Raw genomic sequence first — 141895 nt, 5'->3', positions numbered from 1 at the left:
TGGAAGAAACTAACACACCATTGTAAAACAACTATACCCCAATTTAAAAAAAAAAAAAAGACTGACTCTTGTTATAGCAAATTCAAAGAAATAATTTTTTAAAAAGTATATAAAAAAAAGAAGGAACAGAGACAGAACAATCAAGTGCTGTGGACAGAAGACAGGCCATAAAGGTTAGGAGTCTCCAGCCTGGAAAAGAACACGATGGAAAGCAGCAAACTCGTCAATAACCAGGAGAAGGCGAACAAGGACTCATTCAACCCAAACACTTGCTGGAGGGAGAGATGAGCGAGGAACACTTAGAGCAAACAAAAGAATGGGCAATAAACTCATAAAACACATTACACCAAGCTGTGGTACAGGAGGGAAATATAAATGAATCCACAGAGGGTCTGGACAAATTAATGTCAGAGATGTAAATGGATGCCGGGGGAGCTGACACATGCCCACCTTGAAGGTCGGCCTCAGAGGAGGCAGTGGGCATGTCCTTTCCAACAACGGACAGGAGAGACAGTGGTCTGACCAGCATGTGCATTTCAATTTTCTCAGTGCCCCTAGGGAGGGACTTGGCAGAGGGTGAGGCGTGAATATGCGAGCACTGTGTTCAGGGACAGTGAAAAGGCAAACTGGCTGGAGCAAACGGGCTGTGTAGGAAGCGAGGGGGCTTCGTCTGGATATTCAAGGCTCGGTGAGATTGTCAAGGGTACCCAGAACCAGTGCTGAGCGGCTGAAACTAGTCCAAAAATCACAGAATGTTGTAGCTTTTCTAGTTCAAGCCCTTCTTTTAAAAGATGGAAAACTCCAGCTCAGGGAGGTAAGTTAACACACCCAATATCCTATAACGAACACAGGAACAGCAGAGCAGAGATGGGAATCCTGAGGTTTTCCACTCACCATGTGGTGGACTGGGTCTGGGAAGGACTTTGGAGAAAGGTCATTTCTAAGTCAATAACCTTGAGCAAGTGTCCTAACACCTTGGAGTTGCTGTGGAAGGACTTGGAATAAGCCTCTCCAGGCCACATTACCCCGGGGGTAGAAGTAGACACTTGGCAGAAGTCATAAGCTGTGTTTCTCGAGCTCCACGTCCATTAGTTCTGTGGAAATTTAGCTTTCCCCAAATTCTTCCCAGTTAACCCTTACAAGCCCCAGCATGGATATCTCAGCCAAGTCCTGGATCCAAGATCATGGGCCTCAGTTTTCCTCTCACTGTTCTTTTGCATTGTTTCTTTTTTTTTAAATTAATTAATTTATTCATTGGCTGCATTGGGGCTTCATTGCTGCACACGGGCTTTCTCTAGTTGTGGCAAGTGGGGGCTACTCTTCGTTGTGGTGCACAGGCTCCTCATTGCCGTGGCTTCTCTTGTTGCAGATCATGGGCTCTAGGTGTGCGGGCTTCAGTAGTTGCGGCACACGGGCTCAATAGTTGTGGCTCACGGGCTCTAGAGTGCAGGCTCAATCGTTGTGGTGCACAGGCTTAGTTGCTCCTCGGCATGTGGGGTCTTCCTGGAGCAGGGCTTGAACCCATGTCCCCTGCATTGGCAGGCGGATTCCTAACCACTGCACCACCTAGGAAGCCCCTCTATTGTTTCTTGAACATGGAACTGAAGTAACGTTTGGTGTTTGTTTGCTCTGTACCGCAGCCGTCATGCCTTAGGACAGGGCTCTGGGTCAGAGGACAGTCTGAGTGGTGTGCTGACTGCTGTTGCCCTCAGAATTGACCCTCTTCTCTAAAACTGGTTCCTTGGCCTTGGATTTCTCACTGCTGTATCCATGGTGACTAGCACAGTGTTGGATACATTGCAGGTGCTTGATAAATGTTTGTTGACTGAATAGTGGGCAGATTTCTCTCTTTCAGTGGATTCTTTCTTCAAACTTAGAAGATTATTTTTTTCCCCAGGAGGCTCAAACCAGACCTTGCATCCTTGTCCATCTCATTCTCCCTGCAGCTTCCAGATGGGCTTGTCTGAACCACAGGGTAAACATGACTTCGGCTCCAGCTAGGATTTTATAAATCTAGGATGCATGCAATGAGATAATGTAGATAAACATGTCCAACATGGAGCCTGGCATATCATAGATTACTCAACACCATTTTGTCTTTTCTTTCTTTTACCTAACTAGGATCCCTGACTCGGAAGGAGGGAAAACATCAAAGGCTTCACACAAAGAAATTGATTCAAAATGAAAGCAATTTGGAGTGAGGAAAATTAGGGTGTATCCACATCTGGCATAATGTGGGTGGTTCTACTCACTGAAACTTAAAAGGGCTACAAGGATTTTATTTATTACAATTTTACTTTAAATCTCATCTATTTCCAAAGAGAACTGAAGGCAGGTAAAAACGTTGGAAAACAAACACATATAAGAAAAAGAAAGAAAAAAAAATAAATCTATCAACCAGCTAGTCGGGTACATGTGATCAAAGAATGGACAGTGAAAAGTGAAGGTGGGTGGAGGCTGCGATTGTCCACATGAGCAGAGTGACAGGTCCCAGGGGCAGGAAACCAGTAGCTGGGGAGGGCAGAGATGGTTGTCAGTGGATCCGTGTGTCACAGGTTAGTGTGTTTGGGATGGAAATCAAAGAGGTACATCTGTGGGAGTTTCTGGATGAGGGGGAAGTGCTTGGTGTTTCTTTTCTTTTTTTTTTTTCAACAGACAATAAACAGTATATATTTAGAGTGTACAATTTGGTATCCCAGTCTCCCAATTCATTTCCCCCCAACCCTCCCCGCTTTCCCCACTTGGTGTCCATATGTTTGTTCTCTACATCTGTGTCTCTATTTTTGCCTTGCATTTCCTCTTTCACAGTTGTTAGCATTTGCCTTATGTATTGAGGTGCGCCTATATTGGGTGCATATATATTTATAATTGTTCTCTTCTTGGACTGATCCCTTGATCTTTAGGTAATGTCCTTTCTTGTCTCTTGTAACATTTTTTATTTTAAAGTCTATTTTATCTGATATGAGTATCGCTACTCCAGCTTTCTTTTGATTTCCGTTTACATGGAATATCTTTTTCCACCCCCTCACTTTCAGTCTCTATGTGTGCCTAGGTCTGAAGTGAGTCCCTTGTAGACAGCATATATATGGGTCTTGTTTTTGTAGCCATTCAGCCAGTCTGTGTCTTTTGGTTGGTGCATTTAGTCCACTTACATTCAAGGTAGTCATCGATATGTATGTTCCTATTACCATTTTCTTAGTTGTTTTGTTTTTGTTTCTGTAGGTCCTTTTCTTCTCTTATATTTCCCGCTTAGAGAAGTTCCTTTAGCATTTGTTGTAGGGCTGGTTTGGTGGTGCTGAATTCTCTTAGCTGTTGCTTGTCTGTAAAGCTGTTGATTTCTCCATCGAATCTGAATGAGATCCTTGCTGGGTAGAGTATTTTTGGTTGTAGGTTCTTTCCTTTCATCACTTTAAATATAACATGCCAATCCCTTCTGGCTTGCAGAGTTTCTGCTGAGAAATCAGCTGTTAACCTTATGGGAGTTCCCTTGTATGTTATTTGTCATTTTTCCCTTGTTGCTTTTAATACATTTTTTCTGTCTTTAATTTTTGTCAATTTGACTACTATATGTCCTGGCGTGTTTCTCCTTGGGTTTATCCTGCCTGGGACTCTCTGTGCTTCCTGGACTTGGGTAGCTATTTCCTTTCCCCGGTTAGGGAAGTTTTCAACTATAATCTCTTCCAATATTTTCTCAGGTCCTTTCTCTCTCTCTTCTCTTTCTGGGACCCCTAGAATGCGAATGTTGGTGCGTTTAACATTGTCCCAGAGGTCTCTTAGGCTGTCTTCAGTTCTTTTCATTCTTTTTTCTTTATTCTTTTCTGCATCAGTGATGATCACCATTCTGTCTTCCAAGTCACTTATTCGCCCTTCTGCCTCAGTTAACCTGCTATTGGTTCCTTCTAGTGTATTTTTCATTTCAGTTATTGTGTTGCATATCTCTGTTTGCTTGCGCTTTAATTTTTCTAGGTCTTTGGTAAACTTTTCAATCTTTGCATCCAGTCTTTTTTCAAAGTCCTGGGTCATCTTCATCATCATTATTCTGAATTCTTTTTCTGTAAGGGTGCCTGTCTCCTCTTCATTTACTTGTTTTCCTGGGGTTTTATCCTGTTCCTTCATTTGGTACAAAGTCCTCTGCTTTTTCATTTTCTCTGTCTTTCTGTGGCTGTGGTTTTCGGTTCCACAAGATGAAATACTGCTGATACTGCTTGATACTGCTGTCTGCCCTCTTGTGGAGGAAGCTATCTAGGAGGCTCGTGGGTGCTTCCTAATGGAAGGGACTGATGGTAGGTAGGGCTGGGTGGGCGGAGCTCAATAAGACTTTAATCCGATTTGGTGGGCAGAGCTCAGTAAAGCTTTAATCTGCTTGTCTGCCAATGGATGGAGCTGTGTTCCCACCCTGTTGGTCCTTTGGCCTGAGGCCACCTAGCACTGGAGCCCACAGGCTCTTTGATGGGGCTAATGGTGGACTCTGGGAGGGCTCACACCAATGCCGCCAGTGCCCCCTTCTTCTCTGTGAGCCACAGCCACACCCCAACTCCGCAGGCAACCCCCCAACACCAGCAGGTAGGTCTGGTTCAGTCTCCTATGGGGTCACTGCTCCTTCCCCCTGGGTCCTGGGGAGCACACTTTTTTGTGTGCCCTCCAAGAGTGGAGTCTCTGTTTCCCCCAGTCCTGTGGAGGTCCTGCAATCAAATCCCACTGGCTTTCAAAGTCTGATTCTCTGGGGATTCCTCCTCCTGTTGCTGGACTCCCAGGTTGGGAAGCCTGACGTGGGGCTCAGAACCCTCACTTTAGTAAGTGGACTTCTGCAGTATAACTGTTCTCCAGTTTGTGAGTCACCCACCCAGCATTTATGGGATTTGATTTTAACGCGATTGCGACCCCCCGCACCGTCTCATTGCAGCTTCTCCTTTGTCTCTGGATGTGGGGTGTCTTTTTTGGTGAGTTCCAGTGTCTTTCTGTTGATGATTGTTCAGCAGTTAGTTGTAATTCCAGTGCTCTTGCAAGAGGCAGTGAGCGCACATCCTCCTACCCTGCCATCTTGATCTTACATCTTGGTGTTTCTTTAATCATTCTAAGAAGTAGAAAACTGGTTTAAAGAGATGTATTGGTAGATTTGAACTTGGAAATGAAAAATAGTAGTGCTTTGAAGGAGGCAACTTGTACAGATGTGACAGAACGATAGTTGAGATGTTAACCACTGTGTTTTCTTCTCTTTTTCCTCTTCTCCATCTCATTCTGGCCTCAAGACAAAGGAAGAGAAAGACTCCTGTATTTTCTAGACCTTGGGAATGGCACAAGAGGGCACATCTAGGTCCTATGAATGGGGCAAGTTAGCAGAGAGAGAGCACCAGACTGAGCCTCTGCACTGGAAGGGGTGCCTCCATAGGCTGAGGGGACATGCCTCAGAAGGATGTGGTCTGGACTGTCCCCAAAATGAGTGTGATGGGGATGCGACCACGACTCAGGGAGCCCCAATACCTGCCCCGTGCAGTCTCCATTCAAAGAAGTAAACATTACCCCAGCCAGCCCAACTATGAGGCCAGAGAAGCTGCAGACACCAACTTCCACCTCACAACCCCACTGCTGGGGCAGCATCTGCAGGGTACCATCTTCCTCCAGGAACTCAATGCCATCCCCGTGGAGAAAGGAAAAATCATGTTGAATTAGCTAAGTATTAAATTAAAAATGGTTAAGAAGTACTGAGTCTTAACGAATTTGCTTGAAAGTAACTAGAATATATTTCTTGCATCAAGCAGAATAGGGGCTTGAGGTCAGAAATGAACTTGAGTTATAAAAACATGTAATTACATGCTCGCACACCCTAGTCTGTGGATGTGAAATTTGTACCTGCTATTCTGGTTTTTATTGGCACTGTTGCTCTCGTAACACCTCAGTTAACCAGAGAGCATCCTTCCAGGAGATGCGAGCTTCAGGAATAACCCCCATGTGGAGATGAAAGCGATTTCCAATGACAGACAGTCACGGACAATGACAACTGTCAAAGTAGAAAAGATCTAAAGAGCACACGCTGAGACGGATTGATTTGTATGCTAGAAGCCCTTACATGTTCCTCTTTCTTCCACCACTTCTGAGTTGTACAAACTTGGGCAAGTCATGTAACCTCTTTAAGACCAAGGAGAGTCGTGAATGTGCTTGGAAACCATGATAAGTTGCATATATACAACACGCGATTCCCTCATTAGGTGACTACTTCTGGTCACACAATGCTGGGTTGTATTTGCCTCTGAGTCCCTAAGACAGTGTTTGGCATGTGCTAAGTGTTCATCCTATGTGTGTTGAACTGAACTGAACAGGTTGACAACAGCTGGAAAGGTCAAAATGCTCCCTGGAAAAATGAAGACTGAAAGAAGAGGGACAAGGAGAGAAAGCAGAATTAAAAGGTCAGGATGCAGAGCAGAATGAACAGAGCAGGAAGTAGGGGGAAGGCCAGGCAGAAGCACTCCAGAGCCAGACCCACTGGCTGTGTGACCTTGGGCAAGTTAAGCCATCATTCTGGACCTCATCTGCCAAGTGGGGATAATAATAGCACCTGCTGCATAGGGTCCATGTGAGGATTAAATGTGTTAGCATAAGTGATGTAGCTGGCGCATGGGAAGAGCTCCGTGTTAATTATTTCTATTATTAGATATGTCATAGGGAATATAGGAAAAATAGGTGCTCTCACTAATAATTAAAGAAATGCAAATGAAAACAAGATACCATTAACACCTGTGGGCAAAGATTATTTTAAAAAATTATTTGCAGTTCTTGAACTCTTCACATTCTATGAAGATTTAAAAGAAATTGGGGGATGGCGATGGGGGAGGAAAAGATAAAGAGGGTTTCTTGGGAGAGAACTGTGCTGAGAATCTCTCTCTCACACACACACACACTCACTCATGCACGCCTACCATCAAGGGTAGGATGCCAGTGCCTGTTCCTCAGCTCAAGCCTGGTAAAGGGGCATTCCACAGGACTGGTCTCAGGTGGCCTCGGTCTGCAGCTGCTTGAAGTCAGGTCGTGGCAGTGAGAGTGCTGAATCCTAGCCACTAGACCAGCTGGCCAGTGACAAGGCCCTGGCCCATCAGCTGTGTAGAAATGAATTTTCACAGAGAGATGGAAAGTAGTGCAACAAGTAAAGTGTTTATTAGGAGGAAAGGGTACGTGTGGATAGACACATGGGTGGGCTCAGAGAGAGAGTCTTGCCCTCGTGGTAGTTTGAATCACTTATATGGGGCATTTCTTCCGGGTTTCCTTTAGCCAATTGTCTTGCTTTGCCTGGTTCTGAATTCATATTTGGTTTATCTCAGGGTCTTCCCGTGTGTGTGCGTATCTCTTAACCGAGATGGATTCTAGCGAAGAGGCCTCTGGGTAGGTTGACATCACTCCCTTTTTGACCTTAAGGAGCCTTTCTGCACAGGTGTAGTCAGGAAGGTCTCCTTGACTTTGAGAATGAGGGGTATGTGGTCTTTTATCTCTTATCTAGGCAGGGCTCAGCTCCTCCTCCTCTTTATTTTGGAGTGTCTGTCCACAGAGGACAAACACCAGCTGTTTAGCCCAGGGCCCATCTGTCTCCTGTCTCAGGACCACGCAGAAAACTAAATATTGGACCCCTACCATTGGAGGAGGGGAGCACAGGAGACTGAACCTAGAGGGCAAGGGAAGGGGGTTGGCTGCTTGTGAGGCTGAGAGCAGGAGAGTTGCAAAGAGACCCAGCAGGGAAGTCTCAAAGAGTACATGAACGTGCCTCCAAGAGAGTCAGCTTTAAATGTTTGCTGCGCTATGAGAGCACAAAGCCATCTTATGACAGTACCAGTTAAAGAAAAACTTTCTTTTCCTCCTTCCCACTCCTTCTTCCCCTGCTGCGACCACGAAGGGATGAGACGCAGCAGGTAGTGAGATGAGAAAATAGGCTGACCACTCTCATTGCCAAAGGCAGGCAGCTTGCTTGCAACCGATCCCACTTGGGGGGATGGGGGGAAGTCTTATCTTTGAGTGAAGATTAAAGTGCTAATAAAATTAACATTCCATTACTGAATTTAAGGTTGTGCTTGCATCTTAAAGTAATCAGGGGCTGTTTTATTATTTAAAAGGAAGTAGAGTTTGTACATTCAGACACGGGGAGTAGATTTCCTCCACTAAGCAGGTTTAATGAGACATGGGAAGCAAGAAAAAAAAACCCTGTTTTATGATTACATCCAATGAGCCCTGTTTACTGATTGTGCATCCTTTTCCAGCAGCGCTCAGCTGGTGCTGTGGATGGCTGCGTTTGCCTACCCAGTATCCAGCCCCCTCTGGTAGCAGCACCCTGGTTTCCCTGGGGGGAAAGACTACCCCCACCCCCATGCTGCAGTTTTGGTAGACATGTTAATCAAGGTGCCCACTCCCTCTGGCTAAGAGAAGGGCATGTATCCAAGCTAAGCCAATTGGACTTTCTCTCCAGACTCTTGGACCACATGGGCAGAACTGGCATGCTGGGGTTAATTCATCTCAGCAACTGTGATTATTTCCTCTGCCCAGATCTCTGGAACTTCCCTTGATTCTATTAGCTTCCTCCTGTCTGTCACATAAATTCCTTTCCACATAAATTAGCCATTGCCAGTTTCTGCTGCTTGCAATGGAAAAATCCTAAGTGTCAAACTAGAGGGAAACTACATGTGCCAGAACAGAGCTGGCAATGTGACAAGTGTCATCCAATGAACGATTCTCAAGGTCCTCCAGTGAAAATGTCACAGGGCACATCTCAGCTTTTGTGGAATGGGGACAGTTATAAAAGGTGGCAGGTAAATGAGTAGGAAGATAGATAGCCAGGCATATAGCTAGACAGGGATAAACTTTTATGTATCGTATAGTCATCCTGCCTCTGGCCCAGTGCTAACTGAAACAGCAAATGGATTTAAATGAGCAAGTGTGGCTGATGGAGTCATGTGTTTTTTTGAGAGGCTGCTTTAGCATTTCAAAATGAGACACAGAATTAGAAGGTTCTACCACATTAGTGAAAAGTAATCACTTTGTCTTGACGCTGTAGACCAATTTTGTGGCTTTTTCAAGGAACTCTTTTCTAAATACTGTCTCTCTTGAGCAGTTTGATAGTGTTTCTGAAAGCAGTTTATTGTGTGAGGCTTAATGATCTCTCTCCCAGAATGTGTCAGTGAATCAAATGTCCTGGGGTTTAAGAGAATAAAATAGATTAAAATCAAGAAACGTGTATTAAGCCGTTGCAGACATTGTTGGTGCCCTGCCCAATAGCCAACCCCCCACCCCCACTTCAGTTTAGATAGCAGGCAGTCATGTATTTTAGGGATAAGTCACTCCAACGCCAGTCTAACAAACAGCCTTACTCATTCAAAATGATTTTATTTGTTTTGCTAGTGATTGGCTTTGAAAAGGACATGTGCCTGAATTTCTGTCCGGTGAGATACTAGTACCCATTTGCTGAGTAGAATATTCCAAGAGAAGTTTCTTAGTCTTAAACAGAAGCACAAGAAAGAGATTTCCCCTTTTCTGCCTCTGAATGGTGGCCTGTGAGGATGTGATGCCCGGAGAGAGTGCAGCTATCTTGTGACCATAAGTAAAGCTAGCTAGTATACTTCGGATTACTAAAAGGAAAGATAGAAATTGGACCATTGATAATTTAAGCCAATTAACTGACCAACCCTAAAACTGCCTTACCTCTAGCCTTCTTGTTAACTCTCTTTATCGTTTCAGTCATTTTGATTTGTTTTCTGTTATTTGAAAACCTTTTAACTTGGGGAGTTTGCAGTCTATTTTATTTTATTTTAGTTTAGTTTTAATTTTATTTATTTATTTATTATTTTTTGGGGGTACACCAAGTTCAATCATCTGTTTTTATACACATATCCCTGTATTCCCTCCCTCCCTCAACTCCCCCCCACCCTCCCCATCCCAGTCCTCTAGGGCATCATCCATCCTCAAGTTGAACTCCCTTTGTTATACAGCAACTTCCCACTGGCTATCTATTTTACAGTTGGTAGTATATATGTGTCTGTGCTACTCTCTCCCTTTGTCTCAGCTTCCCCTTCACCACCCCCCCAAACCTCAAGTTCTCCAGTCCATTCTCTGCATCTGCATCCTTGTTCTTGTCTTGTCACTAAGTTCATCAGTACCATTTTTAGATTCCGTATATGTGAGTTAGCATACAATATTTGTCTTTCTCTTTCTGACTTACTTCACTCTGTATGACAGACTCTAGGTCTATCCACCTCATTACATATAGCTCCATCTCATCCCTTTTTATAGCTGAGTAATATTCCATTGTATATATATGCCACATCTTCTGTACCGATTCATTTGTTGATGGGCATTTAGGTTGCTTCCATGTCCTGGCTATTGTAAATAGTGCTACAATAAACATTATGGTACATGTTTCTTTTTGGATTATGGTTTTCTTTGGGTATATGCCCAGGAGTGGGATTACTGGATCATATGGTAGTTCTATTTGTAGTTTTTTAAGGAACCTCCAAATTGTTTTCCATAGTGGCTGTACCAACTTACATTCCCACCAACAGTGCAGGAGAGTTCCCTTTTCTCCACACCCTCTCCAACATTTGTTGTTTTCAGATTTTGTGATGATGGCCATTCTGATCGGTGTGAGGTGATACCTCATTGTGGCTTTGACCTGCATTTCTCTGATGATTAGTGATATTGAGCATCTTTTCATGTGTTTGTTGGCCGTCTGTATGTCTGCTTTGGAGAAATGTCTATTTTGGTTTTCCGCCCATTTGTGGATTGGGTCATTTGCTTTTTTGGTATGAAGCTGCATGAGCTGCTTGTATATTTTGGAGGTTAATCCTTTGTCCGTTGTTTCATAGGCAACTATTTTTTCCCATTCTGAGGGTTGCCTTCTAGTCTTGTTTATGGTTTCTTTCACTGTGCAAAAGCTTTTAAGTTTTGGGCTTCCTAGGTGGCGCAGTGGTTAGGAATCCACCTGACAATGCAGAGGTCACGGGTTTGATCCCAACTCCAGGAAGATCCCACATGCCACGGAGCAACTAAGCCCATGTGCCAAAAAAAAAAAAAAAAAAAAAAAAAAAAGCTTTTAAGTTTCATGAGGTCCCATTTGTTTATTCTTGATTTTATTTCCATGATTCTAGGAGGTAGGTCAAAAAGGATCTTGCTTTGATGTATGTCATAGAGTGTTTTGCCTATGTTTTCCTCTAGGAGTTTTATAGTGTCTGGCCTTACATGTAGGTCTTTAATCCATTTTGAGTTTATTTTTGTGTATGGTGTTAGGAAGTGTTCTTTTTTTTTTTTTTAAGGATCTGCCTTTTATTTCAGTGGTCTTTTTTTTTTTTTTTAATTTATTTATTTTTTTATTTTTTATTATTTTTTTGGGGGGTACACCAAGTTCAATCATCTGTTTTTATACACATATCCCCGTATTACCTCCCTTCCTTGACTCCCCCCACCTCGAGTCCCCCCCACCCTCCCCGCCCCAGTCCTCTAAGGCATCAGGAAGTGTTCTAATTTCATTCGTTTACATGTAGCTGTCCAATTTTCCCAACACCACTATTGAAGAGGCTGTCTTTTTTCCATTGTATATTCTTGCCTCCTTTGTCAAAGATAAGGTGCCCATGTGTGATTGGGTTTACTTCTGAGTTCTCTATTCTATTCCTTTCTCTTTTTGTGCCAGTATCATACTGTCTTGATCACTATAGCCTTGTAGTATAGTTTGAAGTCTGGAAGCCTGATTCCACCAACTCCATTTTTCCTTCTCAAGATTGCTTTGGCTCTTCGGGGTCTTTTGCTTTTCCATACAAATCATAAGATTTCTTGCTCTAGTTCTGTGAAAAATGCCATTGATAATTTGATCGGGATTGCATTGAATCTGTAAATTGCTTTGGGTAGTACAGACATTTTCACTATGTTGATTCTTCCAATCCAGGAACATGGTATGTCCCTCCATCTGTTTGTGTCGTCTTTGATTTCTTTCATCAGTGTCTTAAAGTTTTCTGCATACAAATCTTTTGCCTCCTTAGGCAGGTTTATTCCTAGGTATTTTATTCTTTTTGTTGCAGTGGTGAATGGGAGAGTTTCCTTAATTTCTCCTTCTGCTCTTCCATTGTTAGTGTATAGGAATGCAAGAGATTTCTGTGCATTAATTTTGTATCCTGCTACTTTACTAAAGTCATCAATTAGTGCTAGCAGTTTTCTGGTAGAGTCTTTAGGGTTTCCTATGTATAATATCATGTCATCTGCAAAGAGTGACAATTTTACTTCTTCTTTTCCAGTTTGGATTCCTTTTATTTCTTTTTCTTCTCTGATTGCTGTGGCTAAAACTTCCAAAACTATGTTGAAGAATAATGGTGAGAGTGGACACCCTTGTCTTGTTCCTGTTCTTAGAGGGAATGCTTTCAGTTTTTCCCCATTTAGAATGATGTTGACTTTTGGTTTCTCATATATGGCTTTTATTATGTTGAGGTAATTTCTTTCTATGCCCATTTTCTGGAGAGCTTTTATCATAAATGGATGTTGAACTTTGTCAAAAGCTTTTTCTGCATCTATTGAGATGATCATATGGTTTTTATCCTTCAGTTTGTTGATATGATGTATCACGTTGATTGATTTGTGTATATTGAAGAATCCTTGCATCCCAGGGATAAACCCCACTTGATCATGGTGTATGATCCTTTTAATGTGCTGTTGGATTCTGTTAGCTAGTATTTTGTTGAGGATTTTTGCATCCATATTCATCAGTGATGTTGGTCTGTAATTTTCTTTTTTTGTGACATCTTTGCCTGGTTTTGGTATCAGGGTGATGGTGGCCTCGTAGAATGAGTTTGAGAGTGTTCCGCCTTCTGCAATATTTTGGAAGAGTTTGAGAAGGATAGGTGTTAGCTCTTCTCTAAATGTTTGATAGAATTTGCCCGTGAATCCATCTGGCCCTAGGCTTTTGTTTGTTGGGAGATTTTTTATCACTGCCTCAATTTCTGTACTTGTGATTGATCTGTTCATAGTTTCTATTTCTTCCTGGTTCAGTCTTGGAAGATTGTATTTTTCTAAGAATGTATCCATTTCTTCCAGGTTATCCAATTTATTGGCATATAGTTGCTTGTAGTAGTCTCTCATGATCTTTTGTATTTCTGAGGTGTCCATTGTTACTTCTCCTTTTTCATTTCTAATTCTGTTGATTTGCATCTTCTCCCTTTTTTTCTTGATGAGTCTGGCTAATGGTTTATCAATTTTGTTAATCTTCTCAAAGAACCGGCTTTTGGTTTTATTAATTTTTGCTATTGCTTCCTTCCTTTCTTTTTCATTTATTTCTGCTCTGATCTTTATGATTCCTTTCCTTCTGCTCACTTTGGGGTTTTTTTGTTCTTCTTTCTCTAATTGTTTTAGGTGTAAGGTTAGGTTGCTTATTCGATATTTTTCTTGTTTCTTGACCTAGGACTGTATTGCTATAAACTTCCCTCTTAGAACTGCTTTTGCTGCATTCCATAGGTTTTGGGTTGCTGTGTTTCCATTGTCATTTGTTTCTAGATATCTTTTGATTTCCTCTTTGATTTCTTTAGTGATTTCTTGGTTGTTTAATAGCATATTGTTTAGCTGCCATGTGTTTGTATGTTTTACAGTTTTTTTCCTGTAATTGATATCTAGTCTGATGGCATTGTGGTCAGAGAAAATGCTTGATATAGTTTCAATTTTCTTGAATTTACCAAGGCTTGATTTGTGACCCAAGATGTGATCTATCCTGGAAAATGTTCTATGTGCACTTGAGAAGAAAGTGTATTCTGTAGTTTTTGGATGGAATGTCCTATAAATATCAGTTAAGCTGAGATGGTCTAATGTGTCATTTAAAGCTTGTGTGTCCTTATTGATTTTCTGTTTGGATGATCTGTCCATCGATGTAAGTGGGGTGTTCAAGTCTCCTACTGTTATTGTGGTACTGTCGATGTTCCCTTTTATGGCTGTTAGCATTTGCCTTATGTATTGAGGTATTCCTCTGTTGGGTGCATAGATATTTACAATTGTTATATGTTCTTCTTGGATGGATCCCTTAATCATTATGTAGTGTCCTTCCTTGTCTCTTGTAATCATCTTTAAAGTCTAATTTGTCTGATATGAGTATTGCTACTCCAGCTTTCTTTTGACTTCCATTTGCATGGAATATCTTTTTCCATCCCTTTACTTTCAGTCTATATGTGTCCCTTGGTCTGAAGTGGGCTTCTTGTAGGCAGCACATGGAAGGGTCTTGTGTTTGTATCCATTCAGCCACTCTGTGTCTTTTCGTTGGAGCATTTAATCCACTTACATATAAGGTGATTATTGACATGTGTGTTCCTATTACCATTTTCTTAATTGTTTTGGGTTTGTTTTTGTAGGTCTTTTTCTTCTCTTGTGTTTCCTGCTTAGAAAAGTTCCTTAAGCAATTGTTGTCAGGCTGGTTTGGTGGTGCTGAATTCTCTGAAGTTTTGCTTGTTTGTAAAGCTTTTGATTTCTCCATCGAATCTGAGTGAGATTCTTGCTGGGTAGAGTAGTCTTGGCTGTAGGTTTTGCTCTTTCAGGACTTTCAGTATATTCTGCCACTCCCTCCTGGCCTGCAGAGTTTCTGCAGAAAGCTCAGTTGTTATCCTTATGGGTTTTCCCTTATATGTTATTCACTGCTTTTAATATTTTTTCTTTGTGTTTAATTTTTGTTAGTTTGATTAATATGTGCCTTGGTGTATTTCTCCTTGGGTTTATTCTGTATGGGACTCTCTGAGCTTCTTGGACTTGATTAATTATTTCCTTTTGCATGCTGGGGAAGTTTTCCACTCTAACCTCTTCAAATATTTTCTCAGACCCTTTCTTTTTTTCCTCTTCTTCTGGAATGCCCATGATTTGAATGTTGGTGCGCTTAATGTTATCACCAAGGTCTCTGAGCCTGTCTTCCATTCTTTTCATTCTTTTTTCTTTTTCCTGCTCTGTGGCAGTTATTTCCCCCATTCTATCTTCCAACTCACTTACTCGTTCTTCTGCCTCCATTATTCTGCTGTTTATACCATCTAGAGTATTTTTAATTTTGGTTACTTTGTTTTTCATTACTGTTTGTTTGCTCTTTAGTTCTTCTAAGTCTTTATTAACTGTTTCTTGTATTTCTCTACTTTGTTTTTGAGATTTTGGATCATCTTTACTGTCATTACTCTGAATTCTTTTTCAGGCAATTTTCCTATTTCCTCTTCATTTATTTGGTCCTGTGTAGTTTTACCTTGTTCCTTCATCTGTGATGTTTTTTTGTCATCTCATTTTCCCCCTCCTTTGGATGGGTGGGATTGTGTTCCTGTCCCACTGGGTGTTTGGCCTGAGGTTTCAAGCCCTAGAGTTTGTAGGCTGTTGAGTATAGCTGGGTCTTGGTGCTGAGGTGAGAACCTCTGGGAGACCTCACTTTGATGAATATTTCCTGGGAACTGGGTTTCCCTGTTAGTCCAATGTTTTGGACTCAGAGCTCCCACCTTAAGAGTTCATGCCTGACCGTGGGCTTGTGAATCAAGATCCCACAAGCCATGTGGAGCAGGAAAACGAAAGAAAAAAAAAAAGTAGGAGAACAGCAGAACAATAGCAAGATAAAAAAATATGATAAGAATAGGAAACTAGCAGATGTGTTAGAAAAAAGTTTTTTAAAAATAGAGGGAGCAACAACTGGAAGGTGAAACACTGCAATAGCAAAAGTGAGGAGGTGGGAAAAAGAAAACAAGGAAAACAGAAAGAAAAAAAAAAAGCCAGAAAATGCCTTGGCTGTGGGGGAGGGGCTTAGACAAGGGCCGGGGGGAGGGGTGGGGGGGTTAGGCAGTGGGTGGGCCCTATGCTTAGAAAGGGCCCTGGGGTTGGTGGGGAATGGGGCTTAGGCCCAGTGAGGCAGAGGGGCCCAGGAATGCCTCTGGTCCTGGGGGCAAAGGACTAGGCCCAGGTACCCAGCAAGCTCCCTGGGCCTGAGTTGGTGGGAGAAATGCTAGGCACCTCCTCCAGTCCTCCAATCTTGAAGGGTCCCTCCCCCTTGGGTTCTCTTCTTCCCCACCCCCTCCCTCCTATTTCTCTAGGACCCTCACAGCTGCAGGGAGCACTGGAAGGCAGGAGACCAGACTCTGATGCCCAACAGGCTTCCTAGGGCCAACTGGGCTAGGGAAACGCCTGCAGCACTTGCTCAGATCTCCCAGTCTCATAGGGTCCCTGTCTGCCTCTCTTCCTCGCCCCTGCACACCCCCCACCCCCCAATCTCCTAGGTCCCAAGCAGCTGGAGGGGGCCCTGGGGTGTGAAAGACCAGGTCTGTGAGCCTAGCAGGCTTCCCAGGCTAGTGGGCAGGGGAAATACCTTCCCCGCCTCCCGTGATCCTCCAATCCCAGAAGGCCCCCTCCCCTGCCCGCCTCTCCTCTTCTCCCCTGCTTTCCTCCTACACCCCAGGACGAGTGAGACCTAGAGGGGCCCCTGGAGGACCGAAGACCAGGCCTGGGGGGCGCAACAGGCCTCCTGGCACCAGTGGGTAGGGAGATTTCCCATAGCGTTTCCCCTGATCATCCGGTCCTACATGGTCCCCCCACTGCTGTCTGCCTCTCTTCCTCTTCACCTCTTCTCCCTCCCTCCCATGCCTGTATGACCCACTCAGCTGGAGAGACCGAGGGACCAGACTCGGGAGCCCAGCAGGCCTGCCAGGCCCAAGTGGGCAGGGGAAAGGTCCTCGCACCTCCCCTGGTCCTCTGCTCCTGGAACGTCCCACCACCGGTCTGCCTCTCTTCCTCTTCCCCTGCCACGCGCCTACACCCCCGGGGACCAACGCATCTCCGAGGAGACCCTGGAGAGTTGGAGACCAGACCTGGGAGCCCAGCAGGCTTCTGGAGCCAGTAGGTAGCGGAAATGCCTTCTGCTCCTCCCCCGATTCTCTGGTCCCAGGGGGTCCCTCCCCCTTCTGCCTCTCTTCTTCTCCCCCCACCGCTTCCCTCCTGTACCCCTTGGACCAAAGGCCCAGAGGGACTCTTGGAAAGTGGAGGACCGGCCCAGAAGAAATACCCGGCGGTGCCTCCCCTATTCTTCCGATCTTGAGAAATCCCTTCCCACGCCCACTGTCTGCCTCTCTCCCTCCCCCCCGTCCCCCTCCCCCCCCACACTCCCCCAGGACCCACATGCCAGAGCGGGGCCCAGAGAGTGAAGGACCAGGCCCGGGAACCCAGTCGGCCTCCCTGGCCAAGAGGGTAGGTGAAACGCCCTCCCGCCTCCCTGTCCCCCAATCTCAAAACCCCCCCTCACCAGTCTGCCTCTCCACCTCCTCACCCCACCTCCCTTCTTCCCACACCCGCAGGACCCAGGCAGCCCGGAGGGGGCCTTGGAGGGTGGAGGACTCTGCTGGAGAGCCCAGCAGGCTCCCAGGCCGCAGAGCTCAGCAGGCCTCCTTGCTACATGAACGGGAGAAACCCAGATGCGGTCTCCTGATTTCCCTAGACCCCAAGGGTCTCTCCAGGCAGGAACCTCCCCCCTCACCCAGCCATCCCCCAGGGGCGCTGGTGCCATCAGGCTTCCCCTTCCCCACCCCCCTGACTTCTTCCAGGTCTTACCAGGTTGCTTAAGGGTTCCTCTGGTCTCCTTGGGCCTCGGGTCCCCCACCAGCCTCCGGCAACCGATCTAGTTGTGGGGAGACAGGAACTCCACATCTTCCCACGCTGCCATCTTGACTCTGCCCCCTTGCAGTCTCTTTTAAAAATGTCGAAGACTGGATCTTTCAAATATGTGGCAACAGTTGCTCTCAAAGATATTTTTCCTAACTGGTACTGTTAAAAAACTAAATTCAAGCAAGTAAATTTTTTCTAATTGGCTTTATTCAATGACTCATGAAGCAGGCAGAATCTCATCTAGCAAATAGAAAGATGCTCCAAAGAGCTACAGAAAAGGAAAAATTTTTAACATCAGAGAGGGGGTGTGATGAGGAAGTCATAAATGAAAAAAGGATTATTTGGGGCAAGTTCACTTTCCCTGGGGGGAAAAAGAATCTATTAGGCAGAGTACCTCACTGGTACTGACCAGGAAATTTCAGACTGACAGGTTAAGATTACATTCCCGGGGAAAGTTGAAACTGCAATTAGTTTAGGTCTCAAGTCTTGGTTTGGTGACGTGAGCTTAGCACAAGTGATTTCATTTTGGAACTTGTTGTTTATTTGTTTGTTTGTTTGTTTCTTTCTTTTTCTTTCTTTCTTTAGCATTTCCCCCCTTGTGATCAAACTCTCAGCTTAACTGAAAGATGTGAACACAATTTAAGGCATTGGCATCACTCCCAGCCACTACGCACAGCTTTTTTTATCCTTTGTGTGGTATCTATAGGTCATGACATTTTTGCTTAATCTCTGTGACCTTCATAGGTCATGGCTCCAGGTTTACAATCCTCAAGTCAGTCATTTTCTTGGCTTCTTTTCTTTCTGATGCGCTAGTCTTAGGGAGGTCATCTGCTGGGTGGTCAGTGGCTGCAAACGTGCATTTAAAGCCTTTGCGAGAGTACGCTGTGCCGGGGAGAGTCCCATGGTTATCATAAGCAGGACAATTCCCAGTGTTTGGAGTGTTCTTTGGAGACATGATCCCCAAGACCCAAACCAATCAAAATCAAATAAGTTGAAGAAAGACCCCACTGAAGGAGTCACCTTTTAAAGCCAAATGGCTTGCTCAGTTATCTTATGTAACTGAGCCTTAACTTCCCCAGAAGAGTTAACCCAAGTATAGCAGGTGGTGGTGACCACAGCACAGATACCTGCTTGCTCAGCTCAGTGATAATCAAGGGCTATCCTATTATCAAGAACAGCTTGGCCACAGAGTCTAAGGATTTTGGGGCGCAGCTCTTGCTTTAATAGTGGATTCTGCAATATCTTCATGAGTTAAGAAGATGTTTCTGATCATAGCTTCATTTGTAGTCATTCCTAACTGGGAGGTAGGGACCTGTCAAAGGAATCGAATTCCGAATCAAGAAAGCCTCCTGACGGGTCCTTTCTAATGTGATGATGTAAATTCAGGGGAGTTGAGCAATGAGATACATCTGTGTAAACACGGCAAATAGCCTAAGAGGTATTGCCTGGTTATGCACCAGCCATCTAGACATTCACAGACCCAAGGACAACGATCACCATCACAGACAGGTTTCAATCCTGTCAGGGCACAAACCACTTCCACTAAGGTGGCACTGTTAATAGATTCACTTGCAGGGATTGTTGCATTTGCCTGTTCAAATTAAAGGTCAGTTAAGTTTTTTCCTAGCCTGAAATAAAAAGTTGTTATAAATTCCATAGGTTACCCCCCTTAGCTTAGAAGATATGGATGATGGCTTTATATCTTTCCAGGCCAATACCAGAGTAAAGGAAAGAAAGGGAAGAAAAAAGGATCTCATGTTTAGTTTAGGTATGAAGTCTTGATCCAGCATCTGGGGAGGAGGCAGTCTACCTCGAGGTCAGCTACTTCTCTTCCTAGTCAATTTGATTTGGAGGTCTCTGGCCTTTGTACAGGACCAGATGTCAGGTGGAGCCTTCTTCAGCTGTGAGATGTATATCCAAGTTTCACGTCCCTGAAGTTTGGCTGCCATTCGAGTAGTGAGGAGAATCTGGCTAGTCCCTTCCAAAAAAATTCAAGGGTAGTCTTTGTTTTTACTGATTCCAAATCAGAAGGGTAGGCGAAAATTGGCGTCATTAGTTTGGAGAGTCATAGCACGTAGCACAGAATTCAGAATCCGGTCCAATTTATAGGCATATAACAAAACCTCAAACACAATTAATAGGACTGGAATCTAATATAGACAAAGGTGCAAAAATAATTTTTCTCTCTACAATTATCTCCATTTCTTTTTTCCAAGGATAATAATAATAAAACAATTTGTATGCATTAAATCTGGCTTTATTATTTACATAAATGCAGCAAGAATACTGATTGACCATATAGGTTCTTCTTAAGATACTTTTGCCAGACCTTTGGTTAAGCAATGTACCAGTTTGATTTTTCAAAAGGCTTTATTGGCTCCAAAAATCAACCTTAATTCCTTAAAGCTGAATTAATCATATCTGAGTCTATGCATGTCTCTCTCAAATATGACTATCCAGTCAAAACCTCAGTAATGTAGCCAATGTTTCCAATTGTGTTCTGTTACAAGGAGATTAGATTTTTATTGAACTTATGCAAATAACTCTGTTGCCATGAGAAAAAATACTTGAGTTTCCAAATTTTGGAGAGATCAGGTATGGAAAAATAGTAAATGTTTCGTCATTGTTCACAAATGTATATCTTATGAAATTGTTGCTAAGCTTTAGAAGAGAAAAAGGTTTTCTTAAGTCTGGAAAAATAAAACATAAAAGAATCAGTAATGTTGCAAACAAGAAGTCATTAAAAATTATGATTAACCTTCTCAGTTTATTCAGTCCCATGTTATTAATTCCTGTTCTGCTTGAATCCATTTTTCCCATTAGTTCTGGAAATTTTTACCCAGCTCTGTTTCATGATCTTAAATTTATCAGAAACCTGCACTTGTCAAAAGTCCTTTCCTTGAATTTCCATGAAGATGAAGTACTTTTGCAGGAATGCTTTTGTAAAGGCATCAGAGTAAAACAATAACTGTCTGTAAATGACAAAAGACCTTTTAAAAACGCCCATTGTTAAAGATCTGATGAGAGTTTATTATAATGGAATTGATGAGGAAATGTGGTTGTTTCTGTGACACACAACATTTTAAAATGATAACTGGAATTGTGATGATAACATCATACCAGGTCATATGAGACCTTTGGAATTTTACACAATGTCTGGAACACTCATAACATACACCTATATAAATACAACATAAAGAAGTATTACATCTTACTTGACAATACTTCCCATGTAATTTAACACATCAAATAAGCTGAATTCAAATTATCAAATAAGTTTAACATCTCCTTTCTTATTAGGAGAGAACAAATCTTTTGAGATGTTCACATGCCCTCTGGAAAATCTCAAAGTTAGTTCAAGGTCAAAAATATTTCACCTGGAATTTGATTTTGGGATGTTTGTCAAAAATATCAAAAGTCAAATAGGATCATAGGTCACTGTGAAACAATACATAGTTATTCACTCAATCATGTCACTTCAAAGGTAAACGCAGATAGTCAAATAGTTGCTAAAAAAAAAAAAGGAACAACTTAGCTCTTTTAATGGAAAAGACTCAACTTCCTAAAGTTATCAAACACCTGATGATAAAGACATAGGACATTATTTTGACAGGCACAAAACCTTGTTTTCTAGGTACCTTACTTAGAAGGCAAAGAAAAACTTTTACAATCGCTTTTCAAGAGCATACCAATAGTTCAAGAAAACTGTCCTTTTACAAGAGAGAAAAATCAAATTCTAATTTTGCACCAGCTTACACTGATTTTAAGATTATTTAACTTAATTAAACTCATTTTAATCTTACCCAGATTGACCACACGTTAAAAATTTCTTTCCAAATGTTTCTTTTTCCACAGACCTTCCTCAACTTTGAACAGTTATGGACTGTCTCTTACACTAGCATTCTGTGCATTGGCAGACTTATAAACACCCTTTATAATTTCTAGAAATGCATGCTTCCTCTTAGTAAATTTTTCAGTGTAGCACAAAATGTGTTTAGTATCTCTGTAAAAGGAAGCAAAAAATGGATAAACCTATGTTCAGTAGTTAATATTTCAGTATTTCATCTTACCTGGAAATTATCTAGATATTTAATTACCATTTATTGTTTAGTTCGATTTAACAAAATTTTGAGGTATCAGGTTACCAAAAAAAATTGGGGAAACTGTTTAAGAAAGCACACCTAAAAACTCTTTATCCAATTTACATCTATTTAATTTACTTGTTTTGAACAATTATGTTTCGACTACCCACCAAAAAGGTCATTAGATATTAGACAATGTCAGTCATCATCCTAAGTTATTTTTTTTGCTGATAAATTTTGCAACAGATAACATGAACTCACTTGATCTTTGGTAAGCCTAGGTAGAATAAAAGTATTACATTTAATGTTGGTAACTCTAAAGATATGCCCGCTTTTATTAAACTAACAAACTTAAGCTTTAATACAGAGTATTTTCCCAGATCACACAAACCTGAAATAGTTTCTATTATATTTCTGAGAATTTAATTTATATAAGTTCTTAATTTCTTTAAGCCAGTTAAATAGAGCTCTTTTACAAATTAAGTTTGGCAATACCATTGAAGGTAGAAAATGCCATACATCTACAACACATACATATAGACACATACGAACACACAGTCAGATAAAAACAGAAACGTTATAGCTTTCATTTTATTAGTTACAAAATAAGTTGGATCTAAGTTGGTTTACTGGTAGAAGGCATAAGTTAAGGCTACCAGCTTGGATGACTAAAGCTAAGTTTCAAATGACTGCCCTCTCCTTTTCTTAAAAATAAGTATTACCTCCCTGAAGTTTGTACTTTTAACGCTTGCATCTCAGAGGCCCAGGAAAGAATGCAAGTTACACCCTTTAAAGATAAATAAGGGAGGTTTGGGGACTGGCAAAAAGGGATAGGTTAACTAGGAATTGCTTCTTGAGCTGCATTTCTATTTTTGTAAATGTTTGTAAGGTTAAAACAGTTGCTTTTAATTCCTCAAGGAATTGGGTTGTAACTTAAATGATATCATAGGAAGATTCATTCACAAATCCCTTTACAGGGGCTTTAAAGGGTTTTTCTTTCCCTATAGGTACATAGTTTCATTTTACCTTATGGAGGAGGCCTTAAAAAAAATCATATCAGACTTGAATATCATCTTCCAATACCTGGCCAATTTCTGACTGCAGAGCTACTTAAAAATCCTTTTAAATATCTTGTCAGTTTTCAGCCAGGATAAAACAATAAATATTTCTGGCAGTACTGAATAACCCCTTGAACTAAAGAGGCGTCCCCAAAGAGGGTGCAAAAAAGGTTTTATTTTTCTCTTTATCAGGTGTTTTCTTTATTGGGTACCGCAGACAGTGTTTCAGGAGAGCTGACTCTGCTGTGAATTCTTGTTCTTAGCCAGCTTCTGCCAGTTCTTTCAGGATCCCATCTACACACTCTGAGTGGGGTTTAAATGAAGACGGCAGCTCTGGTGTTTACCAGAATTTGGCAAGGTTTTCTCCCAGTTTTAATTTTAATTTCCCCTTGGCTGTAAGGGAATAACACAGTAATTTTTCAGCAGAATCCCTGAGCCTTGTGAACTCTGGGAGAGGCTCACACAAAGGCCCTCCTTTAAAGGTAGACGTGAGAATGTCCGTAAGACCAGTAACTTGGCTGACTTTAGTTTACAGTTTTGCAGCCTCTTCGGAGAGGAAAGACAATTTGGACAGAGATTGCTAGAATGAATACTCAAGTAAAGGAGGATAGAGGAGAGCAGTAGGAGTTGCCACAATCTTTCAGTCTTTTATTTTAGGTACCTCTTGTATCTTTAATTTTTTATCAGCCTTTTTCAACACATCTTTCAGTGAAGCTATTTTGAAATTTTGAAGCCATTTGGAGGCTTCTGTATACAAATTAAAACACGTATCCCATTCTGTTTATTTGATTTGGAGGCTCTTGCCGTAAAATGTGCTTCTGAAATGATGTAACCTAGGTGGAACATTCCTCATAATGGCCATTGTAGTTCTAGGTCGTGATTCTCCTGAGGGCGGGCAGCGATTTGGAAAGACCCTCAGCCACAAATGAAGCTCAACCCACATTTCTGTCAGCCATGTCTAGCTGCAAATGGGGTGCAGCGCACGTTTCTGTCCAGCCATATTTTGGGGCCCCCAACTTGATGGTTACCAAGCCAAGTCCTCAGGACACAAAATTCTAGGCTGTCTTTAGTAAGGTTTTGGCCATTTTCTGTAGTTATTCATAGCTTCCAGGACTGCCGTTTTAGACGTAAAATAAGCAGGTGTGCTGAAAGGTGGCTCACTTAACTCTTTGGATCTAAAGATTCCATTTCTTAAATTTATTTATATATTTATTTATTTATTTATGCTAAGCTTTTGGGTCTCGAGCCACATGAATATGTAAGAGGGCTGTGCTGAGGGGTTGGGGATTATGTGGTGTTTTACACTGACTCCTTGCATGGACATTTTCTTGAGATTGGCAGATGACCTAGTGAAAATCAAACCTGTTCCATGATCACTTATTGTAACACAGGAGTCTTTGGGTAAGGTGACAAGTGTTTTAACAGCTCTTAAATACTCAACCTGTGCCCACGAATTTTTGCAGCTTCTTTGACTTCTGAGATTCCTGTTAGCAATTAGCCTTAACCCACACAAAACAAGAAAAACAAACATGTGTAACTTAATATATTGGCAGTAACCAAGAGATGTTACTTCATGCTGCTCAAGAAAAGGACCTGTGGGCACCACTACCAATCCCCGCCCCCCCGCCCCAGCCAATGGAAACTTGGACAGGAGAAAGGACAGAACCAGCGGATCTGAACAAATGGGAACTGCGGACTGGGGGCACCTCATAAATGAGGAGCTGCATGCTGCCTTGTGTGGATCTTGGGGCAGAATTAAGGGTTGTTTACTCAAAAAACTGGGAATTGTGATCCAAAATAAAGGGTACAGTCTATAACCTCAAGCTGACCTGCTCTACAAAGGAAAACCACTTAGATGGGAGCTCAATGCAAAGAGAGTGGAGCTCAGAACCAAGAGGAAATTCCCCCCAGATCTCAGAAACGGCAAGAAAGACAGGGACTTCAAAACCAGATTCCAGGGTATCATGCCGTGTTTCTCATTATCTCTGAATGCTGTCAGACGTTCACTTTGCTGCCACCAAATTTTTTTTAAAAAACAACCGAGTAAATTAAAAAAATCTAATTGTCTTTGTTCAATGGTTCGTGAATCGGGCATCATCCCATCTAACAATAAAAAGGAGCTCCAAAGAGCTAAAGAAAAGGAAAAAAAATTAAAGGCAGAGGGGGGTGGGACAAGGAAGTCACAAACAAAAAAAGAATTATTTCAGGCAATGTCACCTTTCTTTGGGAGACAAAAGGATCTATTAGGCACATTGCCTCACTGGTGTTGACAGGGAAATTCCAGGCTGACCAGTTAAGATTACATTCCTGGAAAAGGTTGTAACTGTAGTTAGATTTGGTATTGTGCTGATTTGGTGACATGGGCTTAGCACAAGTGTCTCCATTTTGGACCTGTTTCTTTCTTTCTTTCTTCTTCTTTTTTTTAAACAGTACTGACATCCTTCTGAACCTTATATGAAAGATTACTTGAGAACCACAGAACTCCCTAGGTAAGCAAAGCTATCTTACTATGAGATAATTATAAAATGCTCCCTGAGGTTATTGTCTGAGAGTATTTTTACCAGCTTCCCGCCTTCCCCATCACCCTCGCTCCCTCCATGTTACTCCCCTGATCTGACCTGTGGACCAAGGGGATGTTCTGAATATGGGCTATTATTACAAAACAAATGTCATGAGCAAGCTGCTCTAACATGTAGACACCACAGAGGATTTCTTCAGCCCTGTGACAATATTAAATATACGGCTTTCATATTGCTTGTGCCTAAGAGTCTGTTGAAAGTCAAACATTAAAAAGAGCTTGAGGAAATTGTGACCAATGGCATATTTGGAGAAAAGGTGTTACCTGATGAAGAGGAGGATGACAACAGAGATGTTTTGAATAAATTGGTGTCAAAACACTTCTGCACAGTTTCTTGGCAGGGGTGAAAGATGATCTTCCTTCACATCCAAACACACACCTCCTACACGTGAAGGCGCAGTGGGTCCCAGTCTAGTTCACGATAGTAGAGATGCAGAAATAACCGATATGGTTTCCACAGCAGCTGAAGGGTTAAAAGACGTGGATGGCCGCAGTGAAGAGGAAAAAGCTGTTCTGGAGGCCAGAGCAATCACTGGGGATAAGGCAGCTCTGACCTTTGATTTGCTAATTAATTTTGCAGAAAGGCAACTTGCAATATGCTGCCCACAAGAGCAGGCAGGATACAACCTTCACCTAGCTTTTTGAGAGACAAACAAATAGCCAAAAAGCAAGCTGACTTTGGGGCTTTTCCAAGAGAGCAATTTACAGGGCGTTTCCTTGGGTCAGTGATTATTCACCTCTTTGGGCCATCCTGTCTGCCACAATTACCGCAGTGCAAAGTGATGGCCGCTGTTTGGGAGTCTGACCAGAGACTGCACGGCATGGAGAGACGCCCAGGCTTTGAAGGCACCTAGCTCCTACCACCCTTGCCTCCAGTCCCCACCTATCCCTAGTTGTGTGACCTTGGGTAGATTCTCTATCTTTTTTTCAACCTTGGTTATTTCACTTAAAAAGTGCAGGTAACAGGCTCACGCACCATAAAGTTTATTGTGAAGATTACTGGAGATAATGTGAATGCTATCAGCGCCTACTGTGTTGTGGCTCTGTACTCCTTTACCTGGGGATGGCTCCAGCTCCACCTATAAAGTTTCCAGGGTGATCATCCTATTGGCCTGAGACACACACCAACTAAACTGGGCCAACCGGAGTCCGATCCCTGGAAGTTTAGCAACTGAAACAACCAAAAAGTAGCGCTAGTCTCTTTCTGAAACTCAGGACCTATACACTTGAAGATGAGAGTAGCCTTGTTCTGCAGAGCAGAAAAAGTTGGGCAGCAATGAGAGAGAATATGAAAGGAGGAGCCCAAAGATAAGCAGAGAGAAGAAGGAATTTCCATGGGTCCCCCCCACCCCCGAGGGCGCCAGCCTAGTCCCAGTGGATGCCTAGTGTTCAGACTCCAGTTAGAGACCCCATAAATCCCTCTGACCATCTCCGTTTTTGCCTAGCTTAGCATGAGTCATTTTCTGATACTTACGACCAACAGAGTTCGTCATAATGCAGCGTATTATACAGCAAGGGGTTCTCACTCATTCAATGTCTTGAGTGCCTGCTCTGGGCCAGGCGTGTCCTGGACAGTCCAGTGGGGAATACAGGCATTCACAAATAATCACCCCCAAAATATATAACTCCTGGTTCCATTCCTTAGGGTTATTAGAAAAAGGCTAAATTATGTTCCATACAGACACTTAAGAGGATCGAGAAGCATCTTAATGGGGTTAAAGGTCAAGTCGTGGCACTCGGACAGTTAACCATCAGTCATGCGGAAAATGTACTCATCCCAGCAGCGTATTCCCTCCTGCAGATGTGTCAAGCCTCGCTGTGTCTCCGGGGGCCTCACGTCTCCCATCATCACCTTTATTGCTCTCTTTAAATCCTGGGGTTTCAATTTCCCTTCCCTTCAGAGTGATTCTGCTTTTAACAACCCCAGACCTTTCTCCCTGTTATTCTGTAGCCCTCGGCTGGTGTATCCACATCGTATAAGAGAGGCATCTCTCTGGAGCAGAAGGCTTCATGGCCCCAGGGAGCTGTGTTGTCACTGATTTATGGCTCCCCGTCCTCTGCCTGTTGAGGAAAATCACTTTATCAAGATGAAAAGTCAAGGATGGGGTGGAACAGGGCTTCCTGTTTGGCTCCACACACTTTCCTGTATACTCCAGAGGCACTTACATTTACAAGTCATCAGGACTACATGTGAGTGATGTGGAGAGAAATTACCAAATATTGAAGAGAGGTGTGCAATTTGCCTTACATTTATTCAGTTATGCTTTTCAGGATTTAGATGTGGACCAGGGAAGAGGAGCGATTCCGAATGTGGAAATAAGGAACTGTGGCAGCCTGCCTGCAGATGTTTTAGGGGAGACACTTTTCTGCCTCTTCGTCTCCCACGCAGTGCTGCTGAATGCACTTGGGGTTCATAAGCAGTGTCTTCGTTGCCATCGGTATCATCACGTTTCAGAACCAGAAGCCTCTGAGCATCCTTCTGGTTGGATCTGTAGTTTCACAGATGAGGAAACTGAGGTTCAGAAAAGTTGCTCAAGCCGTGAAACGGGGATAGGGGCTAAAAACCAAATCTTCTGACTTCTTATCCACTATTATCAGGCTTTTGTGTTGGGTGAAGAGCTGGGTGAAGCCTGAAGCACTGGATTTTGGCCTCAGCATGGTAGCTGGAGACCTGAACATTTGGGTGCCCCGAGTTTCAGTCAGGCGTGAACAAGTACACAGGGCAGAGTTTTCTTATAATTTATTTCCATCTAGGTAGCAATGTAACCATACTGTGAAAACTTGGAAGGCGGAGAAAAGAAAAAATTACTCCCATCATCCTAACACAATCTATATTAGCATTTTGTTCTTTTCCTTTCTAATTTTTTTCCTTTGCATTTAGGTTTCTCTGCATGCAGTTGTGATCAGACTATATCCACACGCTTGTATCCTGTGTTTTCGTTTAACATCATGGCGCAAGCACTGTCCATGTTATTGCTTTGTCTTCATAGCCATATTTTAATGATTACTTAATATTCTAGCAAATAGTTGTACCACAGATTACTCACCCATACCTGTATCATTGGACATTGAGGTTTCTCCAGTTTTCCGTTCATATAAATAATGCTGCAATGAACATCTTACACATACAGCCCTTCCCCCACATTTATGTTCTTTCTCTAGGATGGATTCCGAAAGTGGAACACGCAGGCCAAAGACTGTGAACCGTTTTACGGCTCTTGATACATATTGCCAAATTGCCTACTGAAAGCGTCTTACCAATTTACATAAACAATTTTGAATGAGTCAAAAGAGTGACCAAATAAAAACTTAGCAAGGAATGAATAAGAGCCACTTCCTGTATGCCTCAGGCAGGCATCCTGGGTAAATGCATCCTAGGCTGAATATGGTGGGATAATCCTCTCTCTCTCAAGGAAAGCTCTTAGGTCGGTCATGCCATTTTGAATCTTCAGGCTTCTGGGCTGTGGATTCTGCACATTAGAATCACCTGAAATAATTATCAAACTGGACGTCCTGGGCCAGTTCCCAGAGATCCTGGTTTAATTGTCTTGGGGTGTGGTCCAGCTCTGAGACTGTAGAAGTTCCCTAGGTGATTCTGATAGGACAGTGAGCTTCCCTGCGTGGACCCAGAGACAGGCAGGGAGGCTGAGGAGGTCAACAGAGGCAATCGCCCTGAGTGATGTCTCCAGACTTACTTCCTTCTCTGCTTCCTGTGCCCCAGGGATACCTCGACCCACGGGTGCCGACAAGTCTCCCACGGCTCCTCCCATCCTGAGGCCGGATGTGCCTCGCTGCATTTAGCTCCCACAAGCCCTGACTTTGGAGGCCCAGGAATTCCGGTGAGGAGGAAACTCAGAAGAGTACAATTTTAGGGACAATTGTAGAGTCTCCAGTCTGCCAGCCTGAAGGGCCTTAAATGGATGGGAATCCTAAATGTCTAACTTGAAGGAATTGGTAAACACATCATAGGACGTTCACAGTGTGTGGAGTATCTCACAGCCATTAAACAGTGTATTTGTGCTACATGCAAAGATCTTCAAAATACTAAAGGAAAAAAGCCAGGTACAGAAGACATGTACAATATGTTCTGATTTGGGGGTAAAAAGAACCTATTGCATGCATAGTCACAGAAGGTATCTAAGATATATAAGAAACAAGCAAGAGTGGTGGTCTTAGCAGGGTGGGATTGGGGCATTGGGACAGGGAGAATGGAGGGGAGTTGAACTGTGCAACCTAGGCCCTTTTCTGCTGCTTGTTTGTGTACCTCAAGCATGTATCACTTTTAATTTTATTTTTTGAAAGTATTATAAGGTTTTCCAATAGTAAGGTGGCAAGAAAGAGAGACAACAATAGTAAGGATAATGATCTTGTACATTCCTCACAGTACATCACCAAAGTGCTACCAGTATCCCTTTTGAGATGAGTTGGGTCAGTATTATTCCCATTTTATAGACAAGGAAACTGAAGCTCAGAGAAGTAAAGAAATAGCAAAAGCATCAGGACCTGTCAAGAAGTGGACTGATGTCCAGGGCTCTGAACTTGCAGCCTCTGACCCCGACATCCTTTGTACATTTCCATACTTCAGAAATAAATCCCAGAGAAGCAGGATTCTGATGTCCCAGGAACCACTCATTTCCACTGGCCATGGCTTTTCCTGCTCCCACGCTGTACACAGTGGAGCCCAGAGTAGGGATGTAAGCGTGCCCTAGGACCCAGCTCCCAGAGGAGATGGGAGGTCAAGAAGAGCTGGGGAGCTCACCTTCCAGGAGGCCAATGGCAGAGATGAGGACGAAGGGGCAAGCAGGGTTCTCCCCTGGAGCTTCTACTGTTGCAGCTCCTCTGCCTCCCAGGGTGTGGGCTGAACAGAAGAGAGAGGCAACCTGAAGGTAAATTGGCTGGAAGTGTGTGTGGGGATAGGAGGAAACACAATCAATGAGAACTGAAAATGCAACATGCGCATGCAGCTCACTGGTAGCACTTCAGGGAGCCACAACCCGGCTGCGAGCTCAACCGCGTCCAAGCACCACCTGAGTCTGGGCCTGGATTCCCTTAGGCCAGGGGTAGAGCCTTTCAGAGCAGGAGAGAGATAAAGAGATGGGAGCTGGGGGGGGGGGGGGGGGGCTGTCGGGGAGGGGGGAACCGCAAACACCTCACAAATTCCACCAGAGCCCCATAAAACACCACAGCCAAGAGAGCATCTTCTAAAGGCCATCTGTGTGCCTGGCTTCCACACTGTACCCTTTTCACGTCCCTCCACTATATCTGGTGTGCTTGGAGAGGTAGGAAAGATGCATCTTCCTCACTTTGCATCCTCTGCAGCGCCTTGCCAACTGGTTGGATAAAACTCCTCTATAAATAAATATCAAAGTCAAATGGAATGGACACCAACATAGATGGTGATGGCCAATATTTATTCCATTTTGTCAATCAATGTATTAATTTCATACATTGTATCAATTAGATGCATTATATACAATAATGTTATATTGTATCAATTTTATAAATTTCGATAAATTATAGAATTTATAGAAATTCTATAAATTATAAAAGAAGCTAACCACTATCGACTCCATGTTACAGATGGAGACGCTAAGCCTCACAGAGGTAAGGGAACTTGCCTGAAGCCACACTGAGAGTGAGGGAGCCAGACCCAGCTGGGTGACTGGGTGACTCAGAGCCCTCCAGCTCTGCCACTGCCCACACCACGTTCCCAGGGCAGCACAATTCTCTGAGAGAACGTGTTGAATCATAGTTAAGCAGCAGGAGATTTCCTGCTGCAGGATGGGGTAGTTAGAGTGATGGTTTCCGAGGGGCTTTGACAGAGAAGGATGCAGGATTGTTATGTGAAGAATGAACCTACGGGGTGTGCTCATCTGATGAAAAATCAATCAAGCCACACTTATGATTTGTGCACTCTTTTGTACGTAGGTTATGCTTCAATAAAAATCAAATTAAAACGAATGAGCCGGCAAACAGTCCCCGGTGCTCCTGATGCTGTCTTATGCAGAAGAGTGACTGGTTAATTCTCCTCCTCCCCCGCAGGGCGGGAGATGGCAGGTGTTGGCTTCTCTGGAACCTCTTCCCGCTCCTCAGCATCCTCCACACTGCCACTGAGCTGTCACCCTGAAATAAAGGCCCAGGCAAGTCCTCCTCTGCCTACAGTTCCTCATCAGCTTCCTGTTTCCTCCAGAATAAACTCCAGATTCCTTGGCAAAACTGCCCATGTTCTGTGCCTAACCAACTCTCCAATTTAATCTTTCACAGGAGATGTGGCATACGACCCTGGGCTCTACTGTCTCCTGGCTACGTGACTTGGGCAGGTCACCGAACCTCATCTGTGAAACAGGAGTGATGGTGATGTACCGAGATCACGGTGAAGAGAGCAGAGCTTATGCCGGTGGAATGCACAAAATAGTGTCGGGCTCCCGGTTACTACTCAGAGAATGTTTGCTATCACTTCTCATTTTTCACTTGACTACCCAGACACAGGAGGTTATTTCCCCACTATTCTCTGATTCCTTCTTCCCCTCTCACCCCTACATTTTCTTTACTCATTCCAGTTCTCCTCCCCGAAGAATAGCTCAGCTGTCAGTCCTCCAGCGAGGCTCCTTCTGGCCCCCTCCATCCTACATCCAGTGGGGGACTTCTCAGTCCTCTCTCACACTCTCACGATGCTTTGTCTGTGCTCCCACTGGAGCGCTTATTCTGTGGTACCTGCCATCAGTGCTTCCGTAGGGGCCTTCTCCCTTGCTCTCACGTAAACATCTTGCTCATCTCCAGGCACCTCCCGGTGACTGGCACTCTGCACACTGGAGTGGACACCGCCTGAGATGGCCAACATCCCAGGCCTTTCCCGGAGGCAGGCCCCGTGTCCTCAGCAATTATTTTGAGCAGTGTGACTCCTTGCCCCCACTGTGGCCTGCAGCAGCTCTTGATGGGACCAGGGATGAGCAACTGACCCAAGCGGGGCTGATCAGAATGTTTTGTCCTGGGGGTGACAAATGGAGGGGACACTTACTGTCAGTCTCCCCAGCACTGTCCCAACGCTGTTATGAGTTGAATTGTGTGCTCCCACCCAGCCACCCACCCCCGGCCAAAAGATAATGTTGAAGACCTAACCCCTAGTACTTATGAGTGTGACCTTATTTGAAAATAGAGTCTATGCAGATGATTAAGATGAGGTCATTGGTGTGGGCCCTAATCCAAAACACTGGTGTCCTGGGGCTTCCCTGGCGGTTTAGGGATTAAGACTGTGTGCTTCCAATGCAGGGGGCACGGGTTCGATCCCTGGTCAGGGAACTATGATCCTGCATGCTGCATGGCAAAATAAATAAATAAATAAATAAATAAATAAATAAATAAATAGAAAATTAAACAAAAACATTTGTGTCTTTGTAAGAAGAGGAAATCAAGACACAGAGAGATACATACAAAGATGTGAAAACACAGGAGAACCTACATCTACAAGCCGAGGAATGCTAAGGCTACCAAAAGTGAGGAAGGAGGCCTGGAACAGAATCTCCCTTGCACCCCACAGAAGGAACCACCCTGCCCACATCTTGACTTCAGATTTCTACACTCCTGAGCTGAGACAGTAAATTTCTGGTCTAAGTCACCCCGTCTGTAGGACCTTGAGGCAGCCCTAGAAAACTAACATACACTCAGTTGGTTAACTTCTCCTCCTGTCTCAAGCACATGTTTCAAGAAGAGTGTATCTCCTCTCATCCTCCCTTGCAGTGGTTGCCTACACCCTCACCATCATCATCACTGCTGAGCCTATCAGAGCCTTACTTTGCGGTACGCACTATTCTAGGCACTCTAAATTTAATCTTAATAACAATCTATGAGATGGGTCCTATTGTTATCCCTATTTTACAGGCAAAGAAACTGAGGCACAGAGAGGTTAAGTGCCAAGAGTCACACAGCTGATAAGTAACAGAGCCAGGATTTAAGTCCAGGTAGTCTTATTCCAGAGTCTATGCTTTCTCCTCTACCCTTATCCAGTGTCCCTCCCACCTAACCCATGGATGGAGACATGCCTCAAGCTGGATCAGAGTCCACTCTAAGAATTTTTCTTAAATCAGAATTTGTGGAGGAGAGCAAGATTAATCAGGTGTCGTGTCCTTTAACGTGTTGAAGGAGCCGGTCTACCTTAAGCAAAGAACACTCAGAGGCAGAGATAGAAAATGGAGAGATAAATGACATTCAGTCCCTGGAACCATCTGTCCAGGAGGCCTAGCCCCAGGCTGCCCTTCCCAATGCTTGTTTATCAGAGCCCATTAATTACAGCTCTGCCTAAGCTAGTTATGCTGGGTGTCCATCCTTTGCAAGCAGGAGATTCTTGACTAGCACACCTGCAAACTGGAAACTGGGACTGAAAGACTCCATTCCCACTGGGGAGTGGTCTCTCGAGTGGGGGGTGATAAAAAGAAACCGTGGCTCCTGTGAGGCAGCCATCTTCCGCAAGGGGATGAGTACCAGGGAGAGCTGGGGTCTGCAGGGGAGACGGAGAAGCAGATGCTGAGAAAGGCAGAGAGGGGACGGAGAGAGAACACCACGGAGTCCTGAGAGTGTTTCAGGTCTGAGGCTTAGCTGCATTCCTGCCTGTGGTTTCTATGAGATCTCCCTGTAGCCGTGTCATCAACTCCCATTTTCTGTTTAAACCGACACATGTTGGTTTCAGTAGTTTGTATGCAAAAAACCATAAATAATTCACATGCAGCTGGTACTTAATACTGTAGAATATAAGCGAAGATTTCTAAGCGAAGTAATAGGTAGGATAAGGACTATTCCTTAGGAAACTTGCTCTGGAGGGTGTACGTAGGAATGATTACTTTGGGGGAACATGGATGGGTGATAATAGAGAGGTACCTGCTGGGGCCAGTCTGAGAGGTGAGTAGAGCCTGAATGATTAGAGAGAGACACGGGGGAGACTGAGGGAAGCCACGTGGCGGGACTCAGCACCTGAGGGGATGGGGCAGTAAAGGAGAAGGACCTGTCAAAGAGGACTGGAAATTTGAGCCTGGTTTCCAGAAGGAAGGATGGTACCATTAAGAGAGGGAGGGCAGTCAGGAGAGAAGATGAGTGGCTCTCACACATTGACGTCGAGCTCAGATACCAGTGACAGAGCTCCTTAGAGTAACTAAACAGAAAGAAGCACATCCCAGCGTACAGAAGAGGAGCTGCTGTAGAAGCAGAGACTGGCAGTGGCGGGGGCGGGGGAGGTTGCGGTCACCCTCAGCTGAGGGCTGGAGCCGCCAGAGATGCCAAGGCAGCTGAAGGAGAGCACAGAGGAAGACAAGGCAGCAGGCTCCTTACTCAGGAAGTGAGAGGATGAAAAACAGGGAAAGAGCAGTCCGGAGGTAGGGCAGAAACACCGTTTGGGCAAAGTTGAGGCAACTGAGGAAGGAGAAGGGGTTTCTAGAAAGAAGGACGAGATCCCAGGCAACCTGTAAGGGAGCAGGAAGCAGATGATGAGGCAGAAGGCGGATGGCAAGCCTTGCAGGGGAGGTGGGCTGGAAACTCTGTGTGCCTTCTCAGGGAGTGGTGAGGCTGGTTTTGCAGCTAGGAAGATGTTTGGACAGCCTGCTTGAGTGAGGAAGGTGAAAGCTCCAGGACACAACCTGGGTAGGCTGGTGAGATCCTGAGAAACCAGAGTCTGAACCATCCTGCCTGAGAAAGGGGGAGGGGGAGAGGCTGGGGCTGTGGATCGGGGGTTGAGGGAGAAGACATGAAGCAGCGGTACCAGTCATGGCTCTTGGTTGTAAACAACAGAAACTGGCTAATTTATGTAGAAAAAGCAACTCCTGGAAGGCTTTTTGTTGGCTCACAGAATCCAGAAGCACAATCGCTATCTATGTTCAGTAACAAATGATCCACCCAAAACCATGCACATGTATTATTTCCCAATTTCTGTGGGCCAGGCATTTGGGAGCAGCTCAGGGGGGGCTTCCACCATCTGACGTTTGGGGCTGGGCAGCCCCAAGCTTTCAAGATGGCTCACTTGCTTGGATGTTGGCAGGAAATCTCCGTGCTTCATTGACGACTGGCAGGTGGCTTTTTCCCCTTGTACGTGGGTTTTTCCAGGAGACTGCCTGAATGTCCTTATGGCACTGGAACTGGCCTCCCTCAGAGTTAGGGCTCCAAGCGAGAGTGTAAGGAGGAAGCTGAGATGCCTTTCATGACCTAGTCTTGCAAGTCACACATTGTCAGTTCCGCAAACGTTCTATTCACGAGAAGACAGTCACTGAGTCTAGCCCATCCTCGGGGAAGGGGAATTAAATCCCGGCCCTTGAAGGGTGAAGTATCAAAAAATGTGCGGACATATTTTTAAATGAAAACCATTATAGGAAAGTTGGAGGATTACACTTGAAAAGCAGGCTGGAAGCTAGAGATCCGGGATCCCAGCCGAGGTCACACAGAGGAACAACGGGTTAGGGGTAGTGACTGTGGGACCCGCTGCCCAAGCATGGGTCCTCCTCTTGTAAATATTCCCTGCTTTGTTTGTAGCACTTGCTCCAAAGACAAAGGCACCGGCTTAAGCAGTTGATTGGCTGATTTGGATCGGAGCCCACACCCGGCCTGCAATACGGCCTTTGGGGCTTCTGTAATATGAAGCAGGATCTTGACTCCCACCAAGACCTATGCAGTCACAGATCCCCCAAACAGGCACACACCACAAGAGCAATGCCCGTCACAGAAGGACTCCTTTCTGATTCGATAATGGGGGTCCAATAATTCAGTTCTGACACCAACTCTCGGAGTTGGCGCAAACCTCACAGGTTAAGGGCTCAGTCCCATATGACCGCCCCCGTCTCAGATGTCAGCCAGAAATGGAGTCCCCAGGAGACCCACACTTCTGCCTGCTGACTAAATATTTGGGGGTTCCCCACAGCCACCCTCAGGTGTGATGATTCATTAGAATGGCTCACAGAATGCAGGAAAATACTGTACTTACATTTAGTAGCTTATTATAAAGGGTTCCACTCTGGCCCAGCCTAACAGGCAGGGTATTTGCGGGGAGGGCACAGAGCTGCCACGCCCTCTCCAGGTGCACCAACCTCCCAGCACATCAATGTGTTCGCCAACTTGGAAATCTTATTGTTCAAGAGTTTTTATATCTCAGTCTCCGGCTCGCTACCCCTCCCCGGATATTTGGGTTAGGGGCTGTAAGTTCCCACCCTCTAATCAGGCAGTTTGGTCTCTCTACTGACAGGTCCTATTCGGAAGCTTTCTAAGGGCTCCACGCTGAGTTACTCATTAGCATAAACTCAGGTGTAGTCCAAAGAGGCTCTTGAGGAATAACAAAACGCGCTCCTGTCACCACTCAGGAAATTCCAAGAGTTTCAGGAGCTCTGTGCCAGAAACCCAAGACAGGTGATGCAACAGCATGGTGGGAGGTGGGAGGTGGCGGGGGTGGGCAGGGACTCCGAGGAGAAGCCTTAGCCAGCGAGGAGTTCCTTGGGATGGAGTGCTGCAGGCTTTCATTGTTTATTCCATTTAGGTCATTTGCCATTTGCGGTGTTGCCTTGTAGTTGCGTGATAATGTAACTCTCCTCTGTAATCGATAAATCCTTCAATAAAACTCTGCTGTATGCTTGTGTTTGTGCTTGCCTTGGAGAATCAAAGGCAAGGGGGCTGCGTCATGTTCGCGTCAGCACAGGATGGAGAGAAATCAAAGCGCCAGTGAGATTCAAATGCTTCAGTGGAAACCAGATATTGGAGCTCTTATCCCTGACACTTCCCAGAATCCCATCCTGGGTTGTTCCAGGGACTCTCCAGAGGTATTTGGTGGAGGAAGGTGTTGGGTTTCCCAGCACATGTGGGATGAGGTTTTGAGGCATTTAAGTGTGACTATCAACAGAACGGTGAGCCCACAACGTAGAGGATGTGAGGACGTCCTGGCTTTTGACACTTGGCTTTAAATACAAACTTGAAGTCTTTAGTAACGTGAATACTGTTGTTAAGGGAGAAAATGGTATCATCTAAGGTCAACTCTGGATTTAGTTTTAGTAAACCAAATTTTTTTTTTTTTAATGAGCTCGAGCCTGGGGCCCTGTAGTTGAAGCCATTTAGAGAGCTAAATCCTGAGGAAAAAAGGAGAATGTGAAAAACATACAGAGACATCAGGCATATGGCCCTCTAGGAGACCTGAGCAGGACAAAGAAGTGAAAAGCACAATTTCAGGCTGCCGTGGTCTCACCCCAGGGGTCCAGGCCAGGGGGACATGGCTGGGTAAAGCGCTGGGGGCTTAGGAGGAACCCAGCCACATGAGGAAGACAGCTGTGCTAAGTGAAGGTCAAGGGGCTGGCTTGGGGGGCCTCAGGTTAAGCAGAGGACAAGCAGGAAGTGCTCTTACTGACTTGAGGACTGCACTTTTTAACGTGTTGTTTTCTTTTTGTTTTTTGTTTTTGTTTTTGTTTCTTTCTTCTTCTTTAAGAACTTTTATTGAGATACAATTGACATACAATAAACTGCATATATTTAGTGTACAATTTGATTGTTTTTCTTATTAGTAATGTATATACAGCAATCCAAATCTCCCAATTCATTCTCCCCCCTGCCCCTGGCCCCGCTGCTTTCCCCACTTGGTGTCCATGTGTTTGTTCTTTACATCTGTGTTTCTATTTCTGCCTTGCAAATCGGTTGATTTGTACCATTTTTCTATATTCCTCATATATGCATTAATATACGATATTTATTTTTCCCTTTCTGACTCACTTCACTCTGTATGACAGACTCTAGGTCCATCCATGTCTCTACAAATGTCCCAATTTCATTCCTTTTTATGGCTGAGTAATATTCCATTCTATGTATGTACCACATCTTCTTTATCCATTCATCTGTTGATGGACATTTAGGTTGCTTCCATGTCCTGGCTATTGTAAATAGTGCTGCAATGAACATTGGGGTGCATGTGTCTTTTTGAATTATGGTTTTCTCTGGGTATATACCCAGTAGTGGGATTGCTGGGTCATATGGTAACTCTATTTTTAGTTTTGCAAGGAAACTCCATACTGTTTTCCATAGTGGCTGTATCAATTTACATTCCCACCAACAATACAAGAGCATTCCCTTTTCTCCACACCCTCTCCAGCATTTACTATGTGTAGATTTTGTGATGATGGCCATTCTAACCGGTGTGAGGTGATATCTCATTGTAGTTTGGATTTGCATTTCTCTAATAATTAGTGATGTTGAGCAGCTTTTCATGTGCCTCTTGGCTCTTTGGAGAAATGCCTATTTAGGTCTTCCGCCCATTGTTTGATTCGGTAACATGTTGTTTTCTTTTCTTTTTTTTTTTAAATTAATTAATTTATTTACTTTATTGGCTATGTTGGGTCTTTTTTGCTGTGCACGGGCTTTCTTTTAGTTGCAGTGAGTGGGGGCTACTCTTCGTTGTGGTGCATGGGCTCCTCATCGCCGTGGCTTCTCTTGTTGTGGAGCACAGGCTCTAGGCACATGGGCTTCAGTAGTTGCAGCACATGGGCTCAATAGCTGTGGCTCACAGGCTTTAAAGTACAGGCTCAATAGTTGTGGCTCACTGGCTTAGTTGCTCCGTGGCATGTGGGATCTTCCTGGAGCAGGGATCGAACCCGTGTTCCCTGCATTGGCAGGCGGATTCTTAACCACTGCGTCACCTAGGAAGCCCAACATGTTGTTTTCTTAATGAAATGTCAGAGAGAGGCCCTGCAATGAGTCTATGATGAATGTTAAATCAATGTCCAATAATGAGTTACTAATTATTATTCAATAACCAAGCACACTCTTTCCAGGCCTGCTGTAGAAACAAGGGGGGGGGGTGGACAGAGACACCCCTAAGCTGTCCCTTCTATGCCCCTGTTTTTGGAAGGACATACTCCAACCCAGGTCTCTGAGGATTCTTTTTGGTCTTAAAATGACTCGCTCAGCCTGTTCTGCTGTTTGTCCATATTAATGTTGAGAAGGTTTCCCTTCTGCCTGTCAAGCCCTCTTGTTAAAGTTCATTTAAGGAGCTGCTACTACGTGCTGAGCAGTGGCCTGACCACCGGGGGCCAAACAAAGCAACCAAGGTAAACCAAAGACAAGCAATGTAAACCAGACGGAGTCTTTTTGTTCTTAAGAGCTCACATCTAGGAATTTAAAAAAATGGTACAAGTGAACTTATTTACAAAACAGAAATAGAGTCACAGACATAGAAAGTGAACTTATGGTTACCACGGGGGGAAGAGGGGGAGGGATAAACTGGGAGATTGGGATTGACATATACACACTGCTATATATAAAATAGATAACTAGCAAGGACTCACTGCATAGCACAGGGAACTCTAGTCTGTAATGACCTCTATGTGAAAAGAATAAAAAAAAAGAGTGGATATATGTATATGTATAACTGATTCGCTTGGCTGTACAGCAGAAACTAAGACAATATTGTAAATTAACTATACTCCAATAAAAATTAATTTTAAAAAAGAGAGTTCACATCTAGTGTGTGTGTGTCTTGGGAGGCAGGGGTTAGGGTGGTTGAGGAACAAGACACTAGAGGAAATTACATTGTGAACTGGGCTATCTAAGAAGAGAGACATATTTATCCTGCACAAATGCTAGCTAGACATTTTGCATTTTTGATTTCATTTAATCCTTGATAGAGCCCAATGGGGAAAGTACTGTTTTGCAGAATGGGGATCCAAAGTCATGACTTCTCTAAGGTCACACAGCCAGTAAGTGGTAGAGACAGGACTCAAACCCACGCCTTTCTAAGGTCACAGCTCATGTTCTTGTGTGTGTGTGTGTGTGTGTGTGTGTGTGTGTGTTAAAATATACGCAACATAAAATTAACCATTTTAACCATCTTTTTTTTAAACTGAACTTGTTTTTTTAAAATTTATTTTGAAAATTTCACTTTTCCTTTTTTTATAATTAAATTTTTAAAAAACATAACAAAAAATAGAAAGGAAGATCAATGGAACAGAATAGAGAACTCAGAGGTAAGCCCAAACACATATGGGCACCTTATCTTTGACAAAGGAGGCAAGAATATACAATGGAAAAAAAGACAGCCTCTTCAATAAGTGCTGCTTGGAAAATTGGACAGCAACATATAAAAGAATGAAATTAGAACACTTCCTAACACCATACACAAAAATAAACTCCAAATGGATTAAAGACCTACATGCAAGGCCAGATACTATAAAACTCCCAGAGGAAAACACAGGCAGAACACTCTATGACATCCATCAAAGCAAGATACTTTTTGACCCACCTCCTCGAATAATGGACATAAAATCAAGAATAAACAAATGGGACCTCATGAAACTTAAAAGCTTTTGCACAGCAAAAGAAACCATAAACAAGACAAGAAGGCAACCCTCAGAATGGGAGAAAATACTTGCCAGGGAAGCAACGGACAAAGGATTAATCTCCAAAATATACAAGCAGCTCATGAAGCTTCATACCAAAAAAGCAAATAACCCAATCCACAAATGGGCGGAAGACCTAAATAGACATTTCTCCAAAGAAGACATACAGATGGCCAACAAACACATGAAAAGATGCTCAATATCACTAATCATTAGAGAAATGCAAGTCAAAGCCACAATGAGGTATCACCTCACACCGGTTAGAATGGCCATCATCACAAAATCTGGAAACAACAAATGTTGGAGAGGGTGTGGAGAAAAGGGAACTCTCCTACACTGTTAGTGGGAATGTAAGTTGGTACAGCCACTATGGAAAACAGTTTGGAGGTTCCTTCAAAAACTACAAATAGAACTACCATATGATCCAGTAATCCCACTCCTGGGCACATACCCAGATAAAACCATAATCCCAAAAGAAACATGTACCATAATGTTTATTGCAGCACTATTTACAATAGCCAGGACATGGAAGCAACCTAAATGCCCATCAACAGATGAATGGATAAAGAAGATGTGGCACATATATACAATGGAATATTACTCAGCTATAAAAAGGAATGAAATGGAGCTATATGTAATGAGGTGGATAGACTTTGAGTATGTCATACAGGGTGAAGTAAGCCAGAAAGAGAAAAACAAATATTGTATGCTAACTCATATATACGGAATCTAAAAAAAAAAAAATTGGTACTGATGAGCCCAGTGACAGGGCAAGAATAAGGATGCAGATGCAGAGAATGGACTGGAGGACATGGGGCTGGGGGGGCGGGGGGTGAAGGGGAAGCTGGGACGAAGTGAGAGAGTAGCATAGACATATATGTACTACCAACTGTAAAATAGATAGTCAGTGGGAAGTTGCTTTATAACAAAGGGAGATCAACCTGATGATGGGTGATGCCTTAGAGGGCTGGGACGGGGAGGGTGAGGGGGAGTTGAGGGAGGGAGGGGATATGGGGATATGTGTATAAATACAGCTGCTTAACTTTGGTGTACCTCATAAGCTGGTACAGGAGTGTAAAGCAATTATATTCCAATAAAGAGCTAAAAAAAAAAAAGCATAACCAAATTTACCATCTTAACACTTTTTAAGTGTACATTCTATAGTGTTAGGTACATTTTCAACCAATTGATTGATTGTTGTGCACCAATCTCCACAACTCTTCTCATCTTTTAAAACTGAAACTCTGAAACTGAGCTATTCGTAGTGAGGTGGATGGACCTAGAGTCTGTCATACAGAGTGAAGTAAGTCAGAAAGAGAAAAATAAATACCGTATGAAAACACATATATATGGAATCTAGAAAAAAGGTACTGATGAACCCTGTGGCAGGTTAGGAATAGAGATGCAGACGTAGAGAACAAACTTGAGGACACGGGGGAGGGGACGTTGGGATGTAGTGAGAGAGTAGCATTGACATATACACACTACCAAATGTAAAATAGATGGCTAGTGCGAAGCTACTACAGAACACAGGGAGACCAGCTTGATGCTTTGTGAAGAGCTAAAGGGGTGGGATAGGGAGTTTGAGGGGGAGGCTCAAGAGGGAGGGGATACGGGGATATATGTATACATGTGGCTGATTCACTTTGTTGTATAGCAGAAACTGACACAATACTGTAAAGCAATTATACACCAATAAAGATTAAAAAAAAAAAAAAAACTCTGTACCTGTTAAACAACTCCCCATCACCACCCCCACAGCGACTCTTGGCAACTGTCACTCTACTTTCTGTTTCCATGAATTTGACTACTCTACATATCTCGTATAAGAGGTCTCATGCAATATTTGTCATTTTGGTGACTGGTTTATTTCACTTAGCAAAACGTTCTCAAGATTTACCCATATTGTAGCACATGTCAGAGTTTCCTTATGGTTTAGGATTGAATGTATGTATGTGTCACATTTTATTTATCCATTCATCTGTTGATGGACACTTGGATGGCTTCCATCTTTGGCTACTGTGCTGCTCCGAACATGAGTGTACAAGTGTCTCTTTGAGACCCTACTTTCAATTCTTTTGGGTATATACCCAGAACTTGTATTGCTGGATCATATGGTAGCTCTATTTTTAATTTTCTGAGGAACCATCATACTGTTTTCCACAGCTGCTGAACCATTTCATATTCCCACCAAGAGTGCAAAAGGGTTCAAGTTTCTCTGCATCCTCACCAACACTCGTTTTTTTCTGGGCTTGTTTCTTTTTTATAGTAACCATCCTAATGGGTGTGAGGTGGTAGCTCATTGTGGTTCTGATTTGCATTTCTCTAATTAGTAATGCTGAGCATCTTTTCATATGCTTGGCCATTTGTGTATCTTCTTTGGAGAAATGTCTATTGAAGTTCTTTGCTCACTAAAATGTCTTTAAAAATTTATTTATTTTTATTTATTTGGCTGCACTGGGTCTTCCTGGTGGCAGGCGGGCTCCTTAGCTGCAGCTCGCTGGCTCCTTAGTCGTGGCATGCAAACTCGTAGTTGTAGCATGCATGTGGGATCAAACCCAGACCCCCTGCATTGGGAGCATGTAGTCTTAACCACTGCATCACCAGGGAAGTCCCAGTTCTTTGCCCATGTTTTTTTCTTTGCCCATTTTTAAATCAGGTTGGTTTTTGTTGTTGTCATTGAGCTGTAGGAGTTCTTTTTATATTCTGGATATTTACCCCGTCAAGAAAATCCAGAAAGCTTATTTGATGTGAATATTGTATTAAGCAAGAAATAAACTGTTCAGGAACAGGGAGACTGTAGAAGCTTGCTTTCAGCAGTTACGGATCAGTTTATAAAGCACGAGGGATATTTTGTTTTCTGTCGTGACTGATTCCTAGAAACTCACGTTCCTTTTCACTGCGTAAGCTTGTTTGTTTGTAGCTAGTTGCCTAGGAAGCCACAATATCACACTGACATGAAGAAAGCTTAAGCTTTGTTTTTGAGAAAATCAGGACAGTCTTAAGTTTTGGTTATGTGACTATGAGTGTTGGGTCTCTGGGTCTATTCAAACTGTGGCCTCTGTTTTGGTTTTCCTTAGTGCCTCTTCTTGGATATATGATTTACAAATATTTTCTCCCATTTTGCGGGTTGCCTTTTCATTCTGTTAATCGTGTCCTTTGATGCATAGAAGTTTTTAATTTTGATGTAGTCCAATTTATCTATTTTTACTTTTGTTGCCTGTGCTTTTGGTTTTTTTATCCAAGAAATCATTGCCAAATTCAATGTCATGAAGCTTTCCCCCTAGGTTTTCTTCGAAGAGTTTTATAGTTTTGGCTCTTACACTTAGGTCTGTGACCCATTTGAGTTAATTCTTGTATATGATGTGAGGTAAGGGTCCAACTTCAACCTTGTGTGTGTGGATATTGATTTTCCCAACACCATTTGCTGAAAAGATTACCCTCCATTTTAAAACATTTTAAAGTCTACAGTTCAATGGTATTAAGTACATTCATATTGTAGGGCAACCGTCACCACCATGCATCTCCAGAACTTTTTCATCATCCTACTGAAATGCTATAACCGTTAAACATTAACTCCTCGTTCCCCTCTCCCCTCGTCTCCCGGAAACCACTGTTCTATTTTGTCTCTATGACTTTGTCACAGTCCATGTTCTTAAGGACCACGTTCCACACAGGAAAGTGTGGGAGCACAGATAAGGGACCCTTAGGCCTAGACTGCTGGGGGTGTTGGTGGGAGAATGATGAGTGTCAGAAGAAGATTTTGGAGGAGGGGGTGCCCAAGCTGGGTGGGTATCAGGCAAACAGGGCCATGCAGGTGCAGCGGTGTGCCAGCAGACTTGATGAGCAGGGGCCAAGGCTTGTGGGCAGCATGGGGTGTTCTGGTGGGACTAGCTGCTCACCCAGGTGTGGGGATGACTAATGATTTCCCAGCTGTCTCTTCTTTAGAATTCCCCTCTCCTTCTACCTTCCCTACTCAGAGCTGACTTCCCTTTCTCTCCATCTCATTCCTCCTTTTTTTAAAAAAAATTGTGAACTTCTTATTCAAATGTAACTTATGGACAGCATACCCCAAGAATGCGTGTGATGAGTTTTTACAGGGTGAGCATACCCAGTTCCCCTGGATTCGGATGGGGTAAGAGAACCCCAGCAGCACAGGAGACTCCTTCCAGTGAGTACCCACACCCTTCCCTCAAAGGCAACCACGATCCTGACTTCTAGCAAAACAGCTACCCTTTTTGTAGCTTGTCTGAGTGGAATTATACAGAATATCTTCTTTTGTGTCTGGCTTCTTTGACTCAACATTCCTTCTGTTTTGTTCTGGCCAATTCTCATCCGTGCTTAAATGTCAGAAAACAGTCATTGTGCTAGTGCTCATCTCAGCTCAGATGATGGAGAAGAACTGGCTACACACATATAAGGAGGCGTCACCATGCACGATAAACCGCGGGACGAGAAGTTTCTCTGGGCGGGCCCCGTGGGGCTGCTGCTGGAGAATGGATGGTTCTCACTGCTGGCTGTAACGGAGGAGGGACACCACTTGCCCTGTGCTATTCTCCTAATATTTCAAGGAGAGTGAAGCTTAGGATTGTTAAACATTCCCAGAAGAGCCATAAATCTCATTTTAGCTGGTTTCAATTGCAGGATGAAATGGCTTGTTTTCTTGGCAATTTTAATTTTTCCCTCTCTGTCCCTGCCCTCGGGTTCTCTGGCTCACAGGCACATGGCTTCCTTCCTTCCTTCCTTCCTCTCCTGGACTCTTTCCCTTTCGGCAGTTGCATTTCTGCAGAGTTCAGCCCGCCTGTGGACCCGGGAGCTTTTAACCAGAATTGGACTCAGGAGATACAAGAGTTACAAGGGATCCTGAAGGTTAGCTGATTCACTCTACCCTTCCTTTTTTGAACTTTTAAAAAATGGAGATATTATTTACATAAACTGTACAAATCTTAGCATACAGCCCAATGAATTCAGCTCAATTAATAAATTAATTTTTATATATGTAGACTGTCATGTAACTGTCACTTAATCAAGATACAGAACATTTCTAGCACCCAGAGTTTTGCTCATATTTTTTTCCCAGTTGATCTCTCCTCCTCCCGGCTCCCCCACCATGGGAGCCCCTATTTTCCTTCTATTACCATAGATTATGCTTGCTTGTTCTTGAACTTCAGATAAAGGGAATCATACAGTACGTGCTTTTCTGTGTCTGGCTACTTCTGTTCAACATTAGGGTTTTGAAATTCATCTATGTTGTGTGTATCTGTGGTGTGTTCTTTTTTGTTGAGGAATAGGATATCATTTACTTACCTACTTTTCTTTTCAAGGACATTTGGATTGTTTTCAGTTTAGCCACTGTATTAGTTTTCTAGGGCTGTCATAACAAAGTACCACAGACGCAGTAGTTTAGACAACAGAAGTTCACTTTCTCACAATTCTGGAGGCTAGAAGTCCCAGATCACGGTATCAGCAGGGTTGTTTTCTTCTGAGGACCTCTCTCCTTGACTTGTAGCTGGCCATCTTCTCTTTGCGTCTTCACATGGTCTTTCCTTTTCTTTGTGTGTCCTAATGTCCTCTTTTTATAAGAACACCAGTCATATTGGATTAGGGCTCACCCCAATGACTTCATTCAACTTAATTACTTCTCAAGGCCTTGTCTCCAAATACGGTCACATTCTAAGGTACTGGGGGTTATGACATCAATATATGAATTTGTGGAGGGAGGGGGTAAGCACAATTCAGCCACCAGCAGCTACTATGAATAAAGCTGCTATGAACATTTTGGTACATATTGTGTACATGTACTGTCGTCCAAAGTAGTTGAACCAATCTATGCTCCCATCATCAATGTATGGGAGTACAGTTGCTCTACATCCTCACCAGCTGCTTCATATTACACATGAGAAACAGAGACCAGGACTTCCCTGGTGGTCCAGCGGTTGGGACTCTGAGCTTTCACTGACGAGGGCCCGGGTTCGATCCCTGGCCTGGGAATTAAAATCCTGCAAGCTGCATGATGTCCCCCAACACAAAAACAAACAAAACCAAAATCTCCCAGAGACCCCCAGAGAAGAGTTGAAAGGACCACTTTCCCATACGCAGACCATGAGCTTGAAGATGCAGAGCATGCAGTGGAAGTCCTGTCTCCGACCTGATTCAGGAATTTCTGAAACTCTTCAACACATCACCTCATTCAATCAGTTATTCACCCAAAAGAACTCTGAGAACCACCTGAGGCGCAGGTCCTGTACTAGGCTCTGAAGTTAGGTGGCTAACCAGAGAGACATGATTCCACGTGTAGCAGCAGACCATGAACACACTAACTAAGAGAGTAACTGCAGACTGTGGTAAGTGCTGGCAAGAAATCAACAGAACCTGAGCTAGAGAATAAGGGACTTGGGGCTGGAGAGCCTTTAGGTGGGTTGCTCCAAGGGCCTTTCTGAGGATGTACATATAGGAGAGCCCTGAAGGGATTAGAGGGTGGCAATCAGACCAAGGGCCAGGGAAAGTGTTAAGGCAGAGAGAATAGGAAAAGTACTAGCCCCGAAGTAGGAACAGCTCTGACAGTGGGGGATGGGCAGGAGTTGATGGTTTGTGTAACTGAAGCCAAGCGGACAGCATAGGGGAGAGGCAGGAGATGAAGTCTAGAGGCCAGGCCCAGGCCATGCATAGCTCACAGGTCATGGGGAAGTGTTTGGATTTCATTTTATGGGCAATGGGAAACCATTGGAGGGCTTCAAGGAAATGACTAGCAAAATTTGACTGACATTAACAACTGCAGTGTAGTGGGTACAAGGAGGAAGGAGCAGTCTTACCCTTGCCTGGGGTGAGCTGTGTCAGTGACTTAGACTCAGGAGGTGGCAGAAGAGATGTATTTTGGAGGTAGAACTGACGGGATGTGGTGATGGGTTGGATGGGCCTGTTGAGAAGTGAGTGAATCAAGGATGACTTCTAGGTTTTGAGCTTGGAAGCTCCAGACAGTAAGCAAAGATCTTTCAGCTATAATCTATCAGTCCTAGACTGTACTTCCTTGTCCATCTCACCACTGTGTGTCTTGAGCCTCAGGATGTAGTAGGCATTTAATAAAAATTCTTGAATGAATAACTGATTCCATGTATGAATATTTTAGCACAAGGGATGGGTTCAATAGAGGTTTTTTTCCTTAAAAATTTTTTTTATTGAGATAAAATTTACATAACATAAAAGTAATCATTTTAACGTGTACAATTCAGTGGCATTTAGTACATTCACAATGTTGTGCAACCATCACTTCTGTCTTATTCCAAAATATTTTCATCACCCCTAACGGAGATCCTGTACCTACTGAGCAGCCACTCCCCAATTCCTCCTCCCCCCAGCCCCAGGCAATCACAAATCTGCTTTCTATCGCTATGAATTTGTCTGTTTCTGGATGGTCCATATAAATGTAATCATACAACATGCGTGCTTTTGTGTCTGGTTCCTTTCTTAGCCTAATATTTTCAAGTTTCATCCACATTGTCCCATGTATCAGTAGTTCATTCCTTTTAATGACTGAATAACATCCCACTGTATGACTACATCACGTTTTGTTTATCCATTGATCCCTCAATCCACACTTGGGCGGTTTCTACCTCTCGGCTATTGTGAATAACGCGGCTGTGAACATTTGTGTACAAGTATCTGTTTGAATACCTGTTCTCAAGTCTTCTGGGTCCATGCCCAGGAATGGAATTGTTGGGTTATATGGTAATCTTGTGTTCAACTTTGTGAGGAAATGTCAAACTGTTTTCCAACAGCTCAATAAAGTTTTTCTGAATGAACGTTTCATCCCCAAAGTGGGGAGAATAGAACTTAACCCGAGCTGAAGGAGATCTTGTCTCTAAAGTTCTAGCCCCCCCCCGCCCCCCATTCCCTGCTTTCCCGTGCTCTGTGACTCTGACCGTCTTGCGCTCCCCTCGGTCTTCCGCCCGGCCCGGGGTCCCCGTCCACACCCGCGGCCCCCGCCCGGCCACGCGGCGGACTACAACTCCCGGCAGGCGCCTCTCCCGGCGCGGTGCGCATGCTCTGGCAGACGTGGCACCGGGAGCTCGGAGGCGGGGAGCGGCGGCGGAGCGGCGGCGGTGGCTGCAGCCGGCAGAGCTGCGGCCGCGGGAGCTCGAGGGCGGGCCGGAGCCGGCCGTGCGCGGCGGCGGGGATGGCGCGGGGCGTGCCGGCGTGGCTGCTGCCGCTGCTGGCAGTCTGGGTGAGGCTGCGGCGCCGGGCGCCGGGGGCCGGGGGCCGGGCGGGGACGGCACGTGCGCCCCGCGTGCGGGTGCGCGCTCCCTGCTGCCGGGCCCCCCAGGATGTGCGGGGCGGTAGCCGCCTCCCGGCGCCGGGGTGCGGGCGGGCGTGCCCGGAGGACGCGGACCTGGTGGCGGCGGGGGAGGCCGCGGGGCGGTCGCCGCGCCCTCTCAGAGGAGGGCTCCGGGGCTCAAAGGTCGACCGGAGCCCGGGGTGGGGGCAGCCGGGGGCGCCGGGCGATCCCTCGCGGGGGATGCAGCTCTGCTGGGGCGCTGCGCCCCGGACGCCGGGCCCTGCACCTGTGTGAGTGCGGGGGGACAAGGGGGTGCTCGCCACCTGCACGGCCGGAAACCTTGCTTTAGAGGCACCTGGTTCTTGGTGGCAGCCCTGAGCCGCCGCGAAAATGCTGGTCACCACGTGGACCCCCGCGCGCCGGCCGGGCTCGGCGGGGCCGGGGGGGTCGCCGCCGGGGAGGTCTGCTCCCTCGCGCCGCTGAAGCTGGCGAGGACCTCAGCCGCTTTCTGGTTTGTGCAGCGGCCTGTCATCTAATGTACCTGACTTAGTTTCCTCATCCACGAAATGGGGACGCTTTAGATACCCCCCCCCCCACAAGATTGCCGGGAGGGTCGGATGAGAAGTCAGAGGAGGTAGCTCGAAACTGCAAAACCGTACAAGAGGGGAGATGGGGTGGGCCAGGGTGTGGGGAGTGTGGGCTCTCCGGGGGAGTTTGCTACATTTCGCGGGGGGGGGGGGGGGGGGGGGGGGTTGTGCCACACGGCATCCCTGAGAGAGGTCGGGATGGGTGTGTCCACAGGGCCCAGGGCCCTGGGTTTGGCCATAACAGAGACTCCTTCCGCACCTTTCCTGTAACTTCTGGTCTCCCCTGTTTTAGGACAGTCTTGGCTCCTTTTCCCCCTGAAGTTCCTGAAGGGAGCCTCCTGCTGCTGGCACTCTCTCCAACCCAGTTTTCCAGTTTTTTTCTTTTGGGTGTGGCGAGGATGCTGGACCAGACGTGAGGAGAAAAAATGGGAGTGTGGATTGAGTTGCATTAAACACTTCCATCTCTCTGTACCCTGCCCTTCTGGGATCACCAGTGAGGAGTGGCCCTGTATTTTCTGGTTGTCTGGAAGTGGGTGGGAAAGGAAGCTCCCTGCCCCTCTAGATCTGACCATAAACGAGGCTGGAGTGGGGCAATGTCACTTCCTCAAATCTAGGTGTGTTTGATCTGTTTGCATTTTGTTCCTGCAGCCAGTTGGTCTGGGCTGGTTTCTAGGCCAGGCAGGACTGCTGGACTGTGCAGAGGGGGCCATCTCCGGTGCCATCCACTATCAGGTCTTTGCACTTGGGCTGTTTTAGGAGGTCCTACTTTCCTCTCTTCTTCCCCTTTCCTCTCCCTCCTGTGAAAATAAAAGGCTTGGGACTCTGACCAGAAAGAAGTTTCATCATCAGACATTATTTATCAACCCCATTGTTTGGCTGGCACTGGCTTGGATTTTGGGCAGGGAGCAAAACACACCTTGTTCCTGCCCTCTGGTGTTGCTCTGCATTGGACAGGGGAGTCAGTCCTGTGAACAAATAAAGACAGAACAGGGAGTGCTCATACGCGAAGTTCTGGGAGCACCACTGAAGCGGAGCTGTGCGTTAATTTAGAGGGAGGGTCAGCCATGACTTTCCTGAGGGGTGCATTGAGCCATCAGGAGGGCGTGTGGGAGTCCTCGAGGCAGTTGGGGTCTGTCGATGCCCTCCACCTGGAGGTGTGGAGAGTTGGGTAGGTTTGCTGACAGCCCTAGAACCTGGGAGCCCTCAACAAGGAATTGACATTTTCTCCTTTCCCCAAACCCAAGAATTGGCTTAGCAGGTGTGAGGCTGGGGTGTAGGGTCAGTGATGAGTGGCGGGTGGACACCAGCTTGGGCCTCTGTAAGTATAAACTCTTTCTCCATCTGATGAGGGTTCTGCAGCTCCTGGGAGTGGATCGGCTCTCTTTGTTCACTCAATATGTACTGGGGGCTGATATGTGCAGAGCACTGGGCTGTGACCCAAGAGATATCAAGAAGTGTAAATGGGTCTACAGAGATTCATGGACAGGGGTGTGCACCCACCACGTTTTTTGCAATAGCAGAAGTATGGAAGTGGCTTACATGCTTAACAACAGCAGCGTGTTTAAATGACTTCTGGCCCTATCCATACAATAGGAAGTGATGTTTATAAAGAATATTTGTATTTACCAGTTTATTATCAAAATATTTTATGATACTTATGAGGAATATCTAAGGACATGGAAGAGTATTTGAGTGTGATAATTAGGGGAAAAGCAGGATACAAAACCAAATCCCAGGGTGGCCGAAGATAGCTACAGACACGTTTGAGGGATTAGCAGTGCATCAAAATGTTCACAGTGATTGTCCTGGAAGGTGGAGTTGTGGGTGACTTTTGCTTCTTTGCTTGTGCTTTTTTGGTATTTCCCAAGTTTTCTGTATGAATGTGCATTCGTTTTCTAAAGGAACTTTTAAAAAAGTTTCTCTGGGGGCTCCCAGCCCTGCACACTCTGCGGTGGAAAGAGCCGCAGTCAGCACTTGGGACAGGCTGGTTTCAGCCCTTCCAGGCTGAAACCTTTCAGCCCTGGGCCTGCGGCTGGGCAGGCCAGGCTGTCCTGTTCCCACCCTTTCCTGCTGTCTCTCTCAGCTCCTCCCTGCAGCCGACCCTCCCCCAGGGACATCCATGCTGATTGTCATGTAGTCTCCATCCAGAGCTTGCTCAGAATGGAGAAACATTAGAGCTGGAGAGGACTCAACCTCACCCAACTCAAGGGTTCCAATGTAAGGCTGAGGCCTGGAGCTGGGCTGTGATGACGTTTCCACTGGTTCATAGACAAATTGGAAAAATAACAATGGTGAATGGCCTTTTTTTTTTCATGAGTCCAAATATTTCCTGTTTAAAAACTTCATTTCTCTGACATGGTGTCTGCATTGGCGGGGTGGGGGTGGGGGTGGGGGTTTATAGTGTCCTTTTGGAAAAAATGAAAGCAGTGATAATATATTGTGATTTTTTTTTTTAAAAAGCCTTTGATAAAACTTATATATATATATATTGTTTCCGGGCTTAGTTGCTCTGTGGCATGTGGGATCTTCCTGGACCAGGGATCGAACCTGTGTCCCCTAGCATTGGCAGGCGGATTCCTAACCACTGCGCCACCCAGGAAGTCCTAATTTTAAATATATATATATAATATACACTGTGTGTTTTTTAAAACATTTTAAAATACATGTTTAAAAATATATTCTGCCAATGTGTGAACTTCAGAAGTCTGAGAACTGCTGACCTAACTCAGCTCTCTGATTTTATAAGAGAAAAGTCCCTCCCTTTGAGGGGAAAGGGACTCACTGCTTGAGGCCACCTAGTTTGTAAAGACAGAGCGGGGATGGGAGCCAGGCTCCTGAATTACACATCAGCATTCTTCCCACTCCATCTCTGTCATCCCAGCTCCTACCTGCTTCCCTCCTCCCAAGCCACTGCTCAGGCCTCTGCCCCCAAGGGTGGTGTGAAGCTCAGAACCTGGTGGGACAGTGGGTGGAGGTGCAGGAAGCAGCAGATGTTTGCCCTGGTCGCTCCTGCAGAGCTTTTAATGTACACGTCTTTAGGTTCTACACCATTACATATTTAATAGGCTTTTGTGGGCTGGCCTGGGGGCCTAATTGCCACTTACAATGCTGCTTGGAACCTGGAGTGCACTTTTCCCACAGAAATAAACACATTACAGAGGAAGTTTTAAAACAGAACTGGCACATGAGTTGGGGGACTGGCCGAGTGCCACAGGAGTGGCAAACACAGTGCTGCAGATTGGGGCCAGGGTCAGGCTCTGGGGCACCGAGCGACCAGAGAAGGCCCGCAGCTCACGCCTCACAAAGAGGGCAGACTCCGAGCTCTGTGACAGTGGGGATCCCCTCTGTCCCAGCACCTCACCCAGGCCTGACAGGCAGTCACCCCCAGGAATTCGTGTTGCAGGAAGAATCCAAGACAGAAACATGGGCAGTGAGGAGTGATGGGCCAGGCTGGATGGATGGAAGGAGTTGAGTCTGGGGCCGGGGAAATAAGAGTGGAAAAGTGAGTTGTAAAGAGTCTTAAATGCCTGGCAAAACTTTGGGGACTCGACTCTGTAGGCAGTGGAGAGACGTGATGAAAGCTGCCCTTTTAATAACAGGCCACAGTGGAGGGTTGGGTTGGAGCGGGAGGGACTGGATTCATTTTCCCAAAACAACACTTTCTTCCTCTTACTTTCTCCTCTGCTATCTACAAGATGAAGTCCAGTGTGATGTTATGAAAAGAGCATGGGCTTTTAGCCAGCTAGACACTCAGGAGCTCTGTGACCTTGGACCCTGCCTATTTTCTTGTTTGTCAGTGGTGGTAATAATACCCATCTCGCAAAGTTGAAAGGATACAGGAAGCAGCCAGCACAGTGCATGGCGCGTGGATGTGCCCAGTAGGAGCCACGGCAGTCATCTCAGATTGTTGGAGAAGGGCCCAGAAGCTGGTGAAGGGCCAGAGGGTGTGAGCGGAGGCTGCGAGACACAGATGGGGGGCCTGTACAGCCGGGATTTTTCCCGCCACAGTCCCCTGGAGCTGAGCTCCTGATGGCTCCTTGCCCCTCCCTGCTGGGCCCCTGAGAGCCTCTGGATGGGTGTGTGCGTGTGTGCGTGTGTGTGTGTGTGTGTGTGTGTGTGTGTGTGTGCGCGCGCGTGTGTGCACGCACGCACAGAGGGGCTACAGTCCTCTGTGTTTCCCCTTTCTTCTGAAAGCGGGTCCTCTTGAGAGTGGAGATACCAACCACACTGCCTCCCTGGAGGGTTCGCTCCAGCTTTGTGGTTTTGTTCTGTGGGGCTCTTGTGTCTCCCTTGGTGGTTGTGGTAGGTTTTGGAGGCTAAGTGTCAGTGGACCAGAGAGTGATGTATGGGGTATAGGAGAGCCTCAGTTCTCCTACGTTACTGGACTTCCATGGTCTACGTGCCCCCCACCCCCCTTCCTTTTCCCCTGCACCTGGTGTCTTAGGTCTCAGCGGGAGAGGGAAGGAGCACTGTGCCCACCCCTTGCAGGGCTGCTCTGTCCCTCCTGCCTGGCCCATCCTGTGACACTGACCCGAGCCTCTGGCTACCCGCTCGACGTGTGTACGAGAGTTGGAAGATACCTGGTGTGTTTGCAGTGGGCTTTAGACTTTACAGAGCATTTCCACGCATTCCACGTCTGTGTCGTTTCGCATCCCATGTGAGCTGGCTGAGGGAAGCTGGTGGAGTACTGTTACCCCGAAAGTGGGATGGGTAAGTTGACAGAGTGGGAAGAGAGAGACCACTGATAGGCGTGGCCTGGAAGGGGAGGCCATAGACAGATGCGTGGGTCCCCTGAATGTTTGAGCAGACTACTGGGCAGGTGCTGTTTTCTGAAATAGCAGCACCAGCCATTCACCTGGGGTGTCCGTGAACCTTGCTCTTGAGCTCCCTGGTGGCCTGAGTACAGGAGGAGGAACCGAAGCCAGGCCCTCAGTGACCATCCTTCCTACCCTTCTCGTCACCCGCCCTGCGTGGCTCTAGACAGCCGTCCCCTCTGACCACCTGTGCCCAGCAGGGCCTCTTTCCACACCCCAGTTTATGAACGCTTCTGAATAATTAGCTTTGCAGTCATGCAGTGGGGGGAGGGGGGGTTAAACACTCAGAGGGAGTGTGGGGTTAGAATAGCCTCTTTGCATCTTTTTATTCCCCAGGGTCATACTGAGTTCCCAGGTGGATGTTCACTCTCTTCCCTGATGGCCCGATGGTGAGCCTGTGCCTGGCTTCAGAGTTTCCCACTCCTCACAGCTGGCTGGGGCAGGGCTGGGGAATCCATCACCCCAAACAATCCCATCATTCCTCTGACCTCTTGGCACGAGCAGATGTCTTTAATTCGTGAGCAGCTCCTTTAATCCTTGCCTTGGAAGGTATTAATGGAGATCTAGGTCGAGGGCCTTACTTTGGGGCTTAAACATCAGGGTGATCTAGCTTCTTAGCCGAGATGTGGGCTTGGCTGGAAAGCTGCATTTTAGGGCCAAGTGGGGCAGGCTCCTGAGGAACAAGCAGGTTTGCTCTCATCAAGGGGTCTGACCTGACTGGGTCCTGGACAGAGTGTTGTGCGCACTCCTCATTTCCAAGGAACAGGGACCACCGTCTGCATGTTGTACATGTCACGATGTTCATTCATTCCACAGATCTTTCTTTTTTTGTTTTTAACAGATACTTCTTGAGAGTCTTTTATGAGCCAGACATACTGTGCCAAGGCATTGGGGGCACAGTGATAAATAAGGTGGACACTGTCCCTTCCCCCCATTGCCTAGTGAGAGAGCCACTAATTTATTATTTAATTCAGGTAGTAAGTGCTGGAAGGAGGAAGATAAATGGTAAGAGAAGGTGTAACAGGGGTCCCTGCCCTACTGCGGGGCGGGGGGGGCGCCAGGAAGGGCCTCTCTGAAGACTTACGGACCCTTTCTTAGAATCACGTTTTTAAGGACTTCCCTGGTGGTCCAGGGGGTAAGACTCTGTGCTCCCAATGCAGGGGGCTCGGGTTCGATCCCTGGTCGGGAAACTGGATCCCACAGGCATGCCGCAACTAAAAATTCCCATGCCGCAACGAAGATCCCTCATGCTGCAACTAAGACCCGGTGCAGCCAAAATAAATAAATATTAAAAAAAAAAATTAAAAAAAAAAATTAAAAAAAAGAATAATGTTTTTAAATGTATAAAACAGAATGCATAGGATTACAAAAGAAACCAGTGGTATTGAAAAGTAGTTATCAAAATATAACTGTGACAAAACAGTATTTATATATTTTTTCATGCATCATAGAAGAAGATCTAGTGGCAAGTGTGATGATTTCTGTAATTTTGAGTAGTGATGAGCATGGACAGTGTTTTAAGATATCTGTAGCCATCCTCTCGTGATGAGAAAATGTGCTTTGTTGGTGGCAAAGTTACAGATGCTGTCAGTGCTACTGTAATTGGTTACCTACATTCATAATGAAGGGAAGGCTAAGTTTCAGTGAAGTTAGTGAAAATAAAGATGTGATTTTTCCCCATCCAAATTCATAGACCCCAGTGTAAGAAAAATTATCCCAAAACTTGGGGAAAAAAGATGATTTAGTGACTTCCTGTTGTCACACTGGGGCATTGTCTCGGAAGCCCACCCCAGCGGCATCCGGTGTTTTAGGGAATGTCACTTCATTATTCCTTAGGACCCGTACTCTGCACAGTTAGAAAGGATGCACATGATTTCCGTTTGGTGGAGATGAGAGATCCTTCAGGACGTTAACCAGCTTGGTATCTCATTTAGCAATCATTATACCTTTTTTTCATCGACCACATGTAAGTTTCGTATAACTACTTCCCCTCCCCACCCCTTGGGGTGGGGGGTGGGTCTGCGCTGCAGGGCTTGCAGGATCGTAGTTCCCGGACCAGGGATCGAACCCAGGCCCCCGGGAGTGGAAGCGTGGAGTCCTAACCACTGGACGGCCAGGGAATTCCCTGTAACTTCTTTTTAAAATCTTTTTATTAGCCTTTTTTTCTTATATCCTCTTTTGACCTAGCTTTGTCATTTTAGTGGGTTCCTTATTAATAACACTTTGAAATATGCTCAGTCTGCATGAGAATTGGGTTTTTAACATTTGAGAATTACACTTGACCCCAGTTTCAGAGCTGCGGCGTGAGCAGACTGTGAGGGTGTTGTGCTCAGAAAGGAGGTATGGGGTGGGGGTGTTAATTTGGGGGTGCTGCTCAGGTGGGGGACCCCAGCGGGGAGTGTAGGGTGGGAAGAGAAGATGGACTGAGTGAGCCCAGAGGAACTTCCACATTTGCAGGAGGGTGGAGGTGGATTTACAGAGCAGGTAAGAAAGGTGGCCAGAGAGGTAGAAGGGAGACCAGGTGTGTTCCGCCCGGGTTCAAGAGGCTGAGCAAAGTGAGACGTGGGGGTGCCTGTCGGGTTATCCACTTGGAGGTCATTGCTGAACCTCCACCAAGAGCCTCTTTGGTGGTGGAGGGGACACATCTGAGGATGCTGAGGAGTGGTTAGAAGGGGAGGAGGGAGATGAAAAATTCTGGCTGTGAGGGAGAGGGGAATGTATGGGGTGGGGATTTTTATTTTTATTTTATTTTATTTTTGGGGGGGATGGGGATTTTTAAACGATGGGTTAGTGGCCTTCCAACCTGGCTGTGAATCCAGCCGCCTTAAGGTGTAAAAGCAGATTCCTGGGCTCTCCAGATCCACGAGATGATTTTCTTCAAGGGTGAGGCCCAGGAATCTTACTTCCGAAAAGCTTATACTTATTGCTATTGTGCAGCTACAAACCAGAGACCTTTACATGTTAACATTGATTTTACGTGGTGGACAGGATTTTGCCAGCCAGGGTTGCTGCCTTGGGCCGAGTGGTGTGGCACAACTTCTGCCCACGTTGCAAGCCACATACACTAGTGACGCTGTGAAGTGTCACTTGGCTGGAGCATGTGCAGTTTTTGCGTTTCCCTGAAGGCGTGTAGGGAATGGTGCACAGGCAGGTAGCAGGGAAAAGATGGCTCAGGCTGTCGTGGAAGCTGTCTTTAGTTGCTCGTGCTCAGTAGGTAGATTGGAAAGGGAAAGCAGACTTGCTGGCCCCTCGCAGTCTTGTTCTGCGCGGAGCCCTGGGGAGTGGAGAGAGCTCGAGGGATACCAGTGGGAAGGGTGCACATTGACTGGCAAAGAGAAGAGCGTCTAACCCGTGCCCAGAAGACCTCTGAGTCCCGGCTCTGCCGTTTTAGACTTCACCCAAGCTGAGCTGCTTGAGTTCTTTGAACCTCAGTTTTCACATATCTAAAGTGGGGATGGTACCACCTCCCACACAGACTGTTTCTAGCAGTTTTTCAAACATTTTTACTGCAACTCCTGCAAGAACACTTTTGCATTTTACATGATAACCAAGTACATATATGTATATATGAACGTAACAGATGCAGATTTTTCAGCAAATACACAGTCTTGCTACCTGCGGTACACGCTGATGTTTCCTTTTTAATGTTATTTAAAAAAATGCTGGGGTTAACCCACTGAAGTGATTTTCTGACTTGGCTCCTGGGTTAAGGCCTGAGGGGGTAGAAAACACTGGTGTAGATTCTCAGCTCTAGGGGATTGAGTGAGATACTGTGTGTCGGCGCACAGATGGACCTCCTGAGTCAGCAGCACTTGAATTTTTATTTTCAATTAATGGAGCTTTGGGGCAGGGTTGGGCTTCCGGAGTGGGAGCTCACCTGCTCTTCCTCCGTGCCTGCGGCCTGATTCTCTGCTCCCTCCACCAGCTTCCTCATTAGCAGGCCTGGCACACCAGGCTGGCAGCAGCCCAGAGCCCTCTTGGCGCTAGAAGAGGTTTTCCACGACATTAAAAGCTTTAGGGACTTACGTCCTGGTTAAATGCACTGCGGTTGCAATTTCAGGATAAGAAAGCCTGTTTTTATAAGCTCTCAGATCAGTGGTCCTACCTCTGGTTTGGCCCTTGTTGACAGGCACGCTCGTGCTGTGGAAACATAGGTGGGAAAACAGTGTAGCCCAGCTTTTTAAAGGAAGCAAAAATCTAAGACGTGCGGCTGGCTTCGCATTTACAGGAGCAAGCGGTGAGATGTGTGGGGCTCTAGGAGTCGGTCTTTCCGCTTCATCTTGCGGCTGAGTCACAGCTCTCTTGCCTACTTGCCGTGTGACGCGGAGCAAGTTTCTACCACCTCTTCGTCTCGGCTTCCTCATCTATAGAGTAGGTATAATGAAAGTACCTACTTCATCCACCTGCCAAGAGAATGAACCGGACAGTCACGTGAGCAGCTTGCTCCTGGGCACACGACAAGCACGCTGCACTTGTGCTCTCATCGTCATGGCCGCATCCCTAGGCTCTCGATGTTGGGCTTCAAGAGTCCTCTCTTGGGTTCTGTCCCAGCCAAGTGCTGTCCTACTTCTCTCTCTTTCTTAAGCACATGTAGCTCCTCAGCTGCAGCTACTCAGGGGTCCACATCCCAGGGCCAGGCTACTGTCTTTCTGTGACACACACACACACACACACACACACACCCACCATCCAGGCGGTGTGCATTTTTATTGTTTTTATTTCAGAGGCTGCTGGTTGGTGGACATTTGAACAGGAGATATCAGTGGTGAAATCTTCACACTTGGTTTGAGGTTAGGCCTGAGCTCCCTGTGAAGAGGGTATGTAGCCGTGGTGATTGGTGACAGATGCTTAAAATGTGCCCATTTGAGGGGCGTAAATTACCTGTATTTAAAAATTAACATTTCTCTGTCGCGAGAGCCATTCTAGTATGTGTTGCACGCAGAATTCTTTGCAGATTCTATGTACTCATTCTCATAAAGAAACTGCACAACGTCAGGTGAGCAGAGGAAGTGAAGAAGGGCAGGTGAGCACTGCTGTTACTTGGGAAGGTGCCAGGGAACACTTCCCGAGCGTATCAGGAAGCCTGTGGAAGAGGTGGGGGTGACATTTGGTTGTATGCTGGACATATCTTTTTTTTTCTGTCTTATTTTAGGTGTTCTTCCCCTAACTAACTTTGAAATAGACTTAGAGAAAAGGTGCAAGAAGAATGTAAGAAGAATATAAGGATTTCCATCTGCCCTTCGGCCAGATTCCACAAATATTAACATTTTATCACATTCGTTGTATCATACTCTCCCTCTGCATATATAAAGTTTACAGTCGTGATTCTCCTTTGCCCCATAAATGCTTTAGTATTTCCATTCTCTTATATAACCAGAGTACAGAGATCAGAACTGGGAATGTACACTGGGCTCAGGACTCAGTCCAGAATCACATGTTGAATTTAATTGTCATCTCTCTTTAGTCTCCTTTAATCTGGGCCAGTCTTTGTCTTTTGGGACCTTGGCTTTTTTTTTTTTCAATTCAACTTATTTTTAAGCTCTTTATTGGAATATAATTGCTTTACACTCTTGTACCAGTTTTTGAGGTACACCAAAGTGAATCAGCTGTATTTATACATATATCCCCATATCCCCTCCCTCCCTCGACTCCCTCCTACCCTCCCTGTCCTGGCCCTCTAAGGCATCACCCATTATCGAGTTGATCTCCCTGTGTTATGCAGCAACTTCCCACGAGCTATCTGTTTTACAGTTGGTAGTATATATGTGTCAATGCTACTCTCACTTTGTCCCAGCTTCCCCTTTGCCCCCCCACCCCCTAACCCCGTGTCCTCCAATCCATTCTCTGCATCTGCATCCTTATTCTTGCCCTGTCACTGGGTTCATCAGTACCATTTTTTTAGATTCCATATATATGAGTTAGCATATGGTATTTGTTTTTCTCTTTCTGGCTTACTTCGTTCTGTATGACAGACTCTAGGTCCATTCACCTCACTACAAATAACTCAATTTCATCCCTTTTTATGGCTGAGTAATAGTCCATTGTATATATGTGCCACATCTTCTTTATCCATTCCTCTGTTGATGGGCATTTAGGTGGTTTCCATGTCCTGGCTATTGTAAATAGTGCTGCAATGAACATTGTGGTACATGCTTCTTTTTGGATTATGGTTTTTTCAGGGTATATGCCCAGTAGTGGGATTGCTGGATCATATGGTAGTTCCATTTTTAGTTTTTTAAGGAATCTCCATACTGTTTTCCATAGTGGCTGTGTCAATTTACATTCCCACCAACAGTGTAGGAGAGTTCCCTTTTCTCCACACCCTCTCCAGCATTTATTGTTTCTAGATTTTTTGATGATAGCCATTCTGACCGATGTGAGGTGATACCTCATTGTGGCTTTGACTTGCATTTCTCTAATGATTAGTGATGTTGAGCATCTTTTCATGTGTTTTTTTTTTTTTTTAATTAATTTATTAGTTTATTTTAAAAATATTTTAAAATTTATTTTGGCTGCGCTGGGTCTTAGTTGCGGCACATGGGATCATCGTTGCGGCATGCAGACTCTTAGCTGTGGCATGCATGTGGGATCTAGTTGCCCGACCAGGGATCAAACCCAGGCCTTCTGCACTGGGAGCGCAGAGTCTCATCCACTGGACCACCAGGGAAGTCCCTTCATGTGTTTGTTAGCCATCTGTGTGTCTTCTTTGGAGAAATGTCTATTTAGGTCTTCCGCCCATTTGTGGATTGGATTATTTACTTTTTTTGGTGTTAAGTTGCGAGAGCTGCTTGTATATTTTGGAGATTAATCCTTTGTCAGTTGCTTCGTTGGCAAGTATTTTCTCCCATTCTGAGGGTTGCCTTCTTGTCTTGTTTATGGTTTCTTTTGCTGTGCAAAAGCTTGTAAGTTTCCTTAGGGACCTGGGCATTTTGAAGAGTGTCCCTCATCTGGTTTTGGATGATGTGTTACTTCATTGCCTTGTGTCAGGAGACATGTTGATTTGACCCGTTACTGGTGGTGGTATCATTGATCTCTTAGTTGAGGAGCTTTCTGCCAGGTTTCTCAACTGTAAAGTTATATTTTCTGGTGGTGGGGAAATACTTTGAGATTGTTAATTATTTCCATGATGGTAACCAAATGGTGGTAATTTTTAAGTATTTATATCAGACATGCCTATTACAGTAAGTTAGAAAAATACACAAAGGGGAAGAATAAAATCTATCCAAGGACAGAGCCTTACTTGGGTGCATTTTTTACTTCCAGTCATTTTCTGAGCATAATTTTGTGTATAGCTGTAATCATACCGTGTACATTTTGAATTCTGTTTTTAAAACCTAAACATTAAAACAAATATCTTTTCATTGCACAGTCCTTGAAAACATCATTTCACTCGACAGAATAAAATAGTGGTTTACTCTAAGTAACCATTCCCCCACTGTTGAATATTTAGGTTGTTTACAATTTTTGACTCTTGACTAGGACCGAGTGAGTCATATATGTGTTAGAATCTCTGCTTATTTCCTTGGAACACATTCCCAAAAGTGGAATTATCAAGTCAAGGAGCATAAGTACTTTTAAGATTCTTGATTAATTGTGCCAAATAGCTTTCCAAAAGCATTGCACTGTGTTTCGGCTTTTGCCAGCACTGTGTGGCAGTTGAGTGCCATATTTTAAGAGCTTCACTAATGGTGTTTCTCAGCTTTTCTTTAAAAACTGTGATCCAAAAATCAGATTTGTGTTGAGATTAATTTCCTGTATTTTAAATTATGAAAGCATAGGTATTTATTTCCAAAAGTAAATTATAGTGTAATAGGGCACGTTACCCTCTTCAGGCACTGCCACCCTGTTCCCAGCCTTGGGGTCGCTCTGGGAACCAGGAGCGTGGCTGTGTCTAGGGCAGGTCGTTCAGGACAGTGAGGGGCTTGGGGGCACTTGATGAATTGGGGAGTTTCACCTACAGAATCCTAAGAGGGAATGTGTTTGCTGTCTTCAGAACGTGATAGGCTGGCATAGTGGCTTGGGCGGAGAGGAATTTGAACTTTGTGATGACTGGAGCCACCCATGATGAAATGGTAAGACACTTTGCACAGCCTTCCAGGCTCCTCTGGACGGAGCAGCCTCAGGAAATTTTGAGCCCTTGGCTCTGGAGGTCTACCTGGAGGCTAGAGATGGTGTGCGAGGAATGTTGAGAGGAGTCTTATATCCGGGAAGCCAACCAGCCCAGCTCAAGCCTGTGGACTGCAAGGGATGTCCTGGGCCTTCTGGTCACCTGAGTGGTCCCCTTACTAGTAAATGGCTGAGGTTGTGGGGAAACTGGAGAATTACTAGTTAATTTTCCTTTCATTTGTGGGTAGCTGTCACCAGGTGACCAAGGTACTGATAGGAACAGGCACAGTGAAACTTGGGTAATTAGGAGAAACACAGTGAATCAAACCCTTGGAAGTCTCTCTGTCTCCTTGTAACAATTTATCTAAAGTATAATGCATGATTTGATGCTTTAGATGCTTTGAAATATCCCAACTGGAGCAGATGTTAATATTTCTTTCTAGTTAAAGCTTTTGTTTCAGTAGGCGCTCAAGATCTGTTTTCATGTGTGCCAGAAAGCCCAGAATGATAGTGCCTTAAAAAAAAGAGATTATTTATTTTACTTACATAGAAGCCTGGAAAGGGGTGTTCCAGGGCCAGTATATCCCTTTGTGGTATCAGGGTCCCAGGTACCTTCCATCTTGGTAACTCTACATCTTTAGCAAGTCCTTCCACCTCATTGTCTCAAGGTGGCTGCTTGAGTTCCAGCCATTTTTCCAAATTCTACTCAGCAGGAGGGAGGAAGGGACTAAGAAGACTCATAGCAGGCATCCATTAGGGACAGTTCCTAAAAGTTGCCACATAACACTTATGTTTACATTCCAGGGGCTGGAATTTAGGCACATGGCCACACTTGCTGCAGGGAAAACTGAGAAATTTGACTTTTAATGTGGGTGGCCACATGTCCAGGCAACTCAGCATTTCCTTCGTGAGGTGTAATTACCTCACTGTACTCTCTGGTGGTGGTCGTGAGACTAAGTTTGCAGAATGTCACAATTGGAAAGGACTTTGTCCATCACTTTCAACCCTGTCTTTTTACAGACAAGCAGAGAAGGAGACGTGGATTGCCCAGGGTCACACAGTCAGCAGATACCAAAGCCGGCACAAAACTTGGGTCTCTGACTCTCTACCAAACCTCTAGCTCTCAAGTATTCAGCCAGCTGGAGTTTTCTGACCTTGGGTTCAGGTCATCTGTTTTTAACCTTATTCCTAGATCCCTTTACCACCAGCTTCCTAAGAGTCTAGACTTAGATTCTGACATTTCAAAACTATTTTGAGCAAAATGTGGGCTACACTAAATTAAACCAGTTTCTTCACAGCTCCCAACATAAGAAGGATATCTTTTTTCAGGTGACAGAGCAAAGAAGGTCAAGTCCCACCTCCACCCTTTTTCCTAAATGTTAAACTTCTGTCCTCAACTCTTCTTCCTTTAGCAAATGGCTTTTACATAATAGAATACCTCTGGCTTCATGATCCGCATTGAAGAGTGAATGTATAACGACAGACAGCCTCCCGGGCTGTAGAGAATGTGAGGGTGCTGGCACGCGCCCCAGAGATCCGGAGCTGTTTAAAACTGAGGGTGTAATGTAGCAAGGACTGTTCTCCCTGTTACTTTCCAGAGTTGTTTGACTCTCTCTGTCTCGCCCGGTGGTGATGGTGGGTGAGGTTAAGTGAAGAGAGGAGCTCGTGAGTGTGGTGTGTTAGAGAGTGTGAGCGAGGTGGAAGGGAGCCTGTACCGCTGCACACCCCTCTGACTCAGAACAGATCTGGGCCGACTGTCCCGGGGTCCCGAGGAGGGCGGCGGACGACAGGGTGCTGGGGGCTTGCGGGAAGCAGAGGGTTAGTGTAAATCCCTGCTGGGACCCTCCTTGCCAGGGGACTCAGGGAGATGTGGGCTTTTCCTGGCTGCTTTGATGGGCCTGGCCAGGGAAGGAGGTGCTCCTGGGAAGGTGGCTGCGAGTCCAGGGAGCTTGTGGGGTGGAGGGAAGCAACCACCTCTGGCCAGGACTTGGGAGGCCCGAGCTCTAGTCTGAGCTCTGCAACTCGACCTCCTGTGTGACTTGGTAAGTAGGTTAACCTCTCTGAGCCTCAGTTTCCTCATCTGTAGGTGAGGCTCGTGCCCACTCGTCAGGTTGTTACGAGGGGCAGATGGGTACCAGACCTGGAAAGACCATCCTCCCTGTGCTGCGTGGTCTGTGGGCCTGGGTCGCCGGGCAGATGAGTGACCATTCTAGGTTTTGATGCTGGATGTGTGTACGTGCATGTTTCTTCCTGCCTGGACGCGCTGTTTTGCCTGATTGCAGGCAGGGCCCTGGAGAGGAAAAGGTGGTGGCCATTCTGCTGTTGTCATTGCTGTATCTGTGATGTCTCACTGGTCGCACTAACACAGATAATGACGATTGTTGTGTACTGTGTGCCAAGCACTATGTTAGGTTCTCTGTGTACCTTTTCCCCCCTCATTGAATCCTCAGCCAACCCCGCAAGGCAGGTATCAGTATTATCTTCTCCTCTTTATAGGCAGGGAAATGACATTCGTAACATCTGAGATCACCTTGCTCTAAATAATAGTGCCTGGGTTTGACCCCAGGTCTTTCTGACTCCAGAAGCAGTGCTGTTTCCGTGGTGTCTGAGGGGTGGGGAGACCACAAAGGGAGGCGGTGTGAGTGAGCTTCTAGGCTGGAGGGCCATGTGCCCCATGGGCCCTGAAATGGGCAGACACCTGTTGGGAGAGCACTGCAGGGAGTCTGGAAGGTGAGGGGAGAACCCAGCCCCCTCCACCCCATTGCCTCCAGCCGTGGTGGAGGGTGGGGTGGAGGACTTCTGTGCCAGGCACCCTGAGTGCTGCTGGGCTCTGCAGAGCGTCTTATACTCTGATGGAGGAAGGGGCTCGGGGTGGAGGGGGCTGCTTCTCTGATGGAGGGGCCCGGTGTTCTGAGTGGGGTATTGTACTGTGACAGGGGTTGGGGGCTAGGGGAACCGCTACTCTCGGGGGGCAGGCCCTGGCTCTCCGATGCAAGCAGGACCTGGCTTTGGGGGCCTGTGTTCCCCCGCAGTAGAAGAAGATAGCCGTGCTTCCCAGCAGTGTTCTGCCCTGCACCCCGGGGAAGATTTTATGGGTCTCAGCCCAGCCCATAGGGTAGCTCAGCCCTGATGTAAATACTGTGAAGGCTGGGGCAGGAAGAAAGCACTTACTGGGGGAAAGTCAGAAGGAGTTTGCATAGGGAACAAAGGGGATGTTTTTTCTTTCCTCTACCTCCAGAGCAAAAGGCTTAGGATGTAAAGAGCCTGCGAGCCTGCCAGACCCCGGAACAGTTCCCTGGCCAGCTCGGAAGGCGGCTGGCTTCCTTCTCAAACCTTGCCCTGTCCCCGCCAAGGGCTCGACAAGGCGGAGAGTCAGTGCATCAGCAACAATGCTAGTGTGTTGCCTTAGTTGTTGTTATCAAGGTTTGCGGGTTGTGACTTATGACGTCTGCAGGGAGGCTCTTGGCAAGACAGCCAAAGCTCACCGCAGCTGCAGCTGAAGGAAAGGAAGGAGCGTGAAGGAGCATACACGCTGGAAAGGTTAAAATAGACTGAAGTGGGGGAGAAAGGAGGATGTTAAGTGGCTGAAGGAGAATCCCCTTGGGTTTAGGGGAGGGAGGCAAGGCTCCCTGCTGGCCCTGTGGTTGCTTGCTCAGGTGAGGGTCTGTCTGGGGCCAGGCACGGGGGCCTTTCCCCCTCCTCTCTCAGATGTTGAACGGTGCATCTTAGTTCTTTGCACACCAAGTCCCCAGGTTCCCCCTGGATCTACCTATCCCGACTATTTTCCTCTTGTTCCCAAATTTTCAAATCCTTCTGCCGGCAAATCCTGCCTCTCCTGTGCCCACAAACGTCCACGCGGCTCCCCATCCTAGATGGAGACAGCCCCTCCTTCTCCCGACCCTGCGGCCGCCTGTGCGCCTCCTGCATGGGGTGCGCTTCTTTGTGCAGCCTGGCTTCTGGCCGCCTTCCCATCACCAGAATGTTCTCCGAACAGCCCTGGGTACGGGGCCCTGGCCTTTGCCTGCAGCTCCGTCACCTGATTTTCTGTGTGTCTCCTCCCTGGTCTGCATTGATGTGGTACCTCCTACCTTCCTCCCAAGCTTTCTCCCGGTCCTTCCTCCTCCTCCACTGAGGGCTTTCCGGACTTCTCCCTCTGGACCCGATTCCTGAGATGTCCTTGACCTCAAGGCTCACTCTCCAGCCTGGAGGACACCTGCACTGGGGCGTCTTGTCCACATGTCTGCACCTAAGCTTATGATCACCTTCCTCAACACAAGACAAGGGCCTCTTCCACCGCGGCTTCCCAAGTCTCCCAGTTTTGGCTCTTGTTCTGTTTCTGAGCACAGAATCCTTGGGTCATTTTAGCCTCTACTGTCTTCCTTCCTTGCTTACATATGAATAGTCATTGAGTTCTGTTTTTATCTCGAGGCTCTTGGATTGACCCATTTCTCTCCACTTGGGCAGCTACCCAGCAGGTCCCTTCACCTCCGACCTCCTGGCGACTGTCCAGTCTCAGATGGGGCCAGATGGGGCTCTTGAGCCAGGCTTTCGAGATCCCACCCCCCCACCCCAGCCTGGCCCCACCTGCCCTCTCCCAGCACCGGTCTCCAGTCTAGACCCTCCCTGACTGCCCTGGGTCTGTCTGGTTTCCGTGGTTCCCCTGGGTCTCCTGGGAGCTGTCATGGACTCACCTTGGAACATGCCCCCAGCGGGGTACCAAGAGTGTGGCAGCCAGTGTATTTGTCGTGTTTATTAAGTGGGACAGACATTTCCTAAGGGCTTTCAAGGGGCCAGGCGCTCCTAGTCAGGGGGGTGGAGTAGGAATGGGGTGAGATGAGGCGGAGCTGGACCCTCCGTAAAGGGCCTTACCCAGGCCAGCTGCAGGCGACGCTGCGTTTCAGCCCCAGCGTCAGTGTATTTCTGGTGGAGCTGAAGTCCTCTGCTGTGTGAGGGTGAACGTTGGGTCAGAGGCTTTGGTGGCTGGCTGGAACGTGGTTTGTGTACTCTGAGAGTGGCTGTTGGTTTGATGACCTGAGGGATTCGCTGGGCTTTCCAGGAAGGAAGCTGTGGATAAGCGTTGAGGCTTGGTGCTCTTGCGGTTTCTGCTGTAGATCCTGGGCTGTCGCTTGGCCCAGCTGCACGCTGTTGTGCTGCCCTGCCAGGTGGGCCCCGGGCCCGCCCTCCCCTCCCTCCCCTCCCCCTGCCTGCTCCCAGTGCAGAAGCGCAGGTGCCTGCCAGTCTCAGGAGGGCTGCTCTGCGGGTCAGAGTCCCGAGGCACTGGGCAAAGGCAAATATTCGAGGACTGAAAACAGCAGTGTCAACATGTTTTTCCAACAGATCCTTTTATTTTTTCCCTTTAACCATGTGCTTGGTGCTGTGGACCTTTTAGTCTGAAGGTCATGAGCTCCCTGGGAGCAGTGGAATGCCATGAGAGAAGGGGGAGTGAACTTTTCGGTGAGCTCTCAAGGTCGCCACGTGAGGGCAGGGGGTCCTCAGGTATTGTGCACAGCCCTGCCGGGGCAGAGCAAGGGAGAAATCATTCTTGGACAACTCCTCCTGACGGGTTTACCCTGGGCAGAAGGGTAAAGGTACATCCAATGGCAGACTGTATTTAGAAACACTAGAATACGACCACATTTCTGTCTTCTACTCTGCTGAGATGGAAATCTGGACAATACATTACAGTAACTGATACCGTGTAGAGTGCTTTATGATTTATAAAGCATGTTCGATAAGTTACCCCATTTCATCCTCACAGCTGTCCCGTGAGGGAGGTATCATTATCTCCACGTCAGATGCGAAGCACTGAGGAAGCACTAAGCTTCTAGAAGGTTGAGTGATGTCACCCAGGCATCTTAGCTGTTGAGTGGTAGAGCCCAGACTTAATGCAAGGCTTCTGGGTACAAAGAGGCAGTGGCCTGAGAGGGCCTGGGGTCACGTAGAGAGACTGGGTTCAGATCCTGGCCATGCTTCTTATCAGCTGTGTGACTTTGGTCAGATTATTTAACTGATCTATAAGAACAAGCGTGTCGGGTAAGCTGTAGTTGCCTCTTCCTGCGGACCGTGTTCCTCTCTAACCCTCTGTCCTCGTCCCTTTCTGGACTGCTTGCTCTGCAGGGTGCAGGGTAGTCGTTCCGGTACCTCTCTCCACCATCCACACGGTACGTCTTGCCTCTTTCCTCTGTGGCATCCTTTGTTTCCTGCGTTCTAGGTTTCTGATTTTTTGTTTATTTCTTGTTTTGGTAGAGCATGAGTTCCAGTAGCTTCCTGAGAAAGGGTACGTTGGTGGTAAACGTTTCCTGTCCGAGATCTTAAGTCTGTCTGAGTCAGTCTACTCACAACCGACAGGTAGTTTGGCTGGTTATAGATTCCAGTTGGAAATCATGTGGCTTGGGAATGTGGAGGAAATGCTTTGCTCTCTTTTGGTGTGCTGGTGAGTTGTCTTCTGCCAATTCTGACCCCTGATCTTTTCGATGTTTTTTTGTTTTGTTTTGTTTTCTGTGAAACTTTCAGAATCTCCTGTCTGTCAGCATTGTTCTGAAAGTTTTCCGTGATGTACTTTGGTGAGAGTCTTTTTTTATTGGTGATGCTGGGCCCTCTTAACTGGAAACTCACATCCTTCAATTCTGGGATATTTGCTTGAATGATTTGCTTGATAATTTCTTTTCCTATGTTTTCTTCTTCTTCTGTAGTTCTTTAATTTGGCTCTTACGTATTATTTTTCTTATCTTGTTCTCCTACTTTTTATTTCTTGACCTTTTTGTTTTATTTCCTAGGAGTTTTTTCAATTCTACCTTCAGCCCTATTGAGATTTTTTATTTCTGTGAGGATTTTACTGAGAGGTTTTCCTCATTCTCTTTGACTATTCATTTTTCATAGCATTCTGTTCTCGTCCTGTGGCTGCACCATTTTATTTCTCTGAGAATAATAATTATAGTTTTCTCCTGTTCAAGTGTCATCTTTCCATTGTTTTGTTCTCAGCTGTCTTTGTGTTGAGGGCTTCCCTGAGACATCTGGTGAACCTTGGCTGTTTGTGTGTTATGAAGAGCAAGACACAGCATGGGGGTTGGAGACTCTGAGGGTGGGGAGGGGGTGAAGGCCACGTGCTTACTGGGAGGGCCTCTCGGTGGGTATTTGAGTGGGAACTCGGCCATTTCGTCGGAAGGTCCTCCAAATCACTGTCTTTTGGTTGTTTTTCTTATGCTCCTCAGTTAACCTAGAGAAAAATTCTCAAGTCTACTTGAGGGGATTAGACTGGCAACATTCTGCAAAAGGGAAGGGAGATGCTCGGGGTGGGGGCTTAGAGGAGATGGGTGATCTCAGGGTTCATACTCCCTCCCAGCCCTGCCTGGTGCCTCCCGGCAGAGCTTTTCTAACTTGGTCTCTCTGGGTGGTAACCCCTGTGTTTTCTGCCTGCTAGGCGGGGGGCTGTTGGGCGGCCGTGAGGGCTGGGCGCGAGTCTGCTGTGTGACAGCTCTCCGCTCAGACGCTTAACCACCTCCCCTCCCCCGCCCCTGCTCTCAGCCCCCCTCTCGTTGTGCCTGTGGAGGTGCCTGGTACTTGCAGGGCCCAAGGTTTTTGGGGTTTTCTGTGGGAGCATTGGGTGGTTTCTTGTTGGCTGGTCTCCTGAGATCATGGGCTAAGCGGGGAAAGTGGAAGACTCCTCACCCATCCGTTCCCATCCAAAATGGGATCCCGTTAAGGGGTGATCGTACTTCTCGGGTGGATTTGGGGCTTTGGTGCTTCTGGGTGGGACAGAGTTTTCATGTGGCTCCAGTGTGTGGCGTTTGGGTACAGCATAGGGTCCAAACATTGACCTCTCAGAGAGGTTGTGGTTGAAAAATGCGCAAGAACACCCATGCAGCATGCTTGTGTACCTGTGCCGTCCAGACGGCTGTGAAAGTGCACAAAGAGAGGACCTCCCTGGCCATCCACTGGTGAAGACTTCGCCTTCCAGTGCAGGGGGTGAGGGTTTGATTCCTGGTGGGGCAGCCAGGATCCCACACGCCTCCTGGCCAAAAAACCAAAACATAAAACAGAAGCAATGTTGTAACAAATTCGATAAAGACTTGAAAAATGGTCCACGTCAAAAAAAAAAAATCTTAAAAAAAAAGTACATAAAGAGGAAGAGTGAACTGGTGACTGGGAGTGGCCCGGAAGAGTCCCTGGGGGAGTGGAGTGATGTGGAGAGGGGATGAGGCAACAGGCAGGTGTAGCGCTGAGAGGGGGAGGGGTGTGCCGTATCCCTCCCAGGGCAGCTGTGCCCAGAGGCAGCGGGCCTGGAGTGAGTGCCCCTTCTTCCTCTGGCCCAGCTGGGACCTGGGACTCACGCGAGGGCCTTGGCTCCTTGATCCCCAGGTGGTCCTGCTGACGTGGCCGTCCTCTGCAAAGTTCTCCGCACTCATCGAGAGAATCTCTGACCCCAAGGACTTGAAAAAACTTCTCAGGACCCGGAATAATGTGCTGGTGCTTTACTCCAAGTCTGGTGAGTGTCCTTCCTGGCCTTGGGGCCATCATCAGGGATGCGGTGGGATGGAGAGGAAGGAGCAGGGGCAGAGGTGGGAGGTAGAGACCCCAGGACTAAAAACCACTCAGGGAGGGTCTGTCAGAAGACAGAGGGGCGTTAGTTCTGCTGCTTTTGGATCCCTAAGAGGTCGTTTCAGTTCCCTTTTTCCAGTATTTCTTGGGAAAAGTGCTCTGGAGTCCCTCAGTACCTCAGGAGGGAGAGGACGTGTGTGTGAAGGAGGACAGAAGACGCTGGCCACCAGGGATGGATGCTCTGGCTTCCTGGACAGCCCCGCCAGCCCCGCCAGAGCTTGCGTCACCACGGCTGTTGATTCATTGACTGGGCCAGCCTGTCGCCTGCTGAGTTGGTCCCAGGCTTGGGGGCACGCACCCAGGCTGGCAGCCCTGGCCCTGCCTGGCCCCAGTCTGTCCCGCTCTGGGGTCAGAACAAGAGACTGAGTCTGGAGTGGGCTCCACCCTTGGAACAGGGCGGCGTCAGTGGGGTGGGAGTAGCGACCTGCCTCTTCTGACCTTGAGGCTGGTTAGGGCGTCCCAGATGGAGAGAGGTTTGCTCGGCTCTTGGCTGCGACTTTGAGCATCTGACTGTTGATGCGGTTCCAGCAGAGTTAAGTGTTTTCACTGCTTCTCAGGATGCCAAGTTTTCTGTGCCCCGGAGAAGCAGTAGCCGGTGGCTGGACCGGTTCCGGGCACAGCTCTCCCTGGCAGCTCATCCCCGACCCTCATTGGCGTGGGGGACTGACGGATGTTTTGGACCTGTGTCCCTCCTGAAGCCTGCGTCCTCCGAGCACGTGGGCACGTGCTGCTCTCTGCCCATCTGAGAGCCTGGCACATACCCCCTGGGGTGGCTGTTGGGAGCCCAGCGTGTGACGAGCGTCCCTTTCCTGTTGAGAATAGGGGGAGACCGAGGCCGGGGAAAAGCCGAGTTGCTCCTGAGGCCTGGGGTCTAGGGCCCTGCGCACGTGTGGCTCAGCCCCCTTGGGTGCTCCCGGAGCTGGGGGTCATCAGCCCCATCTGGGAGCACACGCAGTTCCTTCCCGGGGTCGGTCCCCTGGCATAGGCTCCTCTTCTTAGAAGGACTCTGCAAGGAACTTGTGCGACCTGCTCTCATTTGCTGCTTTGCTGTGAGGTTGTCGGGTAATATCAGTTGACACGGGAGGAAGGTGGAGCTAAGGGAGGATAGCTGCCTGGCCTGAGGTCTCCCAGCCAGTGGACGGTGGAGCTGGTCCCTCTGCTGCCTCCGCCTCGCTTCCTCTGCTGGAGGGCGGGAAGAAATGTGCCAAGTCTGCAGTGACAGGAGGCTCGGCCACCAGGAAAGGATTCGGAAGCAGAGAGTGAGAAGATGAGGTGTCTGGACCAGGGCTTGTGGGGCCAAAGGCGGGGCTGGGAGCGCTCTTGTTTCCTCTTCTGCCCTCGCCCAACCTCTGTCTCTGCCTCTTGGCAGTGGAGCTCTCAGTGCTCCCCAGGTACCCAGCTCCTCCCTGCTTGGGACCGCTGGGCGCAGAGCCGGGGGATGATCTGACCTCCCTGCCTCCTGCCCAGGCCTGCCCCTGAGACTGGGGACCGTCAGTGGCTTTGGGAGCAGCGTAATAATTGGATTCTCTCCCCTCCCTCCTCCCTCTTCCCTCCTTGCAACCAAGTGCCTCCCCTTCCGCGGCTGAAAGGCAGGGTCCGGGAGGGGGCTTCACATGGCTCTAATTTCCCTCCCCCGCCTCCCAGAGCCCAGTCTGCGGGGTGGAGGCTGGCTTTTCCTCCCTGGGCTGCAGCCCTCCTCCTGCTGGCCGGGGGCTCCTGCGAGGGCCTCCTGCAGGCGGCTTCGTGCGTGGCCCTTGCCGGATGCTTTCTGTGCGCCGCGTGAAAGGCTCAGCGTGCTTTATGTTCTCAGACAGCTTCCATGATCCACACTAGAAAAGGAGATCTGAGGAGGCAAATAATTCAGATATCATTTCTGCTTGGCTTTGGAACGTATCGTGTGGTTTCTGGCGGGGGAAGACGGCAGCCCTCTCTCACCGCCGGGTCTGCGTGGAGGCCCTTTTCCAGGGAGCTCACGGGGATGATGGGGAAGGTGACAGCCTGGCCACAGCCACCCTGCAGGCTGGCGGCGTGGAAATCCTGGCCACGGAGGCTCCATTTCTAAGAGCCTGCCCTCCTACAGTAGTTTCCAGGGGCTCTGCGCCGACCTCTCTTCCTTTCTCGTGTTCACTCCGCCCGGCCCTGAGGCGTAGTCCGCGGTCCTGCAGCTGACCCCCGAGGCACTGCCAGGCTGGGGAAGTGGGCCGTGAAAGTGACTTGGGTACATTTAGCACAGATCCAGCAGAGACAGTGTCACGTGTAAACCTCATTGCGTCACCACGTTGTACCGAGCCTGTAGGTGAGCACACAGGTAAAGGGTCTGGTCCCCGCCTCGTCAGCCCCCAGGTTGGGCACCAGGACAGATGAGTGTGGAATCAGCAGGCTCGTCCCCTGCTTAATTGTAGAATTTTTTTTTAAAGAACTTTTATTGAGATATAATTGACATACAATAAACTGCATATAGTTAAAGTGTACAGTCTGATATTTTTTTCTTATTAGTAATGTACATATGGCAATCCCAGTCTCCCAATCACGCTTCTCCCACTTGGTGTCCATATGTTTGTGTCTCTCTTTCTGCCTTGCAAACTGGTCGATCTGCACCATTTTTCTATATTCTGCATATGTGTGTTAATGTATGATATTTGTTTTTTAGTTGTAGAATTGTAATCATTCAGTTCTAGAATTTTCGAAATGTGTCCCAGAAAGGTAATGATTCAGAGATTCTGCTGGGAGTTGAGGATCTGGCCAAGAGACTCTTGGAAGAGTGAGGCGTGAGGTGTGGCTTGAAGGAGGGGTGAGAGGTTCTGTGTCTGTGAAGATGGTGGGAGCAGGACTTTCTGAGAAGAGCTGGGCTGTTCTCACACAACTGTCGCTCACAGGGGCGGCGCTCTAACTGGTGCTCAGGACCTCACTTCTAAGGCTGGTCTCCGTCCTTCCTTGCCCCTGAGGGAAGATGGCAGGGATGGCTGTGGTACACTTGGGTACAGATGCTTAATTTTTTGTTTTTTTTTACAGAGGCTGCAGCTGAAAGTCATCTCAGGTTATTGTCTACTGTGGCCCAAGCAGTGAAAGGACAAGGCACCATCTGCTGGGTGGACTGTGGGTATGTCCTGGGGACGTGCGACATAGTGGCTGGAGGGCCGGGGGTGGGCTCTGGGCGGGGTGGGGAGTGTTCCTGGCTGATACTCTGGGAGAGGGGATGTGATGGAGAGATGGCTGCAGAAGGACCCCCCACCCCCAGCAATGCGGCAGGACCACTGTGGGCTGGAGGAGGGGTAGGTGTGGCTCCCCGTCCTGCCTTTCCAGCCCCATGCCTCTTCTTCCCTTTTCCCTAGTGCTTTTACTTTTTACTCACTTGTCACATGTCACTTGATTTTGTCTTCTCCGTGGGTGGCAAAGGGGGCCTTGATGCCCAAAGAGGCAAGATTATTTTCAGGATCACTCAGTGGGCTTGCTTATGGTGGGGTCTGCAGCAAGAACCATGGGCTTTACCTGTGGCCCAGGCCCTTCATAGAGGTCTCCAGTGCTTACAGTGCAGAAGCGGGGGAGTCAGCTGGCGACCTGTCTGTTGCCTTGGCTCCCGAGGTGGCTCCGTTGAGATGTGTCAGTCCTGGACGTGTGGCTTCGTCCTTCCAGCTCTCTCCTCTGGCCTGCGTGTCCTCACCCCGCTTCCCAGTGTGTCCCAGTGATGATGCTGTGAGCTCCTCCTCCTCCTGCCTCACCTGCCCCTCCCAGAGTCTTCCTTGCCAGTGCTGCGGCAGAATCAAGCATTGGCCCACGGGAGGGAGGGCTGCTTCTGAGTGTGGCAAAGGGGGCTCTTGCTCAAGTGCCTCTCATCCTTTTCAGTTTGGGAGTGTTGAGTCCCCGGTGTGCTCGGCTTCCATTTTCCTTTCAATCATTAGGAATAATTGCCACATCTCTCTGTGTTCCGTGCTTTCACTGCTGGGATTTATATACACATAACTCTTGTCACATAATTAGCTCCCAATTGGGCATAGATTGGCAAAAACAGAGAAAAGACACAGAGAGGGTGAAACATACGGAAAAGGTTGGGAAGAATAGATTTGTTCTTTGCACGTTTGTCGAGCACAGGCTGCATGCAAGGCACGGCGCTGCACTGGGCGGATACCAGCATCTGCATGTCCTTCTTACCGAGGACAGGATGTGTTTCCAGAGCTGCTGGGTCCAGCCTCTCCTCACCTGGACTTGGGATTTATTGGGAGTGTGGGTTTGGGAAGAAGAGGGGAGAGGAGCTTAGGCAGTGTTAGTACTGGGACCAGGTGGAGTTCTGCTGCGAAGAGAGGCAGTTCTTTTCCTGCGTGGCCCGTGAAGGTCTTTGTGACCTTCAATGTCTCTGTCCTTGCCCGAGTCAGAAGCCCTGCTACTCCCCTGTGGGTTCAGGGAGTTTTATGGGCTCCACTCCAGTGCAGCCTTCTTTCGCTTCATTCTGAGTTCTAAATGGCTGTTTTGCAAATGAACTTCTCAGACACAACTGTTTTATAAGTTGATAGCCTCGATCTGGTCCTGCCTGTCATTGGAGAGAACTGAAGGAGATTCATATTTTGACAAATCGCTGAAGGAGACCAGGAGAAGTCTGTTTGCTCTAGGCATGTGTGTGTGTGCGCGCGCGTGCGTGCGTGCATGCACAGGAGCCTATCTGGCCTCACACCTCCCAATTGATTCAAACCCCAGCTTAACAGAACAGACGGCTCACTAGACAGTTGGCGAGATCGTAGCTGTTGGCTCCTTCTAGTTCCTAGTTGGTCTGAAAGTGTTCTTGTCTTCCAGGTGGTGTCTGCGTCCCATATTCTACCAGGAGTGCTCTGTGTGACTGGCTAAGTGATAAAGCCTGGTAGAGAGGACAGGGGGCTTTGGAATCTCCATGCCTGAAGATGGCATCAGTCCTGCCAAGCTGATGGAGCCTCATCACAGGCAGTTCTCACCAAGCATGTAGGTGGCAGAGATGGGCAGAAGAGCTTTGTTTAGCTGCTCCACCCATCTGGGTCCATTCAGCAGACATTCCCAAGCACTTAGCCTGTGATTTGAGGTACACACGTGGCTAACAGTGTCCTCGAGGGGCACACGGTGCAAGGAGGAGGCAGACACCTAGCCAGATGATTCCAGGCACTTCATTCTGCCTGGAAAGATTGAGAAGAACTTCACAGAGGAGGTCGAGTTCACATTTGGGGCAAAGACCTCAGAGTACCAGGTCTTTAACGTGCCCTGGCTTTCCCTGCAGCAGCTCCCTGTGTGTGGGCCCCTCGTCATCTGGCCGACGGGTATGGAGGTGACAGTTCTGCTCTGCTCCCTGGACAGGCAGGACTAAATGGGACCAGGGTAAGTCTGTGAAGACAGACTAAGAAGAATAGAATTCGGGACTCGTTTAGAGACATGGTGTCTGGAATCCATAAAAGTGCCAATGGGAGAAGTAATCCTGTGACGTTGGTGTTCTAAAATGAAAATCTAGGGGGGGCACCTAAGAGCTTCAAGGAGGGAACCTTAAGACAAAAGGATTGACTGTTCACATAATTGCTACTCAATTTATGCCTCTAAGAGGAAGTATAAACTGAAATGTTAAGTTGCTTTTAAAAGTTTAGATAAGTAGGTGGATTACAGAGCTATAATGGATGATGTTGGAAGCAGGAATATCTGGGTTCGAGTTTGAAGTCAGAGGCAGGATACAGCTGAGTCTTCCCAGAACAGCCGAAGGGACAGAACTTGGGTCTGTGGTCCATGCAGGCCGCCCTGGGTGGCAGTTCACGGATCACTGTTACACAAGGAGATCCCCAAGGACGTGAGCTGGTTCTGCCCTTCTGCTCAGCGGCTTCCGCTCCAAGACGTCTGAACATGGCCCGTAAATCATTAGGGGAACCCACCACGTTCACCCCGGGCCCTGAGGTGACCGCTCTCAGCTGTCATCCTAAACGCACTCAGTCTGTGTTTATGCGTCTGAATGAGACGCCCTGGGATGGGCAGAGGATGGGCAGAAGCACCCCCGAGGGCACTCTGCTGCGGTCTGCAGGGGAGGGAGCGGAGGGACAGCAGGCGGGCAGCTGGAGCACTCCTGCGCGTACGTGGGCCCTGCCGCGTGCGCTTCCCCACCTCTGCTTCCTGCCCTGCCAGGAAAGGGTTGGAGGCAGGAGTGGGGATGCCGGGGCTTGGGGTGGGGTGATGGCCGCTCTGCCTTCCCCCCTTAAAAGGCAGGTGGGGGGGCCGGGGCACCCCAGGGGCAGGGAAGAGAGTGCTCCGGGGCGAGGCGTCTGTAAAGGTGTGTGCAGCTCCACCACTTACCAACCCCATCACCCTGGACAAGTCGGTCACCCTGCATCTGTTCCCTCACCTGGGAAATGGACAACAGTGCGCAGTCTGCCTTCTCACGGGGTCCGTGTGACGGTCTTGTGCATGCAGGTTCTTTGTAGCGTTGATTTCAACGTGAGGTTGCATTCCGCCCTCGCTGTTTTTCGTCTGGGCCAGGTTGCCAGGGCGTGCCACGGAGCTGGAGGGGGCTGGTGCTTGTCTCCAGGGGCTTGCCCTTGGGTGAGGCCTGCTTGTCAGTGGGAGGGTGCCCCTGAAGAAGGTTTTGGGGGTGAGAGCCCTGGTGCACAGGGTGTTTTGCTTGACCCTTAAGAACGGTGGGGTGCTGTGGAACTTGTAGGACTGCGGGTCAGGAGGCCTGGCTCTGAGTCCAGGCTGTGACAGCAGCTGGCTGTGGGACCTTCGGCGAGTCGCTGCCTCTCTCTGGGCTTCAGTTTCCTCTTGCGTAAAACACGCAGTTAAATCTTCCAGGTTGCTTTCATCCCTGCGTAGCCTTGTCCAGAGCATTCCAGAAGCTGCCAGGCTCACATGTATGTACTTGTACGTATGCATATGTATATACAGGCCTGTGTGCTGGTGCAGATGTGTGGGAGGTGTGCCTTCTAGTCTTTGTGCCTCTCCCCACCCTGCTGTCTGCCTCTCCCCTCCCCCACATCCCCGCTCTCCGCTCTCCGCCTTTGTTCCCTCTCCCATGCTACTTCTGTTGCCTCTTCCCTTCTCGGGTGCCTGCCTCCCCTGTTCTTTTGGTCTTTCTCCTCCTGTCCTCTGTGTGTGGATAGTTCTTTTCTTCTCGCTTTCCTGGATCTCCCCTCCCTGTTCCTGCCTGCACACCTGCAGGCACACACGCTGCTCTCCGTCGGCCCCCGTGACTTGTGTTCCGAGGTGTCTGTAGGGGTCTGGCTTCGGTCCAGGGATTTGTCGGCTCTCCCTTCCCCTCCCCCACTCCTGGCTCAGATCTCAGCAGCCACCCTCGGGTTGGCTGGTGGTAGTTGTCCAGCTCTTAAGTGCGTTGTGTGTGAGGGAGTTGGTATTCTCTGCGTGCCCTGCAGCCTGGCATCAGGGCTCAGCCTGGCGTGGGGGGTGCTGTCTGGGCGGCGGAGCTGGAGCCAGCAGGCGGGAGCTGTGCCCGGCGTGCTGTTTCCTGGGGCTGGTTCTCCCTGGGCCGAGGCTGCCCTCTGGGGCGCTCGCTGCTTTCTTTTCCTGAGGGTCTAAGGTCATCACCTTACCGCGTTTTCCTTCTTCCCTGCTCTCATTCTCCCATCTGCTTTCTTTCCCCTAAGCAGTGCTGGCTTCCCAGATGCAAGATGTGGGGCCTGCCAGGGCAGGCATAACATATTTTGAAGCCCGTGTTTTCTTCCAAAAATGATTTGAACTTAGCATTTGCTCCTTTACATGTAAGCATGTTGAAATTACCATGGGATAAAATAGGCTTCCAGGAGAGGTGCCGTGTTTGTGTCGTGGCTTCAGACACCTCATGGCATGTAGCTCTGCACTCGTGGGGTGACGTTTCCCCCCCTAGAACTGCTGGGCTGGGGAGGCAGGTGGAGGATGAGAAGGCACTCTCCTCTTTCTCGTATTCCCATCACTTTTATGAACTCTGCTGCATAATTCACACTCGATGATGTGTGCCTTCTTGAGGTCGGTGCCGAGGAGGACAGCCAGACCTGGGAGGATCCTGTTGTGCCGGTCCCTTTGTCAGCAGGGCCAGTGACCAGCCACCCAGGTCTGGGCACGTTGAAGGCCTGGCTGTTGCAGGCTGTTCTCTGTCTCTTGCCTTTGTCCTGCAGCTGCATCCTTCCACCTGGTCCTCCGCGTCGGGCACCTCGCAGTCACTCTGGCGGTGTTTTTTGCTCACTCGCTCCTTGTCTCGCATTTTCTTCATGTCTCTGAAGTGGGGGCACATCCCACCTTTCCTCTCCTACCCACCCTCAGAGGTCACAGGTCCATCTGCTCAGAATCCTGCCATGTTAGACCGGCAGATGGGAGAAAGAGATTTACCCCTTCTTTGATGGGGAAACAGACCCTGGGAAGGCTGAGTTGGCCAAGGGCACACAGTGTCCAAGACAGGTTGGGGGCCTCACCTCTGGTCCTCAGCGTAACCTGCTTTCCACCTGCCGCAGGAGGCTGCCCAAGGTTTGTGTGGATGTAAGGAAGTCGCCTGGCTGAGCGAGGATCCAGTTGGTGGGCTAGGAGAGACATGATGGAGGTTGAGATCTTTTTGAGTCTCCACTGTCTGTCCTGGCTTCTGGTTCTGGTTCATGCGTCAGGACACAGGCAGCCTGCCTTGATGCTTTAGTAATACTTGACCCTGTAGGGGAATAGAGCTCCATCCAGCTCATGTGGACAACTCCCACATTTTGCAGCTCGGGAAGCCGAGGGCCCTGCCAGAGGTCACCGGTTGGCTAGTGGCAGAGCCAGATCTAGAAGCCATCAGTCATTCCAGCTGGCAGTGACTCCAGGGATGGTTTGGTACTTAGGCTGTGACTTCTGAAAGTCAAGTAGCTCCCCTTCCCAAGCCTCCAGGACCTTATTTCTTCTCTTTCCTCCTGCTCTCACCCTGCACCTTTCCTCCCTGGGTCTGACTCCCAGGAGCGTGCATTGCCAGTCTCTTGAGTGATTGTCACTGCGCGTGTGGATCTTGTCGACACAGCACCGTGTACCTGCAGCCACTGCGCTGCTGGCCAGTGACCCACAACAGAGTCACACGAAAACACCCCATGCCGTGCGTATGTGTCTGTCTTGGCCAGGGATGGGGAGGGACGTGTGAAAAGGCCTTGGTGACCTTCTGCATCATCTGTAGAGGAGAACCCAGGGAGGCGGGGGAGGAGGGGATGTAGCAAGTCGTGGGGGAGCCAACGGGCAGCGGGAGGCGGGGCTGCAGCCTCCCCAGCAGAGAAGGCTGGTTCCTGCAGGACAGTCAGGGGAGTGGCAGGTGAGGGCCCCTGCAGGCCAGTCCACAGTCTGTGGCTGCCCCACCCCCTCCACGCCAGCAGAGCCGCTCATTTCCCAGCTCACTGCCTTTGTCTCCTTTCTCCCCAGAGCCTCCATCACCTGGCTAGGGAAGGGCGGGAGCACAATAAGTTGTGCCGAATCTCTCAACCCAGATCCTTTCAAGTCCCTGAGCTTGGGTAGTTTCTCCCCTTCCTGAACTCTTAGGAATTTTGGTGTACCGCACAAGTAGTGTGTGGCATGCACACGTGCGCACACACACACACACTCTGAGAGGCAGAGTCGTAGGAGGCAGGGAGCTGATCTGAGAGAGCACTGTCGGGAACTGTCACCTGTAGGATTGCTGGAGCTCAGTAGGCAGCGCCCAGAGAGCCGGCCGTGAGCACCTCATCGCAGCGCCACTCACTCGGGCTATTTGTAAAGCGCCTGCTCTGTGCCCGCTGCCGCTGTAACCCTGGGGAACCAGCCCTGAACGAAACAAAGCCCTCGGCTGGGTGGAGCGGGCCTTTCCGATGGGGGTGCAGTGGACGTGTTGGTCCGATGTGGAGACAGCGGGGCCGGGGGTGGGGTAGCGCTGGACGAGGGGGCCGAGGCGCTGGGGTCTATGGCAGAGATGCTCGGAGAGGACAGGACGCCGGCTCCCTACCCAGCTCTCTGAGAACGTGTGCATGCGTGTGTGTGTGTGGACACGCGTGTGCAGGGAGCAGGGAAGGGGGAGAATCCTCGGGGAGTGTGCTGTAACCTAAGGAGGGGAGAGGGTCGCACCGAGTCCGTCGCAAGGAGTCCTGCGGCAGAGCTGTGGCGGCTGAACGGCCGTGGGGGCCGTAGGCTGCGGGCTGGGCTGGAGGTGCTCTCGGGGAACCTCCGTGCCCCCCAGCTCCACCCAGCCCAGCCAGTCTCTTTGGAATGTTGCTCCTGAGCCTGGCCGGGACAGTAAGGCTTTCCCGCAGAGTGGGTTCCTGCACAGCCGGCAGGGACTAGGGTTGCAAGGACTGGGCCCCCACTCCTGTCTCTCCGCTTGGTGACGTCACAGGGAGAGGCTGCCAGCCAGGCTCGACGGAGGAGAGGGCCGGCGTGGGGCTGCTTGGAAGTCTGGGCACCCCTGCTGGATGCCAGCCTGGGGCGAGGGGGGCCGCGGGCACCTGGGTCTGGTTCCTGCCGCAGCCGCTATCTGTTGTCACATTTGGGCGGACGGTAGGTGGTCACAGAAACAGTTGCACGTAGTAGAATGAAGCCAGACAGGGAAAGTGCCAAGGGAACCATTGTAAACATCCCATTCGAGCCCTGCCATCTCTCCTGGGGCCGTTGGAAAGGGCTCCTTGGACACAGCTGTCACACAGACCCGCTGCCTGTCAGCGTGGCTTCACCACAGAGGGCCCGCGGGGCAGGCAGACCAACCTGTGCACGCTACCATCAGGGGAGATGAGCCGGGCATCCCCACGGGGCTCTAGGGTGAGAGTTCGGCCACCAGGCGCCTGGGCTGCTCTTACAGGGCCTCCTGATGCCCGCCCTCAGCCCCTCCGGGTCCCCTCCACACCCCAGCTCAGCCCTCCTCTCTGGACTCCCTGTCTTAGAGGGCCCTGGCCCCCCTGCGGGAGAGGCTGCCGTCTCTCCCTCCTGCGTGCGTCGTGTGTGTCTTTCGTCCCCCGTTTGCTGGGGGTGGGCAGGCGGCTGGAAGCTGCAGCAGCTGCCGTGACGGCCACCACAGGTAGGGCCACATAAGGGGGGGGGCCCTGGGAGGGGCTGACACGCCCCCTCTGCGACCCACACTCCTGTCCTGCAGAACGTGCTTCTTGAATTGCAAATTGCCCATTTGCACCTAAAATGAGGTCCCATAATTTTGCCTGTCCGTTGATGAGTGTCGCCTTTAGAATGGAGCTGAATGGTGTCATTAGCCCGTCTGCGCTGGGGCTGGTGCACAGCTGTGTGAGGCTGATGGCCGTCCAGGGTGGTGAGCTAGGTAAACAGCTGGGCGCTGATGGGACTTCCCTCAGGTGGCTGTCATACCCGGCAGGACAAGGTTTCTCATGCGCTGTATAGTCAGCGGGGCCCCGTGGGGGTTGGGGGCAGAGATACCCTCGCTGCGTCCATTGAGCTGTAGGGAGAGGGCCCTGCAGTGAGGAGCAGGGCCCTGTGGGTGGGGTAGCTGGCTCTCTCTGGCTGGCAGACGTGGCTGAATGTGGTGAGGTCATGTGGAGGCTGTGAGAGCAGGTGAGGCCTCTGAGGGGGCTGGTGGAGGGTACAGGGGAAGCCAGACCTTAAGGAGGTGGGAGAGATGTCGGGGAGAGGAGGAAGAGCTGGGCGGGGCGGTGACCGGCGTCAGAATCACCTGGGAGGCTCCTTACGACACAGCTGCTCCAGGACCTGCCGGGAGTTTTCATTGAGCAGATCTGGGATGGGGCTGAGAATGTGCGCTTCCGACAGGTTGCTGGGTGGTGCTGAGGCAGCTGGTCCAGGGAGCACATTTTGAGATCCATGGTCTAACGGAAAGGGAACCAAGATTAGAGGAGGTCGTGTGTGAGCACTTGGTAAACAGCGAATGGCACCCGGCAGACGCTTCTCACGAGAAGAGTTTCAGGAGTGTGGTATTGCAGGTGCTGGCACTTCACTGAACCTTTCCCCTTTCTCTTTTTGGCTTTTGTCAATACGTGGTCAGATTGCACGACTCCTTCAGCGTCGCAGAACCTTTCCCTCCTGCTCTGGTCTGGTGGTATAAAGCGGGCGGCACACGGCACACATCCGTGGTTTAAAGACAAAAACTTGCTAGGGCCTCAGGTGGAGCGTCTGAAGCCATGATCTGCGGGTGGGTCAGGGAATCCGTATATGTGAAACCTTGCCCAGGTGATTCTAAAGAGCAGCCAGGACTGGGAACCACTGTCCTGAGCTCATTTTTCTTCTTAGAGCGGGCTGTCTGCCCTCTAAGCTTCGGGGGCACTTCCTCTGTCTGAACCGATCACGTTGCCCTTTTCAGGCAGTGCTGTGTCCTCCCCATCTGCCTGCCCCTGACCTTCCAGGTCAGTCCAGATCCTCTTGGTTTCTCTGCTTCCTCCAGTTCTCTGAGAACCCATTTGTACTGAGGGCCTCACGTGCTACTGAGAATCCCAAGTGACCTGCTTCACTCTTAGGCCACCAGCAGATTTTACTCCATCAACACCTTTGTGAGGACTTCAGGTAACAAGTGTCTTTTTCTCAACATTTGTGTCTTTCAGTGACACAGAGAGTAGAAAATTGTGCAAGAAGATGAAAGTTGACCTGAGCGCAAAGGACAAAAAGGTTGAATTATTCCATTACCAGTAAGTACACGTGGGCATTTCCAATTTCCAGGTAAATGCGGAAAGCTTTCATTGGTGTTCTCAGCAAACCGCGATTTTTAGTGAGATTAATTTTACTTCAGAATGATTTTTTTTTTCTCTGTTTACAATTATTTCTTAACAAAAAACATGTTGAACTGTGTTCAGTAACTGAATCTTATTAAGATGCTGCAGGAAGACAAAGGTAAGTGTCTTCACAACCATTCCTAAAGTTAACACCTTTTTCTCCTCATTTGACAGGGATGGTGCATTTCATACTGAATATAACCGAGCCGTGACATTTAAGGTAAATTTCGCTCCCTCATCCTCAGCAGAGGAGGAAGGGCAGAGCACACGAATGCCCTGCTGAATGACCGGAGGGATTCTTATCTCTAGGGCATAGATCAGCAGAATGTCTGGAAAAGTTTGTAACTGTTAAACCGGGGGGATGACCCACCTTGTAGACAGTTTGTGACTCTGTCAGCGGTTGTCCAGTGAGATACATGCTATCATGCCCTCCCCTGCAGAGGCCTGAGTCTCCCTTTGCTGTGGCTTCAGAGCCCTCCCTCACCTCTGCAGTAGTGTCCGTGGGTCTGTCCATGGGGCCGCCCATCGGCCAGAGGTGGCCGGCAGTGCCCAGGTTAACGCAGCGTGCAGGACCCAGGCAGGGCGGCACCTTTGGGGCTGATGCGGTGCGTTCCAGGTGAGATGCCCACGTCACTGAGACGTTGCCGGCTACAAATCCAGTTCAGAAGGAGATGGAAGAGCATCAGTGAAAATACATATGGAGATCCTCTGAGCTGCAGGTGCTGTCCTGTTATCACAGAGCAGGTCCCCCAATGCTGAGTCCTTCCACTGCCCTTGGATTCTCCTCCGTCAACATGTGCACTCCCTTCCTCAAATCAGTCTTCCTCTGCCTCTGGTCCAGGCGGCATCCCCTGCCCTGACGGGGGCCACGTGCTCCAGCATAAGATGCGCCCACCCTCTCTCACTCTCCTGCTTCTCAGACTGCGTTAGACCCTGAGCTCCTCTTCCTGTGTCTCTTTCCATCTGTTTCCTTCCATTCTTTTCTGTCTGTCCATCTGTGCAGCTGTCAGTGCCCCTCTCCCTCTGCCTCTCTCCCCCCATCTCCCTGGTCATTTGTTTATCCACTAACACTTGTTCTTTTTTAAGTTGCCACAGCTTTTACCTTATACAGACTCAACCTGATTACTCATCATCTCAACACCCACTTAGACACTTAGAGAAGACTCTACCAACTAGAGTTACTTAACCCCTCTTCTTTTGTGTTAAGACGTCAGCTGAAGTCCTCAGAGGGAGCACGTGCTCCGCAGGCATAAGATTGAGCTGGGTGGGGTCAGGTGGGGGAGATGCTGATGGAAAGAGGGGCTGGGGGCTTTTTGTTTTGTGTTTGGAGGTCGTGTTCAGTTTATACTCTGCTGGCCCTCTGAGGAGTCTGTCCTGGGCTTGTGGAGCAGGGAGTAGCAGGAGGGGAGCCAGGGGGTCTGGACTTGCCTGGGTCGGGGAGGCCGAGTCCTGGCCTCTGTCCACCTCCGTACCGAGACCAGGAGTGTGGGACCTGCTCGCTCCCGTCCTTCCTGTGATTGTGGCATCAAGAAGCCGGAGAAGTGGGCTGAGCGTTGTACAGGGTTAGGGTCTTGGGTGGAGAGAGGGCATCCTTGGTCCCAGGGTCCCCGAAGCCCACGGGGCCATCAAGGACTGGGGTAGAGTCCCTGGGGTTCTCCGGGGTGGGGGTGATGGCCGAGCTCCCCGTGACTGCCTGACGGCTCCTGCTTCTCCGTGGGGGCGGCCGCGAACAAAGCCCTCCTTGGTCACGGATCACTTTTCCTTTCAGGGTGTCTCCTGAACCTCTGTCTCCAGAAAGACGGAGGCTGCCTTGGCAGGGTGGGCGCACAGTCTCAGGCTCACGGCCTGGCTGTCGTTGCTGTCCGCCTGTGCGGTTCAGCAGTGGCCTGGTCCCAGGGACTGGCTGGGGCCCCTAGACTCCAGAGGCCGCATAAGTGAGGGTGAAGAGTGGGGAGCTCAGAGAGGGCGCCTTCCTGTGTAAGCAGCCTTTTGCTTGTCAGCTGCCTGTCCAGCAAAATCCTTACCTGTATGAGTGGTGAGGACCAGAGGCGCCTGGAAGGCGAGATTCACATGGTCCTCGGGCGACCTTCTCACAAGGCCTGTGGCTGTGGGTGTGGTTTCCCAGCCACGCAGACCAAGGTGCAGGGTCTCGGGCCATTTCCCTGGGATTCAGAGCACCTGGAATAGGATGACTGACGGCAGTGTCCCAGGTGCTCCTCCCTGTAGAGCTTCCCACCCAAGATCTTGTCCCTTAGATGCATTGGAGACAAAGAACCTGTGGATGGAATTATTCAACTTCAATGAAAGAAGATGAATCACCTGAAAAGCAGAAGATTGCTAGTATGAATGTTTCAGCTGTTACATTAAAAGACGTGATTTCTTTCCTTTTTCCATCCGCATGCGTCATTTTTCCTTGATGTGGAGACTCCCTTCAGCTCAGCTCATGCTGGGATGGGACAGGAGCCCTCTAGAGCAGCAGTTCCTACCTGTTTCGGGTTCCTAATCCCACTGAGAATCCCCTGAGAGCTGTGGACCTTCTCCCTAGAAACAGCGCACGTACATCCAGTGACGGAGGTGGTCTCCTGTGGGTCTGGGGCTGCACGGACTCCCGAAGTCCACAGTGCCCCCTAAATTGAGAGCACCCGCCCCGGGTATTCTGGACCAGCAGGCAGGTGGGCACCTGTGAGCCTCTTTCTCACACGGCTGCTGGGCCGGGGCCTCTTAGGCTTTGGGTGAGTGTGGGTTTCGGGCCAGCCCTGCTGGTTCCACGTTGGCTTGTGTTGTCGCAGTGAAGCTTTGACAAGGGGCTGAGAGAAGGGGCTGCCTTTGCCTGGTGGAAACGGCCCTCTTCTCTTGCCAGCAGGCGTTTCACAGCTGTTTGGGCAGACAGGGAGCATTCCCTGAGTGAAATTCTGCGCAGTCCTGGCTGTCTCCCCCTCCCCCATAGCGCTCTTTTCAAATAGGAATCTCCTGAAATACTAAGCCTCTCAGGTCCTCTGTGTGTGACCGGTGGGAGGCCTGGATGCCCAGCCTCACTGCAGGGGTGTTTCCTTTCTCACCGCAGACCTCCCTCCCCCAGCACGCACACAGCGTACCCAGCTCATCGTCTGCTCACTGGAGCTTGGTCAGAGTGGGCAGAAGGAACAGATTCTGGCATCAGATTGGGGGACACTGAGGGCTAGTCTGTGGGCACGGAGGCCGGCAACTTCCTTCCCGAGTTGGAGGGAGAGGAGGCTCGGCTGGTTTCTGGTATCCGTCTCTGGCTCTCACAGGCTTTGAGCAGCATTTCTCAGATGACTGTCTGAGAGGGAAGGGAATGCAGCTTCTGTTCTGGATCAGAGAACTGTGGCAGGTGGGGAGGGGAGTGGAGGGACGTGCCCCGTGTGTGTCCTGCACGAGGGGAGCAGAGATTTGAGTCTACTGTCCCCATGACAGAGGCTAATTAATCAAGCCCTTTATCCTGAAGGTCTTGGTCCATCTAGAAGGGAGTCTTTAAGGAGAGAAGTCCAGTAACCAGGGGGCCACAGCGATGAGTACCCTGCCCTGGGGGACTCCCACCTGAGCCCCACAGAGGACGATCAGGATGTGACGCACTCCCAAACCACTTTAGGTCGTGAAATACCAAGCAGATTGCAAGCAGCTGTGATTACGTGCTTATGCGATTGAGTTTTAGTGGCTGCATGAATGTGCAGGTTTCTTACTTTGCACAGGACTGAAGTCCTTTATTCAGACTGATCAGGGAGGCTTTCTGGAGGAGGTGAGATCCATTAGAAGCACAGGCCTTTGTTTTGAATAAGCCGACTGATTGTCTCAGATTTCCTCTCTGGTCCGTGAAGAAGCATCATAGGTATCTGTGGACCAGTTAGGTGTCATGTGGCTGAAAAATCCTGGCGGGGTGCATTTTAGGGCCCTTACAGTGCTGTCAGTGGGCCATGGTATGGTACACCCTCACAATTGTTTGCCCGTAGGGCACATGCATCCCATTCCAGGCACTTGGGTCTCCAGGTAGGGAATGGGGCAGGTTCCTGGTTCCCCCACCTCCCTCTTTTCCTGGCTAAAACGAGTTTTCTCTTCTCTCTTCTTTTCATCAGTCCATAGTGGCCTTTCTGAAGGATCCAAAAGGGCCCCCACTGTGGGAGGAAGATCCTGGAGCCAAAGATGTTGTCCACATTGACAATGAAAAGGTAATTTTTCTCTATCAGTTCTGATGGGCTCTGGAAGCTTCCCCCCTAACCAGGGTCTCTCAGGAGCGATGCCCAAGGAACTGAGAAGTGGGAGTATTCTGGGACCTCCAAGGGAGGTGGGCCAGGGCCCTGACATTTGGTTCCTCTTCCCAGCTCCGTGACGGAACTAACAGGAGATTACAGGCTGGCTGCCTGAGTGCTTCCCCTGTTCTTACGTAATGTATTTTATTTTATTTTATTTATTTATTTTTTATCATTTATAGTGTATTCTCACATACATTATTTCATTTGATCCTCACAACAGCCCTGTGAGGTAGATAGGGTTATGTGTTACTGTTACGCCTATTTCACAGATGAAGAAACAGAGGTGGCTCAGTGAGGTTGTAATGTATTTTAACATGTTTAGATTTTCCTTATAGGAATATCGTTTAGGTGTTTTCTCCTCATTAGGTTATCTGGTTTAAGGGACTGCCTTTGTGTCTTTCGGTGTTTTTTGTTTGTTTTTGTTTTAAGAATAGTCTGTGGTTTGGTTTGGATTTCCAGAGACTTGGGTCACTGTGTTAGCTTTGAACGAGTTATTTACTTCAGTTTCTGGATTTGGCTGGTGTGGGGGGTTGGGGGTGGAGGGTGGGTCAGATGCACAGTCTCCGTACCACCTGGACCCTCCTCCTTTCGAAGCTGCCCCACCTGACCTGAACGTGCCCCTTTTTCCGTGTGTACTGGTGTTTGTATCATGTGCATGTGTGGGCCGCACCTGCTTGGCTGTGCCTTTACGTTAGGATGGGCAAGAACTTCTTTGTCACATCTCAAAGGGCCTGTGCGGCAAGCAGTGCTTTTTTGTAGATGGAGAATGTTTGTTTTTATCTTGATAACATAAAATGTACCTCTTATCTTCCTCTGCCTCCCCTTTTCTTTTAAAATTATTGACTTGTTGCTTGTTAACTCAGAAGAAAATGATGCCATTTATACTTTCTGTGGGAGAGGTCACGTGATCGTCGTGGGCTAATAACCAAGTGGGCCTTTCCATTGAGGGGTGATCTGAATTAAGGCGACGGGCATCAACATTTCTGGGATAGGAAGTACCAGTGTCGTCAGCTTGAAGATGAAGCTTTTTTAAAAGGCACGTTGGGGAAAAGGAGGAGGGGCAGGTGTACGGAGGTGGCGGCACCTGTGCCTGTACCCAAGAAAAGATAGCCTAAACTGACGGTTTCTCCTGGGTAGATTTTGTGAAAATACGTGTTTTTAGCCTCTCTGGAAAGTGATTGCCTGCCATCTCCCTCCCCCAATATGTTCATGTCCTGAAACTCCTGAAATTGCTCTTCTGTAACTAGAAATATTAAGAGAAATATTTTTTCCACAGCTGCAGGCAATCCTCTTGTTATGGTCTGTGCTGTTTGTTCTCTCATGTAGCAGCATAAGGTGCAGCTGCTATTCTGCCGATAGAATCCCCACGTAAAATAACTCCAGTTCCAAGTTCAAGTTTGAATTGCCAATTTCTGTTTGTAAGCTTAGAGTTCCACACCTAATTTGAAGGTAATTAAGCATCTTTGAATGTAATGTGGTATTGGTTACTGTTCAGCATGTGAAACCAAATTGCTACAGGCTTAGAAAAACGTTTTCTTCTCAGATCTTTTACAGTTTTAGCTCCGGGGATTCCAGATGATTTTCAAAGCATCCTCCACCCCTAGTCAGGGTCAAAGATCTTTGTTACTAATTCTGTCTTAAAATGAGTGCCTTAACCCTCTAGTTATGTAAATAAGAGTAAACATTTTCAGAATTTGTTATACAATGTTTTAAATTCCCACAAAATATTTGTAATTTTTTTATCTAACTGAAAAATTATATGTAATAAATGTTCATTGTTGAAAATTTAGAAAAAAACAGCTTAAGCATAAAAGAAAAAAAAAATCATCCCATCCCTCCGCATGGAGAGAGACCCACTGCCGGTATTTTCTGTAGCCTTCCAGGCTTTCAGTGTAAGGCACACGTAGATAGTGTTTTGGTTTTATATGCTGTTTTGTAGCTTGCCTTTCCCCCTTACTTAATGTAACACGCACATCTTATTGTGACATTAAATATTCCTCTTCATTGTGTTTAATGACGCAGTCATATTCCATTGTGCGGGACGTACCATCATCTATTTGCCTAATGCCTTGTTGCTGCCAGAAAGCTGCATTTTGAAATTTCCTCTTATTTTCCTTATTACTCAAGAGAAAAAACCTCCAATTTTCTTCCATGGAAACTGGTTAGAGGAGCTTATTTTAATCAAAATACACTCTGTCACGGTGCTACTCCGCCGTCCTTGATAGATTTGCTTTCTCCCGAACATCATTGCCTCTGGTTGGAAGAAGAGTCTCCTGCCCTGCTTTACACTCACGCCTCTTCATGAGCACTGCTGTGGCCATTTGTCTTTTCACGTTTATTATATTCATTAACAAGTGATTCTGTGTCGCCCCATGACAAGGCAGGCGCGTGCTGCGGGTTTACAAATACGAACGACCCACGCAGCTTGTGGCCTCGTGGGGGTGGGCGCTTCTCGCCCTCATGCTCCTGTGCGCACCGTGGGCTCCTCGGGCCCTGCGTGGTGCTGTAGGGCGGGGCGGGGAGGAGTCACGGGGTGGGTGGGCCCCGTGTGATGGGACGCGCGGGGCCTGCGTGAGAGCACGCACCCGCTGCAGCAGAGCCGCCCGTAGATCTTCTTGCGTGAGAAGAGGCAGCCTCTGGGACCCCGTCAGCTCCTTGCAGGCTTTTGGTTGTCCAGTGGGAGCTGAAAGGGAGGCCGGTAACCTGTCCCGACGGCTGCATCCCACCAGGTGGCCTTGGGAAAGCCGTCTGTCCCCTCGGGCCCTCAGTGTCCCCGTCTGTAACGTGCGAGGTGGCTAGAATAGACGGTCTCTGCGGGTCCGTCAGCCCCTGACGTGCCAGGACTCTGCACTGCACCCCCAGCCCCACGTCAGACCGTGGGATTTCCGGAGCGCCCGCCGCACTCCTCCCAGCACCCTGGGTCCCCGGGGGTGCCGCCTCTGCCCTGTGTGGTCTGTAACCCGCGGTGTTCTCTGTGCCTCAGGACTTCCGACGGCTGCTGAGGAGGGAAGAGAAGCCTATCCTGATGATGTTTTATGCTTCCTGTGAGTGACTTTCTCCTTTGGGTTCAGGTCAGGTGTTCAGACTCTGGGCGGGGCCGCGGGGGGCGTGAGGGGGACTGGGAACCAGCCCGGGCCTCCACGGAGAGCGCCCAGTGGCGGCGCGGCGCTCCCACCGTCTCCGCCTGCACCTCTTTTGCTCTGTCTTTGCCTTCTGGTAGGGCTCCGCCCCTCCTCTCGGCCACGTCAGAGTTTCTCCCGCGCGCATGCGCTTCCTCTGCCCTCTTCCCCAGCAGCAGCACGGGTCTCCACTCCAGGCACCTCCGCCTTCCCTGCCCTCGGCCGCCTCCGGGCCTGCAGCCCTCTGCTGGCAGCCACGTGCCCGGGGGAGCCGTGCCCCGGCCCTGCTCTCAGTGGCGGCCGCGTGTCCAGCTCCGGCTCCTGTAGTTGCGGAGCTGCCTGGGAGGGCTGAGGGATCAGGACCAGCGAGAAAGGGGCCCCCTGTTGGGGTTCGGTCTCTACATGAGGCAGGAGGTCGTGGAAATAGCAAAGGGATCATTGAGACGACCAGAAGACCTGGGTTCTAGTTCCAGCTGTGCCAGCAGTGAGCTGGGTGACCTTGATCAAGTCCTTCATCATGCTGTGCCTCAGTTTCCATTTCTATAAGGGAAGGAAGGGGTTGGATCAGAGCAGTGACTTTTAAACTTTTTGACTGTGTTTGTCGTATTAAATGCTTTACATTGCAAACCAGTATTGTAAGTATATAAACTATATATGAGTAAGCTGAAAAGTTTCCCTAAAAGCCATACTTACCCTTACTGCGTGCCATCCACTCTATCAGATGCAGGGCACACAATGACAGTTTCTTTTTTATTGTTTTATTTAAACATTAATTGGTTTTTCCTACTACTTCATAACCCTCTAATAAAGGGTCAGCAAATCATGGCCGGTGGGATGGCCGCCTTTTTTGTAAATTAATTTTTGTTGGAACACAGCCACGTCTGTTCATTTGCATGTTGCCTGTGGCCGCCTTCAGGCTGTAACTGTGGGGTCGGTGACAGTGTCCTCTGAAGACTCACTGGTCCCCACCCACAGATTGAAAACCCCGGACTGTAACCCATTGTGCGGCCCTTAGAGCGTATCTCTGTGGACTGCGTGTGCCTTCAGGAAGCCGAAGGCCGGAAGGCCACAGCGGAGAGGGCTGCGTGTGATGGGAGGCGGGTGTGCCCAGGCCGGTCCGGGGCTCCAGGGGGTCTCACAGGCCGAGGCTCAGGCTTCTGCTGACTGTTGAAAGCCTGCCTCCAGTCCCCTTCCTGAGACGCTCTCGGCCAAGGCCCCCCCCCCCCCCCCCCATGACCCGCCTCCCAGGCTGCATGCCCTGCAGGGGCTTCTGGCGGTTCTGCCTGACCCGGCCTGTGGCTTGTCCGCTGGGCCGGCAGCCTCTCCCCAGCCCGTGAGGATCCCCGCCTGGCCTGCCCCCGCCCCTCGCCTCCCTGCCTCAGGGGTGTGCCTGCCCCCGGAAGGAGGCCCTGGAGCCCCACTTCCTGCCAGAGCTGCCTCTGCCCAGGCCGTCTGTTAACATTCACTTGTTGGTTTCACCCCTTTGTGTTTCTCCTTGGAGGGATCTTGTTACCTGCCCAGCTGTGAATTGCTTCAGGAATTAGCCTGCCTGCAAGTCCCTTGAGGACAGGCCTCCTTCGGTTTATCTTAGAACTCTCCAGGTCTCAGTGCATCGGTTACGTGAGACTAAAACAGGGATGTCAGCATACAGCACACGTCACAAGGCGGGATCGTGGTACAGCCGTGCGGGTCTCAGTGTGGTGACGCTCGGGAATCGCAGAGAGAGGTTCACAAGCAGTGTGCACCTGCGTGCGTGTGTCACTCCCCCGCCTCACACGGGCTCCCCAGGCTGCCTGGCAGGGTGACATTCTCCTCATCACAGCACGCCGAGCTGTGGGCACGCGTGTTATCGTCACAGAATACAGGCCGGGACGGAAGACGCTAGGTTCCTTGTAGGTGTCACAGAACAGGCAGTCGCAGGGAGAGAGGGAGAAAGCTCGGAGCTGTTAAGCTTACACTTGTGGGGAAGAAAAAGTTTACACTTGTGAGGGATCAGATTGGCTGGCCTCCTGGGTCCCGGTATCCTGAGACGGTGGTGTCGCTGTTGTTTGTAATGAAGCAAACGTGTACTTCATACAAGTCCAGCCAAGCAGTCATTGCCTCAGAATTCAGCTTATTCCTGGGAAACACCGGTTGCCTAACTGGGAAGTCCTGTAGGACCCTTTGATCCTTTGGTCATGATTGCGATGAGTGAACCTACAGGCAGCGGAAGCCTTTAGTGGTGACAAGAAATCTGGGTCCTGAGGACCTACTGATGATTCAGTAAATGTTTGTTGACTGAATTAATGAGGAAATAAAAGGGCTGGTGCTCTGACTTTTGGGGTTTAAGAGTGATAATTAGTCTTCTCTCTTCCCCTGCCTCCCAGCTGAATCAGTTGAAAGATAAACTCAGATAGGGATCCCAGTACCAGTTCTATTTTTCTTTTTTTTTTTAGTTCATCCTCCTTCCTGGGGAGTGGAGTGACATCCCCATTCCTGGTGGACATGTCTCCCCACTGTGGACTGGGAGGCAGACTCTCAGGCCCTGTGCTGGTAGAGCCTCCGCTGCGGGTACCTGGTTTTGCCCTCCCTCCCAGGTGTTGGCTCTGCCCTCAGCCTGCAGGGCAGGTGCTGTCTCCACCTTACAGATGGGAAGGCAGAGGCTCAGACCGCTTGCATTGCTGGCCCAGGGTCACAGAGGCAGCAGTGGTCAAGGGGAGATGCAGACCTGGATCTCATTCTCCCCAAAACAGAGCTCCTCCCTCTCCCTCTTCCTCTGCCATGTGGCCTCCCATCCCTACTGCACTGCGTGGCATCCACCTGGTGGAGCTTGGGCATCCTGGGGAGCTGGCATTGCTGTCTCTCTTTCCATTCTCCTCTCTGAATCCACACAGTGGGAACAAAGCCCCCTGACAGGTGTCATATTCCTCCCTTCCTGGTGCTTGTGGGGACCGTGCAGTGGTGGCAGCTGCTGGGGAGACGTGCCTCTTGTCCTCTGAGGGCAGATGCTGTGGGATCACGCTGCAGGCTGACCTCGAAGCAGCTCCTGTGTCCCCCTGAGTCTGAGCCTGGACTAATGGTGTGAACTTAAGCCCAGGTGTAACGTGCTGATGTGTGTATGTGTGTCCATCTGTTTGCCAGGCAGGAACGTCAAGGAGGGGGCTGTGGGCATTTTGAGAGTTTCATGTCCAAATATCCTGCATCGCATCTTGTCTGGTCTACTTGGTGCTGGGGAGGTGCAGGTGGTTTCCGGGGAGTTTTGACCTGCTCACGCTTCTCCATTGTCTGTATCTGGCCCAGCGGCTGAGAGCATGTCTCTGATCTGCTTTACGCTGCCCACGGCCTGCCAAGGCATTAGCTAAATGTGGATTAGAGCTTGTCAGTCTGCTGCCACGTGGCCCTGTCCCCACTGCCATGTCGAGATGACATCCAGACTGATGTGGGTTCCAGGCAGCTTTGGTGTCTGTGGCCTTTAGAAGCATCTCAAAGCCTGTTTTGCAGCAGAGCGGCTGTCAGAGAGAGTAACGGCCGTGCGTGTCAGAATTTCTCCTGTCTGAGGAAGCCGGGGCTCGTGTCCTGCGGGGTCAGCGTCTGTCTGTGGCTTGTTCTGGTTGAGGGAAAGGTGTGGGTTTATGTATTTATTTTTGAATCAGTTTTTTTCTTTAATATTTATTTATTTGGTTGTGCTAGGTCTTAATTGCAGCAGGCAGGCTCCTTAGTTGTGGCATGCAGACACTCAGTTGCAGCATGCATGTGGGACATAGTTCCCTGACCAGGGTTCAAACCTGGGCCCCCTGCATCGTGGACATAGAGTCCTAACCACCTTGCCGCCAGGGAAGTCCCAAGGGGTGAGTTTAAATCAGAGTCTCTCTGACATAGTAGTGGGTGTTTGGGGCCTGGCTGTCTTGGCCCTGAGCCCCCCAAATTTGGGGGCTTCGCCACCCAGGAGAGGTGTGTGACCGTAGTGGACCAGAGAGGGTTGAGCCAGAGACATCACAGAGTTCCCCGATGTCAGTGCTGGAAGGGGCCTGAGGCCATCTGCTCCAACCCCCGCTTTTGCCGGGAGGGGCCGCAGCCCAAAGAGGGGACCTGTCGGGGCCATCCAGCAGGTCGAGGACGTGCGCGTCTGATCCTGGCCAGCTCGGCTGCCTCCAGTCACGGCATGAGTATCTTTGTTAATGAAGGAAGAGAGGCACGAAGTCCCCAGAGCCACTGTACGTGTGGCTGCGCTTTTTCCTCCTGATAGCATTTGATCCAGCTTCACCTGCAGCCGCTGGCTGGGCAGCGAGGGAGGCTGTGGCTGTGCATGAAGGGGGTGCTTTCGCGGCACCCACTCGGCTGCCTGAGTCCCTGCTGGACTCACGGTTCGCTCGGAGTGGTGCCGTGCTTCGCCTGCCCCCAGCTGCGTCCCCGGTGCCTGTCAGCGCCACACGTGTTGAGTGACTGCTGGGCCGGGCCCTGTTTCTTGCTCTTGAGTTGGTCAGCTCTTGGGAGGCGGGGGTCTCTGCCTCTGTCCCCCTGTGTTCCCAGAACCTGGCTTCTGGAGGCGGGATAAATGCTCGTTAGTAGAGGTCGACCCGCGGGCAGAGGGGCAGAGCCTGGGGCCCGTTGTAACCGTTTGGTTTTTCTCCCGCCGTGACCAGGGTGCAGCGTGTGCAAGAGGATAATGCCGCATTTCCAGAAGGCCGCGACCCAGCTGCGGGGCCAGTGCGTAAGTGCAGCGCCAGGGGCCGGGCGTCCAGGCGGGGCTGGCTGCCGGCTTCCGTCGGCTCCCTCTCGCCTGGGGGGATGGCGGGGACGGGTGCCGGGAGAGGGGAGAGGGCGAGTTTTGAGATCATGCGTAGGACTTATCCTGTTACTGCTGCCCCTGGCAGAGTGTGGTTCAGAGACCGGTCCTCAGTGGATGCTGAGAACTCCCCAGAATTGCTGGGACCCGGAGAATTTGGCGCCTGTCAAAGGCCAGTGATGAAATAGCCAGGAGACCAGCAAGAAGCACAGGTGGTGTCTCCGAGAGGCCAGGGGCCAACAGCAGACCCTTGGGGTCTAGAGTGACGGGGGCTGGGCTGCAAAGCAGGCCAGGGCTCCCGACGCTGGGGAGCCCGGTGGCAGAGACAGGGGCACGGTGACACCGGCGGTGGGCCCAAAGCACTGGTGGGTCCGTGAAGCAGCCTCATGCCTGGGCTTGCAGGGCTCTCTGGTCCCTGTGGGGCAGGGAGAGTATGGGAACCACAGCAGGGAGAGGCAGTCCAGATGGGGAGCTGGAGACCTGAACACGCAGGTTCTCTGAGGACGCGTGTGCAGGGGGAGCGGGCGGAGACAGGGTTGTCTCGGGGATGCCCACCTTTAGCAGGCAGGAGAGGGCAGGGGAGCCACGAGGAACAGGCCTTCAGAGACGTGGGAGCAGCCAGGGCGGCCAGTGCGGGAGGAGGGGAGGCCAGGGCGGTCAGACCTCCCCCAGAGCTGAGCACCGGTCACCGACAGGCCTGGGCATCCCTTTGTGCCCCTCGCCTCACCGGGCTTGTCTCATCTCTGCCTTAGGTCTGCCCGTTTCTGCACTTACCCTGAGCCACAGAGGTTTTGGGGTTTTGGTTTGGTTAGTTTTGGGTGTTTATTCTTTTTTTTTTTTCTTTTTGGTGGCGATCCTTTTTTCCTTTTTTGGTGGCAACAGAGAAATAACTACTAGCTCCTCTGGGAGCATGGGAAAATCCATATTCCTTTCATGAAAGGTCATCGGGGAGGCGCCATCTCCGTGGGGCGGCCCAGAGCCCCGCTAAGGGCGTCCTGAGATCTGGAAACTGCATCGTCATCTTTATGAATCAAATTAAGTTGGTGATTAGTTCAGAGTCAATTAAAAAGTTTAAGTGGCAGCCCCCGAGCATGGCGACAGCCCTGCTGGCCGGCCCCAGGATTGGGTTGCAAAGAACCAGGTGCTTTCTCTTTTGACCTCATTTCTGGGGAGACACCAAGGTCCTGCTTGTTTCTCACTAATGAATTTTTAGCAACTTGCCTGGAGACGTTTGGCCCTGGGGCACACATACATCACTCTGGGGAAGTTTCACTTCACATTTTGGGGCCTCAGTGGACACCATATTTTAGGATTATTTTGCCTGGAGAAAAGACTTAATTACCCACAGAGTCCTCCCTGCTGCACCCACGTCCACTTAGACAGCCGCTCAGCTCACCCTGCAAACCCTGTGGTGCAGTGGACGGTAAAGCACTCCAGCCCCAATAAGATCACAAATTAGCTGGCCAGCCCTGTCAAAGCAGGTAAGGTCTTGGTGCCAGTCTCGTGCACCTTCTGGAAGATTCTCAGCCAGTGTGCCTCTACCTGCCGAACTCAGCATTCCTCCGGGCCCGCCCCTGCCTTGCCTGGTTGTGTCTGCTCATCTTTGCTTTTGTTCTGGATCACTTTGTCCACCAGCCGATACTAATTGTAATAAGCTTTTCTAACTGAGGTGTGAGCTCTTGAGCGTTTCTTCAGCACAGAGCACAGGCCAGGCTGAGAGGAGGTGCCCAGCACATGCTGATGAATAAATGAGCACGTGGCTGGCCACTCCTGGGTGTGTTTTATTTTAAGCTCTATATTTACATTAAAAGCGATATTCTCCTTTTTTAAAGGAATTCAGAGCGTCAGTTCCTAAGGACAGCAGCAAAGTGGGAAGGATGTTCATGGGACAAGGGCCTTCTTTTCTGGCCCTGGGTTCACACTAAGTTCATTTACAAGGTTAGCCCTGTAGATTACTTGTTAAGGGTACCTGCTTCCAAAAAAGGAAAACAAACAAAACAAACAAGCAAAAGAAACCAAACTAAAAAAACAAACCCGGTGTCCGCTTCTCTTGCTTGGGCCCAGGTCAAGAAATGGAAAAAGGTGACCCTCCCAGTTCCCTAGACAAGGTTATAGAAAAGTCGGTGGGATTGTCTAGGTACCCAGTGAGCCTGGCTGGTTAAGCCCAGCTTTGGCCAGGTGTTGGTTACCTCTGTGTTATGTGAACACATCCATTTCTTTGCTTCTGTGTTTTCTTACTTGGGGTTTGTTTTGTTCTGCTTTCCCTTTAGTTCTTAGGAAAGCACCTTTTGAGAAGCTCTCATCCTTTCCCAGCTCCATAAAGGGGGAACGGTCCTGGCCACCATGGACATCACCTACTTCAGGCCTCTAGAGGCCATGGTGTAGCCACAGCTTCCCAGGAATGGGGCAGCCAGAGGCGTGGATTCTTTTTGTCCTTGCACACAGGGCAGAGGTGGGCTGCTAGTCCCAGAAATTAAAGCTCACGCCCCCGTACTGCTGAAATCCAGCTGGATTAGCACCTCCTGCTTCCTCTTTGTCTCGGTCATCTTTGAGCCCTTTCTGGCTAGCCATGTCTGTGGCAGGGGTTCGAAACCTTCCTCCTCTGCAGAGTTCTCGGGAGGTGTCTAACCTGATGATGTCATTAAGATGGAAGCGAGGCCGGGTCAGGGACGCACAGCCTTTGCCGTTTTCCAAGCTCAGATCTGCCTCTTTTTTTTTTTTTTTTTTTTTTTTGCCGTCACTGATGTCTGGTGAGTCATCGGCCTCTGTCCCACCTGCTCCTGCTAATTCACAGCCTCGGGAGCAGACGCCGCTGCGCCCCGTCTCAGAGCAGACAGACGAGCCCATCCCTGTCTGCCTCCTCTTCCCAGCCCTGCCCGTTAGCGATGTCCACACTGGGTCTCTTGTGAACCTTGGCCATGATGGGCCATCTGGGTGAAAACAGTGAAAGGGGTCGGTCTTGGTGACAGATTTGTGCAGATCAGACGCTGGTGCTGGCTGTTACTGACGAACTGGGAGATCTTGGACAGGTTGCCTTGGAGCCTGTTTCCCCACCCTTAAAGTGGGGGTGATAAAACCTGCCCACCTCACTGGGCTGTTGGAAGAGCAGATGGGCTGGTGCTTGGAGACAGCTCTGTAACCTGCAGACAAGTCACAGATGCAGATGACTGACACCCCCCCCCACACACACACTGCTCTGTGCTTACTCTTCCTTCCGCTCACTGCATGGGGTGCCCCCAAGGTTCTGCTTTCCACCCTCTTTTCTTTCTTACTAACACATCGGAACAGGGGCCTGGCACTGTGCTCTCCTTGTTTCCTATGGACCCTCCCTCAGTGATTTTTATCTACGTCTGTAGCTCGATAAAATGTAGCTCCGTGGCACCTGAGTCTCTAAGCTGCAGTACCACATGTCACACTGCTTGCTTGACATCTTGGTCCGGATTTTTCTCTCTGGGTCCCAGATGCAGGATGTCTAAAATAAAATCCAGTGTCTTTCCATCTGGCAGACGTCCAGTGTTCTTTCACGACTCTGCCCAAGCACCGCCGGCTCCCCTGCCAGCGAGCCAGGCTGTTGTCATCCATCTCTCCCCCTCACACCCTCCATCCTCTCCCTACCCACCAGGCTGGGTCAGACCCCGGTTAGCTCATACAGGGTAGTTGCCAAAGATTGCTGACTTGTCTCCCTGACGCATGACTTTCCCTTTATAACCCCCGATAGCCCTCTGGCCCCTCCTGCATAAAGTCCTGGTTTTTTAGGCATTAAAGCCCGGTCCACAGGGACCTCAGTGAACTTGTGCAGCCTTTTCTCACTAGTCCCGTCTGTGCATCCTGCAGTTACACCAACGTGGTCCCTGGTTTTGGAGCCACATCTTGCTTTATCTTGTCTCCACCTTCTCTTCCTGGAATGTCTGTGGAAACCTCACCCTCCTTGACCACGAGCTCACACGCTCCTGCTCTGTGGCATTTCCGTGATCGTTCGCATCACGACATGGGCTGGCCACGAGGAAGATCGTGTTATGCCAGCTGACCGACCCCGAGCACACGTGGCTTGGTGTCAGGCACTGCGGCCCTAGCTTCTCCTTAGGTTGAGATCAGTTTTACCTCCTTTGGATTCACAGACTCATCTAAAAGGGCTTGTAAGTAGTTCAAAAAATAGTTATCTTATTAACTAACAAATGACCCCAAAGTAGTCAAAAGTGCTACAGAAACTCAGAGAATTGAGAGTTCATCACAAGCAAAGGTGATTTAGAAAGGCCACCCTGGGGGGGTGGGGGGTGGGATTTGATTTGCCTTAAAAGGTGGATGAGTCTTTGGTGGTAGCTGAGAGAGGGGGAGTGGACATCCTGAGCAAAGGGGCTAGAAGATTCCAGGTCAGGGCCAGGAGAACACGGCCTGGGTTCTGGGAACGTGAGCAGGTTTGCAGAGCTTCTCCATGCTGTTAGTGAAGACAGCTAACCGATTTTTGAGCGTGGTAGGTACTTTACTTGCACCGCCTCATTTAGTCCTCACAGCAACCAGAGGAGGGGCTGCAGGTGAGGAAACCGAGACACAGAGGCAACTGTGACTTGTCAAGCAAAACGTCTACTGCGAGGGAGTAGGATTTAGACCCAGCATCCTAACCCCTGAGCGCAGGCCCCTAGCCACTGTGGCATATTCCCATCTGCAAGGGGCCCCAGACGGCAAACAGTGCAACCTCCTCCCTGTGCAGAATTCTCAGACTGTCTCATTCCTGGGAGAATAAAAAATCTAGATCCTAGCAGGTGTACAATTAAGGGTTTTGTAGGAAAGAAGAATTTAAAAATGAGATAGGGACCATATGTTCTTTGACGGTGGAGTTAGACTTTAGCCTGCATTCAGCGGAATTGAAAGGTTTTGCGCAGGGAAGTGATGTAGTGAAAGAGGAGGATGTGGAAGATTAATCTTGTGGTGAATGTGCACTGACACTGGGGAGATCAATTAGGCATAAAAAAAGAACTTTAAAGTAGACAATTATTCCTGGAACAGGCTGCTGAATCAGTCTGGGGAAATGAGCAGAAGGGCTTTTAGAGGGTTCCAGGGCTCCTAGTAAGCTCTGTCTCAGGCTTATTTTCTCTGTATTCCCTGTAGCAGCCCAAAATGGGGTGGGAGAAAAAAAATCAGATTTAGCAAGCATTTATTTTGTGTCTCCTGTATGCCAGGCACTGTGCTAGGTACTTAAAACAGTTGACAGGACATGTTTAGATGCCTCTAGGGATGGAGCTGCCAGAGGCACAGGTGGCTCCCATCACCCAGGATTTGGTAGGAAATGAAGAGTTTGAGCACCAGTTTTGTGCTAAAACCTCCTACCTGGGTCATCTCATTCAGTTCTCATAAGAGCCCTGTGAGAGTTTCCTCACCCACATCTTCCCAACAAGGAACCTCAGGGAGGGTGAGTGACTTGCCCAAGGTCACGCCACTGCCAAGTGGAAGCAGTCTTCTGAATCAAGTTCATTGTCCACTGAGACTGCTCTTTCCCGTTTTGTCTCCCTGTGCCTCCTTACGAATTGTTCAGCAAAATTCCGCTTCCTGGTTTCTTCTCTCTGCTTCTGTAACTGCTGCTGGCTTTTCTGAACTTCCTCTCCCTGCCGCTCTATGCCACCCAGCATTGTGGAACAGCCTTCTTGCATCTGGCCAGACCGTGTTCTCTTATGACAACAAAGTCCTCTTTCTGGGCACCTGATCCTGCCCTACAGAAAAAAGTTCCTGCTTCAGGAAAGGAATTCTAGGGGACTCATTCCATGTTTTTCTTAGTACATAGTCTTGTCATCAGTAACACAGCTACTAAAGTCCTCCTTTTCCATTCAGGGGTGTTGGATATGTGAACCCCTGCAACCAGAACATGTTCAGACTTGAAAGATGATGGTCACCCACAGGCGGCCTAAGAGGGTCTGGAGGGAGGTGCGTTAGGCAGGCAGGTCGTCTGGAGAACCACACAGCCTCCTTGGCGACATCTGAGCTGTGAGATCTGAGAATGTCCCACATGAAGCCGGGGTAGACAGACTGAGGTATCCAGGAGGATGTCCAAGGATGCCTTGGCGTGGTAGAGTGGCTGAGTGGTGATTCTGTAACTCGGGAGAAGAGGACACCCTTAGTTGACATGGGTAGAGAAAAGGCATCGTATGTACTTGGGAGGCAGTGGCCCCACTCTGGGACCTGGGTGGACTTGGTAACAAGGCCAAGGTGCTTCTTCAACCCTTGGAAGTTTGTTTTGTTCTGGGATAGTTTTTCCTGCAGGACAGGCAGGAGGGAATGGCTGTGTGGGGCGGAGCCCTTGGGCCCAGATGCCTTCCTCTTCCAGAACGTTTGGCCACCACTCCTGCCTGATGTACCTTGCCTTGCTCCCTGCTGCGCTGGACTGCGCGTCAGTCTGTGAGCCTTCATCCCGATGGTCTGTTTCTGGTGGGACAGCTGGGCAGGCAGCGCGTGGACAAGGGGAGGGTGTCTGTGGGCGGAGAGCGGACAGGTCTGTTCTCCCTCTGCTCCTAGGTGCTGGCCGGGATGAATGTCCACTCCTCGGAATTTGAAAACATCAAGGAGGAGTACAGCGTGCGAGGCTACCCCACCATCTGCTACTTCGAGTAAGTCCCCCGCTTCCCCGCGGACGCTCGCTCCCCGCTGTGACGGCATTTGCCCCCCTGGCTGAGCCCACCGTGTCTCCCCACGTTTCACAGGAAAGGACGGTTTCTGTTCCAGTACGACAGCTACGGGTCCACAGCCGAGGACATTGTGGAGTGGCTGAAGAAGTAAGTCAGTGTTTGCCCTGGGGGGATGCCCAGAGGGAGGTGCATCTGCTGGGCCCCGGGGTGTCCCTGGTCGCAGGGCTCCAGCTGGTGGTTAGGAAGAGACTGAGGAAGGAAGGGACCGTGGTGCTGCCCGCACAGCTGTTTGTGGGCTGCGTCCAGGTGAGGGTGGGGATCTGTGAGTGCAGGATGGGGGAGCTGGGAGGACTTCGTGTGACTGGCTGTGAAAACTGCACTTCAGATAGGATCTTCCCCCCTTACTGTCTACCTGACGGATAGAAGTATTTCTCACCCAGGATGGCAGGTTTGAGAGCGGTTCCGCTGCAGGTCTCTCTGAGAATAGAGTTGTCAGTCGAACGCTTATTTCAGACATAACACTTTGTATTAGGTGCTGTGAAGCTAAGAGGTATCCGGATGCCTTAGTTTTGCAGACTGCTTCGCCGTTCACCATACTTCCTCACGGGGCTGCTTTGTAGCAAACTGTGATCCTGTTTGTAATGTGATTAGATCCTTATAACCCAAACCACCCCTGTACCTGGAGTCCCCCGCCCCCCATGCCAGGCGTGTGACTTCTGCGTGATGCTGAGACCCTGACTGGTGTGTTGGATGGGGCGTCTGTCTCCCCAGCACCTTCTCCGTGGCCAGGGCTCTCCTGAAAGCCCCCAGAGCCCTCCCCTGCTCTGGGCCCTGCCTGTCACCAGCCTGGCACTTGCCCGTCACTGCCAGTGTGTAGTTATTTGTGCCCAGTCCTTGGAATACTAACGGCATTTTGGAGCATTCTGGGGGCTCTCCTTTGTGGCTGACCCTGTTCGAAGCACTTTATGTGGGTTCTTATGCAATCCTCAGACCAGCCCTGTGGGAAGATATCGTTACTGCCCTTATTTAATGAATGAAGCACCCAAGCAGACTGATGCAGTAGCTGCGAAGCAGCAGGGCTGGGTTGGCTCGGGCAGCAGCTCCCCTAGTTCTGGCCGGAGCCCCTGCGCTTCCCCCAGGTGCTGGCCGGCTGGGTATTTATTGACACCGCAGGGGCACAGGATTAAAGAATTGGTTATCCAAAGACATGGACGTTGAAAATGTGTACTTTCAGAATGGGAAAGGAGGATACATTTTGTCCCAAAAAAGAGAAAAACCAAATCCGAAACCCACAGGAAACACACTGTGTGATTCTAAAGGTTGAAGCTCTCCATCTTCTGTTCCGTGGATTCCCAGGGGCCCAGCAGATAAAACACCATGGCAGAAGCGTGTGTGCCTGGTCTCTTTCATCTCTTGGAAGCATTTTCACATCTCTGTCTCCATCTATTACCTCATTTCCAGCCCCTGCCCGAGAAGACAGCTCCCCATTATCCTGTGCTCGTCTTAACCTGGGCCTTCACGCCTCTGTTTTCCTTTTTCCTTTGATAATAAGCACGTCCTGTCCTCCAGCCAGACTGATACCTCGCTCTGCTCTGGGGGAAGGTTTCAACAAATGGCAATCTCATTTGTCGCCAGAGCATGAAATGTGTCCGCTCCCCTCCCTCTTCTCTCACCTTTGCTGGTCTCAAAACACACTCGTATCTTCTTGGAAGGATAAGGTTTTATTGTTTTGTTTTTTTTTTAGAAAGTGTTTAGAATTGCTTGCTAACCTTAGCCCAGGGGAGCACGTCAGGGGAGCTTGTGAGACAGGTGATCATCTCCCCGCTGGAGCCCGCCGCTCCGTCCCCCACCCCAGGCACAGCCCCACCCCAGCTCCTCCGCCAGACTCAGTCCCGGGCCTCGCTGCCACCCTCGGGGCTGCCTCCAGACCCCTGTCCTGGGCGGGCGCCTTCCCATGTGCCAGCTCTGCCTTCCTCCCTCTCCGTGCCCCCAACGGGAAGGAGACCTTGTTTGGGAAGGAGACCTTGTTCGCAGCTTTTGCTCACCCTGGGTCTCCGGTCTTCGGGCTGAGGTTGGTGGGGTGACTCCGGGGAAGGGAAGATGGCATCCGGACCTCCCTAGGCAGCACCTCCGGAGCCACCCGGCCACCAGCGGTCCCTGTGCACACGGAGGGGCACACGGAGGGGCAGCTCCTCTGCAGGCGTGACCAGGGCCCACTCCTCCAGCACAGCGGGGGCAGGGAGGCGACTTCCTGGAGAAGCCCCAGTGAGCTGCCTCATCTTGTGCCCCAGCAAGATCTAGCAATGTCCCTGTGCTGCCAGCTAGCTTAAATTTTTTAAAAAGTCTTTTCTGATTTAAAGGCTATTCAGTGAGATATGTTATTATTGAAAAACTTAAATATTTAGTTAAACAAAGGGAAAAGTGAGCCCCTTAACCCCCTCTTACCCACTACCCAGAGATAATGTGTTGTGATATTTGGCAAATTTCCTTCTAGGTGCCCCCCAGCATATACCCAGCTCTGTGTGTGTTTCTCCCCAGTGCCAGGTGCCTTATGTCTTTACCAGGTTTCCCCTAAATCCTGGTGTGTGGGTAGAGCAGTGATCCTACCTTTCTTGCTGCCCTGCACTTCTTCCCTGGGCCTCTCTGTTGGCTGCTCGGGACTTACGGCGGCCACATGTAGAAGGATGAGGGTGGATCCAGCCTTGCGAATTCTCCGGATGACTTTCAGAAGCTCAGGGGAGAAAAGCCAAATCCCCCCCTCTGACATGCGACTCTGGTGAGCGGGCCAGGCAGGGCATCCCTGAGGTCGGGGAGCCCCAGGACCCTGGGGGGGATGCTGTGATCCTCGTGCTCGTCCCCACTTGAGCTCCTGGCAACTGCGCTTCCCGTTCTGCTCTCTGCAGATCTCACGCTGCAGAGCTGCGCTTGGCGGGTCGTCTGTGCAGAAGGGGCGGTCCATTTTGGCCTAGCTCCCCATTTCTGCTTGAGTATTTTTATACTAGCCAGAAGTGGACTGAAAACGGACACGAAGCGTTCCTGACTGTCATGCTCTCAGTTGCAGCTTCTTATCCACGGCACGTGCACCTGCCCCAGGCAAAGGCGAGCTTTGTGTGGACTTCCCAGTCCTGGAGAGCCTGGGAGATCAGAGGCACGGGGTTGGAAGGGAGTGTGAAAGTCGGTGAACCTGCCTCCAGCAGCTCCCTTCCAGTGTTGTGTTACCTCCAGGACAGACCCGCTTAAACACCTCGGAGAACAGGGCCTCGACTCATTTTGAGGATGTCCACTCATGTTTCTTATGATTTGGGGTATGAATGACATCTGGGAACATTTGCATAGTACTTTATACATTTACAAAGCATCTCACGTCCTTTATGTGTCTAGATGTACCTGCAAGGCAGATGAAGGAGGGCCAGCAGATACACTGTCCTGTAGATGTTTTAAGTCAGGCTACTTGCCTGAGCACCTAGAGGTGGAAGATGGAGGAAACAGGACTCAAAGTCAGCTTTTCTGACTCCCAGTCCAGCTCTTTCTCTCTTATCTGTCATAGCTAGAGCATCCTTAGTTCTCTTGAGCTAAAAGTTCTTTCTCTGGAGCTTCCACTTGGTGTTGGTTCTCCCTTATGGGGCCATAGAAAATAAATCTTCATTTCTCTTCCCAGTGCCGCCTGAAATGTTTGAAGACAGCTATTGTTTTCCCCGTGTCTCCTCTTCTGGTTAGACACCTCCAGTTCCTTTAACCATTCTTCTCAGTTCAAAAAGCGTTTATCCGGCATCTGCTTTGTGTTAGGTGCAAGAGGTAGAGAGGTGAGAGGGAGCCGCAGTGTTTAAGGAGAGAGACGGTACAAAGAGTAATTCGGTCATAGTGCCCTCTTACTGCCGTGCCAGCTCTGCAGGCCCTTCCATAAAGCAGACCTCCTGTGGTCCAGGGGGTGGGGGCAGGGCGCCCACCCGCTGCTGGAGGGACGAACAGCATCTGAGGGCCTCCCATTTTCGGCCCCAGGTCACAGCCTGGCTTTAAGTGGGTCCTCCTGGTCCTTCGGTGCCTTTGCATGTTAGGGTGGTTCTTGGGCCCCTGCCCCATCTGGGTACCCAGCACCTCAGGTTTCCACCCTCTAAGAACGGCAGAAGTTTTTTGCTAAGTCAGTTTTCTAGCTTCTAAATTTACACTGACCTCTTTTTCTCCCTTTGCTGTTGTTTTCTTCCCTGTTCTTTTTGCTCCTGTGGGTTCATTTTTTTTTTTTTAACTCTTATACTGTTATTTTAGTGGTTTTGGAGTGTGTCCTCCTCCATGTTTAACTAGAAATTTCCCAGGCACTTTTGTATGTTTGTACTGCTGCTGAGGCATGGCTTCTCCATTCTGTGTGTATATTCTTGCTGGATTTTTAAAAATCACTTTAATTTTAGAATAGATTCCTTTCACATAATTAAAATAATTTTTTTTAAAGATACTTAAAAATTATACATTGACGTCTTCCTTTTACCTGTTTCCTCCGTCCTCTTCTTCCCACCCCCTAGAGGTAACAACTTTAATTAGTCTCCTTATGCAGATACACACAAACGTGAATACTTTTTTTATCTCTTTTTATGCAAAAGTTAGCATATTATGGCCTGTTGCGTACATCCCAGCAGTCAACCCACATCAGAGTGTAGGGAGCTTCCTGGTCCTCCTTCGCCACGCTCAGCCCTCCATCGCGCAGGTGGACTGAGGTTTACCTAAGCAGTTTACCTACCAGTAGGCACTGGGTCCTTCTAGTCTTTGCTGTGACAAATCACGCACGATGAACACTTTGGAACGTACATCATTTTGCACGTGTCCAGGTGTGTTGGGAAGATAAATTCCCTGAGGTGGAACTGGTGGTGTTTTCAGGGATTGGTGTTTTGAGCCCAGGTATTGGAACCTGGGTTTCTTGGCGTTGATCCGGGACCGTTGTCCGGCTCATGCCTCATCCTGCAGCCTGGTTTTGCCATCAGCCCCATCTGACATTGGATGTGCACAGGCTCAGAGTGCTTTGCCCTCTCCCTGCCACTGCCCGTTGCTTCAGACCAGGGTGGCTGAGGCCACCAGGGGGGCCTGGAGAGGGCTTCTGAAGGTGCTGTCCAACCCAGGCTCTGCCGTGGGGTGGGGGAGGGGGTTCTGCTCTGTCAGCTACACGGGCGGGTGGCGGATTCCATCGTGTGGGCCACGTCGCGCGCGTGAGTTCTCAGCCCTGGCTGCTGGAACGTTACACTTTTTTCCTGCTGTAGGCTCTCAGAGGCAGGAAGCAATGGCTGTCTTTTCACATTTGTCATCCTGAAGGGTTTTTGCAAAGTAGCGATGAAGGTGCTCAGGCAGGGGTGTCCATCAAGCATCAGGGAGTTTGTGTGACGCGCAGCTTCTCCTCAACTTTGGAGCAAGAGAGGGCAGCTGTGAGCCTGCCCTGTCACAGCAGCTGGTAACACAGATGTCAGCACACGGCTGTGCCGGGTGGAGGCGGGCCCCAGGGAGGCTAAACACCAGCCTGAGGCGTTGCAGGTGGTGGGAGAGCGGGGATCTGGACTGACCTCTGAGCCTGGCCCTTTCCGCTCCAGCGCTCTGCCTCTGGAGCACAAGATGCCTTTGTTCCTGGTCTCTAGGAAGGCTTCGTGATGTCGCCTGGATGCTGTCATCGTTAGGGTGCCCCCATTCTTGTTCCCCTGGGCCCCACTCTTCCTCATCACGATCCTTCTTCCTCGCTGGTCAGTGGACGCCCTGCACCCCCTCCCACCCGCCAGCCCTTCCCCGGTATTTGGTCTCTCTCAGACACCTGGCTTCTCTCTTTCCTCCCCTCTCACTCCCTCTCCGCGCTCCCTGCCCTGCGGGGCACCACTCAGAACCACAGGTAGCTTTGCCAGAGGTCCCTCTCTGCTATTGCTCTTTATTCTTGCCTGTTGGCTGACAGTTTGAAAGAGCTTGAGATGCTGACGAACCCGCCCGATTCCGGGAGGGAAAGGAGCTTTCTTGATCCGCCTAGAGAGCTGCCGCGGGGGCCACTGTTTGCCGTAGGCGATCAGCTGAGCTCCCCCGGGCTCTGAGGGGACGGTGGAGATGGGCAGGGCCCCCTCCGCGCCCCCCCGCGGTGGCAGCGAGCCCCCCTGCCGCGGGCCGTGGCCGGTGGGGTGAGGGCTGCGCGGGCCCCGGCGCCTGCTCTGAGCTCTGCCTGTTTTTGGTCTTCCAGCCCGCAGCCGCCACAGCCCCAGGTCCCCGAGACCCCCTGGGCAGATGAGGGCGGCTCCGTTTATCACCTGACCGATGAAGACTTTGACCCGTTTGTGAAGGAACACTCCCGTGTGCTCGTCATGTTCCACGCCCCATGTGAGTGGGACCGGGCCCCCCCTGCCGCAGCCTCCCTCCGCCGGGCATCCCAGGGCGGGCGCCGTGCTGAGCCTTTAGGTGTTACCTAGAACGGTAATCATCCCTCAGCTTACAGGTGGGAACCCAGGGGGCCTGTATCGTGCCCAGTAGTCGGAAGGGCACATCGAGGCCAGGGCTGGCGCCTCGGACCCCACGGCATCTAGAACACCTTCTCTCTGCTTCATCGAGTGTCCCTCACAGCCGGAAGCAGCCGTGGTGGATCAAGGAAGGAAAACATGCGAATGCTCTAAAATGTGTTTGCGATGTGGGCTGCGAGCCCTGTAGTTCAGGAGTGTTCTAGGCCAGTGTCCTCCCCGTTCCCATGGAGAATGGGAAATTGATTATAGTTCATTCCTAAGAGGGAGAGAGGCTGCTTCTGGAAAGGTGAGCAAGGAGATGACAGCCCCTGGGCAGAGAGCTCCTGGGAACAGCTTTTGGGAAAGGGGGGCCCATCCTGATGGGTGAAGAAGGCGGGCCCCCAGCCCCCTGGGACAGGGTACCTGTGTGTGAGGTGCTCCTCTCTCATAGCTTTTTACCAGCTCTTTGGCCCAGCGATGGCGGGTAAGAGGTTTTGGAAGAGGAAAAAAAGCAAAAAGAACTACTTTAGGTATCAGTGTCAAATTGCCCAGGACACAGGGGCATCTCTAGTGAGAGAATATTCACCGTCTTCGTCGCGGGGCTCCTCACGCTGTTCCTTCTGTGTCGCCCTACGGTGGCCGTGTCTGCCTGCAGGGTCATCTGCTTTTATCTCACCCACAGTGCTGCAAAGCAAGTTCAGTTAGCCCCGCCTCGCAGGCCCGGAGACTGTCGCACGGAGAAGCGGCACTGCTCTGTGAGTCCTGCGCTGCTGAGCCCTGGCCCGCCCGCCCCCGCTTCCCCTGCAGCATCACATGAGTTTGGTTAATTAGCAATTGTTCGTAAACAGACCAGTGCTGGGGACTTCCCCAAGTCCTCCTTTCTTATAAAGTGCCAAATTCTGAAGAGAATCCAAAGGAAAATTGCTTTTGGCCTTTCTCCTTCTGAATTTCTAGAAAAGTGACCCCCCCCCCCCAAACCCCTAAAAAACACTACGTTTCAAAGGGTGCTTAAGGGCAGTGACAGAGAGGGCCTTAGGAGCACGTCACCCCCAGCCCTGCGAGGGCTCGGGGAGGCCGTCCCTGTGGACGGAGACAGCTGATGCATGAGTGCCCACCGGGCAGCACTGCGGCGCTCACGCTGCCCTCCCGGCCAGTCTCAGAGGTGCTGACGGGAGCAGGTCTTCCCAGGAGCCATGCAGCGTCCAGAGCTGAGCTCACCCCGCCTGCGTCCCTGTCCCGGCAGTGGAGGCAGGTGCTGGCTCACTGTTTTCAGCCCCGCCCCCCGCCCCGGGAACTTCAGCCCCGTATGTCCTTGCTTCTGGTCTGCGTCTGGCCGCTGGAGGAGCGCAGAGTGGTGTGAGCAGTGCTTCGTGGGCTGTGCGTCACAGCATGAAGAGTAGGTGTCCCCTTTTGATGCATCCTAGTAACATACCCGACAGACGGGAATTGTTTGCTGATTGTTTATTAAGCCCTTTCTTTACAGAACCCTGGTTGCAAACTGGAAAAATTTTTGTCTGTGTTCTTTCTTGTACTCTTAGGTCGTAAGCAGTCCATGGTAGTAGCTGATGCTTGCAGGGTCTGGACCCCGGAGCCTGGCTACAGGGTTCCTCCCTGCCCCTCGCCCTGTAACGCACCCTCCTCGCCCCCTGAGCCAGAATGGTCATCACTCCCCCAAGTCCCCTGTGGGTGTGGAGTAAGGGCTCAGTGAATGAGAAAACGAACAAACGAGGTGGTGGAGAGCTAAACTGGAGAATGAGAACTAGAAACCCGATGGCGGCTTTTGTTTTCCCTGTTAGTCATTGCTAAGGAGTATTGTGAATTCTGCCCCTGTTGAGGGGCTTCCGATCTCAAACGTAGCAGACGGAAGTACCTGAGGTTTCTGCTGGGGGGTGTCTGCCTGTTAGGGACCCTGCATTCCCTGATGAGATGTCTGCCAACCCCCGGCTTTGCGTGCGTGTGTGCATGCGTGTGTGTGTGTGCGCGTGCGTGTGTGTGTGTGTGTGGATTTACTTCTGCTGGACTGGCAGAGTGAGAAGGATCAGGGCAAAAGCCCAAGGTGAAGCTCCCTGAAGAACTGCCTGTTTAAGTTCCCATCCGATGGGAGTGGCTCTGCATTAAATAATCTCTCTACACAGAATCTGAGCCCGGGAGGGGTGAACTGGCCGCAGGCCTTGCTGGGCATCTCGTGCCAGAGTGCTCCCGAGAACCCACACTGGTTACGAAACCACTTTTGTGGTGTTCGAGGGACCTAGAGAAAAGGACAGATGTCAGGAGGCCAGAGACTGGCAGTGCTGGCCAGGTTTCCCATGTGAATAAAACGTGAAATCTGGAAATCGCAGTATTACAGGGCCAATCCCAGATCAAATAGGGAGTGGCTAAGAAACAGGCCATTTTGCAGACCTAGGAAAGCAAGTTGGGCTCTGTCAACATAGAAGACCGTAGATTCTACTAAGGATTGTCACATGTGCTTGGTTTGTCTCTTGGGATAGGATTGCTAGGTTGATGAATTAGTGTGTCTTTCTTTTATTAAAAGTGAGTTGCTGTTTTCCTAAGTGCAGCAGGGAGAATGGGCAGGATGGGGCCAGCCTGAGGGGAACATCCCCTCGTGGGATGTTCTGTGACCGTGAGTCTGACCTGGTTCTGTCTAGAGTGTGGTCCTTGTTTTTTAATCAGCAGTTTCATTGAAACTATAAAAAGCAAGGCATACTTTCAAATCTGCAAGGCTCAGAGTTGGAAAAAGGAAGCTAGTTAAAATATTGAACAATTGCATTAAGATTTTAAAAGATCCCCACAGACTGAAATAGTGGAGCTCAAACTAAAAAGCTGAATTTATCTTTATGACTTTTTGATAATTAAAAAGGAGTACATGTATATTTTATAAGGGGATAATATAGGAAAATATAGAGAAGACGATTAACATTGTTCCTGATACAGACTCCCAGAAAGAGCCACGGTCTCTCTTCGCAGTGTCATTCCTGTACAGAGGAAGTGCTCAGTGTTTGTTTCCTCCCGGGTCCCACTCCCCTGGAACCTTCATTGGGTGCCTGCGGAGCCGCACTCCTGGGTTCTTGGCAGGAAAGTCCCCTGGGCCACTGGTTTTTGCGTATTACCAAACACCTCCATTGGTTCCCATCTTCTTTACCCTCTTTTTTTTTTTCCCCCATTTTCCTTATTTATTTATTATTATTTTTGGGGGGTATTCTTTACCCTCTTTTCCAGCTTTCCTGCCACATAATTCCCGCCTCAGCCACTCCCTCCCTTCCCCTCCCAGCTAGAGTCCCTTAGAAACCCCAGACAGTAGCCTGTACCCCTGATGCCTGAGTTATCATTGAACAAATAAGCTCAGCCCGGCAAGTGTGGGGCCCTCCACGTCCGTGAGCTCCAGTCCATGCCCTGGTCACACCGAGGGAGGAGGAGGAGCTGGGATTCACAAGCAGGTGTGCCCCCCGGAGCCCACCGTCCGGGATCCCGGGCCTCCTGGGAAGGACAGCGTGCTGCGAGCTGTGGGCTCCTAGAGGGGTGAGTGCGCTGCGCGGGGTGAGGACAGAGCCCGGGCCCCTCTGCTGTCCACCTGTCTGGCAGCCGTGCCAGGCCCAGCCGCCTGATCCTGCAGAGCACTAAATGATGTCTGAAGAGGGTGAGGCAGGAGGACACCAGCGGCCGCTGCTCCGTGGTGCCTTTGTTTCTTTGTGCTGCGTTCTGAACGAGGAAAGTCACTGTACGCTGTCACTTGTCTTCCCTTGTCACTGTCCATTTTGCTGCAGTAACATCTCCCTGCTCCTCCCTGTCCGTGTACCTTACAGCCCTGCGTCAGGCTGGGGAAGGACCTGATGCTGTAATGACCCCCCTGTGTGAACATCACTCACGGAGGGAGGTAGAGGGGCTTCCACGAACGGGGACCCCGGAGAGCAGCCTGTGTCTCCCACGCAGGTGCGGGGGCCTAGGAAGAAGCTGCTAGGGGAAGCAGAGCCCCCCTGCCGCCCCTTCCCCAGGGCAGCGGTGGCCCGCCCGCAGCTCTGCCCTTCTCCTGGCAGCGGGCTGCGGGCGGTGAGACGCTCCTTTGCAGCGCTCCCACTCCCAGCAGCAGGGTGTGCTGGGGGCCACGGGGCCCGGCCTGCCTCCCAGGGTTCTCTCCCTGGATTCGGCAGCGGGGCCCTGTCAGCCTTCAGAACTTCTGCTTCTTAATTCATTTATGTCTTATTCCCAAGTAAGATGTGATCTCTGTAGAAGATCTAGATGGTACAGAGAAATATAAGTGATCAAGGAAAAAAATGACCTATAATCCCATTATTCAGAAGCAGCCACTTTCCACTTTTTGTCATCATTATTTCTAGTTGCTTTTTCTTTTATTTGTCCCTTATTTTTAAACTTTTTTAAAAAAAATGAACATAAAGTTAAATTGACGTTTTTTCCTAGCACGTGGATTTGTGTAGCCATGTTGCTGTAAAACTCCTTCCTGCTATCACTGTAATACTTTTAATTACAGAAATAATTTAAGAACAGTATCAGCAACCTTCTTGTTACTGGCGTCACAAGGCTCAAGGGATGCGTGAGAATGGAGTGTAAACAGGGGAGTCCCCTCCCCACCGGGAGCCCCTTCCCAGCACTGACCAGAGCCAACAGTGGGTCATCCTTCTCCCATGCGTCTACCTGAACAACAGCGTTCTGATTTTTGTCTTTTTCGTAAATAGGATCATTTCTTTTCCATTTTTCTGTGACTTGCATTTTTTTCATTTACCAGTAAGTAGGTCTTGAAATATTTTTGTGTAAATGTAGATGTTAGCATATACATCTACCTCAGTCTTTTAAACTAACAAATAGTATTTTATAACTTACATATGCCGTGGATTTTAAACCATCCCTGTGACAGGCATCTATCTCCAGTCTTTGTTCAAGCAATGCAATGAACACTTGTAAGCATACGTGTTTGGGGACATGTCTAAATGTTTAGACATGTTAGCCTCCCGGAAGGGAAGGTGCTGGGCCCTGGGGTCCATGTACTTGAGCCTTGATAGATCCAGGAAGGGCTCACCACACCTGGCATAGTGTGGAAGAGCCTGCATCCTCGCCAGCTGTGGATGCCGTCAGCCATATACATCCCTGCTAAGCAGGGCAGAGGGGCAGCTTGTCTGTGGCTCCCGGGCCTCCAGGGAGGTGAGCATCCCTTCACGTGGCAATAGCCTTCCATATTTCTTCTGTGAACCAACTGTTCATTCCCTTTGCCCATTTTTCTGCTGGGTTGTCTTTTTCTTCTTGACCTAGAGCTTCACGCCTATGGATGTTAATCTTTACCTATTTTCTGTGTTCCGGATGTTCTTTGTTAGTCTGTTGCTTACTTTAACTTTCTATATGCCGCCTTTCATTGTACAAAAGCATTACGTTTTTGTAATCAAATAAAAACTAGAATTTTTACTGAGCACTTGCTGGGGATCAGGCACTGTTCTAAGCGCTTCCCATATATTAACCCATTTAATCTTCACAGTGAATCCTGTGAAGTGGACAGCATGATCATCCCCATTTTACAGGTTAGGAAAGGGGGGCACCAAGAAGTTGAGAAGCTTGCCAGAGGTCACATAGCCAAAAAAGTAGAGCCAGGGTTAAAACCCAGGCCCAAGAGGCCACAGCCTCACCACCAAGCCCTCTGCAAGCCTGCCTCTTCCCATCCTGACTTCCAGAATATAAAAATCGTGCCCTGTATTTTGTGATAAGATTTTTGTTTTTCTCATTTTGTTTAATTCTTCTGGGTTTTCCCTTTGTTTGTTGTGCCGGGTGGGAGGGAGGGATTTCCTTTTATTCATTAAGATCTTTTTTCCATGCTTTTTCCTCTACATTTTTCTTAACATTATCTCGTGAGTAGTTTCTTATGTTATTAAAAATGCTTATTTGTACATATGCTTTTTGTGGTCACATAATATTCTGTTATATAATGGCACCATAAATTACCTAACCAGCACCATAATGTTGAAGCTTTGAGTTGTTTATTGTATTTCCCCATTATAAATCATGCCGCAGCGAGCATTTTCATGCATAAATATTTGTCCACATGTCAGAATATTTCCTTAGGATAGAAGCTGGAAGAAAAAATTTTAAAGCTCGTCATCTACATTTTACACTAATGCAAAGGAAAGAAAAAAATCCCAACTTTCTCTTTGCACAAGAAGAGGGCTGTGTGACAGATGAGACATTCATCAGAGTGTGTCTGCCCCAGAGTGTCTGAGTGTCTGCAAGTCAGCTTTGGTGCTATACAGCTGGAAGCCTCGAAAGAGCCCTGAGGTCTCTGGGGGGCCCGTCACAAGGCTAAAGCATCAGTGTCTCTGCTAGCATCCTCAGGAGCCCTACCTGCCTGGCACGCTTAAGCCAAGGTCCGGGCGAGGCAGCGGGAATGAGGCTAGGAAAATCCAGGCTCCTCTAGAGTCCCAGGTACCAGGGAGCTTTCCAGAGTAATCTCTTCCTCTGAAAAATTCTGGTTCTAGGAGCCAGGAAAGTCTCCATAGCTGGCCTGTAATAAAATCATAGGTGTAACTGAAGGTAATGGAATCTAGAGGAACGTGAAGGCTTGGGGGTGACGGGAGGCCAACATTCCCAGAGCCAGAAAAGAGTGTGGTTGAGGAGCGGATGGGCAGCCTCTTTGCCAAGTCATGAAAATCAGTGTAAGTGTACTCACACAGCTGATAAAAACCCAACAAGGAAGTTTGGCCATAAAACTTAATGGCCCATCAAATCACAATCAGGACAGTAAAACGCAGTGGGCCGGAGTCCTGCTCCCACTTCTGACCGTCTTCCTGTGGCTCCCCCGCAGCCCGCACAGCCAGGACAGCCTGAAGGCCAGGCCCGGAGGCTCGGGTCCAGGCCGTCCCACTCACAGCCCCCAGTTCCCCAGGACAGGCGGGTGCCAGCGAGGGAGACCTGTGCTCAGCCAGACCTCTCTCCCCCTTGGGGCCTGGCTGATCGCCGCATCGTAAATTCTGTTTGCAGAAGCTTATTGCTTAGCCTTAGTATCTTGTTCAGGGAGCAGAGAGAATTGGTGCCAGTAGTGAAAACCATAACGCTATCAAGACAGCTCTAGGAATGTATGGGATGCCTCAGAACAACATCCAGGGATGTTGGAGATTTCCAAAGATGTTTTCCAGACCTAGGAAGAAGCTGGGGAAGTGAACAAATGGTGGTGGGGAGGGAAGGGTGTGCAAGTGGTAACTGGCTTGGCTGCTAGTTTTACTAAGTAGAGGTGTTTAGTCAAGCTAGCAACTATTGGGTGCGACTTTTGCCCCAAAAGGATTTAGTTCAGTCCAGCCTTGTGTGTACAGGTGTAAACCTGAACGACACAGCCATGAGGTTCATTCATTCACAGAGTGTGTGGAATGCCATCCTCTGTACCAGGGACGTGGTGGTGAGCGAGACCGACAGCTAAGCCTGCACAGAGCTTACGTCCCAGTTAGGGGGTTGGAAGGTTCCAGTAAGCAGATGACTCCAGCTATTTTGAGTACAGTCGAGAAAATAAACAGACTGTTGGAAATGAGTATGATGGGTTAGGTGGTCAGATGGCCAGGGAATTTCTCTGTAGAAGTGAAATCTGAGCTAAAGCTTGCGTAATGTGAAGTGGTTGGCCCTGCAGAGACCTGGGGGAAGATTGTGTTCCAGGCAACAGCATGTTAAGAGATGTGAAGGAAGACGTGAGCTCGCTGAGATAGGAAAGCAGAAAGAGGCCACGGGCTGCAGAGTAGAGGACGGGAGGGACATGCCCTGAGTTGAGGTTGGAGGGTAGGAAGGTCTGCTGGTGTGGGGCTTGTGGCTGTGGGAAGGAGTTTGGATTTTGATCCACTTGCAGTGGGAGCCATTGGAAAGTTTTGACCAAGGGAATTCGATCTGATTTATGATTTGAAAAGATGCCCTGGCCGCCCCTAAATATCAGGAGACAGCGGTGTAGCAGTCACGAGGCAATGCACAATGAAATGCCACAGAAGTCTATGAATACGTCTTTTGTGAGTAGGAGAGAAATAGGTGGTTCGGTGCAGCTGGAGTGAACTGGAGACTCAACGTAGGGGCCAGAGCCCAGGTGGACGCTCCACGTAGAGAGGCCTCACCCGTCAGTGATGGAGTGAGCTGGGTGTGGGTGGACAGAACTTCAGGGAAAAGATTGGCTCATGTGGTCACAGTGAGCTCCAGCCAGAAGATGCGACTTCTAATCCCATCTCGTTTAACAGTGGCCCTGGGACCCCAGTTTATCACTTCATCTCCCAGAGCCGTCATTTCTGGTGGTCTCTGGCCTGTGTCTCGTGGGGCTGCTGAGATAGTGTGTGGAAGACCAGTGCAGAGACTTGAGCACTTTTACTCCTCGGTAGAGTCCTGTGAGATGGGGCTGGAGGTTCAGGAGAGAGCCATGAGCGCACACCAGAGAATCTGGTGCCTCCTGGCATGTCCTCCAGCCACCCCTCCCGTGTCCAGGGCGGGCGTCGCAGGTCTATCACAGGTCATCTTCCCGGTGCGCCAGTTCTCCGTCTCAAGAGTCCATCTCCGGCCCACCACTGATAGAAGCTGGCAGGTGACGTGGAGTCTATTTGCTTCCCCAGAGGGCAGTGGGATCAAAGGGCTGAGCCTGACAAAGATATAAAGGTGAACTGCTTCATCTTCAGGGGTCCTGCCTCATTAAACTGGGACATTTTGGAAAGAAATAGTGATTTTCTGTGAACAGCTTTGCCTTCTCTCCCCCCACTCCCACCCAGTCCCACCAGCCACCTTGACCGTGGACCCTGCCAGCACTGGCCTGCCAGCACCATTCATATCCTGGTAGAGGAGGGGGTGTCGGGGGGCATCCCTTCCTGCCCCTCCCCCCTGCCATGGAGGCACTTGGAGCCTGAAGCCTGGGTCTCCCAGGCCTGCCTGGGCGTCCGAGTGGCTGTGACTCAGGCCACTCTTCTCCTCTAGGGCAGAAAGAACTCGGGTGACAGGCCCTCCAGCAGCAGGAAGGCCTCTGAGCTTCCTTTCCTCAGCGTCTCTTCGTGCAGGGTGACCCCCCTCTGCCCCATTCGGGAGGTCGGGCAGGGGGCAGGGAGTTGTCAGCGTGGGGGCAGGCCTGGGGTTTCCTTTAAGAGTTGTAGAGCCTCCTGACTGTAAGCCCCAAAGAGTGATTTATTCCTTCTGTTTTAGTGAGAATTAAAAAAAAAAGTTTAATCTTAATATAATTCAAGTTAAGTCAGTAGACTCTTCCTTAGAACATCCAGTTTACTCTGGACCTGTGCATCCGCGTGGAAGGATACCCGAGCCTGGACACCTGTGGGGACAGCTCCTTGTTCTTCTAACCTTCCCGTGGGAAAGTGACTGCCTTGGAGTCAGCCGTTCCCTGCCTTGGCCTCGTAACCAGGGGTCTGCGAGTGGGTCAGGGGATTCAGAGCCCTCTGAGGTTATTCATAATATGGAATATATATGCATCAGTGGGGGAGAAGCTTTCGTTAAATTCTCAAGAGTGTCCGTGACCCAAAAAAGCCCAGAGTCTGCCCTGAGCTGAGGAGGATGCTCTCCGTTTGGCTGCTGCGGGCGGCTGCCACCTGCAGGGCAGGTCCGCTGGAAGTCCCAAGCTGGACTGTGGGCTGTGTGCTTTCCACTGGGGCACAGCTCAGTGAGATAGAAATAACACTGCGTGCTCTACGTGCTTCAAGTACATCCTGTTGAATGGGCTTTTGTAGTCACTCTTGAGACTGCATAGAATCTGTGTATAAGATTGTTTCTGTAGAGAAATCACATTTTCAGTTCCAAACAAGCAATTTACCAAAACAAAACAGAAAACACATTTGTAGCTCATTTGTTTAGAAAGTACAAAGGGGCTGTGATAACGCTATTTTCATTTCTGGAAAATAATGTCCTCACATTTTAATATCGTGATGGCTTTGATACCTGTACGGTTCATGGGGATCCCAGATGGGCTCTAGTCAGCCCGTGAGCCCACAGGTGTCCCTCTTCCTTGGGCCCATTTGAGAAGGACCAACATGTCGGTGCAGCTGAGAATTATAGCCACTCCCTGGGCTGGATTCCATCCGTGCGTTTCCTCCACTGAGTCATCTCATAGCTTCCCCAAAGCACGCTGTCCAGAGGAGGGCTTGACATCTCTGACTTGGGTTTTCTGTTAGCAGTGTGTGTGTGGAGGGGGTGGTGAGAGGGGATTGTGGTAGCCACTGTGGGGTCCCTGTCCTTGGGAGGAACAAGGTGAGCGTGGACTGAGGAAGTTGGAAGAGGCAGGAATGGATGGACCTCTTTGTGTCTCAGTACCCTGTGGAGCTGAGCTCTGCAGGAATGACCTTGGAGGAGAGAGGAACTTCTGTCCCAACCATGTGCTCGTGTGGAGGCAGGAAAGCTGTTTACATGGTTTGGTGGCTTCTGGAGGGGGTGGGAGGTCTCCTCTGATAATACTGGTGTGTACCTGTCTGTCTTCCTTTCTGTCTTTCTTTTTTTGGTCCAGATTCTTTTTTTTTTTTTTAATTATAGTTGATTTACAATATTATATTCGTTTCAGGTATACAACATAGTGAGTCAATATTTTTATACATTGTACTCCATTTAAAGCTTTTACAAAACAGTGGTTATGTTTCCCTGTGCTGTACCCTAGTTGCTTATTTATTTTGTGCACAGTAGCTTGTATCTCTTCATCCCATACCCCTATCTTGCCCCTTCCACCTTTTCTCTCCCCACTGATAACCACTAGTTTGTGCTCTATATCTGTGAGTCTGTTTCTGTTTTGTTGTATACATTTACTTGTCTAATTTTTTAGATACCACATATAAGTGATAACATAGAGTATTTGTCTTTCTCTGACTTATTTCACTAACCATAATGCCCTCTAGGTCTATTTACATTGTTACAAATGGCAGAATTTTATTAATATTTATGGTAGGGTAATATACCATTGTATATATGTACCACATCTTCTTTATCCATTCATTTGCTCCTGGACACTTAGGTTGCTTCCATATCTTGGCAATTGTAAATAATGCTGCTATGAACATTGGGGTGCATGTACCTTTCGAATTAGTGGTTTTGTTTCTTTCAAATATATACTAAGGAGTGGAATCTCTGGGTCATATGGTATTTCTATTTTTAGTTTTTTGAGGAACCTTTATACTGTTTTCCATAGTGGCTGTACCAATTTACATTCCCACCAACAGTGTACAAGGGTTCCCTTTTTTCCACATCCTTGCCAACATTTGTTAGTTGTAGACTTTTTGATGAGAGCCATTCTGAAATGTGTGAGGTGATATCTCATTGTGGTTTTGATTTGCATTTCTCTGATGATTAGCAATGTCTTTGGGAAAATGTCTGTTCAGGTCTTTTGCCCATTTTTTAATCAGGTTATTTGAGTTTTTTTTTTTTTTTTTTTAATATATATTGAATTGTATGAGCTGTTTATGTATTTTGGATATTAACCCCTTATCAGTCATCATTTACAAATATTTTCTCCCATTCAGTAGGTTTCTTTTCATTTTGTCAGTGGTTTCCTTTGCTGTACAAAAGCTTTAAGTTTATTTAGGTCCCATTTGTTTATTTTTACTTTTGTTTCTTTTGCCTTAGAAGACAGATCCAAACAAATTTGGCTACAATTTGTCAGTGTTCTGCCTGTGTTCTCTTCTAGGAGTTTTAAGAGTTTAGGTTTTACATTTAGGTCTTGAACCTGTTTTGAGTTTATTTTTGTATATGGTGTGAGAAATATTTTAATTTCGTTCTTTTACATTTAGCTGTTCATTTTTCCCTGCTCCACTTACTGAAGAGACAGTCTTTTCTTCTTTGTGTATTTTTGCCCCCTTTGTCATAGATTAATTGATTATAAGTGTGTGGGTTTATTTGTGGGATCTCTATTCTGTTTCATTGATCTATGTGTCTGTTTTTGTGCCAGTACCATACTGTTTTGATTACTGTAGGTTTGTAGTATAGTATTAAGTCAGGGAGCATGATTCCTCCAGCTGCTTTGTTCTTTTTTCTCAAGATTGCTTTGGCAATTCGGGGTCTATCGTGGTTCCACATAAACTTTACAATTATTCTAGTTCTGTGAAAAATGTCATAGGTATTTTGATAAGGATTGTATTAAATTTGTAGATTGCTTTGGGTAGTATGGACATTTTAACAATATTATTCTAATTCATGAGCACAGGTTATCTTTCCAATTCTCTGAATCATCTTCAATTTCCTTCATCACTGTTTTATAGTTTTCAGAATATTGGTCTTTCACCTCCGTTAAGTTTATTCCTAGGTATTCTTTTTGATGCAATATTTAAACAGAATTGTTTTCTTGCTTTCTCTTTCTGATGGTTCATTATTAGTGTATAGAAAACAACAGATTTCTGTATATTAATCTTATGTCCTGCAATTTTACTGAATTCATTTATTCTAATAGTTTTTTTGGTGGAGAGATTAGGGTTTTCTATACATAGTATCATGTCATCTGCAAATAGTGACAATTTTATTTCCTTTCCAAATTGGATGCCTTTTATTTCTTTTTCTTGTCTGATTGCTGTGGCTAAGACTTCCAATACTGTGTCGAATAAAAGTGGCACGAGTGGGCATCCTTGTCTTGTTCCTGATTTTAGAGGAAAGGCTTTCAGCATTTTGCCATTGCGTATGATGTCAGTTGTGAGTTTGTCATGAATGGCCTTTATTATGCTGAGCTGTGTTGCCTCTATACCAACTTTGATGAGAGTTTTTATCATGAATGTATGTTGAATTTTGTCAGGTGCTTTTTCTGAATCTATTGAGATGATCATGTGATTTTTATTTTTCTTTCTGTTAATATGTTGTATCACATTGATTTGCGGATATTGAACCATCCTTGCATCCCTGGAATAAATCCCACTTGATCATGGTGTATGATTCTTTTTATTATCCATATCAAGTTTGTGGTACTCCACTTTGACTTCTTTAATCAAGGCAAGCACACTGAAATAGGGTATCGTGAAAATGGGAACATCACTAGGTAATGTACCAGGTGGGTAATGTTAACATTCAAATTGCAGTAGGTAGTCAGTTAACTGGCACATGTTCATCCCATTCATAAAATTTTTGTCAGTTGTCTTTTCAGCAAAACATGTCTTCAAAATTATCTTTCCAGTGATGTGGGCTGATATTGATAGTGAGCTCAGAGGTGGGTCAGTCAGCGGCGGGGCACCGGTGGCAGCACATCACACCCGTGGGCAGCCAGAGGAGAAAAGCCAGCCACGCAAGGAGGAAGTGAGCGAGCGAGGGAGGTAACGCAGCTAGGCTCGGACCCGGTCCCTGCACTACTGCTGGTGCATCCTACCGCTGCCTCTGGCCGGAGAGTTGCCACCTGGGCCACTGCTGTCACCACCGGTGCTGGCAGGAATGAATGCACAGCAGCGCCTTGCTTATCTGGAGGTCAAACATCCTTCTGCCTCGGGCATCCGGATCAGTGCCGGAGTCAGGAGTGAACGCTTGGGGAAAAAAAAAAGGCTGATTCTTTTTATATGTTGTTGAATTTGGTTTGCTAATATTTTGTAGAGGATGTTTACATTCATCAGAGATATTGGTCTGTAATTTTCTATTTTTTTGTAGTGTCTTTGTCTGTTGTTGGTATCAGGGTAATGGTGGCTTTGTAAAATGAATTTGGGAGTGTTCCATCCTCTTCCATTTTTTGGACTAGTTTGAGAAGAGTAAGCTATTAGCTCTTCCTTATATGTTTGGTAGAATTACCCTGTGAAGCTGTCTGGTCCTGGACTTTTGTTTGCTGGAAGTTTTTTTTATTACAAATTCAACTTCACTACTAGTGATCAGTCTGTTCAGATTTCCTATTTCTTCCTGATTCAGTCTTGGAAGGTTGTATGTTTCTAGAAATTTGTCCATTTCTTCTAGGTTGTCCAATTTGTTGGTATATAACTGTAGTATTTTTCTTATGATTTTTGTATCTCTGATATCAGTTGTTATTTCTCCTCTTTCGTTTATTTGGGTCCTCTTTTTCTCTTGATGAGCCTGGCTGAAGGTTTATCAATTTTGTTTATCTTTTCAAAAAACCAGCTCTTGGTTTCATTGATCTTTTGTATTGTTTTCTTGGTCTCTATTTTATTTGTTTTCTCTCTGATCTTTATTATTTCCTTCATTCTACTGACCTTGGGGTTAACTTGTTCTTTTTCTAATTCCTTTAGATGGTAGATTAAGTTGTTTATTTGAGAGATGTTTCTCGTTTCTTAAAGTTGACCTTTTATTATTATAAACTTACCTCTTAAAACTGCTGCTGCATCCCTTAGATTTCAGAAAATTGTGTTTCCATTGTCATCTGTCTCAAGATATTTTCTAATATCTAATAATGGTTTCTTCATTGACTTGTTGGTTTTTTAGTAGCATATTGCTTGGTCTCCACATGTCTTCCTTTCTTGTCTTTCTTTTTCCCAATAATCAGTAGTAGGATCATGGTGCTCTAAGCTCCCAAGCAACAGCACACCCCATGAGAAGGCCAAGTCATGTGCCTGCATCGACTTAGCCTCGTTTGTGTGTACCCACCCCCAGCCAGGTATCCCTTTAGAGCTGTCTCCAGCCTGAGCCAGTCTGGTCCTACTTACCTCACAGCCCCTTCTGCGTAGATGCCAGAAAGTACTTTTTCTACTAAAATGAAAGCAATTTACAAATGTCCTGTCATCACCTACACAAAGTGCTTACTTTTTTAATTATCAAATGTTATTATTTGTAACATATTATTTCATTCAGGCGGTTATAAGAAGAGGAGAGCAAGGCAGTCTTTATCCCAAGAAAATGCCATTCACTTGGAAATGACAAGTGCCTGTCATATGATACCTCCTCCCTTGTGGGGACAGTTGGAACTTGATTTTTTTCCCATACTCCTGCTCCTGTGAATTCTTATTCCCAGTTCCAAGCCCACAATCCCTTCTGCCCTGGAGAAGATGATGGTGGTGACAGTAGCATGGTGCTGGGATGCACACGCTGCTGGTGGCTGTGGCCTCCAGCCAGGCTGCTTGGGTTTTCAGCCCAACTCTGTGACCTGTGGCTGTGTACGTAGCCTTGGGCAGTCATCCACTCTCTCAGTGCTTCAGTTTTCTCATGGAGATAAAATGGAGATAATGTAGTTCATACCTTCGTAGGGCTGTTGTGAGGATATAAAGCACTTAGATCGATGCCTGGCACACAGGACCTATATGCATATCACCGGTATCGTTGATGTAGTTATTTCATTTTGCCTCTTGTGCCCCTCCCACCCCCAGTGGACCAGGCAGAAGATTTCTTTTCTCTGAGCTGGTGCTGTTCTTTTCTCCTGGGTACCCCTGGTATCTGGGATTAGGACCCAGCTGTCTTCCAGGGGCAGGGAACATCCCTGGAGCCTCTCTGCCATGGAAATGGTTTCTCTTGATTTCTTATTTCTTCCCACAGGGTGTGGACACTGTAAGAAAATGAAACCAGAGTTTGAGAGTGCAGCAGAAGTCCTCCACGCAAAAGCAGACGTAAGCTTCCTTTCCTCAGCCTCCCCCACCACTCTCTGCTAAAGGGTCAGTGATATGAATCATTACAACAGCTTTCCCCTGCAAGCTCTGCAGCAGCTCTCCTGGTCCCTGGAGGCCTGCAGTACGTCTGTGTCCCCAAGTAGATGTGTTCTAGTCAGACGATGGGGCCCTTACCAGGGATGGAGGGGTGCAGAGAGACTGTGGGGTCACATTCCCATACCCATCCAGGGGACCTCGGCCAGGTCATGGCTCTGGGGTGAAGCCCCAAGGTTCTCCCTCTTTTCTGTGGGGCCATGCCTGTTGGCAACAGCTGCAGTCTACACAGCTTGGTTGGTGGGGGAGATTAAAAGGCTTCATCTCAGCCTGCAAATGAGAATGATGGGCATGCCAGTGTCCAGTTGTTCCCAGGATATATGAAGCTCCCGCCCTGTGAGGTTCTGGCAGGCCCAGGGTGGGTTGGGGCAGGCGTCCGGGCTCCTCTTCTGCCAGCACCGCGTCTGAGGCTGTCATGCATGGTTGGCCTCTCCCCTGTCCCAGAGCTCTGGTGTCCTTGCAGCTGTCGATGCCACCGTCAACAAGGCCCTGGCAGAAAGATTCCACATCTCTGAGTTTCCTACACTCAAGTATTTTAAGAACGGAGAGAAGTACGCAGTGCCCGCGCTCAGAACAAAGAAGAGCTTCATTGAGTGGATGCAAAAGTAAGTGTGATGGTCTTGATAGCACATCTTGGTCTCTGGCTGTCAGCCGCTGCAGAGGACCTCGAGGAGGTGAAGCTTAGGAGCCACTGACCTTGGCTCAGGGCCTGGGAGCCAAGACCGATACGACTTCCCAATCCTAAAGCCACCTCTGGTTTGCTGACCACGTGTCTTCATCCAGCAGGTGATGGGTGGCCTTTCTGGGTGCGGTTTCATCAGCTCCAGTAAACCCTGTATTTTGTTTTTTTAGGACCCCTTCCCCAGTGTCCTAGCCCCAGGTTTCATAATCTACATTTTGTTCCACTCCTTTTGAGGGAATGAAGAAAACACACAGCTCTTCACATCCATAGCTGGACTCACAGGGGCCCAAGTGTGGGCCTTCAGTAGTGTCCACAGTGCAGCTTGTGGGGTTTGGGGTTGAAAATAAAGGTATGAAGAGCTCCTTCAGCCTGGGTATTAGTTTGCTAGGGCTGCCACAACAAGGAACACAGACCGGGTGGCTTAGCACCAGAAGTTTATTTTTTCCATGATTCTGGAGACCAGAATTCCAGTATAAGATGTCAGGAGGGAGCAGTCCAGTATAAGATGTCAGAAGGGTTGCTTTCTCTGAGGTCTCTCCATGTGCATCTTCTCCCTGTGTTCTCAAGGACACCAGTGAGATTGGGTTAGGGTCTACCCTAATGACTTCATTTTGACCTAATGCCCTCTCCTTAATTAAAGACCCTACCTCCAAATACAGTCACATCCTTGGGTACTTGGGATTAGGACTTCAACATACGAGTTTGGGGCAGGGAACACAGTTCAGCCCACGGCAGCCTGCACGTGCAGAGAACACGAAGACCTTGGAACTCGCAGTTCTTAGCATTTCCGCCTCCTGCGAGGGGAATAACTGGGCCACCACACAGGTGCTTCCTCCTGTCCACTCCCCCTCCCCCGAGACACACACACACACGCACATCCACACATAACTTGAATATTTGAGAATACTGCCTCATTTCCGCACTGGGCGGGAGATAAAGTAAAAGAAGACGTACTCTAGCCTTTGCAGAGGCCCCTGGTACGTGGTGTAATGATGTCCCCGTGAGAACCAGGACTTCAGGGGCACAAAGGGACGCGAGAACTGTGCACAACAGCAGCATCCAGAGGGCGTTACTTTGTTAGCACACTGGGCCTCGACCTTGGATGTGTGTAAGCGTCACCTGGTGCTGAGCGCTTCTTGAAGCGCAGATTCTAGGGCTCCTGTCCCTGAAGCTTTGATTCAGGGGGTGTGAACGAAACCCTCAGCCGTGGGGTTTTGAGAAACACCAGCTGTGGAATGGGATGAACCACTGGGTTCAGGAGAGGCCCTGGCAAGAGGTGAGTGGGCTGGCCAGGTCCAGGTCTCAGCCCCGCCGCTTCCCTGCTGATCACTGGGGGTGGATTCTAAGAGTCGCCAGTCCTTGTCTTGGGGACCGGAACGGAGCTAGTGGTTCATCTCCAAGAGGGACGAGGCTCTCTCTCCTCCGGGCCTCTGGTGCAGCAGGCAGGTTGCTCTTCACACCCGCCTCTCTGGCCTCGCTCTGGTGCCAGTGCTGGTTTACGGGGATAGACTGAGCAGGGTGGAGGCTCAGGCGAGGTCCCTGGTGCTTGCACTGTGGTTAGAGAGCTGGGGGAACCAGAGCATTAATCGTTGTTAATCCCCGCGCCAGAGGCCTGGACACCGAGATGGAGGGTCTCTGTCCTTCCTGTCCATAGTCATCACTGCTGAGCGCCTGGAAGGCACTAGGGTAAGAGCATGAACTTTGGAGTCTGGGAGCCCTGCACTCAGATCGTGACCCTGAGCCATGTACTTGACCCCAGTTTCCCATCTGTAAAGTAGATTTTTCCCGTAGACTGGTCTGGAGGATTAGATTGGATTATTGTGCTTTAGCACAGTGCATGATATGTGGAAATACGCAAAGAGGAGCAGCTGTGTTTATTACTGACGCCAGCTCTCATGGGATGCTGTAACGGACAGCACCACCCCCAAGTGCTGGAACCTTCCCAGCCGTGGCAGCACGCTTTTATAGCCGTTGCCCCACTCCGTACTCAGATCCTACAGAGGCCAGAGTTTTTGTTCCTATTTCCTTGGTGAAGAAACTTAGGTTCAGAGAGGTGGAGGCCTTGCCTCGGGACAGGTAGTCTTTGGGGAGCTCGGAAGGAATCCTCCAGGCAGAGCATAAAGAGCAGGTGCTCTGAGATGGGGGGTTGAGGGCACCAGCAGGAGGGCAGGCAGACGGTGTCGGGGGAGGCCAGTGGCGCGTCCAGGCTTGTGCACACGTGGCCGCGCGCAGGTGACTGAGACGTGTCCACCCGCAGCCCAGCCCGGGAGGCAGGATTCAGGGACAGGGCAGAGCAGGAGGTTGGTGGGCAGTGTCGGCCAGAGAGCCCAGGGTGTTTGACAGGGACCTGGAGGGCAAAGGAGGGGGGAGGACAGGAAGGCTGGGAGGGGCTGGTCTTGGTCACAGGAGCAGAGGTGCCAGTGACCGACAGGAAGGCGTTGGGGAGGAACGCTGTTTCGGGAGGTGTGGAGGAGGGGAAGAGTTCCAAGTCTTGCCGGGATTGTGGTGGGACCTCCAGGTGGAAACACCTGGAAATAGGGGGCTTGGATGAGAGGCCAGGGCTCGCGTCATCCTCAGCCTAGAGGAGTACGGAGGCCGCGCGGGTGGATGAGATCGCTTGAGAATCGCAGGGACACGGAGATAGAGCCGGGGGAAGAGAGAGGGCTGTGGGGAAGGTGGGGAAGGGGTCTCCGCAGGCGCCGGTGGGGGCTTCTGGGAGGGGAGGGTGGCCGTGGGGCGCTGTGCCCGTGCTGCCCACGCTGGGCACGAGCCCTGGGGCCTGCCGGTCAGGGGCCAGGTGGGGCCGGGGCGAGGCAGGGAGCGCAGGGGTGCGTGTGACAGCACGGGCTCCAGGCCGCTCCCCAGAGACACTGCTCAGAGCAGGGAGGAGACGTGCGGTTGGAGGAAGGAGGACGGGGGCAGCAGAGGCTTTACAAGACCCTGGAGATCTGTGAGGCCGCGTGGAGGGAACCAGTACACGGAAAGAGACTGAGGGATGGCAAACCCTTATCGAGCGCCTGCCATTTGTGAGAGCATATATAGGCTCTTAGCAGCTGTGTGTTGCCTGGCCAACTAGGTGCTTTACATACACTGTCTCTGCTCTTCGTAAGGATCCCAGGACATAGGTATCATTGTACTCATTTAACAGAGGAGAAAGTGGAAGCACAGAGGGGTTTGGTAACTCACCTAAGGTCACACAGGTGGGCAGTAATCTGGATTTGAACCCAGACCCACCTCACTCCGTGGTGGCGCGTGCTCTCACCACCGGCACAAAGGCTCAGGAGCAGCAGATAACGGAGGGTGCTTCAGGGTCCCAGAAGAGGCAGGAGGGAGGGGAAGGAGCCCAGGGGCGGGGGCTTCTCCCCACGGCAAGGAGACGACTGGAGAGGCTCTTTGTCCTAAAAGGGGCTCGGGTCTTCCACACCGTAACAGAATGGCTTCTTAATAGACTCCTTCGGGAACCTCTGCAGATGGGTCCCACTTCACGTTTAAACTGAGGTTTTAAATTCAGTTTTAGAAAGGATGCAAAGGGAGTGTTTCTCATGTGCTCCCCTGAGTGGCTGGGGCGGTGGAAGCCCCCGCCTGTACGTGAATTTCTCCTAATGACGGTCTGCCCTCCACCCCCGATTCTCGCAGCCCTGAGTCCCCTCCACCCCCAGACCCCGCCTGGGAGGAGCAGCAGACCAGCGTGTTGCATCTGGCTGGGGACACCTTCCGGGAGACGCTGAAGCGGAAGAAGCACGCCTTGGTCATGTTCTACGCCCCTTGTAAGTGGCTGGGGCGCTCGCCGGCCGGGGGGCCGGGGAGGGGGTGCGCCCGACTGAGCCCAGAAGGTTGGACCCCGGCAGCCGCAGGCCGAACGGGCCGTCTCTGCTGTGAGCCGGGCTCCAGTTTCATTCCGGGATGAGGTCCTTCAGAATCCGGGGCCAGCTCTGTCAGGTCCTGTCCTCACGTCAGTCCTGTAGGCCTCTGCTTCTGTCTGTGCCAGGGGCCTGCTTGTGGTCAGGTCGCCTCCTGTCCCTGGAATCCCCCACCCGGCCGCTTCCTCCCACCCGACTCCCTCCGTCCCCCCAGGCCCTGACGTCACCTTTGAACCTTGGGACTTAGCAGCGGGGAACTCCGCCAGCCCAGTTAGGCCTCTGGTTCCCTCAGCTTCCTGAGCACTCCCAGCCCAGCCTCCTCTCCCTGACCTTCCCAAGTGGCTCTGAGGCTATGGGTTTGAAGCTGGTAAAAGTACAGTCACGTTCGCTCAGAACTCCCCACCGTGATCCCCATTTTAATCGAAGCTTAAGTTGAGGGAATGACACACCTGCTCTCATTGGTGTGTGTGATCTCAGATCGTGTGTATTCCCGTTTTAAAGTTGTTCATTGATGCATGAAGGAAAGGCTCTTGAATTTCTCGCTCTTCTGTTGCCCTCTCTGTCGCCCAGGTTACAGGTTAGCGTCATGGATTGGGGATAACACAGCTGCGCTCCACAGAGAAGCGGGCAGCTCGGTCTAGTCCTAACCTCCTGCCCCTACCTCTCCAGTGTCAACAGTCCGTAAAGTCTCTCCTCGTCCTCAGCTCTCACTGTCCGGGCAGGTCACCTCCTGGCCCAGCCTCAGACCCTGCCCTCGGGCGGCTGACACGTCCCTGTTTTTGTCTTTTCTTCTGCAAGTGGGCCTTGTGCTCTTCCGGTTCCTTATAGAGCTTCTTGCTGTCCTCTGTCCTTAGAGTAAGCCTGGAAGACGGATGGATCTTAAGATGTTGTCTTCCTTCTGGGCAGAGTTGGGGGTGCAGGACTGAGACCCAGGAGATGCCTGACTTGCCCAAGGCTTGGCAGCAAGTTAGTGACAGAGCCCTTCCTGCAGCCTGGGCTGGTGCCCTCTTTTAGTCACAGTCATGACTCAGAAGGTAATTACTGTCCTGGCAGCCGGCGAGAACCTGGCCAGGGCAGTAGGAGTCCTTGACCAGCCACTGGGAAGACTTGAGAAAGTCCAGACTAAATACTTTCCCCAGGAGTGCTTCTCCCTTCCCCCCAGACTTCAGTGGGATCGCCTACCCTGCTGGGGTGCTGGTGACCTCCCTCAAGTAACCAGTGTAACCGCTGTGTGCTGGGTGTCGTCTGGGACCCAGGATACAGGGGAAGGAGGCCTGGTCCCTGCCGGCCTCAAGGGACTCACCGTCTGCCCTGACAAGAAATAACACAGTCCAGACCACGCAGGGCCCGTCACTGAGCGACTCAGCTGCTGGCACAGGGCTTGGTGCGGGGAGTCTCCTCTCCCCTGCTGCTCTTCCCTGTCCTGAGCTCTGCTCCCGGCTTCAGAGACATGTGTGTGCATCAGTGGACAGGGGCGGGGCGGGGAGACGGAACCGGCTAAGGACAAAAAGAACCTTTCAAATGTTCTCAGTGATGAAACCAACGTATCCTTATTTATAATTTATATAGTATATAACCTATACTTAACTTATATATAAAGGATGTCAATGCTGCAGTAAGGTCACATCTGATAAAGGTGGGTAGAAAGTAAAAAGCAAATGCCAATCCCCGTTTCTCCTCTCCCCCCGCATCCCGCCTCCCCCCGCATCCCGCCTCCCCAGTTGCTACACAGCTTCCTCCTGCTGTTTCATTGTTTTCTGCTGTTTCAAGCCCCTGCTTTGCTCTGAATGGCCTGGTCATGGTGACTGCCCTTCTTAGGCCAGCTTGGCTGAGTCTCTAGAATTGGAGTTTTTCTGTCCTGTCCTTGGTCTTTGTTCCTCTTTCCCCACTCTGGGAGGCTACTTTGGTTTCCTGCTGTACAGAGGTGAGCCTTTTTAAAGAGCCCAAGTTAAGAAATCATGCCTCTTGCGGCCCCCCGACACCTCTGGGAAGCGTCTTCCTGCCCTTTCGAAAACAGCCTCCCCTCTGGTTATTCATCTGCCGTGATCTTTCTTCGGGATGATGAGAAAATGAGATGTACCAGAAGGCCGTTCACCTGAGACCCAGATGCTTTAAATTGCTAGTAGCAGGAATTGGCACTAGGCTGACAGTGACCTTCATGCTCTCAGTGAGCAGATAGGTTAGAAAGGAGAAATGAGTCGTGATACCAGATACGGGGGAAGGGAGTAGCTTATTTTAGGCCAGCCTTATGTCGTAGTGGGCATCCACGTGCCCCTCACAGGGGACCTCTGTGTGCCGCAGGGCATGCTTTGACGAGCTCTCAACCAGCACACTGTGCTCTTCAAACGTTTTGAAAGCTACGGTACCATCATTCCTTTGTAGTCTGATGTTTTCATGAATTTGAGCCATTCTTACCCCTGCTGGGTCAGATCAGTACGGTGTTCTTGTCATTGCGGGTAGCACCTGCCGTGAATTAGGCTGTGCTAGGTACTTCACCTCAGCTTTGGTGTAACTCGGTCCTGGGGCAGCTCTGGTGTACCCAGCCCAGAGCCCTTCTCTACTCCTGTGATGAATGTTGGGAAAGTCCCCTTGAGCCACCTCCCCATCACCACCCACGCTGCTCTGGGGCCAGCAGGCCACTCCTCCAGCCAGGCCACACGGGTGGTCCCGCCCCGTCTCAGGACCCGGCTCAAGCGCTAAATTCAGATTAACATTGTAGCTCAGCCTTCATTTGGTTTCAGAAAGCCCTTTGAGATGCCAGTCGTTATGATCTTATTTTAAAAAGAGGAAGAGCGGATGAGCCAGACTGTCTCAGTCCCCAGCCTGGGCTTCCCCAGGGCCGTGGGAGGGCGCCGGAGGCCTGGCTGTGTGTCAGGAAGTTGGCCTGAGCAAGGTCTCCCCAGGGGGCATCTGGCCTCTCCCACCTGTGTTTTGATCAGAATTAATGACCACAGTCAGGGAAATCCTTCCCTCAAAGCAGTTCTGTTCTCTTGGCAGTTGTGTTCAGTGTCTTGAGAGTGGTTGGGAGGGGCGGGCTTGGGTTTCTAGAGACCAGTGCTGAGGGAGGGGCCAGGAAAGCGGACCTGGGACATAGAAGACGGTAGCTTCCTGGGCCTTCTGCTCAGTGGTTGCTGGCCTGGGCTTGCTGGGACAGGAAGAGGAGGTGGCCCCACACGGGTACCAGCCCCAGGCCTGAGACCTGTCGTCGGAGCTGGAGGGGCCCAGGGCGACACACGCAGCTCTGTCCCATCCAGGGCCTCCGGAACTGCGGGTCCTGGTCCCTGGGCTGGGAACCCAGGCCCTGAGAAGCGGCAGGGACTCCCGGCAGCCGGTCCTCCGCGTAGCCTGACCTTGAACCTCCGGCTCCTGGATCCGGGGTTGGGGTGGATTGCAGCGCAGGGGTGGAAGGACAGCGTGCGGACCAGGGGCCTGGTTTGGCTGCTCGGTCTGGGGTGGGGGCTGCTGGAAATGGAGTCAGCCGCCGGGCGTGAGCCGCCGGGCGTGAGCCGCCGGGCTCAGGCAGAGTGGCTGCTCCCAGCCCCCGCTTCCTCAGTCATGACGTAGAGAGATGTGCCATTGTCACTGGGGCGAGAGAAGGGACTTGGTAACAGGCCCAGAGAGTTCTGAGCACGCATCCTCCTCTTCTAAGCCCAAAGCTCCCCCTGCATCCTGGATCAGGCTCTTCCGAGCCCTGAGGGAAGCCCTCTGTGGAAGGAGCTTGCAGAACAAGGCCACCGTGTCCATCTCCCCCACCCCCAGCCTTGTGGGGGGGGGTTGTGGTGGGAGAGGGTGGGGTGGGAGGTGCGGGGCTGGAGTTGACCCAGCACTGGCCCAGGCCTCCTGCAGAGCCCTTGTGCCCACAGCACACACACAGGGTGGGGGCCCCAGGCATGGCCCCCAGGCAGCTCCCGCACAGGGAGGGTTTGAGTGGTGGGGTTGATACATGAACCCTGACGGTGGGGAGTGCAGGGAGTGGAATCAGGTGAACCCCATCGTCTGTTGGGTGGAGAGAAACTCCTGGAACGGCCTCTGTGGAGCTTCCAGGCAGGGCCCCTGGCTTCGCAGCCTCCCCTACATGTGCGGCTCTCTTCTCTTCTCTCACGCAGGGTGCCCACACTGTAAGAAGGTCGTGCCACACTTTACTGCCACTGCTGACACCTTCAAAGACGACCGAAAGGTAACGATACCCTTGCTCTTCATCTCTGGTCCCGCCTCCAACGTCCCCTGCCCCCAGTGCCGACTCCTCCCTCCCTTCTGTTCAGGTGCCCTCCCCACCCCACCCCCACCCCCCCAAACGGGTTGTGCCGAGCCCTGGGGGTTCCTGGCAACCAGGACACCCGTTTCACAAGGCAGGGTAGAGCAGGCTGCATTTGTGCTGCAGGACCAACTGAAAGGAGTGCACTGAGCCGCTACAGCCCTGCCTGGGAGGAGGGGGTGGTAAGGGGGTCATTTGTTTATTCTTTTTTAGTGCTCACATCTTTTTATGGTAGGGTTTGTAGTCATGCATTACTTATATAATTAAAAGTACAAATAAAAAAATCCAACAGAAGTCGACTGGAGGCGGCCACGGTGGAGGAGAGCGAGGCCGTGTGCGCCGTGTGCGCGGAGCCGCATCCCGCCTGAGCGCAAGGCTCCTGGAGCTGCCGACTGCTGAAGCCTAAAATTAACAAGCTCGAGCTGCAGATTGGATTAGAGTGTGGGGAGGGGGCCCAGGCACGTCCCCCAGGCAGCTCCAGCACAGGGCAGACTCCGCGGCTGAGGGCGTGTATGGCGGGGGAAGACCCCGCAACTCAGGCTGGTGCATCTGGGCCGCTGCTAAACTTTGTGAGCTGGAGGACTTTCCAGGCCTCAAGGTCCCTTCTTCTAAAGTTGGGGTGCTGGTCTAGATGGTCTCCAAGGCTCTTCCTAGCCTGGGACCCCATCATAGGAACCTGTCCCCTGAAAGGCCCCCAAAATGTGCTCACACACACCCAAACCCAAAGTCGACGCAGCTCTGCCTTGCTGCCTTATCTCCCCGGGTGGAATTGTCAGGCGCAGCCAGGGCAGGTGGGATACAGATGCTGAGGTCACCTTGTATCAGCCTGCGGTGGTGGTGATGGGGTGGTGAGAGCTGCACTGGGACAGCACGTCAGAGGAAGCCAGCCCGGGCCACAGGCACGTGTGTGAGAACGCAGACTCCAAGCCCCTACCCTGAACTTGGGGAGTCCCGTTGTCACCCACAAGCCCTGCCTGTGCCCTTGAGGGACCCTTCACCATCAGGAGGGAACGCAAGGACCAGAAAAATATTTCTCCTCTCCCTGCCACCAGGCCTGCATGGAGAGGGGCACAGCAAGGTACTTCTGTCTTCTGTCTCCCTCACCACTCCACCTGCTTCTGGCACCCGGGGCCTGAGCAGAGTGGCTGCCAGAACTGGGTCTCCTGACTCCCGATGCTTCCTGACACCCTGTGCTGCCGCCTCTGAGTCAGAATTGCATTTTTTTTTCCTACCCAGAAACTGGTCCCTGTTCCTTCCCCAATCAATATGCAGTTGGTTGTTCACTTCCATTTTCATAGCCAAAGTCAATATTAGCTCCTGCAGAGATTTATTTTACTGAATCAATAAAGCCGCGTGAGGCAGCTCATATTTTAACTGGGGAGCCTGCCCCTCCCAGGAGGTTACTGGGGACGTTAGCAGTTGACGTGCTGGGGGGAGAAAGGGCTGCGTACGCTTAGTGCTGAAACACAAGGCGTTCCGGAAGTGGCCGTGGAGGACCAGGGCTGGTGGGTGCAGGCTGGGGTCAGGGGACCACTGGGCTGGCCAAGTGGGGCCTGTCTCTCACTGCACACCAAGGTGTCCCAGCCTAGGAGGGGGTAGGGTGGGGTCAGCAGGGCAGTGCAGCTCCCGGCCAGGTGCAAGGTCATCCCAGGGGCGGTCCCTGGGGCAGCAGGAGCCCGTCTGTGATTGGCTGACGAGGCTGTGGCTGTGTTGTGCGTGTCGTGTGTCGTCCCTCAAGTTCCATCAGAAGGGAGAGCTCCCCGAGGGCAGGGACCTCATTTGACCTTGAATCCCCCATAGTCTTGACGCCTGAAATCTCTGTAAATGTTGACTGGATAGAGGAACTGGATAATGTGTTTGATATTTCCTGAGAGCTCCTCTTCTGCTAATACTTTTAAAGCCTTATGTCGTGTTGTCCTCACAGCAGTTTAGTCAACTAGGTATTATTCCTCTCTCATTTTACAGACGAGAAGGTTGAATCTCAGAGAGGTTAAATGATTAGCCCAAAGTTACCCAGCTGGAAAGGGGCAGCATGAGAACTGAACAGATAGGCATCGTCAGAGGTCTCCCAGAAGTGGACTCAGCGCCTGGGACTCCAGTGCAGGGGATTTTGGGGGAGCTGGTCTTAGGAAGCAGATGAGGGGATGGAGAAAGGGAAGCCAGAGCAGGTGCATTGATGAGCAAATCACAGTGTGGGTAACCAGTCCCTGGAGACCTCCGCAGGGACAGTCATCCCCTTCAGAGGTCGAGAAAGCCAGGGGAGACATGTCCTCAAGCCCCGTCCATCGCAGGCCTTACCTCTGGCTCCCTTCGGCCAAGAGTTGCAGGTGCCAGTGGCAAGTGCTGGGTAGAGGGGACACTGCAGGGCACCGACAGCCACCTTCCGTGGAACAAATCTAGAAGTTAGCACACGTTTGGTGCTGTAGGTGAGTCAGTGCAAATCTTGAGTGGGTATAAGAGGGGCAGGCGCTCAGGTGAAATTGGGATAGATGCACGGAGATTTATTTGCTGCCTTCTTTCCAAAGAGTCTAAGCCACTTCCTGTAGAAGGGCCTGTGCTTGTCTCCCCTTCTCCTGCAGAGACTGAGAGCGAAGGAGCCTTTGCAGCCACAAGTATCGCTTTGTGTGTGTGGCTGGCAGCTATTCTAGGGGATTCAGAATAAGTACCCATTTTTAATTTAGTCGATTTATAAAACCATGCACTACTTTTCCCACAGCTCCAGGGCATGTATACAAATTAAATTCATAATTTAAAGCAGATGCAGGAGAGCGGCGGCCTGGAGCGATGCTCAGCAAACACTCTCACAGCCTAGCAGGGGAGCGATGGCCCCTGGCCGAGCGCCGGACACAGAGGCTGCCCGCCCTGTGCGCCCGGTCACGCCTGGCCTGGCCGCTTCGCACCTGCCCCGAGAAACGGAACCCTGAGGACGGCCAGAGGAGCCTCTCCCTCACGTTTCTAAATGATTCAGGAAGGGCTTTAGAAGGTGAGCTGGGGTTCTCAGAAGCCTGCCGGGGCTAGCCTGCACATGGACGCAGGCAGGCAGCAATCTGACCTGCCTGGAGGAGACAACCGCCCCTCGTTTCCAGCCACGTGTTGCCTGTGGGAGTGCAGGGCGAGTGCCCTCCGATTGGCCTTTTAAAGAGAAGCTGGAGAGCCAAACTTCATGTAAAATCATCTGGCTCTTTTTCTAGGTTGGCAGCTAATTCAGATTTTTTTTTTTTAAATTCTGTGTGGGCCAAATAGAACAGGACTGAGAGCCAGAGAGGAATTGTGTGCAGAGTTTGCAGACTCTGCTCTAAGAGGTCTCACCATACAGGACATTACGTAGCTGCAAAGGTAGAAGAGGGCTGTGAGGGTGGGTGAGGGCGGATTAGTGACTGGTAACCAGAGTGCAGGCCACACGTCACTCCTCACTGTCAGCCCTGCTGCCTGCAGAACGGTAGCCCTGCTCACCTGGGCACAGGTAAGAGACCGCTAAGCGTGACCGTCGGTGGTCTGTAGGGCTCTCCTACCTGGAAAGAGGGCCTCCATCCCAATGTGAGTAACCAGCGGCCAGAGAACTCTGCGAATCACGGCTGCTCGGCCGGTGTACACCTCCAGCCTGGCGGTCGTTCCGTCTGGGCTCCTGAGTGGGCTCCGGCCCTCGGAGACACCATGCCTGTTCCTCTGCCAGGTCCTGGTGTGGGCTGGTCCTAGCTGGGTGCTCTCTCCTCGGGCCTTCATGCGCTGGCTGCCTGCACATCACTCAGGTCTTGGATCAAATGTTACCTCCTCGGAAAGGCCTTCTTGGCCATCCTGGTGAAAGCAGCCCCTCTGGCCTGGTCTTATCCAAGCACCCACTTTTAACTTCTTCAGAGCATCCCTTGGACTCTACAGTGATCTCGCTTGTTACGTGTCTGTAACTGCCTTCCCGCAGTAAGAATGTCAGCTCTTCGATGACTGACTTTGTCAAAGTCACCACTGTCCTTGTAGCATCTAGAAGAGTCTTGGCCCACAGCAGGGCTTCCATCAATGCCCCTCTGTGATGCTTGTGGACTGCTGGTGCCCTTGACTGACCCTCTCCCCGCTTCCCTGTGCTGCGACCCTCAGCAGGAGGGAAGTGCCCCATGTCTGCTTTTTACCCTCTTCCTGGGAGAGAGCGGTAAATAAGGAAAAACTACCCAGCACGTGGGATTTGTTAGATGGGCAAGGAGAGGCCAGCAGCCACTTTGGGAACCTCGTTCTGACCCAAAACTGCTTTAGTCGTGCTGAACTGTCTCCCCTGGCTGGAACCTGCTTCTCCTGCGTCAGGCCTCAACCCTGGTGGCACACTTTGCAGAGCGCCTCCGCGCCCCTCCTCGGGCCGTCTTGCACCCTGGACACCCCCACACCCCTCCTGTCATGCCCTGGACTCGCCTCTTTACGCAATTCCCGGACCAGATGCTGAGCTCCTGCTGGGGACAGAGCGTGCGTCTGGGGCCAGTGGGCGTGACTGTAACAGCAGCTCACGTGTACTGACCACCAGCCACGTGCCAGCTCCTGTGCCCTTTCACGTCACCTGACTTCTCTCAGTCTCCATAATGTCCTAAGTCTTAATATGCCGCCAAGCCAAAACTCGCACACGGGAAACTTAACCTCAGAGCTCTTATTCTTAACCCTGGTACCGCACTGCCTCCCCCAAAGAGATGTTCAGGAGATGTTAGTGGCTGAATGAATGTGTCCCACAGTGCCTCACAGAAAGCATCACAAAACCTGTGGTGTTTACAGATGCTTTCAGGTCATAATTTCCTTTATGGTCATAGTCTGAGCACATCCCAAGCTGAGTCCCCGAACCTCACCAGTCTGCCTGGGGCATTGGACACAGGCATTGTCGGTCCCCATGGAGCTCCGGGTGGGGATGCTCTGGTTCACTGTATCCCTGCTACTGGGGAGGAGGTCAAAAAGCACATGCTGTGGGCCTCAAGTGCAGCCTGGTCCAGGCCTCCACTCTCAGACTGGAGACCCCCGTGCTGACCCTCGGTTTCCTTGGCCCTGCAGACGGCCTGTGCTGCTGTTGACTGCATCAAAGAGAAGAACCAGGACCTGTGTCAGCAGGAGGCCATCAAGGCCTACCCCACCTTCCACTACTACCACTACGGGAAGTTTGTGGAGAAGTATGACACCAGTCCGACGGTGAGTTGCGGGGAGGCACCCGCGCCGAGCTCTGTCTGCTGACCGGCAGGGAAACAGCCGCCGAGCAGGCTTCCCGGACAGCAGAGGTCAGCTCTGCGATGCTCAGAGCTGAGCAGGCGAGGCTCTGGCCAGGCTGGAAGAGAATCCCAAGGAGTTTTCACACACATCCTGGCCCCAGAACTTGGGGAGTGGGGGTGGGCAGGGGGGATTCGGGGTGCAGGAGAGTTTCCTCACCCCCTTTTTAGGGCTTCTGCGTAGCCAAGCAGACCCTCCCCGCACGGCCAGAGGAGTGAGCATGCGCAGGTCGGGGAGCGGGGGGAGGGTGCAAATCCGCCTCGGGTTGAAGTTCCTTTATTTTTCTTCCACTTCCCTGCAGGAGTCGGGATTTACCAATTTTATTCGAACGCTCCGGGAGGGAGACCATGAGAGACTAGGAAGGAAGAAGGAAGAGTTGTAATTTCTGCCTCAGAGAAAGCTTTTCCATCACACTGTGAACGATACCTGTTTTGTTGTTCTTTCTGAATTTCCACGTGTTCTGAAGATGAAGTTTTTTATAGCCGCTGACGGCCGTTTTGTACAATTTTGAAATAAAATTAAACCAATTGTTTGGTTGTGTGGGTTATTTCCACGGAGCCTGTTCTAACAGATGTGTCCTCCCTCCTTCCACATCCTCTTTTAGGAGGTGGAGAGCCACACGCCACGGTCACGTCTGCCCGGAGGAGACTCGGGGGCAGGTGGGTGAGGAGGAAGGCACGGGGCTCTGGCCCCTATCAGCCGCTGGAGAGCAGAACAGGGGAATCGGACCACAAAGTACCCTGTTGGAAAATGACTGATTTTGCGGGGAGATACATTAAGGTGGTCAGGGAAAATGGGATTCTGAAGCTGACGGGAACCAAGCGTTCGCTTTTTCTAGATGCCTGTGGTTTCAGTTTTGGTGTGTTTTCCCGGAATGCATTTACATATTGTTCCTTCTCGGGCCATTTCTGTCTTCTCTTCCTCTCTCCATTCCCTCCCGGCTCTCCCTTTAAAGAAGAGTAAGCCTCCCCTTGAGGGATGAGTGCAGCAGTCGAGCCCAGGCTGGAAGGGGCATCTAGCGTGGATGGAAGGGATGGCGTGTGGGACCTGGTGGCTGATTCTCAGCGTGCAGGTGCCGGGTCTGTGAACCAGCTCCCCTCGCTCCAGCACGGTGATGTCCAAATCTTCACACCGCGCTCTCGTGGACAGGCACCCCCCAGGCCTCACTCTGCCTCTGTTACGTTTCTCTCCTGACCATCTTTCCGCCCAGGCCTGCTTTCTGCATCCCTGCGTGACTGACACCAGCCCTGTGCCCCGTGCTGCTTCCAGAGCCGTGGTCTTCCTCCACGGGGAGTGAAACAGCTTCGCGCCCCTGTCTCGACTTCAGTGCTGGGCAGCAGTCCTGCCCCGGGCTCTTCAGGGTGGTTCGGAGGTGGCGTTGCCAGCGCTGCAGCACTGGACAGCACACTTTGGTGGCCTTACAGGGGAGTTGGCCTGTGGGAAGAGCCCCGTTTCCTGGACCGGCCCCTCCCCTGCAGCCCCTGCCTTGCTGATGGGCCCTCCAAAGGGGGGGTGGGGGCCGCAGAGTTCCCTGTGGCGCCCTTGATGGGGTGCCGCTGCACACAGCTCTGTTAAGTGTGATCAGAGGTTTTGAAAGCCCTTGTTCTGGTGCTGTGTCCCAGCTTCCCAGTGCACCCCCTGCTGGGTCAGCCTGTTTTTTCCCCCTAAGCACCCACCTTTTTAAGTGGCCCCTGGTCTCCCCCCAGGTGAACGGGTATGAAAGAAGCACACGTTTAAAGGTCACATTTACTGAGCTCAGCGGGTGCCGTATGCTGTCAGACGAGGAGCCGTTTAATCGTGACGCTGCATGTCATGTACCCTTGCCTGCAGGGGCTTGTGAGAGAGTGTGTGTCCATGGGCACGCTTAATGGTCGTTTGGAGTATTTGTGGGAGGAACATATTTATTTGTGTCTCCAAAACCATTGTTTTTAACTGCACCTCTAATACCTGACGAAAGCTGCTTCCTGGCAGAGGACCACGGGTGCTCACGTTCAAGGCGCAGGGCTTTCTTTCCATCTGTTCCACAGCCTGGGTTGGCTTCTGTGTGAGGACTTGAAAGCATCAGGAAATGGCATCATTTTCACTCTTTATTTGCAGGATTTGTTCATTGTAGGGCCTTTGTCAGAAGGTCTAGTGTTTGCCATGACTTTGGGCAGGACCTGAGCCCGTTCATCCCAGCTCTGGGCAGCTGCCTCTGCAGACAGGGCTCCCCTCCTCCGCTTGCCACGACCCCTGCCCCTCACCCCCGTGCCCCCGTTGTGGAGCTCTGTGCAGATTGGTTAGGTCATGGCCCCTGCTTAGTTCCGTTCCCAGGGGTGACACGTGGTGCCTTTGGGCTTCGCTGATCTTCAGTGCAGACCCCTCCCTAACCCCCACCTGCCACGTCCCCTCGGCTCGCCTAGATTTGACCCTTGCAGGCTGACTTCTCTGCAAGAAGCAAGGGTAGAGTTAGGAGAGAACGGACGCCCAGACTTCATCCTGGGGGCTTTGGCATAACCTTCACCTCCGTGTCTCTCCTTTGGGTCACTGCTTCTGTTTCCGTGCCCCCCTGGTCTGCCTCACTGTTTTGTGCCCCCGCGCCTCTCGCCCACCAGTGATTTCCCGGCACCACTAAGTGGGGCTTCCAGTGAGGGGTGGGGGTCACAGCCAGTGGCGGAAGGGAGCCCTTCTCGTCTTCCCCACGTGGTGCCCTCCCTTTCTGGAGATGTTTGGCTTCCAGAAACGTCTGTGCCAGGCACAGGAAGGTGGTGCTCTGGGTACAGGAACTGATTGGCTCTACCAGTGTAAAAAGGTACGGACTCTCATCTGGAAAGCACCAGGCCCTCTCATGTATCAGAGGTGAAGCCCGGGGCTCACGGGACCTGCCCAAATCACGCAGAATGGAGGAGGGGCCGGTCCTGTTCCCGGGAGACTCCCAGTTAGAGCGCCTGGGGCATTGCTGGTCAGAACTGAGCTCCCCGCAGGTACGCTCTTACTGTTTGCCACTGTTTTATTATGTTAAGGCTGGAAAGGTGAAGCTGATACCCGTGAGCTACATGTGAAAATCAAAGTACTGTTGTGAGCCCACCAAGTATATGCCTCCCCTCAAAGCCTTTATTTTAGGCCTAGAATATCTAACACAGTGGCCATTAGGCACATGTGGCTATTAAGCATTTGAAATGTAGCTACAGCAACTGGGGGAAGTGTGTGTGTGTGTGTGTGTGTGTGTGTGTGTGTATGCCTTTTTTTGTTGTAAAATATACGTAACATAAAATTTGCCATTTTCAAGTGTCTACAGTTCAGTGGCAGGAAGTACATTCATATTGTTGCACAACCATCATTAACATTTACCTCCAGAGCTTTTTCATCATCCCAAATTGAAACTTTGTAACCACCATCCTGCTTTCTGTCTCTATGCATTTGCCTATTCTACGCACGTCATGTAAGCAAAAGCGGATGCTTGCTCTTTTGTG

The 141895-nt window shown here is 49.7% G+C and overlaps 1 protein-coding gene across 1 annotated transcript; it reads left to right on the top strand.

Annotated features, from left to right (window-relative positions):
* The first annotated feature begins 48723 nt into the window (after nt 1-48723).
* On the top strand, nt 48724-138975 carry PDIA5 (protein disulfide isomerase family A member 5). Its single transcript, XM_057696984.1, has 17 exons — nt 48724-48878; nt 70795-70921; nt 74047-74134; nt 83505-83588; nt 83847-83892; nt 87764-87856; nt 90924-90984; nt 95682-95749; nt 102329-102420; nt 102514-102585; nt 108632-108768; nt 124257-124327; nt 124865-125025; nt 128739-128869; nt 133069-133139; nt 138234-138368; nt 138745-138975. Exons 1-17 carry the CDS (start codon nt 48831-48833, stop codon nt 138823-138825), a joined length of 1566 nt encoding a protein of 521 aa, XP_057552967.1. The 5' UTR covers nt 48724-48830; the 3' UTR covers nt 138826-138975.
* Nucleotides 138976-141895: the final 2920 nt, after the last annotated feature.

This window comes from Hippopotamus amphibius, chromosome 10, assembly GCF_030028045.1.
Source record: "Hippopotamus amphibius kiboko isolate mHipAmp2 chromosome 10, mHipAmp2.hap2, whole genome shotgun sequence".
In the NCBI taxonomy this organism is placed as follows: Eukaryota; Metazoa; Chordata; class Mammalia; order Artiodactyla; family Hippopotamidae; genus Hippopotamus; species Hippopotamus amphibius.
The sequence above is the reverse complement of the archived record's forward strand: the minus strand, read 5'-3'. Positions and strand labels throughout refer to the sequence as shown.

Bases quoted from the DNA above. Each gene is read 5' to 3' on its own strand.
- PDIA5 (XM_057696984.1), top strand. From the start codon at position 48,831: ATGGCGCGGGGCGTGCCGGCGTGGCTGCTGCCGCTGCTGGCAGTCTGG. The intron at 83,589-83,846 runs GTAAGTACACGT...CTCATTTGACAG, and splicing joins GTTGAATTATTCCATTACCA to GGATGGTGCATTTCATACTG. The intron at 108,769-124,256 runs GTGAGTGGGACC...TTCTTCCCACAG, and splicing joins CGTCATGTTCCACGCCCCAT to GGTGTGGACACTGTAAGAAA.